Source organism: Primulina eburnea, chromosome 5 (genome assembly GCF_022965805.1).
Source record: "Primulina eburnea isolate SZY01 chromosome 5, ASM2296580v1, whole genome shotgun sequence".
Lineage (NCBI taxonomy): Eukaryota > Viridiplantae > Streptophyta > Magnoliopsida > Lamiales > Gesneriaceae > Primulina > Primulina eburnea.
Genome location: NC_133105.1, coordinates 7766867 through 7911045, shown reverse-complemented (window position 1 = coordinate 7911045; position 144179 = coordinate 7766867). Strand labels below are relative to the sequence as shown.

Here is a 144179-nt window from a genome sequence, read left to right as displayed (position 1 = left end):
TTTAAAATTTAAAAAATATTATGACAAGTTAAAATATATCATTTTATATTCAGTTAATAACAAAAAAATATAATTATTTATTTTAAACATATAATAATATATTAAACTACTAAAAGAATTATAAATTAAAATTATGGACTTTGGTATTCATTATACAATCTATCTATATCTATATAATAAATATATGAATGTGATTTGTGAATTTACATAAATATCCTTACTTTTATTTAATAATAATCATTAATACATAATTTTTTTTTTTTTCAAATTCTTTTAATAATAATCATTAATATATTTTTATTTTAAATTTAAAATTAATTACTTTAATATTAAATTGACATCAAATTCACAAAAACCACTATCATAAATACATAATTCTTTTAATAATAATCATTAATATATTTTTATTTTAAATTTAAAATTAATTACTTTAATATTAAATTGACATCAAATTCACAAAAACCACTATCATAAATACATATTTATTTTTTTTGTTTTTTCATCTATTTAATAATAATCATTAATATATATTTCTTTTTTATATATTCTTTTAATAATAATAATTAATACATTTTTATTTTAAATTTAAAATTAAATTAATACATGTTTTTTTTTTCATATATTCTTTTAAAAATAATCATTAATACATTTTTATTTTAAATTTAAAATTAATTACTTTAATATTTACATTGACAACAAATTCATAAAAAATCACTATCATAAATATATATTTATTTTTTTGTTTTTCATCTATTCATTTAATGATAATCATTAATATATATATTTTTAAATTTAAAATTATTTACTTTAATATTTATATTGATATCAAATTCACAAAAAATCACTATCATAATGTTATAAATTTAAATAAATTGTTAGTATTACGAACATTAAGGTAATAATGGGAAGACGAATAGAGATGAGTGTGATTGAATAAAACTAAATTATTAATAAATATTAAGGTAATATAAAACATTTTTTTTCCCATTTAGAATGTAGATATATTTAGATTACTTATGTATCAACAAAAATACGTGATTGAGAGAAAATGTTTGTATGTAACTGATTTCATTGCAAACATTTAAGTTATTTAATCAATTTTCAATATATGATGCTAAATACATATTACTAAATAATATATTATCTATTAATCTATTAAATATATGACTTTCATTTGCGAGCTTACTATCATATTATTTTTTTGTTTTACAATTTGTCATGTTAATGGTGCTATTTAAGTCATTTTTTATCTTAGTTTAATAAGATCATTAATAGTGTATTTAACTCAATCAAATTAATTATTATTTTAATTTACTTTTAAATTTAATTTTAATTACTTAAATTTATACATTGCCGTCAAATAATAATAGGAAGACAAAGGGAGATGAATCGGATTGAATAAAAATAAATTATTAATAAATATTTGGTCAAATTTTTTATAAATGCTGCTAAATAAATATTACTAAATAATATGCTTCATTTGATCATTTTGTGTTCTTGCAATGAGAGGAGTTTTTTTTACCCTAGCGTTAACATGTTTGATTGTTTTATGTCATTTGTATTGATCATGTAATTGTTTTTAGATTTTTTATGTGATTTATTTGTTTGCATAAAGAAAAGAGAAAACAAAATCAAATATCCAACAAAAATGGTTATTTTTCAATTTTTTATTGTTGAGATATTTTGTTAATTTTTAAACGCATAATGCATGTTTTCTGTTTGCTTAGATTACTTAGTTTGAAGTGACTTAGAAAATATTAAAGAAATTGAAATATTTCTTCGTTTTTACCTTATGTCTCAGAATATCAAGAGATAATGTTTTTTATTTAGTTGGGCAAATGTTTTCCAAACTTCTGTCTATAAATCAATATTTAAATTTTTTACGACATTATTATATTCTCTAATCAATTTGTTTTACTTAGATTGATAGAAGGTATTTTAATTTGAGTTTTTATGTTCTTGTTTATATTATTTTTGTAATATTATTTATTATGAAAATAATAGGTGAACTACAAAATTTGGTAGGGCTAAGAGTCCTCTGGTGAACAACAAATATGGATAAATTATTAAAATATATAATATCCAGTAGATTTTTCGCATGCCACTTTGTTTTAATTCAATGATTATGCATGATTCTAAATTTTAATTATATCACAAGTTAACTCATGCCTAATATTTTTCTATGGTTTAAGAAAAATTGTGTGACTTTGTATTATATTTTTACGGCTGATTTTCTAAATGGTTTTATTATGATTTCAAGGCACCATTTTTCATTTATGTTTTTTTAAAGAAGTGAAATGAATATCTATAAAACGATGACATTAATAAGGCGTCTTCTCTTTATTTGAGAAAAAATATTGGAAAATTTATACAAATTGTGAATAATATGAATTAATATTTAATTTGAGAGTGATTTATACTTTTTATTGCTCGTATATACTTCAATTTCTTTGTTATTGTACTAAATAAATTATTTTTAAACTTTGAGTTATCATTTTTTTCTTATCGAGGTTGTTTGTGTTATGATTTTTTTATTAGTTTTGGTTAGTATTGTTAGCGGTAATTGATTTTCTGATATATATGATGTGTCTTGTTGTTTATATAAAAATAAGTATGAGAGTACACAAATCAAAACAACGTATTTTGGGTCTTCTGTTCTACGAAGAGAATAATAAATGGTTTTCTGTGAATTATATAATTTATTTGTTTTTCATACATATAGTCTACGAAATGCGTCAAATTTTGAATAAAAAAGTTAAGACAAACATAGTGGATGAAAAAAAAAAAGACATGTTAAATAACAAAAAATAATGTTGTATATTACTATGTTGGGTGCAATAATTGTCCCTGCTTGGTAGAGCGGTCGAACCGTGGTGCTTGAGCTGCTGTGCGGTTTAAAAGATTTGAGGTGCACCATTGCTACTAGCTATAGCTTTTGGTAAAGCGGCAAGCGCTCGATCCTACAATTGGTATCAGAGCCAAGGTCACGGGTTCGATTCCCATTGATTGCAGGGAGTGCAATTATTGGGAGGAAGATTGTTGGGTGCAATAATTATCCCTACTTGGTAGAGCGGCCGAACCGTGGTGCTTGAGCTGCTGTGCGGTTTAAAAGATTTGAGTTGCACCATTACTACTAACTATAGCTTTTGGTAAAGCGACAAGTGATCGGTCCTACATACTATATCCTAATTTCTGTATGATATAATTCAAGCAAATTTATTTATAGATATTTGAAATTAGGTCTAACTAAGTTAAATGAAACATATACATATATATTAAATCATTAAATGTTAAGATCAAGAATGATTCAGATTTAAATTTCAACGAAGCACAATGAAGAACAAATTGAAGAATTTGATGTGTACGTTAAGTGTTATATAATGATTATGTTGATACTTCATTGTTGTGCGACATATGAATGTCATATAAAATATCAATATTTATCAATAAAATAGTTTTTCAAAAAGAAAAATTCTTCATTGAAAAACAAATTGTGCATAATTCTCATTCTATTTATAATGGTATGAGAACAATTTTAAAGCTTTGTTGACACAATATAATAGATAGGGGTGTGCATTCGGTTAATTCGGTCACCGACCGAACCGAATTGCCAATAACCGAACCGAACCGAATTTTATTTTGATAACCGAACCGACCGAATTAGTTTTAATAACCGATCACAAATTAACCGAATTAAAATCGGTTAATTCGGTCGGTGACCGAATTAACCGATTTTTTTTTAAAAAAATAAAATTAAATATAAAAACATTAAAAATATTATAAATTATATAATAAATCTATTTTTTTAAAAAATTAATTTATTATTCGGTTAATTCGGTTAATTCGGTTAACCGATTTTTTTTTTACGAAAACCGAAACCGAACCGAATTAACCGAATTAACCGATTTTTTTAAACTTCCAAAACCGAATTTCCGAAATAACCGAACCGAATTTCCGAATTGGCTCGGTTCGGTCGGTTATTTCGGTTTAACCGAGATTTTGCTCACCCCTAATAATAGATCAATTATGTGCATTTTATTGAGACATTAAGCAAGTTTCACTTTATTTCCTCCAATATTATCTCGATATATTTCGAGGTGACTACGAGATTGTTTTTGTCTCTTTTTTTTAGTCAAAATGTCTAACCAGCTAATTCATAACATATATGATGGTAGCATAGAAAACTCCTCGTCAAATAAATTCACTTAGCCAAATATTGAAATTCAAATAAAACTCTACAATATTTCATCAAATTAATTTTGACTATCATAAAATGCTCATGAAATCTAAATGGTTATATTATTAGATGAGATATTGAATAAGACAAATACTTTGACATATATTGAATGATATCTCATATGCATATCTTAATTACATTATTCATATCTCTTCTCAAGATTTTTAAAATACAATAATTAATTTTTTATGTCGTTCCACAAGATATAAAATATTATAAAACAAAATATAAACTCGATAGAAGAAAAATTTGTTTTGTTTCAATGAGTAATATAATATTATGTTCTAAACGCAACAAATGAGATTGAAACTATATCATCCTCATGACATGATGCACGAAATTATTATTTCAAAGCTTCCAAAAAATGACGATCAAGATGACTTTCTTGAATTACGTCAAATTAAATGAGGACACAATTCTAAGATATAGCCATTTTTGAAGAGATTTCAAGTATTTTTCTCACAGTGATTGAGAAATAGTTGTTAAAAATTTATTAACCTTATAGCTATATATTGATAATATTGATACTAAATATATATAAAAATGATATCATAAATATCACAATATTTGAAGAAGGTGCAACATCATTCATTGGTTATGTTGTTGAATGATATAGGTTATATATACTTTTAGTCACAAGTGTTTATCACGAGTAAAAGCATTTTTTCTTAGGAGTCATAGTTGATGATTGTGAAAAGCTGAAAAATCATTTAACAACAAAAAAATAGTCTAAAAAATAAGATTATCGGATAAAAACAATGTAGAAAACCAAAAAAATGTCGTGATAAAGAAGCAAACTACGAGCATGTCAGATCTCGGATAAGGATTGTAAATAACATAATAGATGTTAAAGACGATCAGAAACTTGCTGAGCATACCAAAATAATTATATGCATATTATAACAAACTACGACAAAGAGTTGTTGAGTTGTCAAAATCAACCAAGAAGCATATTGGAAAAAGTGTCAAGTAGATAAGATAATTTCTCTGATTCATATACCGTCTATGGTCATATTTTTTATTTTTTATGGATAAGTTTGTTTCGGTTGATAAATGTTATTAGCCATGTTTTAATTCATTAAAATATTATCAAAATTTCGAACATATATTTTCAGCAGTTCAGGTTTTTACGTGCAACGCATGTACATTTTTCTAGTACCTATAAAAGTATGGATAAAAGGCATTGTTTTTCAATTGTGTAATGACAAAATTAACCTTCTATGTACACTTTAAGAATAGGATGTAACTCCTATATTAATTTTATGTATTGTTTTCCAATTGTGCAATGACAAAATTAACCTTCTATGTACACTTTAAGAATAAGATGTAACTCCTATATTAATTTTATCAAATAACTCATCTTTATACTACATTTAAATGTTTTATCCTTTTAATTTTTTCTAATGATTTTATTGTAGTTTTGTAATTATATTTTTAGTCAATTTCTAATTAAGTAATAAATTATAGTATTATAAAAAGATATATGAAAAATTTATAACTATACGTGCAATAGTAGAATAAATAACATATTTTATGAGTTTTTAACAAATAATTGAAAGTAAAGAATTTAATTTTGATTTTAAAATATGGTACGATTTCAAAAAAAAATATGAAAAAAACATATATTTTAAATTTTATATTTAATAATTATTATATGAGTTTATTTGATATTTATCATATAATCTTATTTGAATGTGCATTTTTCTTTACATATGTTGATTAGAAAATCAATTTTTTTTTATAATATAACTCATATTACGTGCAACGCACGTGCATCATGCTAGTATAATAAAAAAATGTAAATAGATCATTAATAATATACACACATAATAGCAGGGCGAGTCCACTAAATCTCATGACTCATCTCGAACCCGCTTGTAAACCCGTTTAACTAGGTCTAGTCCGAGACATCCCGTTCATTTACAGCATATATTTGATAGTCGGAACATTTTCTAAAGCTATTGTTTCTGATTTTTGATCTTTCTCAGGTGATTGGTTAGCAGGTCAGTCATGTTCCTCACCTGCCAGAGCTTACCTCTTCAGGTGTTCCCACTTGTCTAAAAAATATGGAGATTTTATTACAATCTAAAAATAAATGATTATTCTTTAAGGATTTTTTAAATATAAATTTATGAAATTTTAGTCTTATTCATCAGCGGATTTACAATTATAGAGTTTTTATTTAATAAAAGTACCATAAAACTTTAGTATAGAGGTGGATCACACTTGACAATAAGATAAAATAGATTATGATTTATAATTTAGAGAGATATATTGACTTCACATTTGGTGACCATGCCTTATTTATCCACTCACTTGTGTAAATCCATCCCTTTTCGATTTCACGAATTTGAGGGTAAAACACAACCAAAATCCCAACAAAGAATACATTAAGCTTCATAAACTTTGCACTCCTCATCTCCAGGGCTAGTCTTGCAGAAGTCCTCCAGTGGATCTCCAGTCCCTTCTGCCGTCGCTCCCGGCCACTTGGTCGCCACCAAATGAGCCAAATCAACCACTCTTTGGCTGCAAAAAGTTCATGTCACATTTTAGTTCTAGATATTATATATAGACCAAAAATACAATCCATCTGTCATTTCATGTATATGCATACCTGTATCCCCATTCATTGTCGTACCAAGCCACCACCTTGACCATATCGTCTCCCATGACCATTGTCAACGACGAATCGATGGTACACGAAACATCAGAGCAACGGAAATCAACTGATACGAGAGGGATGTCACATACGTCTAATATACCAGCTAATGGCCCTTCCGATGCCTTTCTAAATGCAGCATTGACATCTTCAGCCGTTAGTCCTTTCTTCACGACATTTACAACAAGATCAACGACCGATACATTAGGTGTTGGGACTCGAAGAGCAATGCCATTGAGCTTGCCTTTCAGCTGAGGCAACACGAGTGAAACGGCCTTTGCTGCACCGGTGGTTGTGGGCACAATGTTCAGTGCAGCAGCTCTAGCCCTCCTCAGATCCCGGTGTGAAGCATCCAGAAGCCTCTGTATGTCAACAAAATGGAATTAAAACGCCGATCGTTTCTGATACAATATACAATGTTCATTCCGTTTGGCATTTCTTGAACCGAAGTACACTTTTTTCTTGGAAGTTTACCTGATCACCGGTGTACGAGTGAGTGGTTGTCATGGTTCCCTTCACAATGCCTGAAAAATAGCACGATTTTTCTCCATATCAAGTTTCAAAATTCACAAGACAAGTCAGAATACCATAATCTTGAATCAAAGTTGAGGTTTCTTACCGAATTCTTCATCCATAACCATAACGAAAGGCGCCAAACAGTTGGTAGTGCAAGAAGCATTGCTATAATTTTTCAAACCAAGACGTCAACTTGTGTATTATGTATGCCATATGGGAATGTTCATAAATTTCCGGCTACATATGTTAGCTGACCTTATAATATCAGAAATCTCGTGGTAATAGTCTTTTTCGTTTACACCGACAACATAAGTTGGAATATCAGCACCTTTTGCCGGAGCAGTAATAATAACTTTCTTGGCTCCAGCTTGAATGTGCTTTCCAGCTCCTGGACCATCTACAAAAACACCTGTCCCCTGCATGTCCCAAATATATACTATTCGTCGGACTTTTCAAACGTCGTTGCATAAATAATTACACAATGAAAAGGAATGTTGTACCTCAATTACAATGTCGATTCCAAGCTCGCCCCATGGAAGTTGGAGAGGATCCCTACTAGAAACAACCTTAATATTGTTTCCATCTACGCTTATCGTCTCTTTATCCACTATTTCAACGTTCGCCTTGAATGTGCCAAGCATGGAATCATACTTCAATAGGTGACAAGCCTGCCAGTGAAAATCAAACCTCACTCAGAACTGTTATAAATGGACTGATCATTTTTTTCTTGCGGAGGTTGCTTATAGATTCTTACATTTTTCACTCCAGCACTGTCATTGATGACAACAACATCAAGCGGCGAATCTTTACGGCCATGCCAGCACCGGACGAAGTTTCTACCAATTCGGCCAAAACCATTTATTGCTACCTTCAATTTGGCAACAGTCTCGCCTTTAAAGGGTGTCAATCCAGCTGTCTAGTGATCAAAGGCAGGAGGCTAAATACGTTATTGCCATGTTCAGAGACAAGAATGAAGCATACATGAACGGAATGTTTTCTGTTCATCTATTCACAAGGCTCAAGTTTGTAGATTTAGCAATATTTTAGGATTCAAATTGGCCTAGAATTTCTTATCTTCTAGTTTTTATGATGCACAGGGTTAGCTTCCAACGAGCAGGAAACATCATTCTGCAAAAACCTACATTTCTACTTTGCCTCAAACAAAAACAAAAATAGTATGTTATTTTTTCGAAAAATTCAGGTCTCGGACTCTCATTCACCAAATACAACGAGTAACTCCGTCCGTATAAACCCCGTCTCCCTCCTTGATTGTATAGAATTCAACAAATCTAACAGTCTTTCTTGGCACTAGCAAATGGCAGAGGGGAGGCCAGCAGGAGCAGTTGGCCAATTCATACTACATTTTCCAATGTGTGCATTTTTCCTTTAGAATATAGCATGAAATGATATTCGAATCTCTATATTCTAAAAAAAAAAAAATTGTCCCTGCGTTTCATTTTCTGATTCTCGGACTAACAGAATCGAGCCATTTGTAAACAGAAATTTACAAATCTTGCAGTAGCAAAAGGGTAGGATAACTACCTTTGGAATGATCTGTGCATTAACTACATCAAAGAAAGAAGCCTCCCTAGCATTCTTGGCAAATGCGACACCAACATTGGACTTGAGACCAGAAAATTCTGCCACTTCCAGCTTCTAAATAACCACAAAAATTTTAAACCAATTTACGTCTACTCCACATACTAAATAGTATCGAACAAAACCAACCAAATTTCATCCATATTTTTCAACCAAGAACATGCATCAAACATCAAATTTACCAAAGGGAAGGAAACGTGACCTTAGAGAAGCATTGAGCAGGGAAAGAATGGGGGGTCTCAGAGTGAAGCCTGGAGCTTGATGGCATTCTTGATGGAGCTGAATTTGAGTGGCAAGCCATGGCTGCAACTTGTGTTAAAAATTGGATAAAATAATTTACTTATGTTATGGTTTCAAAACATAAATTTTTAGAAATTATTGATTTATTTGTCGAAATTTTGTCTCTCAACTTATGTTTGAAATTGGGTCAGGAGTATATGAATGGCGAGGATGGTGTTTGAAGATTGATATCAGATAAGATGATGCTTTTCTTGTTCAGAGACAAAATATGAGCCACGGATTGAGATTGCTCATCTATATTCAATGGTTTATATTACTGCTCGTGACTTCATATATATTAGTAACATGACATTGCACGTGCATAACGAATTTGAGTGTACTATAAATATTAGTTATAAATTTTCAAATCAATGTAGACATATAATTTTTTCACAAATTATTCAATAAAAAATATTATTTCATAATTTATATTTCATTTCAAATAATTACGGTTTAATTTATCCCATTTTTTTCTTGTTTGATTTTGAATAATTCAATCATTTTCATCTTTGTTATATTTTTCCTACTTTTTGTTCAATTAATTCTGCAATCTCATCATCATATACGATTTTCATGTTTTTTAATAATCGAATTTGATTTTATTAGGCTGATTGCACGATGAATATTGATCGTTAATTTGCTCATCATCAGCGAACGTGGGTAACGAACCTGAGTACACTACGAATACTGATCGTAAATTTTTAAATGAATTTTAGACAAATAATTTTTTTACAAATTATTCAATAAAAATATTATTTTCACAACCTATTGATCATTTTAAACAATCATGATTTAGTTTGTTCAGTTTTTTTTGTTTGATAATATATTTATTTTACATTAGAAACATAATTAAATGTATGAATTAATTATTAATGAAAAAGAATGTACGCCTGAATTTTGAATTTAATGAATAGAAAACACTAGAAAAAATAAAATGATTAAAATATATGTGATTTATATATTAATTTCAAAATTATTGATATCATTATTTGATATAAATATCCGGAGAAAATACATGAAAATTCAAGAGTGGATAATATATTAGAAAAAAATCTCTCGAGATAAAAGTTGTAGATATATATTTTATTGGGGGAGGCAAAAAAATTCAAAATAATTCATTATCTGAAAAATCCAAAATAATAATGTATTTTCTTCCTTTACAAAAAATAAAGAGACTCCTCCTAATCTTTAGGTATAAATATTAATATTTTGAAAATATTAATATTTCAAAAGTTACTAAAATTTATTTTAGATTTAAGTCATATATAACATCATAAAAGCATGAAAAAAATATGGATATATTAACATAATTCAAAAACTAATTTTGAATATATACACACACAAAAGAGATGTAATGATTAAAAAATAATATACAATAAAACAATATTTTGAATAATATCAAATATTACAAAAAGAATTAAGTTGTTGTCATTATATTTTTAATTAATTTTTCTGCATTTAAAAGCCCATGTAATAGTTAAAATTAAATTATCCGAAGATATATAAAAATACTTTAAAATAGTTAATAATGTCAAATATTACAAAAATAATTAAAAATTAATAGAGAAAAGTTACAAGATATTTCGAATGTTTCAATTACAATTCAGAATTTATGATTCATGGTTTGAAAAAATTAAAAAATAAAATGATTTATTTTGTTTACTAAACATTTTGTCAATAAAAGTTTTCTAGAAAGAAATTTTTTTAAAATAATTTTCATCAATGGTTTGACTTAATTTATTTAAAAAAATATTATATTCAAACTTTATTAATTTAGTTAAATTGATGAAATATTAATTGATTCACGATATAAATAAATATTAAAGGATATAACATTTGTCATTTTATCAAAAATTTTAGTTTGTGGTAACAGTGTTTAAATGTTAACTCAAAGATTTCAAAACCGTACAATGACTCAAGCGTCATGTTTCGATTGTTCTATCCAGAATTATAATATTGCACATCAACAATCTTTTTCTCAACAATTGCACTCTTTGCAATTAATAAAAAATGAATTGATGAACTTGGCTCTGATACCAATAGTAGAACCGTATATTTGTCGTTTACTAAAAGTTATAGATGATGGTAACTGTGCATATCAAGTATTTTAAATAGTAGAATAGTTCATTCGTCATGGTTCGATCGATGTATCATGGAAGGATAATTATTGCACTCCAACAATCACACTCTCAATAATCACACTCATTACAATCTAGGGAAATCAAACTTGTGATTTTGGCTCTAATATATACTGATTGTAGGATTATGTGTTTGCCGTTTTACCGAAAGTTATAGAAGGTGTTCACGACGAAACGTTAACAAAAATCTTTTAAAACAATTGAGTAAATTAGATAGAGCTTTACATCCATACATGACACTAGGTTGTCTATCCCACGCAATAAGAGGTACAAGTAACAAAATCACAAATAAAGAATAATTCAATAAAAATCAATTTGTTGAAATTATTGCAAAACCGCAACCACGGAACAATTCAATTCATATTTTACATTAAAAAATATTCTTACAAATAATCTTTAATATATTTCAAAATATACATCATGTATAATACTTTTTAGTTCATATTTAAAAATCAGGTTGTTAAAAAATTAAATAATAAATGTAAATAAATAAATATTTGTGCATAAAATTTAGAAAAAAAAAATTTAAAGCAATCATTTGGTTGAGGACTCTTATCGATAACTTGTTACTTTAAATAGATGAGAGTATACAGAAAAATCACAAATAAAAGTGATGTATGTATATGTAAATTAAAAGAAAAGATAAGATAAGATAGAAAAATTATACAGTCACTAACAACCATAAAATAAAGAAATCTATTCATTTTAGTGATTGATTTTAATAGTAGCAATTAAAAACTATTGGTAATTTGATGAATTGGTTGTGTTAATATTCAAAGTCCGATTAAAAAAAACTATTGATTTAATTTGCTAGTTTACATGAACAAGGATATATTAAAAAATTCACGATTAGAAGTCATATATGAAGTCAATGAGACCTCCTTCTCAAGACATTGTCCAGATACATAGGGCCTAATTTTTTTTATTATACATATTGAGTTGGCAGTCCACTGATTTTTTTTTTAAAAAAAAACCGGGTCCGATATTAAATGAAAAGTTTGTTGTTTATAATTGATTAAATTTGATCAATCTTCTCTTTAAGTGGGTTTGAATAATTTAAACAATATCATGTGACTTTTGAGCATTTATTGAGTTTGAAGAAGTTAAAAAGTGAGCATTTAACTAGCTTGACGAAGTCTTGTATCAAATTTCAACCATTTTTTAGTTATGATGGATGTTTAGACTTTAATGGTTATGAGTTGTGTCCGAAGTAGATGAACGAGAGATGCTATTTAACAGATGAAAAAGAATAATTGATAGGCTAAAGTTTTTGGTCAAATCGAGTGTTTTATTTTCAAATACTTGTATTGCTTATAAGATTTGTTAAACATACAAGTAAAAGTTACATAACAAAAAAAACATGATGAAATTGAAGTTAATAAAAACTTATTTCGATCAACAATGTCACAAGATTGACTAAATATGTTAGATATGTTTTCGATTGACAAAAAAATTGTCCGAAAACTAAATTTGATAAATATTTTCGACTCTAACACAATTAAACGAGTAGTATTATGTAATTATTTCAAATATTTGATGACTTACTGTTAATATAATATATTATTTTATTGTATTTATGTATTGTTTATTGTACGTCTCATGCCCATCGAATACGGATACAACTATATCCATATATATAAAGCTGCTATGAAGCAGGAACAATGGTAAAGCATCAAGGTCAAAAAACATTACAAATTTAAACATATTTGCTTAGATTTTGAGAAGTCGTAATTTTCTTTGATAATCCCAAGCTAACAATAGATAAATTAATTTATAAATTTGAGATTAAATGCATAAAATTACGACTTCTCAAAAACACAAAAATCTCATATTCAAAAATCACGATAATTCATTGGCGAAGTCTGACAAAGTATTTGCATGATAAAAAAAATTTTAAAAATGTATTTAGAACCAAGAAGCCCGTGCGAAATTTTTAATATTTTATTTTACTAAATAATATATTAAAATATAATAATGTCAATACATACAGTAACTAAAAAGTGTAATTGCCGACTGGCTTAATGCGGTTAATACTTAATAACAAGCTAAACATTTTTTTTTCTCGTTGCATTTAATTTTTACCCAAACTTTAATCCTGCTTACACGTGGCCTAAACTTATTATTTAAACATTGGTTAAGAGATCCTAGTGCGCAATATCATGTCATTAGCGACTTGTCTGATATATATATTAATTAGTTCATTAGGCGTTACGAATTTGTACAATTTTTTATAATTAATTTGAATTATATTTAAACAAGAATAATATCCTAAATAGTAAAAATTAATGAAAAATTATAATGTAATTTGAAATAAGTATATCAAAATAAGAATCATGTCTAATGGTAAATATTAATGAGGAATTACATTGAAATTTGAAATGAAAAAAAAAATAAAAAAATCTGACCCAACAAGTTATAGCTAACTATATTTGATTAGATCATGTTCTGGAAACAAGATGGAATCAATCAGAGGTTGAACGAAGTGGGTCAACCTCTTTTTGGCTTATGCGCGAATTTCTTGAAAAACGAAGTCATGGACATGTAGGGTTATTTTTTTGCATGACCTTTCCTATAGTATCATCACCAAGATTTCAGCTTCTTGTAGGCGAGTTGCAACCAGGTAGACCTCGAACAGCCTTTATACTTTACTGATATTGTTTCTTTTGAAATGTCTTCATTGTTCATTTCCGACACACGTCAACTTTTGAAATGTCTTCATTATTTATTTCCAACACACGTCAAGGTGACACTACCGTTGAGTTATATCTCGTGGTCAATTTTTAGATCCATCATCTTATTTTCGATTTATCGAAGAAATACATAAATCTAAGGAATACCCAAATGTACACCTTTTGCCCCTCAAACTGCAGCAACGAGGAGAGAGGGCTTAAGGCCTGATAAAAGTTAAGCAGCTCTTTTAAATGTTAGGAGGAGTTATGGATTATGGGAAACAGAGATCGAAAAAAAAAATCACCGCACTAATAATAATAGTAATCCATTGATAGGTATATCACATATGTATGTGTGTGTGTGTGTGTTGTGAGAGAGTTAAATTCAAGTGCGACACGCGTGGCCAGGAATAACAGAACATGAAGGAAAAAAACATAAAAATGCGACACCATATGGCCAATACAACGTATTATTTCTGTAAATTGTATCAACTTTGACACGAAGCGTAACATGGGAAAAAGAAATCGAAGTATCGGCATTTATCAATGGAATGGATAGCAAGTAGAAAGTGGCATCTCCAGGTAAAACAGTCGCCCCCCAAAGCAAAGGTGCGTTTAGGTAACAGTATGAAAAACATAGCCTTAGATAATAGCTTCGATGTCGTCTGAACTCACTACGGATCCATTCGGCGGTTCGTCTGATCGTAACTGATTGGATACATTATCTATAGCAGAATTGAGCTGTTCGATCTTCTCAGCCAGTTTCTTGCGTTGTTTCTGTGGAGAGGAATGGCGCGCGAGTCAATGGTGGAATAATACAAGTAAGCATCTTCACACAATCAATTGATACATAAAGTGTTACGGCTTATATACGAATCAGAAGCAGTTTAATGACATAATATCGAGCTCTAGAAAGAAAACAAAAATGAAATTCTCATTTCTATCCAACAATTTTTTCTCGATATCTCTTCCAGGCTGCACGCATACTGGCAGGTAACAAGAATAAATGATACATCAATCTCAGTAATTACAAAAGATTTTAGTAGAATGCAGTTAGTCATGTTCATCACTCAACTCTTTCTTGTTTAGGGGTTTGAAGAGCAATCACTTTTGAATGATACAACTACAGGATTATGTTATAAAACTTGAACGAGATATTACACCTCCAAACAACGCATTTTTGGGTCAAAATGTCCGATCGAAGTATATGGTCAGCATGGTTACTGGCAACATATAATTGACATAGAAGCTAAGTGATTCATTTGCATTCATACCGAAGCATTTCAGGAAACTTGCTTTCTGCAAACCTCATAAAATCAAGTTATGAAGAAGTGAATAGGAATTTCTAGAACTTTTTTAACCAAAAAATTTCTACACAAACAGGGTTTACTCTGGAGATAAGAAAGCTGCTCACCTCCAAAGCTTTTTCTTCGTCATATATAAATTTGGGCAACTTTTTCATGAGATCCTTTTTATCAGTACCAGTAAAAGCCTTGCTGATCTGTGAAAGGGAAAAGGGCCAGTTGCATCAAAACGTAGTTGTCTTACACCTTGAAGTTGGAACAATCATGCATTTACGTAACAAAGTCTCAATGCAACAACAAAGACCATTGCTTCTAAGGTCATGATCGTTATGAATAATAAAATGAACATGAATGGCTCATAGAGAAAGCAGCTGGATGTAAAAACAATAGTCATTACTGTCTGAGAATCATCACCTGAGGTGCGTAGACACAACCAAGAGTGCCAACAATTAATCCCCCTAAAACAAATCCACCAACAAAGGCGCTTGCACCACTTTGCCTTCCACCATCACTGAGTCGAAAAATCCGACAAACTGTTAGAAACATCTCTTGAAATATAATAAAAATGTTTAGTATTATTCTTGCTACTCATTACCATTTTGACTTAAACCCCTGAATCAGTTTGAGACTGATCATCTCGTTAAAAATAAGTGTGGTCCTTCATCATTCATTGATAAGAACCTCATAAAGACAACAACAGTGTATACATTTTACATTATCAACCCTCTTGGCTTCCCTGGAGTGCTCCAGGGTCCAAAACATGTCATATAAGAGATGCTCCACGTTAAACTCAAACAAATTGAGAGGTGAATAGTAAAATAGCTGAAACTTTAGGACAAATTAGGGGAGTCCCAAGTGCTAACAAATATGCACAAAATTTATTTATTCCAATTTATTTATCCATATAAATAACTGTAAAGGTAGTTTGTGAGAAGAGGACAATCACAACTAACAACCACAATTAGAAGGTTAAATCAACTTTAATTCAGCCAGAGGCTAACAGCAATAACCATCGAAACTTAAGACAATACCCATAACTTGCTTGAACAGTGAGCATCCTTTTCCGGGATAATGATTTGCTAGTGCCCTTCAAACTAAAAGCCAAGTAGTTGTGGCCTGCACATTGGTCTCGTGACTTCAGAGAAGAACCTAACAAGGCAAACAATGTTGCATATACTTAATGATCATATAGTAATCATGTCAGCCAACATACTGCAGAGACTTTCAAGGTAAATGGTCAGCAAAAAAAATGAAAAATTGACATTATTTGATGGAATTATATTTTTCTGCATTTGAACTGTCATCAACTATTTTGTTCTCAAGCATCTCCACATGAAAAATTGAAAGGGCCTGGCAGAGAAGATAATTCAGACTCAAGCTTTTTGCAAGCAAGCAGTTTAGCACAAAAGAAGTGAGCGAATTTCAACTCATACAACTCAAGCCATGTCCTCATACTTGCTTTCAACGACATTATTACCCAAGATACAGTGTAATATTTCTTAAGTGTAAACAAAAGATAATAATAATGTGATGAGGTTCCCAGTGGAGCTTATATAATGGTTTCCTGGTCACAGTATCCAACCCTTAGGCAAATTTAATGAAGTAATGCTTCGCTTCCTCCAAAACAAGCCATTAAGGCATGCCCAAGGAGAGGAAAGAAAATACAATATTGCCAAAAGCTATTTCGAACAGTTAACAAAAGGGTGTACAAACAAGATGATTTATGATTTACACAATCTTTATCTAAAACATTCTTGAGTTATACTAATTTAATACATCATAGTGAGGTGTAAATTTTGGTTCTTCGTATACTGGAAGCTCATACATCTGCTACAAGATGAAAGGAATATTTGTGAACCACCATAATTTGAAGAATTTTATGTGGTATTATACAATGAAATCAAATTTCGTGGAAACAATTCCAGAAGATTCACCTTGTTCTCGTGGCACTTCCCCTTTCACACACACACCGCTAGTGAGGGATTAGAAATCCAAGCAATTACGGTATCATCCAATATTTTTTACAACATCCAGAGCAACGAAACACATGCACAAGCTCAAACTTACAAGATGCATAAATGAGCTCGAAAAGGGAAACTGTTTTAAACGTGACAAAAAACTGACTTCGCCTATCTTGCTAGCAGCACTCTTTACACTTCAGAAGCTAACACTAAACCATCCACTATACTGTTCGAATTCTGCACTCACGCCACATAGAGAGATCTAAGTCATACAACTCCGCTCATTACCTCTCACTTACTTCACCGGGACGCCCTTCGAATAATTTTATCGATGTAATTAATCTTTCAGATAAAAGATTGTGAAAACGGTACCTTAATCAGTTGCAATTCTGAACCAAATCAATAAATTTTGGCCCATACTATTAAACATTTAGTGCCAATACAATTCAACATTTCATCTTTAACCAGCTCAACAACCACCAATAAACTCTTTTCAAATATATAATATGACTGGCGAACGTAAAAACAATAACCAGGGGAAAAAAGCAAGCATAAAAAAAATTGAAGTTAATTCACTTCCAAAAAAAAATTCACCAATCAAAAGCATCGAAGAACACAACCAAGCCTAAAAATGAAAGGAATCAGTAGATTTACCGGACGATAAACGCAGAGCATCACGAGTTTTAGAAATCACGAACGGATTGGACAAAGCAGCCATTGTTGCAGCAAAAATCTCAGCGAAGAAACCCTCCGAATGTAAGCGAATAAATCGTAGTGAAGAAAAATAGGGAGCGGAGCTCGACGGTTAGTGAAATGGCGTAATCCTCTTGTCCTTTTATCCGTCGGTGAAATCGAAGCTGCATCGTAAATGCAACGTGGCATGAAAATGGAGTCTGTATCCGACCCCGGAAACCCGGACCCAAATAGAGTATTTGGGTCGGATCCAACTATCCAAATTGATTCGTTTAGGATTTTCGATTTTTGAATATCGTATATTTTGATCCATTTAAAATGTAATGGAAAAAATTTGATCTAATGATTATATATAAAAAATAATAACGTAATCATAGATATTAAAATATATGGTGTATATAATTTTATTAGTTTATCGTTTAAAAAGATAAATTTTCGACTCTTTCTCTATTACTATATTATTTAACGATCGATTCAATATGGTTTCGATGTTATATAAACTTCGAATTGAGTATATATATTTTCTAATTCAATTTATTTTGAAAACATATTCAAATCATGATCGAGTAAAAATTATATTATTTATTGCCTAAAAATTAAAAAATAATCAATGTTTTTAAAAATATATTATATATATGCATATAATATTCATATATATACATATATATTAGTCCAGCTTCCTATAATAATCGTTTGGTATAATTATATAATTATAGATTTACTTAATATACCTTTAAGTAAAATGTATTTGGTTAATTTATTAAAAGATTATATTTTGATTCTGCAATTTGTGACAATAATATAATATTTTTATAATGGAACCAAAAATTTAATTGTTCCCTCTATTTTTTTTAATTAATTAGCAGTTTAGATTTTGCCAAATTTATCATAGATCTTTGACAAAAATTTGTGTGAGACAGCCTTGCGGGTCGTATTTTGTGAGACGAGTCTCTTATTTCGGTCATCCATAAAAAATATTATTTTTATGCTAAGAGCATTACTTTTATTGTGAATATCAGTATGGTTGATATGTCTCACATATAAAGATTCGTGACATTGTTTCACAAGAGACATACTCTATATCTTTACAATGACTAATGAGATAAAACTTATGATAAAAAGCCATGTCTTTATCAAACGGAATTATATTTTTAGAGATGTCAAAACGGATTAACAAGATAGATCAACTTATAATACATTATTAGGCGGGAAAGGACGGATCGACCTGTCTATTGGCAGGTGGTGAAAATATCAAACCAACTAGTATGCATGGGCGTCGAGTCAGGTACCCGAAAAATTGGGTAGCATTTTCGTTGCTCGAACCCGACCCTCGAAATACTCACAACTTTCGGGTACCCAACAAAAAAACCAGGTAGTGTCAGGCTTGTCTATTGGTTACATATTCCCATCATGAATCATATTTAAATTTCACAATAAAATTTTAATGCATAAAGTAAATATCAAAATATTTGATTTAATAATGCGAGATTCTAAATAATAAACGCTTTTTAAAGAGTGAAATATGACATATATAGGTTATAAGAAGTCTGTATGATTTGAAATTTGGAGATGACATAGAAAACTCAAAAATATACAAGTTTCGTGTTTTGAGTTTTGGAAAATTTGTTGTTTGACTGGAAATATTATATTATTTTATTTTAACGAAGTAGAGAATATTACAGAGGTGTTATTTTGAATTATTCTCAATTTATTATAATTTGGGATTTTAATCGGAATTGAAACTGATGAATTGTTTGTCAGTTGTTATTAATTATGAATATATATTCGAGGTCTACGAAGTATAGTCTATCCGTTAATATGAAATTTTGTAGTTTAGCGTGTGTTTTTATATAGCCTATTAATTGAAGTTAATTTATTAAGGTGTATTTGATGTTATATTGATAACTAAAGACACCAGAATATTAATTGTTGAACGATGAAGATGTATATTCGAGTTTTATGTTTTTTGAAATAATTGTTGTTGGGCTATTTGATGTTATACATTGAGGTTGTTATGATTGTATTGATACGGTGACAATGATCTAATAATTATTGTTAAATTATTTAGATGTGTTATACGCCTCGGGATCAAAGAAATATAGCCAGTTTATATATATACTCGATTATCAGGTACGTGTTGACGTATGAGCGTATGCTATTATTATTTAGTATTGATGAATATTATTGTGTTGAACGATGATAAATCATCGGAAATGAGTGAATTGATATTACATATGTTGTTTATTATTGTTGATGTTGTTGGCTGTCGTTATTGGGACTTGGGAGACGTATCGTTGCTATTGTTCGATCGACAATATTGATGTCGCCGGAGTAGGGGTGCGACGTATCGTTGACGTTGTTGTTGTAGTAGTATGGTAGTGATGTTGATATTGTTGGTGGCTTGATTGTCCAGAAACAAAAAAAAGAGTATTTCTGTTTTCATTTCAGTTATATTTTACGTTGTTATTAATATAATTGTTATATATTATGATGATGATTGTTGTGTATGCTCACCCTTCGGGAGGTGTTTCTGTTAAACAGATTACAGGACTATGCCGTGAAACCTAATAGAGGTGAATGACTAGGTGTGTCTAGTCAAAAAGTCATGTAGTTGATAGTGTATAGAGACAGTATAGCTCATTATCATATTTGAGTTATATATGTGTGTTTATTATACTGTTTATGCTACACTTATGTAGATAGTGTGATGATTGTATTATTTTGTCGTATATAAATTATATTATTAAGTCGCTGAAAAGAATTTTTTTTTTATGCATATAACATCACGTGTTGTATGATTATATGTCGGGGTTTGGGGCGCCACAACAATTATTCCATTGTATAAAAACAACAAGAAATAAAAAGAAAATACTCTCACTTCCCATAGTGGAACGAAATAAACCAATGGATAAAGTAAACAAGGAAAAAACATTGCAATTTGACAAGAAAAAGGGAGGTTGCGAGAGTCAAGAGAACCAGTGCTCGAAGAAGCCCAGTCTTCCTCTAGCAGACTCAAAGTCGAGAAAGATAAGGCTGAGAGTGATGGTTTGTGTAAGGGAGTGGCCGAGAGTCAAGGTCCCAGCCATGGGGCGGGATGTTTGAAACCCTAGCCACCATAAAAAAGTGAAGAATTTAGAAAATAGACATTTGCGTTTAGGTAAAAACCCAAACCTGACATTTTGGAAAACTAACCAGGCCGATAGGGTCGGTTCGAGTTCCCGATACCCGAAACCGAATGCCCACCCTTATCGATCAGGCATGTTACCAGACCAGTTTCGAACAAGATTAAACCGGTTATGGATTTCCGAGTATGAAACCATACAAATCCTGAATGATATCAGATTGAAATTGTAACTCAATCCAAATCAAAATCAAATTAATCCAGGTCGAAATCGGATTTGCCTCTTAAAAAGGCAAAAACTTGTGTGAGACGATCTCACGGGTCGTATTTTGTGAGACAAATATCTTATTTGGGTCATCCATGAAAAAATATTACTTTTATGCTAAGAGTATTACTTTTTTATTTTGAATATCGGTAGGGTTGACCCGTCTCACAAGAGACTTACTCCTTAAAAAAACTATTAGTTGGATTGTGACAAAATTTAAATTGAAGCAACTCAATCCGATTCATTATTGATGTTGAATTTAATACAACCAAAAACCAGTTATATATATTGATTTTGGATTGAACCAGATTGAATCGAATCCGGATCGACTCAATCAGTTAACCATGTCTAAAGTCAACTCACTCGTTTAAGTGGTGGGATGAGCCTAGTAAATTTTTTGTGTCATTTAGTAGGTTGAGGTAGGTCACCCCGCAATCCGTCTCCAACTCCATTAGTGGACATGGTGGATGACAACTGAAAGAGGATGTGGCACCTCGAAGTTCCAAACAGAATAAGAGCTTTCCTATGGTTTGTGAAACAAAGTGTTTTATAATTTAAATTTATAAAAGTGATCCCCTTAAGATATGATTCACGTCCTCTACCTTTCCCACGCAACAAAAGCAATCTTCGTTAGTCGAGGCAAACTCGCTCTTAATTATATATTATCTTGTCACGACCATAAACAATAGCCAAAGCTCTAGCTGTGCAGGTTCATGGAGGAAAGAAAGGTGAGGAGTTACGGGACTATGTAATTTGAGTGGCAACAACCTAAGGAGGAGTGGGTGAAGTTAAAATATGGATGGCTGTTATAAAGGCAATTCCAACAAGGTCGGGGGAGGAGATGTCGTTCGAAACGAACACGAACACTGGTTGATCCGCTTCACTCTAAACATTGGATATACTGTAAAAAATAGTTTTTCAAAAATGATGGTTGATCGAAGTTATATAACAAAATATCACGTTTATATTTGGGATATAATCGATCTATTTGATCCAAAAAAGTAGCCATCAATTAAATTAATATGAAAATCTAAGATGTTCATTTATTAAATTTATGACCAATTTATTTGGTTTATTGCGAAACATTAGGTCAAATTACCATAATGATTTTTGAGTCAATTTACGATTATATTTTTTTAAAAAAAATATAATCAGAAATGTATCTGATTACAATCATTTGACATTGTTATCTAACTAATTAGCATAATTTAATTCTGAATTTGCAATCAATCGTGATGACTTTGCATTATTATTTTGACCGAATTGAAAGCGAAATAATATCCATAAGTTTGAAACATTATATTAAATTATATATTATATGAAATGTTTCCAAAGGAGTGTGATTTTTTAGGGAAGGAAAATTTTGTGTTAAACTTACATTTTTCATGATAAATTACAAAATTATTATTAAATTCAAAACTATATATACAATTTAAATTATTATAGTGGAGAATTGGAAAAAAATATATTTTAATTTGGAAAAAAATATATTTTCTACATTAATAACTAATTGTGCCAATATCATCGTAAATATATCAAAATTTGAAATGACAGTGCACTGATTTTCGTGAAAATAATATGTAAGCGTGGATATTATTTTAACATCATTAATTGATAATAATTATATTTATAAATTATTAATTATTAATTAAACAATAAATGCAGGAGCACTGAAAGGCTACGGATTCACGAAGTCAGCAGCATCACTATAACCCTGAAAACAAGTTCCGTCTACTCTTTTCTTCTTCTTCAACTCAGCTCATTTTGATCGGCAAATCGAAATGTAGGAACCCTAAAACCAAGAACATTTGTTGGGTCTTAACAGATTTGGTTCTTAGCGTCTGGGTCAGCGTTGGATTCTCTAGAACTACTCCATTATCCTTTGTAGGTTCGGTAGTCGTGTGACTGATGGATACAAAAATGGAGAACTTTGTTATTTTTACGTGAACAGTGTCCCGCTTGTTCATTTTGAAGACATTTTCATGTTTTTCTGCTGGAGATTGGTCAGATTTTGTGTTTTGAAGTGTGAATGGTGTTGACTTGTTCTGGGTTTTACAGTAATCGATGGCTAGGCGACATGGATGGCAGCTGCCTGCTCACTCGTTTCAGGTTTGAATTTTTTCATCCTGTTTTCTGCTGTGATATGTTAGATTTCTTACAATGTATGCATCTTGATTGTTGTTTGGCTCATGAAATTTGGTTTCTTCTCATGGACGACCCGGGTGTCACCGGAGGTTAGAGAGATTTGATTATTTGTTGGAAAACTTACGTAAAATTTGGATTTTAAAGGCGAAACTTACATAGAACTTGAATTTTTTAGGACAGGTGAGGGCCGATGCTCGCTCAATGGGTCGCCCTTGTCTTATGGACTCTTATTCTGATAGCCAGTGATAGATGCTCCGTCGTTTGCTTTGTCCCTAATCTTTAATGTCTGTCTTTTGCGACAGCGATCGTTTAATAATAAATTTTCTTGAATACAACGAACAAATAAAAGAATCCTGCGAAGATAGATACATTCTTTTTAAATTTATTATAACTTTATATGGAATGTACATATTTGTTAATTATTTTTAATTTGAGTTGGGAGGGGTTTTATATGGACATGTTTTCAGATTGTGTGATAAGTACAAGAAAAGCAGCATCACTTTTGTCTTCGATATTTTTGCTTTACAGTCTCCTTAAGTCAATACATAGGCACATATACACTTAGATTGGATTTTCCCCATTGGTTATATTTCTCAATAAGTAATAATTTGTTGCCTTCGTATCTGGATTCTAGAGCACAGTTTCTTCGGTCTGTAAAACATTTATAAATTTTACTATTTACTTTTTATATGACATTGGAAGACTTTTCAGTATAAAGATAATATATCATTTTTTATCTAAAATTTTCGCCCATTTCTTCACGATTTCCTTTCCAATTCAGGTTGTGGCTATAACAGTATTTTTCCTGTTATCTGTTGCATTCTTTGCATTCTTTGCTCCTTTTTTAGGAAAGGACATCTATGAGTACTTAGCCACAGGAATTTATTCCTTCCTGGTAAGTGTATTGGAGCTCTTATGTTGTTAGTTGATTAAAATCTGACTCTAAATGCTTCTTATCATGCTTAATTGTTATTCGTAGGCACTTTGTGTATTTATACTTTATGCAAGGTGCACGGCTATTGATCCTGCTGATCCTGGAATTCTTATCGATGGCGACGATACATCAGCTTATGGATCACATAATGGAACAGAGTTGACTGGTAAGTGATTACTGCTGAAGTCATCTTAGTGAAACTTATTCTGAGAAGTGTCAAAACCCACTATCAAAACTTGTGATCAAAGTCCGATGGATGCACCATCCATTGGCTCATTTGATCTTATTTTAATTAGCCTGTGGCCCTTGAAGGATGACTTATTTACGACACACTTTTTCTTGACAAAGTAATTTTGGGTCTATCTCATTTCTCAACATTCGCTCTCTTCTCAACCACCAGGTTGTTATTATGTGTGTTTATCCTGCTACAAGATCAACAATTCCATAAGCTTTGGCTTCTGTTTGGTGATGGTTTTATATTGATTAGGTAATTTTTCTACGACTGAGGATCTGAGTAAAGTAGGACATAAGAATGAAGGAAAATCTTACACAAAAGATAAAGGTTGCTGTTCAATACTTGGAGGTTGCCTCTGTGCTTTTCTTGTGAAGGAGGACTGTCGCAAGGATGAAGGTTATCTACAGGAAGAAAACGATGATGAGGATGCTTTGTTCTGCACGTTGTGCAATGCTGAGGTCTCTATCCATTTTAAAAAAAGATTACCTGTATGCAGAAGTTCATTCTGGAGCCCAATGTAGAAATCAATTTTCGACCTGTGTTAAGATTTTGCAATACAATTGGATAGTGTGACCCCTGTCCATGCCCATGGAGGAAACCAATCACCCCCTGTCAACACTTAAGGACAACATGAAATTGTCAGTTACTCCCCAGTTCCCTCTAATACCTGAACCCTCACTCCACAAGCTTTTCTTTGGCTTTACAAGTAACACTAAAATAATCAATTGCATTAAAATATTTGCTTCAATTTCTTTGATAGATTTTAGTAGATAGCTGCTGCACAAACGAAATGGTGCAACACTTAACATCCATTTAAAGTGTCATTTAGTTTGGGTTAGAGTATCAATGTTATATTTAACCGACCTGTTTCAATGTTGCTTCATCTGAATTCATTTTTGCTTTTGCATTTATGCACAGACAGACTGGCTGTATGCTCAAAATTTTCAACACTGGTATCCACAAAGTGAACACACAAAAATAAAAATAATATGAGAGGAAGGGAACTTGTTGGTTTTACATGAATATGTTATGTGATAAAAGCTTACTATCCAAAGTATGAAGTTTTAAGAGTAAGGAATCCTCAGCTTTTATGATGATACCTTTATAGATTAAAAGATGGATGACCAGATTATCGAGTTGTATGTTTTTATGTCCTACTGGTTCATATTACTTAACTGTAACTAGCGGAGTTCTGGAGATTTTAATGTACAATTTCGTATGTTTTTGAACATATTCTGAGTTGTAGTAGTTACCGCTGCCTATCTCCCGCTCTTAAAAAAATAATTGTGTATTCCGAGCAATATTATGTGTGGCAATAATACCTTCTGGGTGAAACTAAATTGAACTCAAAGTCTCAGTGACTCAGGACACCCACTAGACCTTCACTTTGACCTCCAATCTTTCCAATTTCCTTAAAGATGGGCTGAAGCAGTTAGAAAATTTTAGTGGAGAATTTTTCCAATCCTGTTATCACCGTTTATCTAGTTGTTCTTTATTTGCCGTTTCCCTCCTTGTATGTTGTTTTTATCTGTAGTTCGAATGAAATAATGAAATGCTTAACTAGTTGATGGATCTGATAGCTTTCGGTTTCTTTTCATTCCTAGGTGCGTAAGTTCAGCAAACACTGCAGAAGCTGTGACAAATGTGTTGATGGATTTGATCATCATTGCCGTGTAAGTATGAACTTCAATCCAAAATTAGACATTAATGAACACATACATGTGCAGTTGTGCACCAGGTAAATTTGGACATCAGAGAGATCTTCCTACGTGAAAGATTTTTTGCTTTAACGGGCATTATTTTCTTGCGCCGATTTATGGTAACTGTCACCTTGGCATTTGGCATGGTTGATTGATTTTAGGATATTCTATTTCTTGCAGTGGCTGAATAATTGCGTGGGTAGAAAGAACTATTTCACATTTGTATGTCTGATGGCTGCAAGCCTTGTCTGGGTAAACTTTTTACTGGATTCTAGTTGGTTGACTTGCTTAGGCATCAGTGTGCTGACTGACCCTTCTCTATGTCTTGTCTGATGGTCGCGTGCTTTTGGTCCAGCTTGTGTTTGAATGTGCTGTGGGCATCACTGTCCTTGTCCGCTGTTTTGTTAATCAGAAAGCTACTGAAAATCAAATTATCAACAGGCTTGGGGATGGATTTTCTCGCCCACCATTTGCTACTGTAGTGGTATATCATTTTACTTTTGTGCTCTCTGTAGGTAGAATGTTTACCTAGAATGGTTGTAACATGATCTTGAAGATAGAAATTCATGTTTGAAAATTAATACTAATTGGATTTATCTATTGAATTAAATTAGGAAATATGTTAATCTTATAATTTTATAAAGAGTCGGTTGTCTAGGGAATATGTATCTAATGCGCTTCCTAGACTCACCGTTTCTCATATTTTTGCTTTCAGGAGAAGGCTCATTGTATGGTTTCAAAATTATGACATCTCTTCTTCAAAACCCAAAAAAAAAAAAAATCACGATATCGCTAGTTTATGGTGTTTTTTATTTTCTGTGCCCGATAAAATGCATTTCATTCCAACTGGATTTTGTTTGACATTTAACTAATAGATTTATATTTTTCTGCCTCAGGCTATATGTACAGCTCTTTCTTTTCTTGCCACTGTGCCTTTGGGAGAATTATTTTTTTTCCACGTCATTCTTATTCGAAAGGTGTGCTTTTAAGTTTACTTGCTTTTTTTCTCCTTTCGTTTTCCCACAATTGTCTTCTTCTATGAGTGTGTTTACGTATTAGATACAATCATTTGTGAGACCAAAACAGAAATTCTAGAGCTATAACCATATTTGTGCTTCAGGGCCTCACGACATATGAGTATGTCGTTGCTATGAGGACACAAAGTGAACCTCCTGAACCCTCCCAAGATGGAGGAGATCAACAAAGTCTTCCTTCTTCACCAACTAGTTCTGCCGTGACTGCTATTAGTGGAAGAAGCTCGGTTGGAAAGGGCTTGCAGTATAGAGGTGCTTGGTGTACACCACCTAGAATATTTATGGATCATCAGGTATTGATGGCTATTCCTTCCTTTTAACTGCATGCTTATTATGTCTTGTCTGTAAAGAAGTTTAATTTGAAATTTACAGTGTATTCATATGGTATTTTAATCAAAGGCATTCGGTCCAGGTCATGTTCAGTAAGCATGAAATTCAACCATTGCCGACTGAAAAATATTTATTTTGTACCATTGGTTGCCATAGTTTCAGCTTTTTGTATCGAGCTGTTTGTTCAAGCTCGGTAAGTGTGTATTTGAACATTAATGTCTCAAAAACCTATGCATCGATTTATAAAATGCACTTCTCCATTTGCATCAAACACTCACTGATATATTGTACTTCTTATCTTGTACTTTAGAATACTTGTTTTCTGACAAATTGTTTAGCCATTTGAAAGCATTTTAGTCCTGATAAAAAAAGGTGATTGTCGAAATGATCTGCATTTTAACTCTCGAGTTAATTGGGTAATGCTAATGATAGGAATTGGTATTCAGGAATCTGGCATTGTTGCGTCTTATATTACATTTCTTGCCTCTAATTCTTGTTTTCCACTCGATGTTACGCCTGAGATTTCTGTTAGCCCGTTGCCTTCGAAATTTCAACATCGTGTTTCTTGCATTCTACTTTCCAGAATGAAATTATTCATCATCTTGAGCCTGGACGGTTACCTTCCACACTTGATCCTGATGCTCCACTGTCAGACAGGGGTAAAAGAAGTTTGCATCGTCCCATCAGAATCAGTGCATGGAAACTAGCAAAACTGGACTCGAACGAGGCGCTTAAAGCCGGTGCTAAGGCCAGAGCTTCATCATCCATTTTACGCCCAGTAAACTCAAAACATCATCGGTATGATGCTGATCATTTATCTAGTGCCACGGTGAGTGGTAAAAGCAGCCCAACTAGCACAAGGCAAGGATATTACGAGGCAAGTAGTAAAGCCGGGATGTCTAGGTTATCTTCATCCAAGGGCTCTTATCCCCCAAGTCGAGCAAGCAGGGATGATATGGATACATGTGGTCCTAGTGTCAGTAACTTGAGCAGCCCCCTTGCCTTGAATCTTACTCCATCTCCACTGGTCGAGCGTGCTTCAAACCTAGACCATTTTAACCCGATCTATCAATCTTCCACTGCTCAGTCCCCTCTGTCAGCTACAACTATTCAAGAAAACGTACCACGAGCTCCTCTGAGGAAAAGCAACACAAATCTTGTGGAAAACTCGAAATCCTCAGTATATTGGGATCCAGAATTGGGGCGTTTCGTCTCTGCTGCAACACGTAGTGTTGGTTCTTCCTCCCAAGGTCCCACGACAGAGCTTACATACACAGGTCAGTCTATATTCTTTGGTGGTCCGCTGGTTAAAGAACCGTTGAATCGAGGGACGAGGACTGAAAGTTCAGCTTCGACTACTGCCCCACAAAGAGGTACTATGTCGAGTTACTATCAGCAGGGTAGATCTCAGCGGGGAGGCCAGCTTCCTGTATTTGTCCCGAGTGATTCTCAGCAAAACAAATTTTCTTCTTGATTTGGTTTCCATGAGTTATTAGTTTTTTTAGATAGATTTAGATTTTCTATAAGAATTTCTCTTCTTTTTTTTTACCTTTTACTTTGCTTTCTGTTAAATTGCTTCACCTTGTGCTGTCTGAATATTTCACTCTCCTTAAAAAATAAAAATTAACCAACATTTAACGTCATGGAACCTAATTGAATTTGTTGCTTTCCAAAATCCGAACATTCGATTAATAATTGACATCAACTTGTTCGAAATGGACGAGGGTTCATTAAAATATATAAGACTCTCCAACAATTTATTTGAATTAAAAAAGAGTACGACTTTTTTCATTGAGTCAAATAGAGTGGACTTAAAAACATTTTAGTCTTTTTCACTTTTAATTTTTTTTAATTTTTTTTTTACAAAAAATCATCTTACCAAAAAGTCAATCTTATCAATATTTGATCTTTTATGCAATAAATATATAAAACCATGAGAATTCTTGAGTTGAGCTTGAGTTTAATTTTTTCATTAAGTTGAGTTTGAGTCTAATTTTTTTATCACTAAGTCGATATTCGGGTCGAATTTTTATCACTGAATTGAGATCGACTCTAATTTTTCATCATTGGTCGAGTTTGAGTTGAATGATTCATTTGAGTGAGGTTTGGGTTGACTTTTTATATGTGCTTCGAGTTTTTAATTTGAAAATTGATTGCATGCATATCGAGGTTTATTAAAATATATATGACTCTCCACCACTTTATTTGAATTAAAAAAAGAGTACGACTTTTTAAATTGAGTCAAATAGAGTGGACTTGAAACATTTTAGTTTTTTTCACTCTTAATTTTGTTTAAAAAAAAATTGACATCAACTTGTCCGAAATGGATGAGATCAAACTCAAACAAAATTTTTACGGAAAATCATCTGTAGGACTGAGCGCTTGCCGTTTTACCGAAAGCTATATCTAGTGGTAATGGTGCAACTCAAATATTTTAAACTGTACAACAGCTCAAGCACCACGGTTCAATCGCTCTACCAAGTAGGGACAATTATTGTACCTAACAATCTCCCTCCCAATAATTGCACTCCTTACAATCAATGAGAATCGAACCCGTGACTTTTGCTCTGATACCAATTGTAGGACCGAGCTTTTGTCGCTTTACCAAAAGCTATAGCTAGTGGTAATGGTGCAACTCAAATCTTTTAAACCACATAGCAGCTCAAGCACCATGGTTCGATCGCTCTACCAAACATGGACAATTATTGCACCCAACATCATCTTACCACAAAGTCAATCTATCAATATTTAATCTGTTATGCAATAAAATATATAAAACCATGAGAATTCTTGGGTTGAGCTTGGGTTTAAATTTTTAATTGAGTCGAGTTTGAGTCTAATTTTTTTTTATCACTGAGTCGATATTCGGCTCGAATTTTTATCGCTGAATTGAGTTCGACTCTAATTTTTCATCAGTGGTCGAGTTTAAGTTGAATGTTTATTTGAGTGAAGTTTGGGTTGAGTTTTTATATGTGCTCAGAGTTTTTCATTTGAAAATTGATTGTATGCATATCGAAGGTTCATTAAAATATATATGACTCTCCACCACTTTATTTGAATTTAAAAAGAGTACGACTTTTTACATTGAGTCAAATAGAGTGGACTTGAAAACATTTTAGTCTTTTTCACTCTTAATTTTGTGTAAAAAAAATGACATCAACTTGTTCTGAATGGATGAGATCAAACTCATACACAATTTTACAGAAAATTATCTTACCACAAAGTCAATCTATCAATATTTAATCTTTTACGCAATAAAATATATAAAACCATGAGATTTCTTGGGTTGACTTTGAGTTTAATTTTTTCATTGAGTCGAGTTTGAGTCTAATTTTTTATCATTTAGTCGATTTTCGGGTCGAATTTTTATCACTGAATTGAGTTCGACTCTAATTTTTCATCATTGGTCGAGTTTGAGTTGAATGTTTCATTTGAGTGAAGTTTGGGTTGAGTATTTATATTTGCTTCGAGTTTTTCATTTGGGTGGAATTTGAGTTGAATTTTTATATTTAAATTGGGGTCGAGTTTTTCATCATTAAATCAAGTTTGAGTTGAGTTTTTCATTTAGGTAGAGTTTAGATTAAGTTTTTTATATTTGGATTGAATTTTTAATTTGATGGAGTATGAGTTGAATTTTTAATTTAAGTTGAATTTAAGAAAGACGAAATTATATCTTTCCCTTTTATTAAATTAGAACACACAACTCTCTCATTTTGCCTGGGGAAATGTAAAATGGCAACTGTATTTAAAACTTAAAAACCCTTCCCTCCCCCGTTCACCCCAAAATTAGGGTTTCTTAAACCCACTCCGATTCACATAATTCAGGGGCTTCAACAATCACCATGTACCTGTACAGCCTAACTCTTCAACAAGCTACAGGCATCATCTGTGCCATCAATGGAAGCTTCTCTGGCGGGAAATCACAAGAAATTGTGGTGGCGCGTGGGAAAGTACTCGACCTCCTGCGACCCGACGACAATGGTAAGCTACAGTCTCTTCTGTCTGTTGAAATTTTTGGCGCTATTCGCTCTCTATCTCAATTTCGCCTCACTGGAGCGCAAAAAGATTACATTGTTGTTGGCTCTGATTCTGGGCGCATCGTAATCCTTGAATACAACAAAGAGAAGAACGCATTTGATAAAATCCATCAGGAAACTTTTGGGAAATCTGGGTGCCGTAGAATTGTCCCCGGTCAGTATTCGGCCATCGACCCTAAGGGTAGAGCTGTGATGATTGGTGCTTGCGAGAAGCAGAAGCTTGTTTATGTTTTGAATAGGGATACGGTAGCTAGATTGACTATTTCATCGCCTCTAGAGGCACATAAGAGCCACACTATTTGTTATTCCATTAGCGGGGTAGATTGTGGGTTTGAAAACCCAGTCTTTGCAGCTATAGAATTGGATTATTCTGAGGCTGACCAGGACCCCACTGGTCAAGCGGCCAACGAGGCGCAGAAGCATTTGACTTTTTATGAGTTGGATTTGGGTCTTAACCATGTTTCAAGGAAATGGTCTGAACAGGTCGATAATGGTGCTAATATGCTTGTCACAGTGCCTGGTGGTGGGGATGGTCCAAGTGGTGTTCTTGTGTGTGCAGAGAATTTTGTCATATATAAGAATCAAGGGCATCCAGATGTCAGAGCGGTGATTCCGAGGCGTGAGGACTTACCGGCTGAGCGTGGGGTTTTGATCGTCTCAGCTGCTATGCATAAGCAGAAATCCATGTTTTTCTTCCTCTTGCAAACTGAGTATGGGGATATGTTTAAAGTGACGTTGGACCACGAGAATGACAGAGTAAAAGAGTTGAAGATAAAATATTTTGATACTATTCCTGTCACATCATCTTTGTGTGTCTTGAAGTCAGGGTTTCTATTTGCTGCATCTGAGTTTGGGAACCATGCCTTGTATCAATTTCAGGCGATAGGAGATGATCCAGATGTGGAGGCATCATCAGCTACACTGATGGAAACAGAAGAAGGTTTTCAGCCTGTGTTTTTCCAGCCTAGAAAACTGAAGAATCTACTTAGGATAGACCAAATTGAGAGTCTGATGCCAATGATGGATATGAAAGTCACTAATCTATTCGAGGAAGAAACTCCTCAGATATTTTCACTTTGTGGGCGGGGTCCTCGTTCATCACTCCGTGTTTTGAGACCTGGTTTGGCTATTAGTGAAATGGCAGTATCACAGTTGCCTGGTGTTCCAAGTGCTGTGTGGACTGTCAAAAAGAATGTCAATGATGAATTTGATGCCTATATTGTTGTCTCTTTTGCAAACGCCACTCTCGTGCTTTCCATTGGTGAGACTGTTGAAGAAGTAAGCGACAGTGGGTTTCTTGATACAACACCTTCTCTTGCTGTTTCTTTGATTGGCGACGATTCTTTGATGCAAGTGCATCCCAGTGGTATTAGGCATATCAGGGAAGATGGGCGTATTAATGAGTGGAGAACTCCAGGAAAGAGAACAATTGTTAAGGTTGGGTCTAACAGACTTCAAGTTGTCATTGCATTGAGTGGAGGGGAAATTATATATTTTGAAGTTGACATGACTGGTCAGTTGATGGAGGTTGAGAAGCATGAAATGTCAGGAGATGTTGCCTGTTTGGATATTTCTCCTATCCCTGAAGGAAGACAGAGATCACGGTTTCTTGCTGTTGGATCTTATGATAACACCATTCGCATTTTGTCTTTGGATCCTGACGACTGTATGCAGATACTAAGTTTGCAAAGTGTTTCATCACCTCCGGAATCTCTCCTATTTCTTGAAGTTCAGGCTTCTAGTGGAGGTGATGATGGGGCTGACCACCCTGCAAGCCTCTTTTTGAATGCTGGTCTACAAAATGGAGTTTTATTCAGGACAGTAGTGGATATGGTGACTGGACAGCTGTCAGATGCCCGATCTCGGTTCTTAGGACTTAGAGCACCAAAGCTGTTTTCTATAATTGTGAGAGGACGAAGAGCTATGCTTTGCTTGTCAAGTAGACCTTGGCTAGGTTATATACACCAAGGACATTTCCTTCTCACACCATTGTCATATGAGACTCTTGAATATGCTGCTTCATTTTCATCGGATCAGTGTGCAGAAGGTGTTGTTGCTGTCGCTGGGGATGCATTAAGGATTTTTACTATTGAAAGACTTGGAGAATCTTTTAATGAAACAGCAATACCCTTGAGGTATACTCCTAGGAAATTTTTAGTTCAACCCAAAAGGAAGCTGTTGGTAATAATTGAGAGCGATCAGGGAGCATTCACTGCAGAAGAGCGCGAAGCTGCAAAAAAGGAGTCCTTCGTGTCTTCTGGAGTGGGGGAAAATGGAAACATAGAGCAGATGGAGAATGGTGATGATGAGGAAAACAATGATCCACTTTCTGATGAGCAGTATGGATATCCGAAGGCGGAAGCTGGAAAGTGGGTTTCCTGCATTAGAGTTATGGATCCTAGGTCAGCTTTAACAACCTGTCTGCTAGAGCTCCAGGATAATGAAGCTGCGTTCAGCATGTGCTCTGTGAATTTCCACGATAAGGAATATGGAACACTTTTGGCTGTTGGAACGGCAAAAGGTCTTCAGTTTTGGCCCAAAAGATCCTTCGAGGCTGGATATATTCACGTATATAGGTTTAAAGAAGATGGAAAAGTCCTCGAGCTTTTGCACAAGACACAAGTGGACGGTATACCTCTCGCATTATGCCAATTCCAAGGAAGATTGCTCGCTGGGATTGGTCCTGTACTTAGATTGTATGATTTAGGGAAAAGGAGGTTGCTTAGAAAGTGTGAGAATAAATTATTCCCCAACACAATCACTTCCATCCAAACCTATCGCGATCGAATTTATGTTGGGGACATGCAAGAGGTATTTTCCTTGATTGCATAACTTCAAGCTAACATTTTGAATGCCACGAATGATCTTCTGATGCTGAATCTATTGTTTCTTCATTTTGAGTAGTGACTGTATATTTAAATATGAGCTTGTAATCTTTTTATTTATTTGAGAAGTTCAATGACAGATGAACAGTTATTTGCTTAGGATGAAAAGAACTCTAGAACTTGCCCGTTAACAAAATATATTAACACAATTCAAATTTCTTGCAACTGCTCTGTTTTTTGTAAGAGCTTCTCATATGAAATTTGGTGACTGATTGTTAATGTGGCATCATTCGCTGAATTATAGTTGAAGCAGCATTTTTTGAAAGACGTTAATGAATAATAATATGATGCAGATACAGTTCTGAAAACGAACATTTTGGTTTACCTAATCATTTGGTTAGTTTTTGGTTGGAGGGTTAGAGATGCTCTAGTTACAAATAATTTATATATTTAGTATTTTAAAGACGAATCAAAGAACTGTAAAAGTAAATCCAATTCTATCATTACAAAACAATATCTTGCCTTATATCGTCAAATCAAGATTCCATACTAATCAAGTTGAATAAAAGAACCGATGGAAAGCAAAGAATTCTGATAGTTCATGGAATAAGAATCCACTGTACAAGTGTTATAATGTTCTTTTTGTGGGCATTGATGTATAGTGCACTAAATTTCCTACATATTTATTTATCTTACCAATTTTTTTAAGATCACCCAGTAGCTTAAACCTTTTTTCACCAAATAGAAGCTCTTTGTGTGGGTGTGCGTTCGAGGTCGGGGGTGGTAGGTGTAATTTTCATTTTGATCTTTTGAGTTGTTCAACTGAGAATACCTATTAATAAAAAACTGTTTTAAGAAATGCTGTCCTAAATTTTTTCACTGTGTAGTTTGTGACAATGTCTACCTTCATGCCGGGCATGATTTTGAGCCTTAACATCTGGTAACCTGGTTCTGATTCCAAATCTAATAGTTCACAATATGCTAAGTTTGATCAGTGTCATCAATGTTATTTTTTTCCAACCTCGTATTCTAATTTCTAAGTGTTTATGATCTGATCCGGTTCAATTGTTTCAGTCGTTTCACTACTGCAAGTACAGACGTGATGAGAATCAATTATATATATTTGCTGATGACACTGTTCCAAGATGGCTTACTGCTGCTCAGCATATCGACTTCGACACCGTGGCTGGTGCAGACAAATTTGGAAATATCTACTTTGTCCGATTGCCACAGGATGTGTCAGATGAGATTGAAGAAGACCCCACTGGTGGTAAGATAAAGTGGGAGCAGGGGAAGTTGAATGGAGCACCGAATAAAGTAGAGGAAATAGTTCAATTTCACATTGGTGATGTGGTCACTTGCTTGCAGAAAGCATCTCTGATTCCCGGAGGTGGAGAGTGCATCATATATGGGACTGTAATGGGTGGTTTGGGGGCATTCCTTCCATTTACATCACGTGATGATGTTGACTTCTTCTCTCATCTGGAGATGCACATGCGGCAGGAGCACCCACCTTTGTGTGGCAGAGACCATATTGCGTACAGATCATCCTATTTTCCCGTGAAGGTGGGGGTTCTTAATATTGATTTATCCATGAAAATGTGCTACGACTCTACCCTGTTTCCAATTATTCTACAAAATGTACCCAAACGTTTTTTGTTTCTGGGAAATGGTTGGTGGTCGGAGGGAAATTGGTATTAGGCACATGTGTATGCAGAGATGAACTGTTTGATCTTAGAGCTATAGATGGAGCTGATCGACTAGAATAGGGCCATACTGAGGAAGTTATAATTTGAAGTCTGAAGTCCTCGATTTCGGTTTTTAGGGCTCATTTATGAAATGAGTCGCACTAGGCTATGAGCTATGCAGTTAGTTATCCACATCAGTGACATGCATTTAGCTATATGACTGTTTGTCGAGTAACGAAACATATCTGAAGTTGCATTCCAATCATTTAGCTAGTTGCAGTATCTGAAGTGTTTTGTTCTTTACTTCGTCTGCATTTGTTTTTTTCCTATTATATCTCCGCCAGTTGGTAAGAGGAATATACGCTGCTCCACAGGGTTGCATAATTGCATTTTTTTTCAATATTATATCTCAGTTTTGACAGAATAAAGATGTGCAATTGCAGGATGTTATAGACGGAGATTTGTGTGAACAATTCCCAACCTTGCCCATGGATATGCAACGTAAAGTTGCTGATGAGCTGGATAGAACTCCGGGGGAGATTTTAAAGAAACTGGAAGAAATAAGAAATAAGATCATTTAAGACGGTGCATTTCAGCAGTAAAATTCTGGATCCCTTTATACAATTATTGCCTTGATAATATTTTACATGTATGTTTTGCGAAACCCTGTATGTTTCCTGGTTCATTTACTCAGTTTTAACAGGATCATGGCTATCTCTTGTTCGTGTTCTGGTTCGTTGATTCGAAATGTTTTATTGACACGATTTTGTTGATTAGTGATTTGATTTTTAATGTACACAGGTCAATGTCTGTCTCTTCACTCGAATGCAATGGTTGGATGCAATCACTAGTCGCACTTCTCATCACGAGGCAACATGAAGAGCAGTTGACCACCATTAAAAAGGTCTCTCGTGGCTCAAATGTATGGTTAAAGCTTATCAGATGAAACAAACATGAATTTTGTGCTTCAGATTTCCAATTCCTGCCCCGTAAATTCTGAGCATCTGTTGTAGTTATCATGTAGGTGAAATAGTGGGTTCTATAATTATACTTATATCTATTGAATTTAGTTTGTCAAAAGTGTAGCTTGAAATTTTCTGTTGATCATGGATTACATATTTTAGTTTTTCTTTCTTTTTTTCCTGGAATCTTGCTTCATTTTACAGCACATCTCATTTGGTAATTCGCTTGTTATGTAGTAATTTCAACAGATTAACAGAACAATATATTTCTATCTTCAAAATTTTATTTATTTATTTTTTGGTGGGAATCAATATTTTATGGTCTTTCTAAATAATACAATTAACAAATCGATATTTTTTTTTTAAGGAAAATTCAGTATCATTTAAATAGAAAGCATATCTGAGCATACATATTTTTACAGACAAAGAGGGATAACATCCAGGGAATGTATACTTGTTTTACTTATCATATATCAACGAGCTAATTAATACACCTGCAACTCGATTTATTTGATGTCCTCGATTTGTAATGTCCTGGGAATTTATTGAAAACACCATAGTAGTATTTTTCAATCTTATAAGATAATTCATTGTACTATTAGGCACCGTTTGGTTCGTGTGATAGGATAAGTAAATGATATATAATAATAGTGATTATAAAATAAAAAGTAAGGATACACAATACATGATGATAAATTATATGATGTTTGGCATGAGTTTAACTTGCTTGATTATTTTTGTTAACTATTTACTAAAATGCCCTCATCATATATTAGTTAGTAATATATTTTTAAAATGATTGAATAAATAAATAAAATATCTAGAATTAATTGATTTTAAAAATTATAAATAAAATTTAAATATTATATTAATTATTGAACTTTCATTAATTCCAATTTTCGAAAAAAAAAACTAAAAACTCGATTAATATTATAAAAAATAATTAAATTTTGATAATAATATAAATATGCATTTATTGTGATAATTAAAATATTAATACAAATTTGAATAATAAAAAATGGTTAATAAAAATTATACTATTACAATTAAAAATAATATAATAATAAAAAATATGATCAATAATAACTAAATTATTTATAATATTAGTTAAATTAAAAATTATATTTAAATATTATTAAATGTTTTGAATCTATAATTATTTTAAACTTTAGAATATTAAAGAAAAATTTAAATTAATTAAACATAATCCCTTCTCCCCCAAAGGATTATATAATCACCCACATGAGGATAATAATGCATATGTGCGGGCCGGGTGCGGGTTGAACGGGCCTATCACAATCTTAATCATGCACACCAAACACATGATAAGTGAAGGATTAACAATCAATCCCCCCTTATCATGCACACCAAACAATGCCTTAGGGTATCTATATTCTTTACTGTTATACTACACACCATCTCATCAAAAATGTGGTGTCTACATGCTATATAATCATTATCTTAACACATATATTCTCTTAAATTTATTTTAACATTAACACTAATTATTTGTAAGTCCATCTGTCCACTTATTCATCTTATTTTTATTTTACATTAAATAAATTCAATTTCAATTTATTTACAAAATTTAAATAATCGTTAAAATAATTTTTAATTTTTTTTTAGTAAAACTAGCTGTTACTATTTTAGTTTAAATAATATACATATATATAAAATATATAATATATGTAAATAATGGGATGTGCTCGTCTTTAATTAAAAATAATAAAATAAGAAATATTTGAAAGTCTAAATTATTTGGCACAAGTAGATGGGTGATTAACCACCCACATTGGTATTACCACAACACCAATGTAGGTGCTCTTATACAGTGGTAAGATATGACACGATTTGATCATATATCATTCTAATTTTTCAACTCATGTACAAACATTTGGATAACTTATAAAATCTACTATGAAACTTTTGTTAAATAAATTACTTGTAAGCAGAGATGAAGTTTCATTCCTAAGCTTTTGGAAGTGAAATATTCCGAGCTTCTTTCGGTGCATGTTCTTAATTATTGATACCCTATGATTGAGCCCATCAAAATTAGGCTCAAACCAGATTTTGGACCTCTGGCCCATCTCTAGTCAAGATGGAAGGCCCATGACAGACCCATGTATCCTTTTATAAATACCATGTTTGAGCGTCCAATTCAGGCATTCACTATATTGATTTCAGCTGCACCCGTAGCTGCTCTCTCACTCTATTCGCAGTATCTGACTTGAGCATCGGAGGGGCTACGCCGAGACACCCTCCCGGCCTCCTTCTAACGATCTCCTTGGCATCGTCTGTAGAAAGTTCGAGGCCTTCATTCGTACTAGTTTCATATGCTAGAACCGAGCCCTAAATTTTCAGTGAGCATCCCTTGGCATCGTCTGTAGGAAGTTTGAGATTAGACTAGATATGGTATGCCGGAGAGGAAGCAGAAAAACTAACTCGGTATCGTCACGTTCTCAGATGAGACATGAACAACCTCGTCCTGGGATGAGAGCTGAACAACATCGTCCTGAGACGAGAGCCGATGTGAGGCCCGGGGCCGAAGAGGGCGGGGGGTGATCGCCGGTGCTATCAGTTGCACGGACAATGAGCGGCTCCTGGCAGGCTTCTAGGTGGAGGGAACATGAATGAACCGACCCACACGAGAATGAGAGGGATTCCGAGACTGTTCAATGTAATGGACTGTACAGTTGAAGATGAGCTTAAAAGATTTGATTTGTACTACTCATATCACGAAGGTGCATATTCTTTTCGGTAGCTCATCACATAAAAACTCCAAAGTTAAGCGTGCTTGACTTGGGGCAATTTTGGGATGAGTGACCTCCTGAGAAGTTTCCTAGGGTGTGTGTGAGTGAGGACATAAGCACGCTGGAAAGACTCGTCTTAGTACAGTGAGGACAGTCGTCGAATCTGGGCGTTACAGTTGGTATCAGAGCCGACCTCTCTTAGTACGGTGTGGTTCGGGGACGAACCAAGAGGAAGCTGGTGGGCATGTGAGGCCCGGGGCCGAAGAGAGCGGGGGGTGATCGCCGGTGCCATCAGTTGCACGGACAATGAGCGGCTCCTGGCAGGCTTCTAGGTGGAGGGAACATGAATGAACCGACCCACACGAGAATGAGAGGGATTCCGAGACTGTCCAATGTAATGGACAGTACAGTTGAAGAGGGCTTAAAAGATTTGATTTGTACTACTCATATCACGAAGGTGAATCTTTTTTTCGGTAGCTCATCACATAAGAACTCCAAAGTTAAGCGTGCTTGATTTGGGGCAATTTTGGGATGGGTGACCTCCTGAGAAGTTTCCTATGGTACGTGTGAGTGAGGACATAAGCACGCTGGAAAGACTCGTCTTGATACAGTGAGCACAGTCGTCGAATCTGGGGCGTTAGAGCCGATCAACCTCGTCCTGAGAGAATGTGGGGAACCTGACCCTAGAATAGTTAGGACAATTCATTAACAAGACAGTAGACGAGGCCATGAAGAAGAATCAAGAGTCTATGTTTGCCGTAGAACATGCCATTTGCCAGGAACGAGAGGAGAATGCTGAGGGTAATCAAAGCAGGGTTGAAGAGACGTGGCCTCTCCCAAGTGGGGAGAATCCGGAGATGGAGGAGATGTTGAGGGAGATATGAATGTTGAGGCACCGATTGGGAAACAAAACTCAAGCTCTCAAGAAAAAGAGTCATTTTTCCCCCTCCATTTTGGAAGAAAGACTTCCCCAAGTTTTAGACAATCAATTGTGGGAGAGTATGATGACTGACCCAGAAGAACACTTGGGAAGATTCGAGAATGCGGCTTTGTTACATGAGTACTCAGATGTTGTTAGGTGCAGGGTGTTCCTGGGCACGTTGGTGCGATCAGCCCAACAGTGGTTCAATATGCTACATGCCAACTCTATACGGTCTTTCGAGGATTTTTCCACTGCTTTTTTGCACCGATTTGCTAGTAGCAAAATGACACCAGAAAAATTACTTGAGCATGTTCGTGATGAAGCAGCGAGAAATTGAAATTTTGCGAGAATTCATCCAGCCCTTCAACCATGCCGTGCTAGAGATATCAGTGGCTACCCCTGACATCATGATAACTGCCTTTACCCAAGGGCTGAGAGGAGGAGAATTATTCAAATCGTTGGTCAAGAAATCTCAATTGAGCTATGATGATCTCTTAGCTCGGGCGAAAAATTATATAAATCTAGAAAACACCCAACGACACAAGAGGATGTGGCAGAGGCCTGAGAGAAGTAGAGTTGAGGGAACATAAAGATGAGGTAGAAGGAGAGGCGCGAGTGAGAGAGATGAGGATAAAGCTAGAGGCAGATGATAATTCTCATCCCATGTTCCTCTGAATAGGAATCATGACAAGGTGATGGAGGTGAGAGAATCAGATGGGAGGTGGGACAAGTCGTAGAGGGTTGAGTAGCGGATCTAGATTGCCTCCACTGGACAGACAAGAAGGATCCTCATCCTGGAGTCGACCGAGGCCTCGCCCGTCCCCTAAGGGAGGTCGAGGCCCTCCATGGATCAATCAGAGGTTTGGTTAGCAGAGAAGAGAAGAGCGGGGTCAAATGTCCCTCGGGATCCTGACGATCCAAGGAGTAGAATGATCGAGGACAACCTTCATACGAGAGGAATGATTCATATGGTCTCGGGGGGTGCTGTTGATGGAGACTCCTAGCGAGCTCGGAAGGCGCACGAAGAAGGCTGGAGAATTTCGAGATATCTAGGAGTTCAGACTAACCGCAAGATCATGTCATTAGCTTCGGGCCGGAAGACCTTCGAGGTGTTGTGGCTCCACATAACGATGCATTGGTGGTGACAGCTACCATTGCCAATTACGATGTGGCAAGGATCTTTATTGATAATAGAAGTTCTGTGAATATCTTCTTCAAAAGCACGTTGGATCAAATGAAGCTGAAAGGATTTGAGTTTGATCTGGTCTCTACTTCCCTATATGGGTTTGCAGGATATGTCATATCGTCGATGGGTGAGATAGTTTTTCCCTTACCATTGGGGAATGATCCTCGGCGGTAACGAAGATGGTAACCTTCATCGTGGTGGACATCCCGTCATCGTATAATGGAAATCTAGGACGGTCAGCCGTAAAGGATTTTAGAGCTGTAGTTTCCACTTATCATTAGAAGCTTAAGTTTCTGCTGAGAAACGGAATTGAAGTGTTGTGTGGGGACTAGAAAGTTGCGTGTCGGTGTTATTAATGGGTAGTTAAGGAAGAAGGAAAGAGAGCGTGGGTGGAGGTTAACATGAACAGGAGAGGAAGAAACATGTTACCCATAGTGAAGAAGGAGGTTCAAAAGGTGGTGGATGAAGAGCCTGAGATTATAGCGTTGGGGTCCGAGAAGAAGACGCTCAGAATAGCCTCTGACCTTGAACCAAGGGTTGAAGAAGAACCCATTACTTGTTTGTAGGCTAATCTCAACATCTTCACCTAGTCAGCTCAAGAGCTTACAGGGACGACCCTGGATGTTGCAGATGATCGATTGAATATCTTGCCGAATGCTCATCCGGTGAAACAGAAGGAGAGACTCTTCGGGCCCGAGAAAGATAAAGTTATAAAAAAAAGTAGGAGAGTTGCTTAGTGCTGGGTATATTCGAGAATTGTAATTTCCTACTTGGCTATCGAATGTCATCCTAGTGCCGAAGAGTTTGAGGAAGTGGAGGATGTGTATGGACTTCAGAGATCTTAATAAGGCGTGCCCTAAATATTGCTATCATTTGCCTCGAATAGATCAGTTGGTAGATTCCACGGCTGGTCATCAATATTTGTGTATGTTAGATGCTTATCAGATGTACCACCAAATCCCCTTGTCCATGGAGGATCGAGATAAAATGAGTTCTATTACCTCTGAAGGAACCTTCTGTTTTGTGGTCATGCCTTTCGGAATCAAAAATATGGAGCCACATATCAGCGATTAATGGAAAAATTATTTTCTGAGCAGGTGGGGAAGAATTTCAAATTATATGTTGATGATATCATGGTGAAATCAAGCGACTCAACCCAGCTCATACCTGACTTAGTGGAAATCTTTTCCACCCTCAGGTTCTATGGGATGAAGTTGAACCCTCAGAAGTGTATCTTTGGGGTGAGGAGTGGGAAGTTTCTGGGTTATATGGTGACAGAGAGAGGAATTGAGGCTAACCCCGAGAAGGTCCGAGCTATCCAAGATATGGCTTCCCCTCAAGGACCCAAGGATGTTCAACAACTGACGGGGAGGTTTGGTTTATCTCGAGGTCTGCTCATCAAAGCTTACCACTCTTCCGAGTTTTGCGTAAGACGTAAAAATTTGAATGGGGTCCGGATTGTGAGAAGACTTTTGAAGAATAGAAAAAGTGCCTTGCTGAGCTCTATGTCCTGGCCAAACCGACAACAGTGAGCCTTTATGGGTATATTATCTGCCACCGAAGGAGCTGTGAGTTCGGTTCTTGTCAAGCAAGAGGGATCAACTCAACAACATGTCTACTATGTTTCACATGCACTCAAAAAGGGCAGAGATAAGGTACTCAGGGTTGGAGAAGTTGGCTTTGGCTTTGGTAATGACAGTGAGATGCTTGAGACCATATTTCCTATCTTATCCAACTGTGGTGCTCACCAACAGTCTATTAGGTAGGATCCTAACTCATTTAGATATGTCCAGGTCGTTTGGTTAAATGGACTACTGAGCTGGGAGAGTATGATATCCAGTATGAGCCAAGAACAATTATCAAAACAAAACCCTTAGCCGATTTCCTGGCAGAAATTGTACATCACGAGGATGAGGGCCATTGGAAGGTGTACGTGGATGGTTCATCTTCAAAGGATGGAAGTGGGGTGGAGTTGGTACTGATTTCGCCGGCTGGGGATGAAGTGAAGTTGGCTGTAAGGTTGAATGTTCGGGAATCTAATAATGAGGCAGAGTATGAGGCTGTGTTGGCAGGGTTCCGGGCAGATAGGAATGTGGGAGCTGCCCGAGTACTTGTTTTTTCTGACTCACAATTGGTATCGCAGCAGACGAAGGAAGTATATGATGTGAAAGATGAAAAATTTATCGAGTATGCTCGAGAGGTGAAAATGGTTAGAGAGAAGTTCACAGAGGTCATGTTTGAGCAGATTTCCATGAAAGAAATGAAAAGGCGGACACTCTAGCCAAAATGGCCGGGACAATGGGAAGTTGGAAGACTAGAGATGTGGTATTTCATGTCGAACTCACACCCCACACGAGTTTTCCTGCAGTCGAACATGAAGAAGAAGATTGGAGAACTGTTATAAATGGTTATTTGAAGGTTGGAAAGATTTCTGATGACTCTAGGGAAGCTCGTAAATTGAAGATAAAGTGTCGAGTTATCGAAGAGTGTTATAACGAAGATCCTTTGTAGGGCCGCTCTTTCGATGCTTGAGTTATCAAGAAACTGATTATGTGCTACGAGAAGTTCATGAGGGATGTTGTGGAAATCATTTGGGAGCTTATTCTTTGGCAAGGAAAGTGCTGCTCGCAGGTTATTGTTGGCCCTCAGTGTTGCATGATGCCCAAGAGTTAGTGATGTCCTGTGATAGTTGTCAACGTCATGCTCGGTTGCATCACCAGGCAACCGCGCTGATGAAAACTATCATAGCTGCTTGTCCTTTTGACTGGTGGGAAAATGATATTGTGGGACCTTTCCCTGTAGCTCCTGCTCAGAAGAAGTTTCTGTTGGTATCAGTGGACTATTTTTCGAAATGGGTGGAAGCAGAGCCTTTGCCGAGAATCACTGAGAATGATGTTTTAAAATTCTTGTGGAAGAGTATAGTGTGATATGGGGTGCCTAGAAGACTGATATCCGATAATGGATGAAAGTTCTAGGGAGCTAAGATCCCAGCATGGTGTAAAGTGATGAAGATCCAACAAGTCTTTACCTCCGTAGCTTACCCGCAGATTAATGGGCAGGTCGAGGTGACTAATCAAACACTAGTGCAAGGTCTAAAGGTTCGGCTTGGCAACGCTAAGGGCAATTGGGTGGATGAACTACCAAGTGTCTTGTGGGCATATCGAAACACTCCAAGGAAAGGATCAAACGAACAAAAGAAACTCCATTCAGTTTAGTCTATGGTAATGAGGCACTGCTCCCGGCTGAAATTGGATTGGAAGAGTAATTAAAGTCTACTTACTTGGGATGCGCCTAGTAGAGGATAATAGTAATTAAAGTCTACTTACTTGGGATGTTTCTAGTAGAGGATAAGAAGTTGGGGAGAGGAAAAATTAAATTATACCTACTTTGGATGCGCCTAGTAGAAGAAAAGAGTTGGAGATAGAAAAAATTAAATTTTACCTACTTAGGCTGCACCTAGTAGGGGAGAACAGTTGAGGGGAATAAAAATTAAATTTTACCTACTACGACTGCGTCTAGTAGAGGAGAAAAGTTGTAGTAGAGGAGAAGAGTTGAGTAGACTGAAAAACAATTTTACCTACTGAGGTTGAGCCTAATAGAGGAGAAGAGTTTAAGAGATTGAAAATTAAATTTTATCTACTGGGGGTGAGCCTAGTAGAGGAAAAGAGTTGAGAAGAGAAAACATTAAATTTTATCTACTTGGGCTTGCTTCTAGTAGAGGAGAATAGTTGGTGAGAAGAAAAATTAAATTTTACTTAGGCTGCGCCTGGTAGAGAGAAGAGTTGGGGAGAGAAAAAATTAAATTTTACCTACTTAGGCTGCGCCTGATAGAGGAGAAAAGTTGAGAGGAAGTAAAATTAAATTTTACCTACTTCAGCTGTATCTAGTAGAGGAGACTGAAAATTAAATTTTACCTACTGAGGCTGAGCCTGGTAGAGAAGAAGAGGTTGGGAGATTGAAAATTTAATTTTTCTACTGCTAAGGCATCGCCTAATAGAGGAGTCAGAAGGTGAAGAGGTGAAACTTTTATTTTCCCGCTAAGGCGTCGCCTAGTAGATCAGTCAGGGTGAGGAATTAAAATTTTTATTTTAGTGCTAAGGCATCCGCCTAGTAGAGGAGTCAGAGGGTGAGGAGGTGAAACTTTTATTTCTTCCTAAGGCATCCTCTAACAGATGAGTCAGAGTGAGGAAGTAAAACTTTTATTTTCCTGCTAAGCCATCGCCTAGCAGATGAGTCATGAGTGAGGAAGTGAAACTTTTATTATCTGGGCTGCGTCTAGTAAAGGAGAAGTGGTGGGAGATTGAAAATCATATTTTACCTACTTAGACTATGCCTAGTAGAAGAGAAGAAGAAAGGAAATCAAAAGTTAGATTTTATTTGCTAAGTTAAGCATGACAGAAGAAAAGATGTGACGAAAGGGAGATAGATTTGATAAGCTCACATTCTAGCCGATTTTATTTACCCAATGGTTCCAAACATCGGAGATAAACCCAGAAGAAGCAATATGTTCAAACGCAAGATACTCAATGTAGCATAAAGTGAGTCTCATACCAAAAATGTGCAAAAAGAGATAGCCAAATATAAGCGTCGTAAAATCCATAATCACATAACAGTACAGAAAGTAAAGCAGTGCAGTGTATGACAAATACGGTCCGAAGGCATACATCATCTGCATCAATGAGAAAACAACATAAGTAAAGGAACGTCATCTAAAGGTCAGGAGGGAGACTCGCTACGAAGTCCTCAAGGCTGATGGAGTCGGTGGAAGTGCTTGTCGGAGGGTAGCCGTGAGTCTTGAAGAGGTCGAATGCATCATCGAAACACACCTCCAAGTAATGGAAAGCTTTCAGACCACAAATCTCGTTGAACTCTTCAGACTTGAGGAATTCTTCCTTGAATGATAAGGCTTCTTTCACATGTTGCGCCTTGGCGTCTTTAAGGTCCCTGCGGACTTGTGCTAGTTCAGCTCAGGAATTTTTTGACTATTCCTTCAACTTTTGGATTTCTTTTGTCTGGTCTTCTCTTAGTCGCTGAAGCTCCTCCTCTTTCTCCTATTTCTTCTTAAGAAGCTCATCATATTGAGCTTGGGACTTCGAAATCTCCTTAGCATGTGTCGCTTTCACCTCATCAATAATCGCTTGAAGCTGGTCGCGAAGAGCCTTACCCTTGCGTAAATCGTAGCAGGCGTTAGACCTGATAACGTCGGCGCGCTCAACCAACTCCCCTAGATACATGATGCCCTGAATAAAGAAGACGAAAATGAGAGAACATGAATAAAACCAATCGTAAATTGAACTTTGAGTTAAGTTTTAAAGGGAGAAATATACCCCAGTGAAACTATTGCACGTCCGGCGGGCAAGATCAAACTATCTCAGTGAACTCAAGAAATGCTGTCTCTGCGTGGGAAGGGAGCTCATATAATAGCTTTTGAGCAATGTGAGTGAGACCTTGTCCAACAATAACTGATTCCAGGGTATACAAAGGATGTATCACGGGCCCAGAAGGATGTTCATCATCTGATCTGGACACCTCTTGAGAAGAAGCCGATGTGATTGAGATCTCGGAAATTTTCGCTTACCCTTCTATTAGACTGATGGGCCCGAACCTGTGGTTGTCTTATTTTTTCCAGACTGCGGAGGGGACTTTGTCTGAGGAGGTGGGGAGGAGGCTCGCTTCTGGGTGGATGAGGATCAGCCTGCCTTTTTCTTCATTGTGGTAGGTGACACAGCAGGTTTGTTCGCACCAGTAGATCAATTTCCCTTCATGTTTGTCGTGGCTGCTGGTATAACTGGCTTTTGGGGTGCTGATGATGAACCCCCAGCCTTCCCATTCTTCGCAAGCTCCTGGAGAAATATGACATTCATGACTCTAGTACCTGCGAATAAAAACAATGAACCAGATGATGATGTTATCAAAGAGCATAATAAGTATAAACGAAACAAGATGTGTGAAAAGATAAAAATAGCTACCAACGTCCCCCTTCAGCTTAATTATTGCTGAACTTAACCCGGCATAGCACATGAGATCTTCAGATAAGAGTTGGGGAACACTAAAGCATCGTTATCCTAATATACTCATTATGCGCAGATATGTCTTATCTTTCTTGAAATCCTTGGAAAGCTTATGCTTGGTGAAGGTAGGGTACCTCTCCGGGGAACAAGTCAACTCTTTGGGAGGTTAGATAAGGAAGAAGTAATTTTTCCAACTCTTCACGTGACTGGGATCCCCATCAAAAAGCTCATGGCTGGATCGAGAGGTCATGTAGAATGGCCCTTCCTTTGATTTGACCAAGACCCAGAAGTAAGAGAAAGTGGTGCAATCTAGAAAGAGGTATAGAGCTCTAAATAACACGGTGAAGATGCATATCGAGCGGAAAGCATTGGAGGTGAGCTGACTAGATGCACCTGATAATAACTACTTAGCTCCTGGAGTAAATCGCATAGGGGAAAACGGAAACCCGCATCTAAGTGGTGTTGGGAAAAAATATAACAACCTTTGGGGGCTAGATAGGACTGGTCTTCGGGGATAGGAATGATGATTTTGTAGGAAGAGAGAATGTATCATGAAACCCTAAGTTTTGACTCACTAGTGGGAGGAATGTGGACGATAGGTGGCCATACCATAGATTATCGACGTTGGATATGTTCATCTGTTGGTTCACATGACGAATTTCCTTACCAGGATGACTATGGGTGACGACTTCCTCCTCATACGAATCAAGGGTAAATTCAAGATCTTCTAAGGAAGTATTACTCTCGTCAGACTCGCTAGACCTCTCGGAATCACTCGAGGAATTTTACTCGGAATCAGATGATGACATGGGTGCTAAGGATAATTAAACAAATAGCAGAGAAAATTTACTCGAAAAAAGTGTGGAAAATACTCGAGGAATAAAAACAAGAGAACAAGCAGGTGGTGGGTGGAGCGATTGGGCACTCGAGGCTGCTGGTGCAGGGCAAGCGTGCGAGGCGTGTGGGCAAGCGCTTGAGGTGGCAGGGTAGAGTGTGCGGCCTAGCACGCGGGGCGTGTGGGCGCTGGGCGAGGATGTGCGGAGGAGAGCGCGAGCGCACGAGGATGGGGCGACGCGGGCAGGGGCTGACAGACAATGGTGAAGACTTGGGTACGAACGTGAGCGGGAACGTGGGCGAGGTGCTGAGGGGAGGAAGGAAATATTGTGTGTAGAGAGAAAAATTAGTGGGAAGCATAGAATGAGGTGGGGAAATAGGCACCTATTTATAGGAGAGCCGAGCCCCACATAGATCTGACCCTTCAAGATGGGAATGTGGTTTCATTTATTTCCAAATTTTTGGAGATTAACGAGCAGCAGAGGAAGAATACACAACTCACATGTTGTAAACTGAGAACAGAATTAATCGAACTTCGAACCTGCGATTTAGTTCGACTTGGGAGAGGGAGATTGGTGATACCCCATGACTAGACCCATCAAGATTAGGCCAAACTAGATTTTGGACCCCTGGCACATCCCTAGCCAAGGTGGAAGGCTCATGACAGGCCCATGTATCCTCCTATAAATACCAGGTTTGAGCGTTCAATTTAAGCATTCACTATATTGATTTCAGCAGCACCCTTAGCTGCTCTTTCACTATATTTGCAGTATCTGACTTGAGCATCGGAGGGGTTATTCCGGAACACCTTCCTGGCCCCCTTCTAATGATTCTTTTCGTGATTTCATGCTTAGAGCAAATTCGATGCATGCTTTCGGACTAGTATCATCTGTTGGAACCGAGCCCTAAATTTTCAGTGAGCATAAATTATGTTGTAGTTATTCTTATACGAGGCTTTCAATTTTAGCACTTGGTCACGTGATGTTTTGTTGTTAACTTCTAATCTCCATAAAATATATAATTATCATGAAAAACCGTCTCAATGAAAATGTCTCTATCCAGTCCCAGATGTTTGACCTATGTCCCGATCGCTCATAAATATCATTGCTGCATCGAGATGTGAATGACTTCCAACTGGGCTAAGCAGCAAAATCATTCTTGAAGTTGTTGCTAAAACAATTATAAATGAAATATTTGGGAAAAATGAAGAAGATTCAAAATCAAGTTGGTTTTGTTCAGGAAATCTTGTTGTAGTTGATTTGAAAATTGTCGATATATTTAGTCAAAATCTGCTCATCTTTTAAAATAATCTTCTATTTCAAATGATGGATATTTTGAGACTGAATATTTTTTGGGGAAAAAAATAAAGGTGGATAAACACAATCATTCATTAGAATTTTGCCCATAACACGCAAAGTCGTGTTTTATTTTGCAGCGACTTATCGAGATGCAATGCGACTTATGCATCCTAAAACCTCACCAAAGTCATCAGTCCCAGATCTCCTCCTCAGTTCACTACTTGCTCGTGACTGAAATTATTTCTGCGGCCGACCCAAAAATGAAGCGATTTCGATTTGATCTGTCGTTGTTCATACTTCTTGGATTCTGCATGCTTTTCTCACCTGCCGTCTCCAGCCTTGTCATCTCCCAGCTCGATCGCAAGGTAAAAATCTGATTCTAAAGATTTGTTTTTGGGATTTTTTGTTGGGTTTTTAGATTGGGATACATTTGTGTTCATTTGCGTTGCTTGTTATCCTTTTCTCTTTAATTTTATTTTCCGTATTGAATTGTTTGTATTTATGTGAAAGTTTTCCTGTTGAAGCCCATATATTATTAACAAGCCTAAAAATATGAGCATTTTGTCTGTGGCCTGGACGGTGAATCATCTTTGTGGGTTTTGTTTAAAACTGAAAATTCTATGTTCATTTTTTTTTCTGGGGTCATTTAGATTTTTAGGATTATGATATACTGTAACGTGGTTTTCGAATTTTGTCCATGCTGTATGGCTAACTTTGAGTGATCTTCTGGTGCAGATTGATTTATCATCACATATTGTACGGAGCACTGTATCGCTGAAGGTTGTTTTTTCACCTCAAGTTTCTGTGTTGTGAGATAGGTTGTTGGTTTTAGTGATCAATTGAAGATGCATTTAGCTCATCTAAGCAGCTATCAATGTTTATTTTTTTGGTTTGCTGTTATATTGTCTGCAGGTAGAAAATAATGGTGATGACTCGGTATCAGAGGTTTTATTACCTTTCACTGAAAAACAAGCAAAAAGCTTGGCATTTTTGACAGCGTCCATTGGTGAAGGGAAAGGAAAAGCAAAAGGCTCTTTTGATAGCGTTCCTCTTAAACCTGTAAATCCTGAGGGAATGAATCCAAAATTGACTTGGTACTCTGTCTCATTACGCAAGGAACTTCTGAAGGGAGGAAGCATAACTTTGGAGGTCAAAGCTGTATATGCTCAAATACTGAGACCATTTCCTGAAAAAATAACACAGGCTGATGTTCAGCTTGTTTCCTTTGAGGAGAGTGCATGTTACCTCTCACCTTATGCGGTTAATGTTCAGTTACTTACTGTTAAATTACCAGAACCAAAAGTTGAATCTTATACTAAGTTGGATATTTCAAAGTTTTCTGGTTCAGAAATAAAATATGGTCCTTATGAGAATATTGCTCCTTTCTCAAGCATACCAATAACCGTTCACTATGTCAACAACCACCCATTTTCTGTTGCTCGAGAGTTGGTACGTGAGATAGAGATTTCCCATTGGGGAAATGTGCAAGTCACTGAAAGCTATAACCTTGTTCATGCTGGTGCTGAGATCACTGGGGAGTTTTCAAGGTAGAACTATCTCACTTTTCGGAACAATCCTGTTTCTTCTATTTTAATTGACACCAAGTTTTTATTCTATCGTTCCTATAATTGCAGACTCGACTACCAGGCCCGGCCCCATGTAAGAGGTGCATCAGCATTCCGAAATCTTGTTGCCAAGTTACCGCCAAGAGCTCATTCCATTTATTTTAGGGATGAGATAGGAAATATTTCCACATCTAATGTATGGAGTGATTCAACAAAGGTGCGTCTTGATTCTCTTGGTATAAGCTTTTGCATTTTATTTGCTTCTATGGTTAGTCGTTTTTTCAACGATTGCAGACACTATTGGAAATTGAACCTAGGTATCCGATGTTTGGTGGTTGGAGATCTTCTTTCACTGTTGGATATGGCTTGCCGCTTCAAGATTTCTTGTTTCTGTCTGAGGGAAAACGCGTCCTTGACATCTCCTTTGGTTGTCCGATGAATGAAGTGGTTATTGAAAATCTTACTGTAAAGGTAAAGTTTCTATGGATACTCTCAATTTGTATTAAAATTTTTGGATATGGCTCAGTTAACTAGGCTTCGTATTGTCTTTGAAATGAAGAAGTCCAAATTTTTTCAACGATTAGAGTGTCATGTTGTTTATCCTGTTTTCTGGTTGTCCTGATTTTGGTGCAAGTACATATTCATTTGTCTGTGCTTGTCCAAATTTATTTGGACGAAGAGTGATGGTGGATTAGGTACTGTATCTCCATTTTGAGTCTTCAAAATGGGTGGTCGGACCAGCCCGCCCCGCTCCGTCATGAAAAATAGGCAGGACGGGTTATGGTTTTAGTGGCCCATCTGGGTTGCGGGTTGTGGCGGGCCAGCCCCGGCAGCTTTTTTAAAAAATAAATTTTCTAATTTTCCATTATTTTTTTGTGAATTGTTGCATCAAGACACTTATTTTTAGAGATGTATTTTGGAATTTAAAACTAGCATTTGATGTGTTTTTAATGTCTTGCATTTTTTTATAATTAAGTTTCTATTTATGTTATTCATATTGTTTGAATATGTGATTTTTTTATTTAAAATATAATCAGACATTGAAATCTTATACGATTTGTTTGTCGTGACATGTAATACTTGTTATTGTGTAACATTGCTAATATTTTTGTTTGAAAGCTCAAATATTAGTGTTGCTTTCATATTTTTTATTGATTTCTGGTGGGTTTGTCTGCCTAACCTAGAACCCGCGGCGAGGCGGGTTGAGGCTTTTCTGCCCCGCCCCATTTGATGGCGGCCCGACCCGTTTGACAGCTCTATTTCCATTTAACTGCTTTCATATATCCATTCTTTAATTTCAGATTGTTTTGCCAGAGGGGTCAAATGATATTTCTGCATCTGTTCCGTTTCCAATTGAACAACAGTCTCAAGAGGTGACAGAACTGTGGTTATTTTCTTAACTTATTGTCCCTCTAATTGGGTAGTTATGTCCCTAATGCTATTTATTATTTTGTGAGGTGGTGCAGACAAAGTTCTCCCATCTGGATATGGTTGGCAGACCAGTTGTTGTATTAGAAAAGAAAAATGTCGTGCCTGAGCACAATCAACATTTTCAGGTATGTTGCAGTTATATGTCATATTTCAATTTTGTTCGTTAAAAATGATTTTTTTCGGAAAATTGATTTTTTGATCCTTTATGTTTTGCCTCTTGCGATTTTGGTCTTTTATGTTGTCTAAATTCAGTTTTAATCCGCTATCTTTGTTTTTTTGGTGTTGTAATTTTAGTCATTTTTCCGACGTGACAATGGTGTGACACCGATGCAATGTTGATGTGACGTTGACGTGTATAGTGTCACATCAGCTCTCCAGATGAAAAATAACTAAAATTGCCAACAATAAGAAGATGTAGGACTAAAATTGAAATTTGAAAACCACAAAAAAAAACATCTAGGACCAAAAAAGTAATCTTCCCGATTTTTTACTGTTATTAATTTGCTTTAATTACAAGAAAACAAGGCACAACTAGAATTCTTGAAACTGTTATGAAGAAAAGATATCAAATCGTAAAGAAATGTTTTCGTCTTATGGATTGTACTCTTTGCATATTAAGGCAACACGTGGTTCGTAGGATATGTATATTGAATGATTAGTAATTTGGGTGATAACAAATTATAAGTAAGAATATATAACATATTGGGAGAAAATATATTTGTTTGGTATGATTTTTATGGGAATGACAACTTATTTATTTTAATGTGTTAAGAACAAAACACCCACTTACACTACTGACCGACGATTTCTGTTGGGAATTGTAGCAAGTGTATTGGGTGAAGTTATAATAAATTAGATGAAGTCCAAGTCGTCCGCACAGAGATTATTATCTGATTACTATGATATAAATTATTTAATCTAATCAAGATTAAATCAATGAAATGATTATTATGATTATTTAAACTAATTAAAAAGCACTGAATTATTCTAAAGTCAAATTGCAACTAAACTAATTGATGGTAGGATTGAGCTTAGGTAGATTCCCATCGGCTCCATCCCAAAGAAACACAAACTTTTGGGTGCTTAAAAACCTATACAAGGAAAATAAAAATGAAAAAAGAAGACCTCCTGGAAGAAAGACAAGAAATGAGTTCAACAGACCACCGATAATTATGTATGTTGCTCTCCAGATCTCAAAATCTCCATTTCCCCTATGATTTTGAGTCTCCATACTTCAATGGGAGATGATTCTTTCCATGTGCAGCTATCGGCAGGGTATGAAAGAGGGGATGGAGTGATTTGATTAGGTAAGGGAAATGAGCATTTTTGTAATTTCCATGTGTTATCACAGGTACTGTGAAATAATTGTTGCCCTATCAATGGAAATGGGGTGAGAAGGGACTTGTTTTCTGGCCACTAAGGTTTTATTATCACTAGTTGAAGGATTGATGGGCCAGGAAATAAACGAGACAACCGTAGGTTAAGGAGCTAATCCTAAGCCTATCGCCCATACCAAACGTATTCTAAGAGTGTTTATCGTTAATGAATCCACGTAGACTGAGGGGGTACTTTTGCAATTCGTGATTATTTAGATTAGCCTTGTTAGCTATGGATAGGAAAAGAACAATTTATGAAATCTAGTGGCAAGAGCCCGCCAACAAAAGGAAGGCAATGATTATTCTATTGGTGATGCTCAACTCATAGAGGCTTGTAAAATCAATTGTCCCATTCGTTTTTTAGAAATCATTATTATGCTGTTGCTTATCCTAATTTATGCTAAAAAGTTAATAATTGAAGATAACTTTCACAGGTTGAATTATGACCTTTTCCACTAAATGGTATTTAGCATCAAAGATGCCTAAAATAGGTATAAAATGTAATGATTATTTCACTAGTTTTCACATAGGATCGTTAAATGCTATATCATTGTCAAACCTGGCTCTAGTATTATAACTTAGATGGGGACAATACTATGAATTTCAAAGGATAACTTAAATGCATAGTAGAAAAATTTTTGTTATTATATGTTCCATGTTGAAATTTCTGAACCAAGTCTAGTCGCAAATTAGAAGGGGATGAATTTGAAATCCATGAGGTTTGGATAAAGTATTTTTGAAGTTTTGCTTTTTGTTTTTTGGAAAATTTTCAATCGCATTATTTCATATTTCAAAATTCAAATCATCGTATTATAAATTATAAATAATGTAACATTTCTCTTTTTAAGCGATCATTTTGTTATTTCACTTTTCTCTCCACTATTGTTTGAAATCAACTATCAAAGACAATTATGTCACATATGTTCTCCATTTTTAGTTGGTCGTTGTATTATCTCACCTTTTTACGTTTACTTCACATCATTTGTAACTTATCACATAGTAATAAAAAAATGCAAGACGCATTAAAACGCTCAGGTGTCCTTGGGCTTAAAGTGCAAGCGCAAATCAAAGCGCACACTTTATAGAAATATAGCGCAATGAATAAAATATTCTAAAAAGTAAAAATACAATCAATTTATTTCAAAAAATATTAAACATGAGATATCAAATATTAATTCATTATCATTTTCATCTTCCAAGTATCAAATATTAAAATGTCAGGATAGAGGGTAGAGAGCCCGATGTCATGGTTTCCTTTGCTCTCTTTTTTAATAAATAGTGGAGAAATCAGACTTATAATGGGCGATTTCTCCTTTGTTAGATATTTTTAACAAAAAACTGTTTCTTCTCCTAAGCGCGCGAAAAGCGCGTGCTTCGTGCGCATTTGACAACTATGACCTATCATATAAGTTTTCAGACCTATTTCTGGAAAATGGAAATCTTTCAATTCCTGGTGCGATGAGCCACGAGGCCATGAAAGCTCTAGATTAATGGGTTTAAGTTTATTTATTTATGTGTCTTATCGTTTATTTTTGCATTTTATTTGTTTATTTACGAATGTATTATATAAACATGGGATGAGGATAGATCAGAGAAGTAGAGAAGTAATTTTTTATTTTTAAGATTTAAGTTTATCTTAGACTAAAGTAGTAGTGTTGGAAAAAGACTCTTATATAGGTGTTCTTGGAAAAGGACAATCTAATGGCCATTTCAAAATCATCATCCACCTCACTCAAGCATGTTTTAGAAATATATACCAAGTAATGTGTGGAACAACTATAACCTAGATTTTCAGTAGTTGTTTTTTAAGTGTATGCAATACCTTAATTGATAAGCATTAAATAACTCATAGAGGTCATCTTTCATGTATTCTTTTGTAACCACATTTTTTCCAATATTGTTATACATTATGTCAAACAAAAACACTATGAACTCTTTGTCAATACCAAAAACTCTATGACTCCAATTTATGACGCAGATCAAGTGTCACGACATAATATAAAATCATAAATAGTTTTTCATTTGACACCCAATTCTTAGCATATTAATATTTTTCATTGACCCACGATACTTGAAAAATGAATACGATTTATATTATGTTATATCCTTGATTGATGCCTTAACGATGGAGTTCATAGAATTTCTTTTCATAAAGTGTGTGCCGATATTGGAAAAAATGAGGTTATGAAATAAAAATGAAAGATGTTCTTTATAAGTTATTTAATGATTATAACTTAAGAATTAGGATACTGTCATGCACTTCAAAGAACTTTCGAAAGTTTATGTTCTTTGTAAGTGTTCCAAAATTTACTTAAAAGATACTTCTTAGAAATGTTCGAGCGAGTGGTTGATGATTTCGAAATGGTTCTAAGATTGTAACTAAAATAAGAGTTCAAGATGTGCAAGAGTGGGGGATGAGGTAATAAAATATGAGTTAGAAATATGTAGTAGGTGAGGAGGGGAAAGAGAATTTTGATACATTAAGTTGGTGGAGACAAATTTATTCAAGTTTCCAATTCTTTCTCGAATTGTCTAGATATATTAGTAGTTTCAATCTCCACTGATGCTTCAGAGGCTGCATTTAGTATGGGAGGACATGTATTTGATGCATTTAGGAGTTCTTTATCTCCAAGGTAGTTCAGTCTTATTTGTTCTCAACATTGGCTTTGATCCAAAACAAATTAACTTGGAGGAAGATTTGTGTGACATTGAAATGATTGAGAAAGTTACTTTTAATATAAGTTTTTTTACTTTAATTCAAATGATTTTGTCACATGTACTTGAGGAAGATTTGTGTGACATTGAAATGATTGAGAAATACTAACACCTATCTTAATTTATTTTTTAAAATTGACAAAAATAGGTATTGATTCATCTCTTATTCACATTTAGCCATCATGGCCTATTCAAGACTGGGAATCGAAAAAATATGTAATCACCGTGCTGATTCAAGATGTTAAGTCATGTGAACTTCGTGTTATGGATTTTGTTTGATTATTTACTGGAAACAAGAAATTGACACACACTCTTTTATTATGTTATCAACTTGTCATGGAAAACTTTTGCATTTTTTGGTTTATTTATTTGGGCTTGTTATTTTACTTACTGTGAAGGAGAATAATTCAATTTATAATTTGTTAATGATGCTCTAGGATTGAAATTCAAACCACAGTAAATAAACGTGGTAAAGACTAGAGAGTGTTGGTAAATATTCAGGTACCCGACTTAGGCGGGTTTGGATGTTCAAATTTTTTTACTATCCAAACAATTGGGTATCTGATCCGAAGAACCAGAATGTCAAAAAAAAAAACCAGCCCGTGCCCACCCTTATCACTAGGAGGAAAAAAAACCCAATTTGTGAAGAAATTGAGCAGCTCAGAAATGGAAGAACGAAGGATAAAATCGCTGTGCTACAATTGCAATGGGTCTGCAGGCCAAGGCATCGGCGCAAGGACTATTTTGGTTGGAGGGATTGGAGAAATAATACCAGTCGATGGAAGGGAGGATGTGACCGTGGTGGCATAACATTACCCGTTATTCGTATTTGAGGACAAACATGAGTCTCAAGGGGTTGATGATGTGATGAGTAACGACACTATGCAAGCACAAGATAAACGGACTTTAGTTTATTTATTTATTTGCGGTTTATTATTTATTTCTAATTTACCTTGTACTTTATAAACATGGGATAAGGATAGAAGTAAGGGTTACTTCTACTCCTGTCTTGTGTGGACTTAGTGGGTGAAGCTTTGCTGCGGAGGCAGCGAGAAATTTTTTTCTTTGTGATTGTGTATTTTAGTTGGAAAGGGACTCTTGTATAAGACGTGCTTGGAGAATAAAAGAAGTCATCTGAAATTCCCCCCCCCCCCCCCAACAAAAAAAATAGTGCCTCAGACATCGATAGCTTCTCTCATAATGAGCCTCAAATCCAATTATCAAAATGGATTGAAAAGACCGTAAATCTAACGATGTGTATAGCATTATGCATCTCAATGATTATTCATTTAACGATGTGTATAGCATTATGCATCTCAATGATTATTCATTTAACGATGTGTATAGCATTATGCATCTCAATGATTATTCATTTAATAGTCTCATAACGCAATACTGACTTGTAAGTTGCAGCTATTTTTCTTCTGGAACAAGCTAATATGTATAATTTTTTGCCTCAGGTCTCTTATCAATTCAGCAATCTTTCCTTGCTTAGGGAGCCGATTATGCTGGTTTTTGGGTTTTTCCTCTTCTTTGTGGCATGTATAGCATATGCACATGCAGACTTGACAATCTCTAAGTCATCTTCATCTTATCTTTCAAAGCTGCAGTGGGATGAGGTATGTCATCGCTATTCCCTTTTCTGTCTCTGGTTAGATGGAAAAATAAGAAGAGCATTAGTTAATCTGGAAAGCTGTACAGGTCCAAACTGCAATTCAGCAGTTCCAGAATGTTATGAACCGATGTCTGATTATTCATGACAAGCTAGAAGCATCATTGCGTGATCTTTCAAGGACTGGCGATCTTCAGACTTGCAAAGCAGCACGCAAAGCTGCTGATAGTACACTTAAGGAGCTATCGAAGGAGTTGAAACCATTGTTGTCATTTTTGCAGTCTTCTTCGCAGGCTACTCAGCTACTTCCAAAGGTTCTTCCTTTCACTTCATTTACTTGAATTTACTGATCACTGATCAATTCTTGTCTTCTTGAAATTTAAGGAAACAAATTATTTCCTATTTGGAGAAAAACCAAGTTCCTGCAATTCTGTTGGGTAAAAAGGAAAAGGAACAGTCCTTTTCACGAGTTCAAAAAATTATGTTTTCCAACCTTCTCCTCAATAGTGAGCATCACGTTTCTCGGTCGGGAAGTAAGCTTATAGTAGCTTCGGAGATTATAGATTAGTGGGTGACTCGTGCTTTCAGTTTTCTCCAATTACTGCCATCTTCACTTATCATCCAAATATCTGGTTGGAAAGTGTTACGAGCAAGGTGTTTCTGGTTTCAAAGTCTCATATTTTACCTGTTAATATATAAGGTGGACGAGCTAGTGTCCAAAGAGAAGGAATTGCAAGAGAAGCTGATGTTGAAACACTCCACCGTAACAGACTCTTACGAGAAGAAATCTGGGGGCCGAGAGATCGAAAACCGTGTCGCCTCGATCCAACAGAAGATTTCAGTCTTGAGACAGGAAGTCGACGATCTTCTTGAAGTTATCGATATATAGTTGAGGTCGGAAAAAGTTTTACCTTATTAGAATTTCACTCTGTGACCACTTTGTATCTGCTGGGTTAAAAAAATTTGTTAGACAAAGCAACTTTATTTTTAATTTAATGTGTTAGACTTGGGACACTATCATTAGGCACCGTATCCTTTTTCATTCCTTCATCCAACATTAACTTTAAGTTATATAAAGAATTGAAATTATATATGATCATGTTATCTATATATATATATATAGATTTATTATCCGTGTATAATATATCCTTCGATCTTATTTCACGAGTCAAACAATATCATGATGCATATGACATCAGGTGACGACTTTACATTAACATTGATAATTTAAATCCATCAGTGTTCTTAGCATCATATTTGGCTATCAAAGTAGTATTTAAAAGTCTTTTTCACACTATCAATGTTCTAAAATGGGGTAAATGGTAGTCGGACGGTGGTCACCCACCGCCTAAGTGTGTAGGTGGTGGCAAGCTGCAACTCGCCCTCATGGAGCCGGAATCGTTAGTAATCGTCGGTTCGTTCCCGGGTTTGTACACACCGTTCGGTCACACTATGAGAGATGACCATGCCTGAATTCGTTACCTTAACTGCAAGGCGGGGGATGCCAAAGGCAGTGGTAGTGACTGGAGTGAAGTTGTAACAAGGTAGCCGTACTGGAAAGTGCGACTGGATCACTTCCTTTTCAGAGAGAGCTAATGTTTGTTGGGTATTTTGATCAGGCGGTTTTTGTTTTTTTCAATTTAAATGTCTAATTTTTTTATTTATTTTTGTATTTTTTTCAATAATTTTTCTACATCAGATTTTAAAATCAGGACAGTGGGCGACTACTCAGCACCTAAACATCTCTTAGGCAATCCTAGACAACGCTTTTTAGAATACTGCACAATATCATACTTTTATCTAATAACATTCGAACATAATTTTAAAATTCTTAATTATCAAATCTACCATCAATATTATAATCAGTATTCCAAATAGCGATTTAGGGACGATGAAGCTTGAAGCGTATGGAAAAAGCTCTGCTTCGCACAAAAGCTTGAAAAATTCCTTTTTTTTTTTACTTTAAAAAATAAAATAAAATCAATTCCGGAGATCCCAAGTACGACACAAGAAAGCCAAGATGAAATATTTCTATCTAGCTATTGAAAATCTAGAGAAACATCTAAAGCTCTGCCAGCTAGAAAATGAGCCACACAGTTGATCGAGCGATACATATGCTTGATGGAAATAAAGTTAGTGTCGATGAGCAAAATTTTAAAGTAAGATCTAACTATTAAATTTTATTTAAATAATAAATATTTAATAATACAATTATTTAAAAAAAAACTATTAAAGACATCAGAATAAAAAGCTAATTATACATAATCAAGTTTAGAAAAATGTTAAATTTAGAATGCAACGAGTTGCTTAGAACTACAAATTTAATTGAATATATTAAAATTGGTTTCCAATAAAATAGGAATTATATAATTTGAAACCATGCTAATGAAATTGAACTCTCTACTGTATATCTTCTAGGGTTTCTAATCAGAACTCATTTGGTGGATTGAGGATTTGGATAAGTGAGAAGAAGATGGAGACGTCGCTTAGGTATGGCGGAGATTCCAAATCACTCAGATTCCACGCCAAGGAAAAGTTCCCCATCGCCTCCAACACTTTCTGCCAAGTATTATCCAATTCTTTTCCTTTTTGTATGTGTGCGTGTGCGTGTGCGTGTTTTTTTTTTTTTGGGTTTATTTTTGGGCTACTTTTATTTGGTTTATGTTTGATATCTCTATTTATTTCTCGTTGAGTGAAACTAGGATGTCAGAATAATTTCATCTTTCATCTGTGTTGTATACATTGAGAAATTCTCATGTTTCAGCATCAATTTTTCTATTTCTTGCTTTGCATATTTGGTGGGATTCTTCTTGTATTGATTTATTCTCCACTGACATTATTTGAACTTCCAATGCATGGGGGGATTTCGAATTGAAAGCTTAATGGGGAGCTAGACACGAGGATTGGAACTCCTACATACCTACGTACAATGATTAGACATTTCTCTCCTGATGTACGTCTTCTTCTTTTTCGTGTGATTTGAATAACTCCAAGTCGTAATTCCTCCTACACATCTCAAGAAACCCCCGGAAATGAATTGGAGAAGTGGTGTTGAATGTTTTCTGGTGGAAGAGTTGCAGATTGACATATCGCTGACTTGTGTAGTTATCAGCCAGCCTTGGTGTGGGAGTTCAATACAACAGGAATAAGAAGCTACACTTTAATTTACGTGGAAAGAAGGAATATCCCGTAACTGCTAATGGGTTGCTGACCTTTATTATTAAGGCTCGCTGTGATGCGGACGAGGAGTTTAGAGAGGTCAGTCGTTTTGCTCACCCAACTCGTGATGATACAGTGTTTAACAATTATTTGTGTGATGCCGTGATGGAATTTAATTTCCAAATTTCAAACAGATAAATTCCAGTGGAGCAGCTGAATTTTGTTGGAATATCTTCAATATTAAAAAAGACCAAGATTTGCGACTCAAGTTTGGATGTGATGCTGTTGACAAGGTATTTTAGTTTTACATTGAAGTCCCCTAGCCAATCGACCTGCCATTTCTTGATGAAGTGGAGCGAACTGAATCTTCTAACTTAGACTTGGTCCGAGTGACACTTTGCCATTTTCGAGTTTTATGCATAATGCATGCAACTGAGATTCTGTTTGCTCGAGGGGTTGATTTAGTTGGAGCCAAATATTCCTGAGGAAAATCTGACACACACACACACCCTGCCCCCCTGCCCCCACAAAAACCAGTCCTCTCCCAAAAAAATAAGCATTTAAAAATCCAAATTTTCCAACTTCGATGCATTGTACTTGCAAATTGCAATATAATTTCTGGGTACCTATACCTCATTCAAGTTAGATTTCACTAATTTTTCAAGTAAATTGGTTATATGTGCTCTTAACAATGCTCATTATTTCTTGTGCAGTTATATTTATTGATTGACCCCCACCCTCTCTGCATTATTTCAATTCCAAGTATCGCGAAAGCTTTAGATGAGAGTTGAAAGTTGACTATTGATAGAACATTGCTCTTTTGGTGATGATAAACTTTGAGTTTAGGTCAGATGACTGCATATAATGATACTTTGGGAAAGTTAATTCTGATAAGGTAATGGAGTATGTTTTGGATTTTTGTTGTGGGCAGAATGAGGAATTTAATTTCTTCCTTCCCGTGAACTGAAGATGTGTTATGTGCAATGTTTACTTTCAGCTCTTGAAATTGTTATCTATTTGCATTTCTTGCCTGATTTGGTCTTTCTCAGATTCCATACTTGCAGATTAGAGAAAATAATTGGACCTTCAATGCCGACGGGAACGGAAAATGGAATGTGCGATATGACTTGTGAGAGACAGAGGGGCAGATTTTCCAACCATATGATGGTGATGCTTGGTAGCTCCGATTAGGATCGTGTAGTTCACCGTTTACGTGGTCGAAGTATGTAACTGCAAGTTATATATGAAGTCATTTTTTTACGACAAAACATGCTGACCTGAATTTAATGATATCATATTTGCTGCATGCTTCAACGATCATGTTATTCCTTTGTCGTCACATTTTCTCAACCGATGCTATTGTTCTAAGGTTTTAGTTCAACTTTTGATTATGTTAGATTAGCATTTACACGAAAATTATAGAAATATTTTCAACATTAACCTTAATGGGGTTTCAAAAGGAAGGCTAAATTCTTAGCCCCTTTCTATATAAGCTTGTTTTAAGAGGGTTTTTCTTCTTCTCTTGCGTCCGCTCGTACAAGCCAAGGTCATTCGATTGGAAGAACCTGTGCTTAGAAATTGATCCATGACTGAAATTTCGAGGTACTGTGGTTTTTCATTTGTAGGCCATGTCGGTATTTATTGGGAAAAATTGTATAATTTTATGTTCACGACTTGTTTCGGCTGCTATATTGTTACATTGTTTCCTATATCTTTAATGATCAACAAAAGAAGTCGTGAAGAGATTTAAGTCATTAATCTCTTATAATCTCCTCTTTTTAATTCATTTTACCATTTTTAAAACAACTTTCTTTAACCACATATCCCCAAATGATATTTATTCTCTTGTATATGAATTCTTAAATACATGCATTATCGTTTATAAACATTTAATCTATATTATGTGTGATAGCTAGTACACAGTTTCTTTGAACTATGTACTTATATCAGGAGGTCATGGGTTCAAGACTTGGGGAGGTACCACTTCACCAACCTGATATGGAGAGTCCTATGAGTAATGACGCATGTGGAAAGCCCGTGAGGAAAAAGACCTCAGTGGAACCCAAGATAGGTCAAGGCCCTCATAAAGCTCAAGATCAAGATAGCTCATGGCTCTTACAATAAAACTAATGAATAATATAATAAATTTTTTGGCTGGAAAAAATAGATTGTCAAAAACAATAAATAGTAGAGATAGAAAATAGAAGAAAAGATGAACATGAATTAGAGAGAAGGATTTTGACTGATTATTCGTTCTTGAGAGGTTTGAAGTGGATCTTCTCTTGACAAAACGAGAATACACGCTCATTTGATCTTTGATCTTTGGGCTCTCTTTCCCTTCCTTTTATGCCTATGGTTCTTGCACAAACTAGTCCGATAATTGGGACATGTGACAGGTACTAGCAATACGAGGAGAAGAGTTGGATAAATGAGAGAATCAAGGAGAATGATTAAATAATTTTAATACAAAGGATAAGATAGAATAGTTGGAAGAAAAGATAGCAGGATTAGTGGACTGAAGATTAAGGTAAATGAGGTCAAATATCAAAAGAAAATGGGAAAGAAGGTTGAGTGGGTATTTTATACACTCCCTTTCGGCGGGTTGAACCTGATATAAATATATTCTAGGCATATCGAAAAGCCGATTATTTGCCGAGGAGTTGAGAGACGAACGTATGGTTGTTGGAAAATATGTCATTTTAAATGCTTTTACACAACAAAATTGACAGATATACACGGGTAGTTAGGACAAAAACTTGTGTAAGACGGTCTCACAGGTTGTATTTTATGAGATGAATCTTTTATTTGAGTCATCCATGAAAAAGTATTATTTTTTATGCTAAGAGTATTTTTTTTATTGTGAATATCGGTATGGTTGATCTATCTCAAAGACAAAGATTCGTTAGATCGTATCTATTCAGTAGTTAGGTATCAATGAGTCGAGCTGTTGTTATGCCTTAGAACTGTTCCAAGAACTGTTGGTTTCTTTGCTCAAATATTCCAAACAAATTTATCGGCATAAGTTATAATTTTAAGTAATTAGAAGTGAAAAATTCAATTCATTAATATTTCTTTTTAAATTACACAAATTATTATTTTCTCAATCCAGAAGATTGTGGGTCAATTAGTTATTTTTTTCACTTCAAAAGACACGTCTACTGTGATGATCTGTATACGGCTTGAAATTTCGCTTTAAGACTATTTAATAATTTTTCATGTATTTTATTGTAATATTTTATATCTTTCGGCATTTATTTTTGTTAACTTTATTACAACTAAAAATGTGCAAAAAGGTTGTCGGTTAAATCCTGAAAATAGAAAAGGAAGAACTACTTCCCACCGGCTAATGGATAAACATGAAATAGATAAGCTTCACTTGCTGATTGATTTTATTTTGCATCATCAGCCAAACAAGAATATTTAAATTTTAGTGTGTATTTCAAGAATTTGTTTCCTTGTTTTCAGGAAAAAAAAATATATTTATACAAAAGCACATTCGAGTTACTTTTAAAAAAAAAACTAAAAACTCGAGATAATCACATAGGTTAATTTTGTGAGACGAATCTCCAACTCAATTCAGCTCATGAAAAAATATTATTGTTACGACAAAGATATTACTTTTTATGTTCTGTATGCGTCTGGACTCGTAAAATCATCTCACAAGATACATATTAAAAATATACACATTAGAAATCGAGATTGTTCTGAGCAATATCTCTCAAAAGCTTGAGTTAGGTATTGAAATCTTTAGAGAGATTCTATAGTTTACTGAGATTCATCCCTTGGGTTGCTATCAGTGCATAAAATGTTATTATACTGGTGAAGCGTTGGACCAAGAAGAAGTATGCTAGTCTAATTAGACACTTACGAGTAAGGTGTTCACGAGTCTGAGTCTGAGTCTGAGTCGAGCCGAAGATCATATTACTTGGATTTTACATGGTTTAAAATTTTAAGCTTGAGCTAGACTTGAACTCAATCGAATATTCCATTTCAAGTTCAAGCTCGACTCATGAAAATATCAAATTACTCGAGCTCGTGTTCAAAAAGTTCGAAATTGTTTGTAACATGATTTAAAATTTGTATTTACATGGTCACAAAATATCATTAAATTTATAAAAAATATCATTAAATTATATATTCTCTAATAATAATAATAATAATATATTTAATCAAGTAGAAACAATTAAACTCGAACTCCATTCCAATGAAGAGTCGAGCTACTCGACCTCGACTCGAGTTTGATCAAATTAAACTCAAACTCGAGTCGAATTTTTTTCGGAGCCACCTCTCCTCCCTCTCTCCATCCCCTCAATTTTTTTAAAAGATGTGAGACTGTAATTATATTATTTTCATTTTTCTCTCTAAAACTTATTTTTTTCCAATTTTTAATATGATTTTTTCGTCTTCCAACTTTATTTTTCTTGCTCCGTCCCCAATTCCTACAATATGTTAAACATGAAAATTTTGGTCCTAACCTCAGGTATCAGCGGGCTACATGTATTTGACATGTTATCCGTTGAATTTGACCATGAGGAATTATCCATAAAATACCAAATTGAGACATCATGTCTTTGTTAAATCGATATGTGAAAACAGTCTAGAGTTGGACGCAGATAGTTTTTTGCTGATGTATACCAATTGAAGGGACATTGTGGATATCCAATGTATGCAAATAATTATTGTTTGATCAATTAAGATTTTTATGTTAAACAAATTTTAAGACAAAACTGAACTTTGTTAAACTGAAATAATCACATTCACAAACTAATCTGAATTAATTAGACTCGAGTAAGTCAAGACTAGACTAAAATTTATCAGTTTACAAATTCCGTCAGTCGAGGAAATGTTCATACATTCTCAAATGCGTCAGTTTACGTCTAGGAGAGCTATACTGATGTTTAGATAAGTTTTTCTATATAAGAAACTTCAGAACCTCCAAAAAAAAAGTTGTGATCGACACCATAAAAATGTGATCCGCTACCGGATTTTAGATTCATATTATATGACAGGCGAAATCACCTACGGAAAAACGAAAGTAGGCTACGAGAGGGCTTGGGGGTCTTAAAAATGGTTCGGGTGGGGGGTTTATCTTAAGAATAAAGATTGTCTGGGTCAGTCGATATCTCTTCATTCGGACCAGGGGAGGGAAAGAGAATGCCGTGCTGTTCAACAAACTCCCTATCTTCCCTCCTACCTCCCAGACCAAGGAAGAAGGTATCAGACCCATGTAGTTCTGGACTCATTTTTTTTTAACCAGTTCCTGTCGGCCACAGTTACCTCCGGCTCAGCTCGACCAAAGCAAAGGAAACCTTGGTTCTTTCGGAGCCGGAAGATGGCCTGAGAGTGAAACCTCTCTTTAGGCCGCTCACTCTGTATTCGCTCCGCCCCTCTTTAGCTTCAAGGCAGGTGGAGCGCGCGTCCGACCTAGTTGAAGAGGTACTTGACGAGAAAGACACAGACTATTCTCATCATCTAGCTCCCGGTGCGACTTCATAAAAAGCAATCAAAGATAAGATCGAAGAGAATGAAACTTATTGCAGCAGTATACGATTGTAGATTATGTTGATGTGAACAAAAGACAAGCCAACATACATTTTTTAAAACGGATATTTTTTCAAACTCGAGACCGTGTGATTCAGACTAAATTAAATGTGAAGATGCAATTTATATCTAGGGTGTGTTTGGTTGGGTGGATTAAATAAGGATAGATTAATAGTCCAATATTTATCGTTAAAATTTTAAGATGTTTTAATAATCATTTTGACCCGGTTTAAGATCCAATTTTATTAATCAAATAGTTATCCATAAAATTAGATCTTAAACCGGGTCAAAATGTTTATTAAAACAACTTAAAATTTTAACGATAAATATTGGACTATTAATCTATCCTTATTTAATCCATCCAACCAAACACACAGTGTTTATTTAATCCGCTTCTGAACATTAGAACATATCATATCGATTATATATTTAGAATAAGAATGATAAATCAATAATATAAAGAAAGTAATTTTAATTAGTTTGTCTAGAAATTAAAAAGAAATAAATAAAAATTGATGTTTTTTTTTAAAAAATAAACAAATAAAATGAGTCAATTATTTTTTTTTATTAAAAATTAGTAAATAATTGATACTGAAAATACATCTCCACCTCCACAGTTGAAGCTCAGCAGAAGACATCCATACCACACATTCCCTTTTCTCTCTCTTCTCCTCCTCTCTCCCGACATGACTGCCCGTTCACGTCTCCTCGGCGGCGTAAGTTCTCCACCGCCACCGTCTCAAGCCACATCTCAGTCGTCCGAGCCGCTCGACGCTGACTTCGTGGTGATACTCGCCGCTCTCCTCTGCGCGCTCATCTGCGTGTTAGGCTTAGTCGCCGTCGCTCGCTGCACCTGGATCCGGCGCCTCTCCGGCGGAGGCTCCGCAGCTCCTGCATCGGCTTCTCCAGCACCTGCGGCGGCTAACAAAGGCTTGAAGAAGAAGGTTCTGAAGGCGTTGCCGAAGCACACCTACGGCGAGGACGAGGAGCAGTCGGAGAAGCTCTCCGACTGCGCCATTTGCCTCGCGGAGTTCGCGGCAGGGGAGGAGATCCGCGTGCTGCCACAGTGTGGCCACGGATTCCACGTCGCGTGCATTGACACGTGGCTTGGATCTCATTCGTCGTGTCCGTCTTGCCGCCAGATACTGTTATCCTCACGGTGTCAGAAGTGCGGTGGCGTGCCGGCGGCCTCCTTCTCCGGCGGCGGAGCTCAATCTGAGCCCAGGGAATGCCGTGCGAATAGGTATTTATCTTAATATCAATTTGAATTTGATCCAAAAATGGAAAACAAATGGTTAGGTTAGAAAAATCAAAGGCTGTATAAGTTCTGTAATATATATTATATACTACTGTGTAGCATCCAAGAATTCAAGCCATTCAAATTATTTATTATTTATTTTATTGCTACAAATCGGAAGAAATTGGTCTTTTTTATTCTTTGTTAATTTAAAATAACTATAATGTCAAATTTTTACGATACCCCACAAAACTATGTCACTAACTTGTATAAAATTTGTTTAAAAAAAAAACTTGTATAAAATTAAGACATAACTCATCGTGAGACTATCTCACACGTATTTTTTGAGACAAATCTTATATTTAGGTCATTTATAAAATATTATTACTTTTTATGGCAAGAGAATTATTTTTTATTGTGAATATCGGTAGAATTAATCGTCTCACAGAGAAAGATTATATATATGACGTCAAATTTTATTGTGAATATCGGTAGAATTAATCGTCTCACAGAGAAAGATTATATGACGTCAAATTCCAAAATCCGATATCATTATATTTTAACTAATTAAAAATAATTATATTCTAACTATATACAAATATTCTTCTTTATTTTAATATAACTTTTGAATGATTTAATTCCAAATATTTGGAGTACGTTTTTTGTGAGATGGTCTCACGGATCTTTATCTGTGACATGAATCAATCTTATTCATTCATATTCACAGTAAAAAATAATATTTGTAGCGTAAAATATAATACTTTTTCATTAATGACCCAAATAGATATCCGTCTAACAGAATACGACTTCTGAGATCGTCTCACACAAGTTTTTGTCGAATGATTATAGAGTAGGAAGTGCATTTTTTTAAGAGTAAAGCTTGAAATTCATGGGTTGAAATAGTGAGATTTGTGTTTGTATGTAGAATTCACACGACATAGGGCAAAACTTGTGTTAAAATGATTTGTCATTTTAGTCGAACATGACCTCGAGCATAAATGTTCGATATGTATTTAATATTCTATAAGTGGTGTAGCATTAGATCGACGGTCTTCACTGGCTTTGACTACGTTTTCTTAGGGTAATTCAGCGATACACCGTTAGATGATATGAGTTTTTCACGTTTTTATGAAAGTTCAGGACGATATGTTGAGATCTCTAAGATTGAGATTTGATTATATTAATTTGAAACAAATACTCGAGATGTAGCATTAAAAAAAAACAACGGTGACGAAATAAAATGTAAAAAGGCATATCCGAGTCTTTTCTTGTTGTGGGTAGAGAATTTAGCAAAAACTAGTGCTCTGGTACAAAGGAAGACCGAGGGATCCTTTCATTTTCTCTTTGATTTTTTATATCTTATGATTGGGATTCCAATTTATATGCTTATTCTTTCAGCTCACTTTTACCTTTAGCCACAAAAAATATCATAATTTGGTCAAAATCTAATAAATTCTTAATTTATTACCATTGATTAATGAGGATATATGTTGTAAGACGGTCTCACGAATCTTTATCTGTGAGATGAGTCAACCCTACCGATATTCACAATAAAAAGTAATATATTTTTTCATGGATGACCCAAATAAGAGATTTGCATCACAAAATACTACTCGTATACTGTCTGACATAAGTTTTTGTTCTCTTTATAAATAGATGACTTCAAATTAAAGCAGATAAAAATTATTTATTTTCAAATATGAACTTAAACTTTAATTTATCAAAAAAAAAAAATAAATTTTTATATATTTTTAGAAAGGACGGTGGCAAACAAAGAAATGTCGGTTAACTACCTAGAGAACTGGAAAAAAATGGTAAGCAAATTATGGTATATTTTGGACTTACTCCCAAAGTTTCCATCTCACCATGTATATCTTATAGGACCATACATTATTGATCCAAACCAATGATAATTAGTGATTAAAAAATTGTAATAACAAACTATTATTTTATATTTATATAACTGTTATTCTATGCAACGCGTGTGTGTCGACTGCTAGTCGTAAAATAAATATGAAATATACCCAAATAATAATTATTTAAACATAAACGAATGATGTTTTCGCATTAATGAATTGAATGGTACTTTGCAAACCATTTAATGTTCTTTTGATATAAGCCGTCCAACAAACAAAGATGGAGGGTCCTATAAAGTGCCACTAATGCCCCCATTAAGTGGCCACCATGTTTGGTGTCTAATTTTCTACCCCATGATTTGTTATATATATATATATATATGCTCCCCAAAAATCGTTGAGTATGTCTCTTGTGAGACGATCTAACGAATATTTATCTGTGAGACGATTTAACCCTACCGATATTCACAATAAAAAGTAATATTCTTAGCATAAAAAATAATGTTTTTTCATGGATGACTCAAATAAGAGATCTGTCTCACAAAATACGACATGTGAGACTGTCTCACACAAGTTTTTGTCACAATCGTTTTACATATATGTACTCATTATTGAGATGATACTTATCTATTACCGTTTTTCATATTTGTACTCATCAATACTATATTATTAAGGGAAACTGAATATCATGATTTCTTAACGATTCTCTATATTTGCTAGAATATTCTTTACGATAAGAACCACCTTAAAAATTTTGATCGGTTTTATCTATGCTCTTACCATATTTTCTTCCTAGGATCCATGATATAGCACATAAATACTTCGATACTCAAGATTAATCGGTACATGAAATATATTGCAAAAAAAAAAATGTATGGTGAGTTGTCAGTTTGTAGAATTAACAAATACCTCTTTTGGCAAAAACCTAACGCATTGAAGGAAGTCAAAAGTGTCCACTGACATGCAATTGAGATGAACTTGGGTGGCTACGATCACGTCGGCCATGTGACTAAAGCACCCCTCCTTTGGCGGAAAACCAGACGCATATATTACAAGGATTTTCGAATTTTAACATGAAACAGAACATTTGAATACGAACATTGATAAATTATTGACTCTAACGTAGAACCGAGTGCTTATCGCTTTACCAAAAGCTATAGCTGGTTGTAATGGTACGCATATCAGCTCAAGCACCACGTTTCGATCGTTATTCGCTCTACCAAACAAGGACAATTATTGCACCCAACATATAAAAGTTTTAAAAAAACACATAGTATATGTATGTTTTTGATCGAGAAGACAAGTCTCTTATTTGAGTCATCCATGAAAAAGCATTACTTTTTTATGCCAAGAATATTACTTTTTATTATTAATATCGGTAGGTTAACCCGTCTTACAGATAAAAATTCGTGAAACCGTATCACAAGAGACCTACTCCACATTTAAAATACACATTCAAATTTTGGGAAAAACAAAATCATTCCTCTAAAATATTACATGAACTATTAAAAAGCTATTTAAGATATATATGAATCATATTACAAATTATGGGCTGAACTATTAAACAAAATTTTCCCAAAATCCAACAATCCATCTTCACACACACACACACACTTAAGACTATCTACATTCATATTTTTCTATGAATCAAAATGCAAACACCAATTTACAAACAATGTTACACAATGAACACGTTGCTAGCCAGTTCAATACCTCTCGAATCTTGAGAACCTTCCGAGTTTCGAGGTTTCATGGCGATGTTAGTTAGTTTTGCCTAGTCAAGAGGGATCCGTTAAGAACCTGGTTGATTACGTTACTCATGCGCTAAGAGTCGAGCTTTTATAGTAATGATCGGAAAAAATGGCAATAGCTTCGGGGAAAAGTCAGTTCACTTCATTTTCGAGTAACTCTATCGGGCATACACCGATTTTAATACAATCAACCGTCGTCTAGATCGTTTTTCATATTTGGTCATGCTGTTATGTTTCACTCGGCGCTCTCCCTCAGTCTCTCATCACATAGGCTAGAACTCTGATTTTTTTTAATAAGAAAAACATTTTGGGCTTTTGGCCCAATGCCCAGCGTAGCTATTGAGCCCATTATCATTCGATTGTATACCTGACCCCAAATTCAGATCAATTTTCCCCCAAAATTCCCCAATTCGCCGCAATGATTCCCCATTTCTCTATCCAGCAGTAGCAACAAAGCAACAATGGCCTCAATTTGGACCATACATATTCATGCGTCGTCTTCTTTTCCTGTAAGTGAATGTTTGGAACCCTATTTTCCTTCAGTCTTCTGTGATTCTTTCAATAATTTTTTTGAAAAAATTTCTGTTTCGAGTAAAGCTTCGTACTTGGTCCGATGAACTGCAATGTCCTACGGAATCAGGGCGTGATTTTGTGTGCACGAAACGGAATCGAAGAATCAAGCGCGGGAGGTTTGTAGTGGCAGCAGTTAGTTCAGATGGAGACATGCGCCACGAAAACGATGCCGTTGTTGTCGAGAAGTCTCGGAGAGATGTTGTGGAGAAGCATCAACAAAACCCAGTGAATAAGTTGCAAGAGACAATTAGCTCTATCCCTCTATTTACGGTCGCGGTAATTTCTTGCTTCGTTCGCTTGCTTTATCATGGTTTTTTAGCGGATGTTTTCTCCTAACGTTGTCTTATGCATGGGAATAATTTATTGTTCGTGTTTCGTATATAGCCTCATTTTTCTTTTCAAGGTTGGATGTGAGAGGTTATTTATTGAATTTGCAAGGATGGCAGATTGTTTCTCCGAGTTAAAAGAAACTTGACCCGAATCTAGCTGCCGATGGCTGCTGGTGAACGTAACCTTGTTATGTTTGTACCTGGATTTAAAGGAAGAAGGGAATTGAACTTCTCAATAGGAATCCTGATTAGACCATTGGCCGTCTAGTAATTTGTTTGGATCTCTGATGACTGATCAAAGGTGATAAGTTTCGATAAATACAAGTACCAAATAAAATCAAGCGTTGACATTGCTTTATGAGTGGTGGTGAACTCAGAGGCTGCTAGGTCCCAGGGAACAGAGAAGACTGTGTTTCCAAATGATGGTTTGGATTTGTCCCATATAATTGAAAAATGAGTGACATTCTTCTGCTTTTCATCCATGTATTTTTAGTTGAGTGACATTCTTTTGCTTTTCATTCTAATATTTTCAGTTGAGAGCCTGAGGAAGTAAACTTAAGATGCTGTTTTGGTGCGGCATTATTCATCGACACTTGAGAGATTAAAATTTCAGTTCCAGAATTTTTATATTGCAGTCTTTCTATGAAGTGCGCGTTTGCATGTTGAATTGTTCACTAGGTGGCACTACCACAGAAGATAAGTTTGATTGTTAAAAAGTAGTTGAATCAAGTGATTCACTTGAAAATAGTGCTTCTCCTGTATTTGACCATCGGCTCTTCGAGATGAGCTTGGGCTGAAACACGTTTCTGAGGTATGCGGCTGCTTTATGTTAATTCTCTTTTTTTATCTTTTTTTCAGACTGGGAAATTCACTGGTATGAATATTACAATTGGATTATGTATTGTTGCGTACTATGTTAATTGTCGTGGTGAGAGGTTATACATGCAAGGAAGTCCAGAAACAGTCGTTCTGGCTCTTTAGCTGATCTTGTGCGCCGTGGACAGCTCAAATCTGATAGAAGAGGCATGTATGATTCCCACTTTGACTTAACCATTGAGTCATGCACATGCACATGCTCAAGCTTGTGAGCTACAATAATTTAAATTTGAACTTATCTGATCACAGTTCAGCAAATACTTTTTGATGGTATCTAGCGTAAGAGTGAATTTTGTTTTCTAAGTTAAATGTATTTGTTCACTACTTAATTTTTTTTTAATGGTATTGTTTTGAAAGACTGTCTATGACTATGATGATATAGATTTTTTGAATTGTAGAGACCTTTTAGATTTTTTGGATTGTAGAGACCTTTCAGACAATCATAGAGACCTTTCAGATTGATTGTCTGATTGTCTTCTGACATTTTAAGTCTTTATTATTCCTTGTTCATTTCATAATTTGATTCTTCTTGTCATTTCTCTTCGCAGTTCAACTCCTCTCAAGTATGATGATCCATTCAATAATCCTATGATTAAGGTCGGCAAAAACAATTCAACAGTTGAGATGTGCGGGAAAGTGTATCGTTTAGCTCCGGTGACTCTTACAGGTGAGCAACAAACAATCCATCAGAAACGAAGATCCCGGGCATACCAGTGGAAGAGACCAACGATATTTCTGAGAGAAGGAGAGTCAGTTCCTCCTGATGTCGACCCTGATACCGTCAGATGGATTCCCTCAAATCATCCCTTTGCAACTACTTCAAGTGATATTGACGAAGATTTGGCTCAAAATAATGTGTATCAGAAGAATGGTGTCCCCTTCCGTATCCAGGCAGAACACGAGGCATTGCAGAGAAAGCTTGAAGCTGCTACAAAATGTAAGCTCTCACTTTGTAATCTGATAAAAAAACCCTGAACCATTTCATGTAAAAAGCAAATGATATATACTTGCCTTTTTTAGAGGACGAGTTAATAATTTTGTTTGTGTTGCAGGAGCAAAAACTCAGCAAACTGATGATAGATCCTGCTGCAGCCAGAGATTTTGAGAGGCCATATAAGTCAAGTATGAAGTCAGAAAATCAGATAGAGCACAACACCGCAAATTCTAAACTGGGCTCTAATCCTTCTGCATCTGACCGGATTCAGAGTTCTGGGAACAAACCGCCATCCGAAGAGACACGGAACCCTCAAGTTTCATAGTCAGTTCACTGTTTCTGGCAGCAAGATGTGAAATGCCGCAAATGCGCTCGTTCTTTCCACTTGCATGGAGCGTGACTGGGCTAATTCTGAAGTGACCTTGCGGAGTTTGTAAATAGTTTTGTAAATACAATTTCCTAGTTTTTTCTGTTCATGGACTGCGCACTCGAATCTCGGACTTGCTGTATATTTGGCCTTTGTTTCAACACCTGTCTGCTGGTGTTTTCGAACACTATATGTTTGTAGTTTGTCACACCAATATTTATATAGGAAATTTAATCCTTTCATAATTAAATGCTATTTAAGATTCCAATCTTGGGTAGTCTGGGGTGACCAGGAAAGTGAATTTCAAATGAAAATAATTACCCATTTTAGTTTTATAATTCTTAGAAACATAATTATCTCGCTTGTCATTCGACAAATGGATTAAATGAAGAAAGTTTAACACATTAGATGTAGAAAAGATAATTGTAAAAGAAAAAGATAAGAGTCTCTAATGCGCAGAAATTCCTTAGGAAACATGGCAACAAAGCCAACTTTAGCATCACAGAGTATCAACTTAATTGACGTCAAGATCTCTCATTGCTCCGGTTTCGCAGCCTGTTTGGCTCCAACCGCAAAGAACTCCGTGATCACTTCCAATGGCATACCCTTCGTTTCCGGAACCTTCAAGAATATGAAAACAAACGAGATAACGCAAACAATAGCATAAATGCCAAAAACGCCAGCTAAACCGATGGAGCTAAGCATCACGGGGAGTGAGTAGGTAACTATGACATCACATATCCAGAAAACCAGGGAGCAAATAGCAATGCATATGCCGCGAACCATTGTGGGGAATATTTCCGAGCAGAGAATGTTAGGGATCGGTCCGTAGCCCATAACAAATGTGCAAAAGTAGAGCACAACACAAATTGTTGAGATCACAGCATGAGCCACAGTGCCCAGATTAATCACGTTTCCAATAACCAGGACAACCAGTGATATTACCAAAACCGGAATGGTTCTCAGTAAAAGGTACCTAAACAAGCACAATGAATGGTAAGAGGAGAAAGATGCACAGAACGATGTCTAAACAACCATCAGAGGAGAATTCATCGTCACAACTAGCACATTAAACGGGTTTTACACGGTTGTCATTAAGTCCACACTCCGCCCCGCATATTAGGCATATACGATCACTTTTTACCACTGAAAACACAAAATTAACGGTCTACACTCCTGTTTCAAATATTGTTCATGTGTTCAGTTGAGTGCCAAGTGTAATTGGACCACTACCTGAAATAGGAAGCTGGAAGTGACACAGAATCGCCGATAAAGGAAATTAATTGGAAATAATATGGACGGCAACATAGTTCAAGATTCACGAATCAATGGGTTGGATCACAGTTTCAAGAGTTAAGTAAATTCTGGTTAAATCTAGTCATAAATCGTACAAGTATCATGGGAAATTTTCGAGGCTGGGGCTGCTAGTTAATCATAACTGTGATGTTAAACTCCTAGGTAATTTTCATACAAATTCCAAGATGAAAAACGTTAAACTCATAAATATAACCTTTCTCTTAAATAAAAATCATATGCAAAGCGGAAAAACATGAGAAACACGGCGAGCGAAGAGGCAAAAGGGATGAAATTTACCTTCTACCAGCTATGTCCATGAACCTCATAGCAATGGCAATACAAGGGAGCATCAAAAAATTAGTGAAGGCGCTGATAAGGAAAGAAGCAGAGTCGGAGCCAAGGCCAAGGTTGGATAGCAGAACTCCAACGCCTGCCTGTTGAAGAATTTGAGGAGTGTAGTACAAAACTCCGTTGATACCAGAAAACTGCAAAGATAAATGTAAGAAAAAATGAAGTTTTGAGTAAGAAATATTTATATACAGTAATCGTAGAACTAATGCTGCGAGTCAGCATTGATGAAAGGCATGTACACATAAGCAAGATGCATATCCACACTCCACAAGAAGAAACCAGAAAAAAAAGTTGACAAACACCACTTAGAGATGAATACTTTCAAAGATGGTTAACTTTCGGAATGGTAAAACACGAGTCTATTTCAACTAACAAGTCAATGAATCAAATCATTCACTATAGCACTTGGTGTGATTCGAACTAAATCCTAATTCCTTCAAAATCAACAACTCTACTATTGGGCTGCTTGATTGGTCACATAATCCATTTATCTCATGATCGAACAGCCTCTAGTATAAATGGAAGAGGTGACAAGTTAAAACTCATTTTTCTGATGAGAAAGGTTACACTTGTACAAGAAAATAGAAAGATGCGTACCCAAACAATCCTAAATGAAATTAAAGGTAGACCCATGGGAGAGTAAATTGTCCAAATCACATGAAAATAATCAATTTCATGCGTAATTTTTCAAAACTATGAAGTTCAACACCAAAATACGATTAATCATCCCCCTCAACCATAGTCTTAGGTCCACAGATGAAGGAATGTTAAGAGATCTCAAAGAACACACAATGTCATACATTAATGGAACACACAATGTCATACATTGAAGTTATGTTGCTCTTCACTCCAAGGAATAGTCAGTCTAATAGGATATAAATAAAGAGAGATTTAGGACACGATGGTTATATCATCTAGGACTAATATGAATTTCTTTAACATAATTATACCATAAGAAGTTAAGCAATACCTGCTGCAGTATTTGGATACCAATCCCGACCATCAATGCTCTTTTAACACCTGGTTCAAGAAGAGCAGCTAAGCGTGGTGCTTTTGAAGCAGCTTCTGACGGGTGCACCATTGCAGGTCCAATTGGACGCTGATCCATAAGTTCCTTCGAATAAAGAGCTGGCTGGCTGACTAGAGCAGCAGCTTGGATAAACTCACCGTCTACAGGACCATCCCCACCAGGGATTGAAACAAGAGAGCCACGTCTTGAGCCATGGCCATGGGCACCTTCTTGGTGTAGATAAATCCTTTTAAACCCGCCTTCTTTTGTTCCATCTTCACCTTCTCTTTCAGACCATTTCCATGCTAATTGCCAACCACCACCAATGCCCATACTACCGATTGCTTCTCCCGCATTTAGAGTACTATGACGCCTCATGCTTAAGATGCTGCCATGGGACTGAGGATTGACCATGTCCTTCTCCATGCTCGTATTTTGACGTGAGATCAATGGACTCTGCAAATTGTCATCCGAATCTCCATCACCGATCTCAGATGTATAACCCTCACCTTCTCTTTGCAAACTCTCTTCATCCCACTCTTCATTTTTAATGTGAGGCTCAGCAGTGCTGAACATGCTACCAAAATTTGGGAATAGCATGCTTCTCATACTTCCTGTCTCAGGGAGTTTCTCATGAACACTGCCGAAGAGCGTCACGAGTGGATCCATTAGCGGGATGCTTTGATTTACCATGCTTCCTTGGCGGGAGACAAGGCTAATACGACTCTGACCCGTGACTGGACGGGCAACCCATGAGAGGCCTTCCTCGGGGCCATACAATTTGATACGGTCTTTATCGACTGATGGGTCTTGATTCTCGTCAAGGTCATCTGCTGGACCAATGATATACTCTTCTATGGAAGTTTCACCACCAACAACCAAACCTTCAACTAGTAAAGCCATCTCACCTGTATATGAAAGTAACGTCAGCTCAAGCCGTGTTATGAACTTGAAATTTAACAAACTTGGTCAGAATAATCTATAAACTGCAAATGTTTTGGAAAGTAGAAGTACTAAGTACAAGTATAAGTATAAGTATAAACATGTTTCAACAACGAGCATGTGTTTGCACATAAAAGCTCAAAATGAAAGATGCATATCAAGTGTTACCATTCAAAGAGAGTGGAAATAATTGTTCCACCATGACCAGTTTGAAAGATTCTATTCATTAACATCACAAATTTATTACAAGTTTTCGATGTCTAATATTGCATGGTCAAAGAATGGGTTCGTAAGTTGGTAATTAGTGATACAAGGGAATGAGAAAATACTGACATTGACAAGAAAAAAAAAATCCAAATATAAGAATTTCAGCCAGTAGAAGTCCCAAAAACATGGATTTATTAAATTTGTGACCAAAGCTGCCTGCATTAATAAATTAAGAAAGAAAGCATTGCAAGTCTGGTTCTTACTGGGTCTTTTGGATCAAGCTTTCAACAATCCCTCAAACATCAGAGATAAGATGTCAAATTAATTATTGCACAAGACACATAAACTCGATGATATTATCACTTGTTTCAGATAAAAAAACCGAGAGATTGATATGTACATTCACGATGGATATAATAATCACTGATGCGTTCTTTCCTATCTTTTAGTAAATGCTGAGCCATATTCAGTGCCAAAATATCTAGATCCAATTGACATTCAACGAATTTAAATCCTAGATATTCTGGGCAAAGTATTTGAATTTATTAGGATTGACAAAAGGTTAAAAAGTTGTCAAGTAACCAATTATGGTCCTGTAAATTGCACAAGTGTTACATGGAAACTGAAAATAAATATTTCTGCCTGGACACATCAAATTGTCTTTGAACCATCACTCACACCTCATTATCAAATGGAATGAAAGGGATAAAATCCTATTGTTAACAGAGAACAACATTAAATACTTGGGAATCATTCCGAGTTTCACATTTTGACTAGTGTTCCAATCTTATTTTTCTTGTATATAAATAATTATCCACGTTTTTACTTTTTCCGCAAATGTTGATGAAGCAGAAGTGCTTTTAATGGATACATGTATTTTCCAAATTAAAAGAAGACGAGATCAGATCTTGACTTGTTAAGCTGGGGCGGTAGCAAAGTACACTTGTCGAGTGATTCTTTTAAGGCAATAAACTAAAATAAACTGTTAAACATCATTACACACGATATTAAATGTATACTTTATCCACTTGGATCCTCTCCACACCCTAAATGCAAAATAACTTTTCAGCCTCCATCACAGCGCATCAATCATAACGACAATGGAAAATAAGCATGAACAATGATTAAACTTCTATATAATATTTCATCACATAGCTATACTTTTAATCGATCAAGTTAACAAACCTTTTTAGAAATTTAATAATCTCAATCAAATAACATCCTCTACAAAACTTTCTGATATAGACCTAACAAATATTTTTTTCATCATGATAGCGGGTGACAAGACTTGGGACTGCAATAGTGTGACACGCACCAAAACAAAATGAAAAGGCAAAAACACCCAACTACTCCATTCCCCCATCCCCACCTGGAACAAAAACAATAGAGAAAGTAAGATAGTTTTATTTGTGTCATTAATTTGGGTGTATTACATGTAAAGATGTCCCAGCGTCCGGAAAAGACAATAAAAAAAACCAAGTAATAAATCGAAGTCCTTGCTAGATAGATAAGTACTTTTTTATGTCCATATGCCGTTATGGCACTAGTTAAAATAAATGCGAACTAAGAATAACCGTCCGTTGAAAAAGTCAAAAAAAACTTTGGAGTGTGATGTCGTTGACGGAACTAGCGAGTTTGACAAGGCACCGACCTCTTAAAGAAGCCACCAGATTATGTAAACATTCAATGGTAGATCTTAAACCTCATTATTAGATCATACACATCCAATCCATTGATCACAACAAACATTGAGACCTAACACAAACCATCATGATTTTCACATGAAATTCATAAACTACTAACCATAGTTCAGTAATTTCAAAAGAATGTAAAGTAACTGCTTGGGACCGCTCTTACATCTGGATTTTCTCCTCCACTTAATTTCAAGTTTATTGCTTGTCATAACAAACTAAATCTCACCACAAGATGCTTCATGCAATTTTTCCTTAGGTCATCACAAATGCAAAATCATTAAAATAAACAGATCATGATGTAAAATAAATTCTTGGCTTTTCAGAAACTACCGCCGCATATAATTTTCAACCTTTACAAAATTAACATGAGATTAATTAAGACTATCTGCAAACCACCAAAAAAATGTTGTTTGGTAGCTCACCCTCGAGATGGTAGTGAAGATCACTGCTTCAAATCTGGATGCAATTAGGAACTTTTGAGTTCAGCATAGTTTGGATATCTATGCTAAACTAGATTAGGTAAGCATTTATAACTTCATCATAGTCATGCAATCCGTTAATCACAAGACACGGTTTATCTTAGATTAATGACATGCGGGCAATTATTGCTAACATCAAACAATTTGGTAACCATTAGCTTGACAAAAAAATGTACGTAACACGTGGAACTACAGACAGAAATGTACCAGATACATCCTCTCTGCCACGCAGTTTCTGCAGAACACTTTTAGCCTCAAGCATTTTTCCTTTACTTACTAGCCATCGAGGAGATTCAGGCAAAAACAGTACAGTCAACACAAAATATAAAAGAGAGGGAATAGAAAGAACTCCAAGCATCACTCGCCAGCTAGGTGATGGAGTCAAGGACATTCCAAAAATCATACAATAAGCCAGAAACATTCCACCAGAGCCTGTGAACTGAGGAAGAGTATTTAACAAGCCTCGTATCTCGGATGGAGCCGTCTCAGATATATAGAGGGGAACTAGAGTAACAGCAAGTCCAATACCAAACCCATCCAACAGCCTTGCCAGAAGAAGAACATACACGTTTGGTGACCATAGCATTATCAGGCCGCTGAGAAAATAGAACAAGGATGACAAAATAAGCATCGGACGACGACCAATCCAGTCAGATATCGTCCCAGAGCAAGTCGTGATGACCGTGGCCCCAATGAGTGACATTGCCACGATAAGACCTTCTACCGCAGCTCCCAATTGAAGCTCTTTCTTGATATAAACAACAGCCCCTAAAAACATCAGAAACGCAAAATATTCAGAAGATGCTGCAGAGCAGACACATTAATAATTAGAATTCTGACAGAAATTCCATAACGGTGTCCGAGAAAATATCTTGAAGACGGCCCAAGTGGTATAACGAGATGGATACTTTCACACCAACCATATACAAAAACTAAACATTCAATATATTAGCTTGGAGTTTCAAAACCATGAATTCACCTCAAAACATTGAGGAGAAGAGGATGCACAGTTACCTGCAATGGTGGCATTATCCCAACCCTGCAAAAAGTTGCCAATTGTAGCAGCAATGGCTACCAGTGTTGCCCCCTTCATCTTTTTTCACCGATTAATTATAATTCAATTTCTTCAACCGACTGCTCACAAAAAGAAACTAAAACCCTGCAACACTAATACACAACAAACTATTAAAAGATAACAAAAACAAAAAGCGTCAACGATTAGAAAAAAATTAACACCAAAAGAAAGTTAAAAAGGTAGAACATTCGGAGATCTAAAGGTGGAAAACATTTACGTACCTTTTGAGAAGCAGAATTTGAGGGCACAAAAAGAGTGGTGAATATACCCAGTATATATATTCACATAGAAAGAGAGAGAAGCGAAGCGTAAAACACAGCCGTTAATGTACAGCTAGGAGTACGAAACAATTTCCTGAATTCAACATTTGGCAAATTTGCCAACGAAATTAAATCATTGCAAATCTGACATAAATCTCTCGAATTAAATTTGAACCGCTCAAGGACCAATTAATGCCTTAAAAACCGAAGCCTCGACAAACTCAATCAACTAAGTGAAAAGTAAGAAAACAAAAACAAACCACGCTGTTCAGTTCAAGAAACTCTTTCCTACCGATTATCTTCAATAAATATCGAACATGGTCACACAGATTCAAAACAGTAGCGAGAACTCTCAAATACCCACAAGCTTAAAACCAACAAAGAATCATAATTTGTAACAAAGATCGAATCTTTAGAGCCTAAGAGCTGAATTTTGTGAATGGAAATAAAGGGATGACAGAAAAAAGAGAGATCTTGAGAATTAAAAACGGCGTTACATTCCCGAGAGGTAGTGAGTATGTAGGAAGGAGACAAGAACAAAAACTATAGGTGGACCTTTTCGAGTTCAATTTCCTCCAGAACCATCTTTTAGAAGGATGGAGATGACAGTTTGACAACCAAGTCAAGATTCACTCTGCCATTTTTATATATAAATATATTACTCAAAACTAAAGAAATAAGAGTGGGTTTCAGATTAAATGCGTGTAAAATTTGTTGCTTCTCTTTCATATAATATAAAATAATAGAAATTTTAAAAGATTATATTAGCCTACGGAAGTTATTTATGTTTATATATTCTAATGCATTTGATTTTTCAAGTTGGTTCTTGGGCAATCAGACCACCCGCAGTTGAGAAGTAGACACACACAAAAGTGAATCGAGTGGGGGTGGATAAGGATACTATCCTCACTTCATTTCAATGGTTAAGATCTTGTTACATATATAATTTAAAAAAAAAAGTGGGTCCTATATATACATGGATAAATCTGAACCATTCATCCTATCATGAGGACAATGCCACACGGGTAGAATGAAATAAATCGGTAGGGAGTGGAGAGTGTATGTTCAAATTCATAAATATGATTGGTCGTATGGACAAAATTTTAATTAATTGAATGAAGGGTACAACTTCCTAATATTTGTCCATACATTTTAAAAATGTTGTAAATATTCTGATAATATAGAATGTGATGTGATGGATCTTGCTTGCTCCAGCGTATTTGGAAATAACTTTTTTCTTCAAAAAATATATTTTTTCGAAAAATAAAATATGTCTTTATGAAAATTAAATCATGCTCGAACTTGGTTTATTTAATATTGATAGAAGCTCGAGTTTGATTCGAGCTTTTATCATTAAGCTCGAGCTCGACTTATCTTAAAATTACTAAGTTCTCGAAAATCTTGAGTTCGGCTCGTTAAAAGCTCGTTTATAATAGTAATCAAGACGAGCTCAATCTTGGTTCATTAATAGCTTGTTTATCATGTTTAACAAGTCTGACTTGAGCTCGTCTCGTTTTCGAGCTTATAAAGCATATAAAGGAGCTCGAGTTTGAGCTTTATTCGAGCTTGTTAAAAATTAAGTATATCTATGTTCAATTCTTTCCATTGGAATTAGTGCTAATATTTTTATTTGTCAATCAACTTAACAAATGAGTCAAGCTCGAGATTACGAGCCACCTAAACAAGTCGAGCTCGAGCTCGCAATCCTATTAACGAACACGTTTGCGAGTACATGATCTGAATATCCTTAAGCTTGAGCCTGGTTTGATTAAATTGTCGAGCTCGAAATGGAGTTCGAGCTTGGTTTGATATGATTAACAAATGAGCTCAAACAAGCTTTTTATCGAGACGAGCTCCAAATAGCTCGCGAACAGTTTGGTTTGTTTATATCTCTAGTTGAAGATAGGGTTTCAGCTTCTTGCTACCCAAAATTGTTGGTATGAATCAAATTTTGAAAATGATATGAAGCTGAAAATTCTTTTTCATAATTCAGGTGTTCAGGGTTAGCCCGACTAATTCCATACGAGAACGTTCTTCTCTCTGATTCACCTTGCAGATAAATATTGATGCTATACACAATATGAGTATATGTTCAAGGTCAAATTAACCATGAATCCTTAACTTCTAGAATTGGTTTTGCCTTTCAAAATAAATTGTCTTTCAATTATGACTTGTCTTCTAGAAGACGTCGAGTGAGTTCAAACTCATAAAACTCTTGTTATTATACCTTTCTGAAACTAATCAAACTACACGTAGTTTTAGACAAATGTTGAATTGTTAACTAGACAAACAAAAATATCATGTAACTTAGAGTCAATAAATTCAATAATTAAAAAATAAAGTATATCATAGATTCATAGTCTTACAAATTACAATCACAGTAGTTTTTATCTCTGCAGAATGAGTGTTAGCCTTAAATAATCTTTTTCATCGCAAAAATTATCATAATCATGAATGTTTATATGAAATTATTAACCTCGAGTTGAAAAGGCGGGGAAGCGAAAAATAGAATGTCTATTTTAATTTTTATTTGAAAATATAAGTAACTTAATTAGAAACTAATTCAAATTACACCCACCATAAGCATATATTTGAGGAGTAGGTCTCGTGAGACGGTCTCACGAATTTTTATCTGTGAGATGAGTCAATTCTACCGATATTCACAAAAAAGTAATATTCTTAGCATAAAAAGTAATACTTTTCATTGATGACTCAAAGAAGAGATTCGTCTCACAAAATACGACCCGTGATACCGTCTCATACAAGTTTTTGTCATATGTGCGAGTGGATGTGTCCATATTGGGTGTCCAAGAAATCATTATATATATATATATATATATATATATATCTATCTATACTATTATAAATATATGAGTTTGAATTGTGAATTTACTTGGTTACCCTTTTCCAACTATTACTTAATTAATGTCTTATTTATTTATTTAGGTGACTTTTCAATTTTCTTATCTAATTACCTAATTTGTTTTTATGATTACCCTTTTCCAAGTATTACTTAATTAATGTCTTATTTATTTATTTAGGTGACTTTTCAATTTTCTTATCTAATTACCTAATTTGTTTAATTACATTCTATTTTACTATGCATTATTTGACATCAATACATTTTCTAAGCTTTATAATAAAAAATGGTTTGAACTTAATTTTTTTAAATTTCAAGTTACATGAATATATAAATTTTTGGTTAGCTGTTCGGATTTAATTTTTAAAATTTCAAGTTAAAAAACATATATGTTTTATACCTAAAAATAGTTCAAACTTTATTTTTTAAACTTCAAGTTAAATGAACATATATATAAATTTATGGTTATTATTTTTTAAACCTACAATAAGTTTTTCTATTTTTAATATATTTTCTATGTTTTATAACCAAAAATGATAAGGACTTAATTTTTTAAACTTCAAGTTACATGAACATATAAATTTTTTGTTAGATTTTTTGTTAGCTGTTCAGACTTAATTTTTCAAACTTCAAATTAAATAAACATATATGTTTTATAACAAAAAATAATTTAAAATATATTTATTAAACTTCAAGTTAAATAAACATATAAATTTGTGGTTAGTATTTTTTAAACCTATAATATATTTTCTATTTTTTTTAACAAAAAATGATTCATACTTAACTTTTTTAGCTTAAAGTTAAATGAATATATAAATATGTCATTATCTCATTTATATTTATCTATAACACTCATCCATACATTTTTAGTGATCTAATATTTGATTTGCATATGGTTTCGATATATAAATTTAGCTTAAATAAATATTTGTAGATGTTGGTGCTTTATTGTTTTTGAAATAATTGTGAGGACATCACGATGTGAATAATTTTAGTTTTTTATTTTTTGTAATAATAATAATAATGTATTGTGATTTCACCGACTTATTAAAATGAACATACTCATATAATATTGCTCTAACGTTTATTGATTAGATTGATTTATATACGATTAATGTATATTTTTATTTTTTAAAATTTAAGTTAAATGAACATATTAATTTTTACTCAGAGGTTCAAACTTAATTTTTTAAACTTCAAGATAAATAAAGTTAATTTATTTAATTAATAGATTGATACATCATTATGCCTTATTTTCCCTATTATTAGTTAATAATTGATATATTTTTAATTTTATTTAGTTTATTTATTTATTTAATTGATACATAACGTTAACTATGCATTATTTCAAATAAAAATTTGAATGCTATTAATATTTCTTACATATTTTTTTATTATGCATTCTTTCACATGAAAAAGTAGGCTATTATTAATATTTTTTAAAGGTATATTTTCTATGTTTCATAACAAAAAATAGCTCAAACTTAATTTTTTAAACTTCAAGCCAAATAAACATATACGTTTTATAAGCAAAAATGGTTCAAATTGTATTTTTTAAACTTCAAGTTAAATGAACATATAGATTTGTGGTTAGTGGTTCAGATAATAAAATATAAATCAAACAAAGAGAAGAATTTTGTTTTCTGTTATATATTTTATTTATTCAACAATGAGCCTACTATACATATGAAAAAAAAACCATAAAAATAGCAACAATATTTGACCACTAAACCATGAAATAACAAATATGCTAAGATAATTATTTTCTGTAATACTTTGTTAATAGTAAACAATGACTAACAGACTTTATTTGACAAGTCAGATAACTAAGTACTTCGACAAACCTTTAACAATTCAATAATATCTCCCTTAAACCGATAAGGTAAACATCGGCTTAATAAGAACATCATCCCTCAAATTTGTTTTGTAGTATGCTAATACCAAGTAGCTCCCTTAGTTTATGAAATGTAGACAGTTTCAGGAACTTGGCAAACATGTCAGCTACTTGGTTTTCACTTTTGCAATAGATGAGATCAATTGTTTCATTCTTTGTGAAGTCACTTAAAATTGATATTTCACATCAATGAGATTGCTTCTTCCATGGAGGACTAGATTCTTTGATAGTTTTATGACTGAACTATTATCATAATAAATTGCAAAAAGATCATGATTCTTGAATTTAAGCTCTTCAAGAATTTTTCTCAACCAAATAGCTTGACATGCACGTGAAGTTGATGCAACAAATTTAGCTTCAGTGTTGATAAAGTAACAATTGATTGTTTCTTCGAAGTGCATGGAACAACAGCTTGATCTAAGAAAAAAATCATATCCTTAAGTTCTTTTTCTATCATCTCGATCTCCTTCAAATCTGATTGTTCTCCTTTCTTATAGTAGAGACCAAGTTCTTGTGTTCGTTGTCGGCATCATAAAATCCTCTTAACAACTTAAAAATGCATTTCTGTAGGATTCTCAATGTATCTGCTTATGAGACTGAAAGAATACATAATATCCGACATTGTTGCTGTCAAATACATTAAGCTTCTAACAATTTACTTGTAATATGTGTTGTCAATCTTCTTTCCTTCACAAATTTTTGTTATCTTCAAACCATAGTCTACGGGAGTACTTGCATAATTACACTTCTTCGTATTAAATCTGCACAAAACTTTTTCAAAACGTTTCTTTTGTGAAATAAAAATCTCATAAGTAGATTGAACTACTTCATACCAAGAAAATGATGCATCTTGCCAAGATCCTACATATCAAACTCAACCATCATGGACTTCTTAAGTTTTCTAAACATGACAATATCATTTTCAGAGAATATAAGATCATTAACATATAAACAAACAGTGAGATTTTTCCTTCATCTTCAATTTTGTACAAAGTTTATAATCATATGAACTTTTTTGAAAACATACCTTAAAAAATAAGTCTCAATTCGACTATACTAAGCTCGTGGGACTTGCTTTAACCCATACAAAGTTTTTTTCAATTTATACACTTTATGCTCATTTCCAACTTAATATAACAAGGAGGTTGATGGATACATATATGTTCTTCCAAGTCTCCATGTAAGAACGTCGATTTCACAGCCAAATAGAAGATATACCATGAATATTGCGCTATTAAGTCAATTACCAATAATACCGAAAGTTTTAATAGGTATTCATTCACCCCCTCTAAACATCTAGCCGGTCCTAACAACATATGAGATTGAGTACATGCTGATAGTCATAGACTAAAAAACGAAAGCTAGCGAAATCCATCATTCATTGTTGCAATTGCAATTATTAAATAACAAAAGGACACTTGGTTATTGTATGTTGTTGAATTAGTTAAATATAATTTGACATAACATATTGATAAAATAATGAATTCCTTCAAAATCATTGCTTAAGAATTGATATGTGTATTAACCGATATTTGAACAGTCGTTTATTAATTATTTTAATTTAAATTATTTAAATTGTGTTTGTTTCATCCTTTTATTTTAATTTCAATTTAGTTTATTAATTTATTCAAGTTTTTGTTCAAGTTAATTAAAGAATTGTTTTTAATGTTGATTTGTAATATATCAAGTTTTTTCGGACGATATCCGTACATGTTATTAAAGCTTGACATGTACACAGAAATAACAAACAAAATTACATAACGAAAAGTAAATTATTTAAAATAAACATGTGAAAACATGTAAATTTAATATATGTAATTAATATGAATTTATAAAAAATATAAATTTCAATTTTATTTATTATATCAACTAATTTTATCTCAAATAAAATCGTTTCCACGTGCATCGCACGTGCACTGTTCTAGTATATATATATATATATATATATATATATATATATATATATTGTTGAGTCACAATGACGTGTCAAGATAGTCATTACTTAGTTTAATATGATCCTTGTTGATGTCAAACTTTTCAAATATATTAAAATCATATTTTCAACAAAAAAAATTCAAGAACATTATACTTTTCCTCATAAAGACAAAACCTTTATGCTATTATATATTCAAACGAAGAGCCTAATAAGTCAATTTTTTTTTCTTCCCAAAATAGTATGGAATATAGATCAAAAGGATGAAAAATAACTGAAGTATAATAAAAAGAGAGTGAATCTCATGTGAGACTGTCTCACGGATCATAATCTGTGAGACAGGTCAATCCTACTTATATTCACAATAAAAAGTAACACTCTTAGCATAAAAAGTAATACTTTTCATGGGTGACCCAAATAAGAGATCTGTCTTACAAATACGATATGTGAGACCGTCTCACACAAATTTTTGTCATAAAAGATATCATTAACTCTATGTTTTTTGTGATAATTTTAAAATTAATACAAATATACAGAAACTTCTCATATAAAGTAATATATTTTATTTAGATTAAATAACATGAACCAATTTGCCCAAATACCCAAAGTCTTTTAAAAGAAAACGCATGTTTTCCATGGTACAAGATTATAATTACTAAAAGTGTTAATTACACTCCGAAAAATATTAATAACACTCTATCTTATTTAATTAATATTACTTTAAAAAAACTAAAAATTTAATATTTTTAAAGTTTTTTACAATACATATCATAGATAAATAAAATAAAAATAATGAAAAAGATTTATTTTGGTCTTAAATGTATTAGTGTTGTTATGATAGGGTGATTGTTTAGAAGAGATTGAATAAAAAAATCACATTATTTTGTTTGAAATTCGATTGGGTTAATAATATAATTTATAATTCTAGCCAAGTCAATGTCAGTCGCTAATCAAATAATTTATATGCGGAAGAAAATGACTAAATAAGAAAAACAGTTGAGTTATCAAGAATAGACTGACTAAAATATAAATAATACAAAGATACTTACGCATGTTCGGATATTTGAATAACTCATACGTCACTCATTCTTCATATGAGAAGGATGCTCACTAGAAGATTTTGGCAATTACAACTTTTGTAACAATCTGATTCAGTTAAGCTTTCTTACTACCTAATTGAAACTCTTAGTTTAGATCACTTATTAAAACAAGACTGAACAGTAAACCGACTACCGGTTTACAAATAATTTAGAAAGAAAATACTAAACAAGGGTTGATCTTTAATGATCCGATGTAACACTTAAGCATGTGCTAAGAAGTCTTTAGATAAGCTGGGCTCTTGAAGGCTTGGATGTTTTTGTTTTCTTATACAATAATTTTCGAGTAAGAGAGAGAGATTAACTGACTTACAAGCTTATCCATTTCTATATTTATAAACTTGGATCCAATGGTATGTACAATCAAATATTATATATGTTCCAAATATGATAACCATTAATCTCGTCTTTTTCATGTCACTGTGTCCTTTCTGACTAATCGTACATTATAACTAGTGCTTGCAAATAATAGATAATTGAATTCTAACATCTTTTATTCTTCTTTCTCTTCGATTTTCTTCTCTGTTTTGTCTAATTCTCTGTTACGTTTAAAACAATTATAAATCTATGATATCGATACAACTCTCTATTTTTTTTAGGACCTTCAAAAGAAAAAAAAATGTTTCAAAATTGGAAATATTACTTAATTTTTATGCTAATTCAAAATTAGTGCTCAACTGCTATTCTAACTTTGATCATGATAAGTTCCAAATTATTAAATTCATTTCATTACAGTAAATTATCATGTTTGTGCCTTTTAGGATGTTTGAGTTGGCAGAGTATGTGAACATTTGATCAATAATCAAAAGTTCGATTCCTCCTACCAACACTTTTTACGGACCGACTTATCACACATAACTTATCCAGTATGGTTTACCTGACTAATGTGGTTTACAAAATATTATATTAGCTCAGAGTTTCCCAATACATACCAAAAAGTAACGACCGTGAGTTTTCACGTCGTAAAAAAAAAACATGTTTGCGAAATCGCAACATAATGTGTGCGACTTTTAATGATTTTGATATATGCTAACCATGGTATAACAACTCTTTTGGATTTGAAAACCAAATTTGTTTGCTTGAACGGATGTATAGCCTAAATATCTCAATCGATCTGAATGTGTTTCGAAGGGTTACAATATGCATATATGTATATGTAAATGGATCGAGAATCCCGAACCACAATCATGTCATACGCATCAGATATCGTGACATGGAATTTCAAATCGAGATATGCTAATTTCTTTAATATAAATATGAAGAACGTAAAAAAAATAAAAATAAAAGATGTTTGGAGGTGAGAACAATAGATATTATGGAGCAATGATATGAATTTACGGGTCTTGATACTTCTAATGTATCATGCTTGGATAATATTTGGAAATCTATATACTTCTAAAATATCATGTTTGGATAATATTTGTGATAGGGTATAGTCCAATTTTATTATTTCAACACTATTACAGCTCATTTTGCTTATAAAGACCCAGACTCGTTAGGCACTCCTAAAAAATCTATAAATAGAATAAGAGTCTCACGACTCGAAGTACACTCTCGTTGTTTTATACTTAAGCTTTCTAGCTTTTAGATAACATCTTTAAGTTATTTTTTGACTTAAGTGTTGGAGTGTCTACGTCATATAACCCCCGACGTCTTTGACGTGTTATCGTGACTTAGAGATAACCCACAAGTATTCAATTTTGGATTTTGGTCAATTAAGTTATGTTCTTGTTTTGGTTTTTAGTCTTTTTCCATTGAGTGTTGACGTAGCGTCAGACAAATCAATATTTTCATGTGTCACATCAACATTTTTATGGCACGTCGTCACTATTTCTGATGTCATGTCAGCATATAAGAAAAAATGTCTTATAATCAAAAAATAACATAACATAACAACATTACAAGGTGTGGAAGAATCGGAGATGCACAAAAAGTGTTTGATTCAATAGTCACAAAAAATACCATATCCTGGAATGCTATGATGTCTGGATATGCTCTGAGTGGTTATGGTACCACGCCTCTTGTTCTCTCCGCAGTTCACCCTTCACTACTTTCATTTTCCCTCTAATTTTCTGTGTTTATTCATAACATTCTGTGTCTGTTCTTGACTTTAAAGACCTTTATAGTAGTTTTTTGCTGTAGTCATCTAAATTTTTTGGTTTCTGTATTCAATTGTTTTTCCATGTCTTTTCCTTTTTGTTGATCATTATTTCTTTCTCGTTTTTCTTTTTAAGATCTTTAACTCGTATGGCAGTTGTCTTGGACTACCTTGAATTTTCTTGTTTAGCCAATAAGATGATGCTCGTTGCTTTCTATTTTCTTATTGAGTTTCATACAAACTTGATCACATTAACCCGTGATACAACTACTGAACTAGGATGCTAATCTGTACACATCCTTCTAATTGACAAAAAATCATCTGTGTTTCTCTTAATCACCATTACCTCCATTCATTCTATTGATTTTTCTTCATGGAACTGAGTTCCAGCATCCATATATAGCCCGGTTCTAGCCTCTTATGCCTTTTATCAGTCTGCGACATATGTCATATCAAACGCTATGTTACTTATTGGCAGAAAAAAATAGCATTACAGTTATCTGTCATTTGAGTTACATACCATTCCATGAATGGCTGCTCTTCTACAATTGGCCTTCTCTGAATTGGACCATGTTTGGCCAATAACTTAACTGGTGTGTAATTTAATTTGCGATCACTTTACCGATACTATTTGTTGATGTTTAACCTACATATTTACTCCATAATGTCTCGGCGTGTTGTGATTGATGAGTTTGGAAAGAGGAATTCATCTGTGAGCCCTCAAAAGTGCTAAGTAGAAAATGCATACTAATAACAGCAGCAAAACATAAATGGTCAAGTTAGCCAATAAGATTTTGTTTCGGGTATTTTTGTAAATGTAGTTTGAGAAATTGTATTTGAAAAACGGTGTATGTTTGATTTCGTTTTTTAAAAGAGATTTTTTTTATATTTATATTTCCATTTTAATGGTATATGAGATAGCTTAAAATTTGAATATGGTGCACTAAGTTACTATATAATATAATGATAAAGCATTTTGGAATGAAACGAAAAGTTGAACGAAGTGAAGTATTATGTTGGTGTGACAATGAGATGAGAATATATTTTGAGGGAAATAAACCAAACATAGCAATTAAGTCCTGGAACTGTGACCACCATTATTTACTTCACTGTAATAATTTTGTGCTTGTATAAAACATTAGTATTGTTGCACCTTCATTTTAGCTTGTATTCTTCCTGTTATACTCGAACTTTTGTTTATTCCAGCTTTAATCACTTTTACATGTATCAAGAGATATGGTAAATAACAAAGGATGTCACTTGAACCGACCACAGGTTCGATTTTAGTCTTTCTAATTTGATTTCTATATGCCTGAAAACTTGATTGTTAGTTTGTTCAGGTTTACCTTTGGCCACTAATCATTCATTTATATTTAGACTGGTATGCTCTTCAGACACAATAAGTAGCAATATTATCCTATTGTTTTATGTGTTAAATGTTTTATTGAGAGCTACTTGGTCCTGGGAGTTGCATAGCGTCCATTCTTCTTGTTTAACAAGACAAATCAACATACAACTTAGCTTTCGCTGTTAAAAGTAAAACTATGATATTTATATCACCAAGTCGAACGATCCACCAAAAACTCTGTTGTACAATGACATTTATTGAAGTTTGTAATGAAAATTTGGGTTGCAAACGTGATAAAACACAGAATCTGTCCTCGTTTATATTCTGCTCAATGAAAAGAATCTACGTACATGAACGAGTTAAATCACTTGAGGATTGATACAACTCTGACCAATCACTTTACTTGGTGAATTTGACATCAGGGTTTCTTATTGGTTTGAGCCACATATCAGCCATCACACGTGACGAAATGCTCCACAGAAGATCTGGTCCCTTTGATGCAAATGATTTTGCCTTCTTTCCTGCCTTTCCCAAACCATATGCTACAAACCACTGCAGTGAAGTAAGCCTTTGCTTCTCATTATCCCACATATTTTTCTTTCCTGATGTTCTTATTTTGATGCCTCCAACTTGCAAACTCGTGACTTTGTACTTGTTCTCCTCGTAATTGTAAGATGGTTTGCTGGATATACATGGTGCATGAATCAGTGCTATCATAGGAGCTCCTACTGCCTCATTGGGTCCCGTAGTTGGACTGCCACAGACATAGTTATGGTCGCTGCATCATCATCAGAACCTTTTGCATTTTTCTGTTCTATCCAGTCCTCAATGGGAATTGCAGAATCCAACAAGTGATTGAACAATTTGCCATCAGCTGCAGTGGTTTTCGCATCAAGCGGGGCGACATCAAATGGAGCATCTTCTTCAGCAATATCTGCCTGAATTTTTAGACCTTCTACTGTCATATTATCAATCTTCTGCATTGAAAAGGCCAAAATCTCATCGACCGTTAATGATTCTTCACTGACAGACCATATTCCAGTTAAAAATCTTTCTTTTCTGCCGCTATTCAATGCTGTTCTGATGGATTTGAGAGCAGCAATGCTTCGAGCAGCGCTTGAACTGGCACCTTCTTTGTCCCTTCCTTGTATAATTTGTGAAGCAATGCCTTCAAAAGCTATCTGCTCTGCTGTTTTACCTTTGAGCTCATCCAAAGGCATCAATGATAAGATTTCAGAGGTCAATTCTTCAAAACCAATTGCTGCCATCTTCTGAAATAACTCGAATCCACTCTTGTTTGATGGAAGAATCAGTGGCTTTGATATCTGCATTGCGAGTTTTGGTGCGTCTTTTCTTGCCACTGCTGTATCTAAAGGATTCGTCGCTGCCAAGTAGCCTCTGTTCCTTGTTTGAACCACACATCCCAATCCCTTCCCAAGATCAGGTAGAAAATCCTCTGAATCCATCTCTTCTGTATTTTCATACTTTTCGAGCTTCAGCAAATGGGTTTCGTCACGATTAACCTTCATATCATCCGTCTGCATCCTCGAGCATTTGAAGAAACTCTCTTGTTACTTTATCTTCATCTGCATCTAACACTTCTATCATGGTTTCTTCATCTGTTTTGATTGGTTTCTCTCCCCCCATCAGAGATTCAAGAGCCTTTATTTGCTGAGCAATCGAATCTAGTTCCGTCAACCGTGTGATGTGAGACTGATCCTGAACTTGCACTTCTTCCTTCACAACCTCACTTGAGAATGATACGTTGTCCGAATTTTCTTCAGATTGCTCTTCTTCCTCTCTGTCTTTTTCTTGAATTTCTACTCCTTTATCCTCAACATCAAAGCCAATTACGTCATTATCATCCATCTTCGTCTCTAGTACCTCGGGCTTTTTCACCGGAAGAGAAATTGAAGGAGGAGACTGAGGCAGAGGAGCTGGTTCTTCGAGATTCAGTTAATCAATCCCTTTTAGATCTTCAGCCTCTCTAGTCTGTGATGGTGTCCATGCTTCATCTCGACTCGACATTCTTGAACTCGGAATACTAAATGATGACTTCGACTGTTTTCGGGCGAAAGAGGGTGAATATATTCTGCTTTTTCCAGTTTTCTGCCCCTGCCCCTGCCCCTCCGGCTGACTATATATCCCAAGGCCTCCATCTTTCTCCATGATCTGGAATCCCAGTTTCAGAACGAGTGCACCTCCCTTAGCTTTACCAGACAGATTAAGAGTACTATCCCATTGCCAAACCCGAGCCCCTTCAAAGCTCTTCTTTACGGATTCTTCAACCATATTACTCAAATCCACCGTGCTTTTCCCGAAATCAAGCTCGTCAGCATCAACAGCCACTACATAAATAATAAATGGTCGTGGCTCGAATTTCATCTGCGTTCCGCTACTAGGGGTGAAGTAAACATGGCACCTCATGAATAGAGTCTCTTCAAAATCAGCAGCTCCCTGTGCCACCCTGGATGGCATGGTCTGCACGGCTCCCTCGTTGCTTTCCTTCTTTCTGACACAAACTGCCAGTCGAAGACCATTCATGGAAGCTGGAAGGCCCTGAACAGTGACAACTTCGACAGAGAACAAGCAGCTAAGCTTCTGCATGCCAATGTGTGACAGGGCACGCATCGGCTTCCAATTCCAAATCCCTTTCTTTTCTGATGTTGCAGCCGGTTGGTCATCAGTCCACTTGCTCTTGCCTTCTTTTGGAGCTGAACTTTCGCTTTGTTTTGTCTGCTCGGTTTCTTCGTCGATCTTCTGCCTAGACCTCCATGGAGACAAGGACATGCGCCTTGTTCTCAGTTTCTGGTCGATCTTCATCTCGTTTTTCTCAGCCCCGGTCAAATCAGTGGTGGGAATTGCAGTTCTTGGGATAGCAAGAGAGCCAGTTCTTCGGGCAGTATTTGAAGAATGTGATTGGTACATCGTCTCACTAAGTTCCTCGAGTTCTTGTAGAATTTGTGTGTTTGAATTTCTTCTTGCTGAGTAATCAGCTGCCATGATTCAGGATTTCGCCACTATAACTACAAAGAACAAAGCGTCGAAGCGATATTGCAAGGATTTTTGGACTTGGAAAAAGAATTAAATTGGAGAATGAAGATTGTAAATGGCTTCTTGAAGTCAGGAAACTTGCACAAGTAAGAGGAAACTGGCGGTGCTTTGTGAACCAAAACTTGCACCCGATCCCCTGCTGTGCACAGCATCATGCTGTGCACTGCTTGACTTTTTTTTTTATTTGTTTTTTAATTTTTCTTTTTTCTTTTCTCTTTTTTTCCATCTCTTTTCCTACTTTTTTTTCCCTCCATTTTTCTCTCTTCCACAAACATTATTCACACACTTTTATATGAAAATAGTATAAACATTTGTTTTCATCTCGTCTTCTTTTTCTCGTTTTTCATCTCACTCAATTTTATTATTATTTTTTTTGCAGGAAATACTATAACATACAAGGTTCGATTTTTTCTTCTTTTAAATGTCTAATTTTTTTTCTAATTGTTTAGCTATCTATTTTTTTATTTGATTTTGTTGGTTTCTATTTTTATGTTGCTATTGATCTGAAATAAGCCAAAAATTTTATTGATACTTTCAGATTCTTGATGGATTATAATTCAAATATCGAATTCAAGCCTAAGATTGGTATGGAATTTGATAGTCTAGACGAGTCTTGGAAGTTTTGGGTTGAATATGGTGGGAAAACTGGATTTGGAGTTAGGAAGCATTATTTCAACAAGAACAAGAACAACTGATTTATAACTTCGTATAAATATGTTTGTTGCAAGGAGGGTGTTCGTAAAAATGACAAAAGAGAATCATCGACACTCAATCCTCGGCTTGAGACTCGAACAAATTGTAAAGTAAGAATGGGTGTCACATTTGTGGATAATAAATATAAAGTTAATGAGTTTATCGAAGAGCATAATCACTCACTCCATATTCAAGAAACAGTTCATATGTTGTCTTCCCAACGTAAAATTACAGAAGTTCAAGCCTATGAGATTGATTTGGCAGAGGATGTTGGGCTTAAACAAAAATCAAATTTTCAGTTGATGAGTAAGCATGCAGGGGGAATAGATGGTCTTGGTTATACAAGGTTGGATGCTAAAAATTATATTCGATCCAAAAGACAAAGAAGTATGGTATATGGGGAAGTTGGTTGTCTGATGCGATATTTTCAACAACAATTATCTAAAAATCCATCATTTTACCATGCTAATCAGATGGATGTGGAGGAACAGATTACAAATGTTTTTTGGGCTGATGCGAGAATGCTAATCGACTATGAGTATTTTGGTGATGTTGTGTCACTAGATACCACGTATTGTACGAACCGTGCATACCGACCACTTGCTATCTTCTCAGGTTTCAATCATCATAGAGGAGCAGTGATTTTTGGTGCAGCACTTTTGTATGATGAGACTGCTTCATCATTTAAATGGTTGTTCGAAACTTTTTTAGAGGCACACAAGCAAAAAAAGCCTCTCACTATCTTCACTGATCAGGATCAAGCTATGGCAAAGGCCTTACAAGAGGTGATGCCTGAGGTATTTCATGGATTGTGCACATGGCATTTGATGCAAAATGGTATCAAACACTTGGGAAACTTGATGAAAGATGGTTCTCATTTCTTAACTGATTTTAAGAGATGCATGTATGGCATTGACGATGAGACCCGATTCGAGGAGGCTTGGAGTGTTCTACTAGTACAATATAATATTCAAGAAAACACATGGCTGCAATCCACTTACAATATAAAGGAGAAATGGGCAGCTTGTTACTTGAACAAGGCTTTCACACTTGGTATGAGAAGCACACAACTCAGTGAAAGTGTCAATTCTGATGTCAAGAGTTGTATGAAACCCGACTTAGATATAATGCAATTTTTTAAGCACTTCGAACAGGTCTTGGAGGAAAAGCGGTACAATGAGCTAAGATGTGAATTTGAGACACGTCAAAAATTACCGAGATTAAAGCTAGAGAGTTCTCCTATGTTGCGTCAACTTTCTGAAATTTATACCCTCACTATCTTTCATCTATTTCAAGTAGAGTTTGTTTTGTTCGCAGCTGCTTACATAAAATATAAAAATGAAACTCAACCATTATTTGAATATGTTGTCGGGCGAATTGATAAAGAAGGAGAATGGAGGGTGACATTTAATCCTAGCACAAAGATGATTTCATGTAGTTGCCGAAAATTCGAGATGACTGGATTATTGTGTTGTCATGCTGTGAAAGTATATGATGTGCAGGACATAAAAAAACTGCCAGAGCATTATATCTTGAATAGATGGACGAGAAAAGCTAGGAGTGGAGTGGTACACGATTGTATGGGCAATGAAGTCGAAGAAGATCCCAAACGAGAAAGTACAGAACGATATAGAAAACTTTGTATGATGCTCGTAAGACTGGCAACCGAAGCCTCCGTCCACCAATCAACTTTCTCTTTGGTGCATAATTCGGTATGTGATCTAACCAAGCAAGTCATGGAAATGCGTTTGACTGAAGTGAGCCAAGACAATAATAGTGGTGTCAGGACATCATCGATAGGACCTTCTATGATACAAGCAAAAGGATTCAAGAAAAGAAATGGTGTGAAAAAGTCAAGAAGGTTGAAGAGTTGGGTAGAACTTCAAGCAAAACGAAGAAAAACAAATTTGAGAGTCGAGGTAAATTAACTTATATTAATACTTTTTTGAAATAAAAATTATCTAGATTTCTTATTTTTACAATCATTGTAGGACATCGGAACACATGATGAATTACCCGTATCTTGTTCAGCACCTCCGGTACCTCATGCATGTCTTCAAACAACTGGAGGTCAATTCAATTTCACTGAATTATTAATGGTATGAACTTTAATGATATTTAGAAATTTTTTAATTGGTAAAAATTTTAAGCCAAAAAAATATTAATTCTTATATGGTAAAATTGATTTTATAATATTTATTCTTATTTAATGTAGGCACAATTTGATCATCCTCACCATTCTCTTGAAGCCATGGATTTCAATGGAGATATATCCAATAATGCTCTTGAGTAGTTTTTTATTTAAAGAATAGCCGATTAACATTGTTAGTTGATATTAAGTTTAAAAATGTATGAATTATTTATTTTTTATGGAAATGTGGTGTTGAATTTTAGTTTTTGATATTACATGATGGAAATGTTCTAAATTTTAATTTAAGCATTAACATGTTAATAGTTTTATATTGTTAAAAATTTTGTTCATTAGAAAAAAATTAATAATACTCATCAAATTCGAAAAAAATGATACGATTTTTCACACGTAAAAATTTAATATAGTAATTTTTAATTGTAAAATTATTAATTTAACATAAAAAAATTAAAATGTTTATATTATTTCATATAAAATTTTGTCCAATATTTGTGGAAGATGAAAAAAAAAAGGATGAAAATAGAAGGAAAACAATAGAGAATAAGAGAGGAAAAAAGAGAAAAGAAAAAAAAATAAAAAAACAAATAAAAAAAAAAGTCAAGCTGTGCACAGCATGATGCTGTGCACAGCAGGGGATCCGGATTCAAAATAATGGGATACGGATCACCTACTGTGCACAGCATGATGCTGTGCACACATTGATTTTTTTTTTTTTCTTTTTTTTTTCACTCCCCCACCCCCCCCCCCCCCCTCTTTTCCTCTTTTGTTTTTCTTCCAATTTTTTCCATCTTTCACAAATTCCTCTCTTTTCCTCTTTTGTTTTTCTTCCATTTTCCTCCAATTTTTTTCATCTTTCACAAACATTATCGGACAATTTTGATATTGCATGATGGAAATGTTCTAAATTTTAATTTAAGCATTAACATGTTAATAGTTTTATATTGTTAAAAATTTTGTTCATTGGAAAAAAAAATTAATAATACTCATCAAATTCGAAAAAAATAATATGATTTATTAGTTTTTAATATTGCATGATGGAAATGTTCTAAATTTTAATTTAAGAATTAACATGTTAATAGTTTTATATTGTTAAAAATTTTGTTCATTGGAAAAAAAATTAATAATACTCATCAAATTCGAAAAAAATAATACGGTTTATTAGTTTTTAATTTTGCATGATGGAAATGTTCTAAATTTTAATTTAAGCATTAACATGTTAATAGTTTTATATTGTTAAAAATTTTGTTCATTGGAAAAAAAATTAAAATACTCATCAAATTCGAAAAAAATAATACTGTTTTCACATGTAAAAATTTAATAGAGTAATTTTTAATTGTAAAATTATGGAGGAAAATTGAAGGAAACAAAAGATAAAAAGAGGGTGAAAAAAGTGAAAAAACAAAAAACAAAAATAAAAAAAATAAAAAAAATTCAATGTGTGCACAGCATGATGCTGTGCACAGTAGGTGATCCGTGTCCGACAATAACGTTGATTTCTCAGATGAAAAAAAGAAGACAAGATGAGATGATAAGTGAATGATAGGAAATCATGTAGTGACAGTTGGAATTTGATTTCGGGCATTAATTTGGCAACCCACAAAATAGAAGAAGACAACCAAATCACGAAAAGAGTTTGTTGATCGGTTTTATCTTATTTTGCTTAAGTTTTCATTCTTTAGCGTAATTAAGAATAATAAAGCTGAAAACAAAAATAAGAACACATGTAATTTTAATGTGGTTCGATTTAATCGACTTACTTCTAAGGAGTCGCGTTCAGCTATCAAGTAAATTCACTAAATATGAGTATGAGTGTTTGTTCAAATAAAAACTCATTTTCTAATGACGTTTTTATGATGACCATATTCGACTTGACGGGCATCACTCGTCTTCAATATTCGTCAACTCGAACTCCCTTTACAACTGCGGATTGTTCTCTCCTGAAAACGTCACATTTCTCTCCCGAGTAATGAATCAGAAGTCTTGGAGTATTTGTGTACCATCAACAAGTTGAAATCTCAAAATCAGAATGAATAAGGTGGAACTGATTGAATTTTGTCTCCCAACTTGGCGCAACTTTGAATGCAACACAGAATGAAGATCAACATTTTTCTCCTCCAAAAATCCGAGCAATACAACTCTTAAATATTTTATACTAAAAGCGCATTAGTCTCTCTCGACCACATGTGGTCACCCTTGACGATCTTCAAAATGAATGAAGACCCATTCCTTGCATCATATCTAGAGCCGTCAACTTATGTTAGGTCTGTTGCGTCAGTCGTCCTGCCGCACAATTTAAGTAAGTCGGGTTGAAAATTTTCAACTCATTTATAGGCAGCCCTAGATGGGCCAACCCGTGTGGGTCGCGTGCCTAGGTGGGCAAACCTGAGGCGGGCTTGGGTTGGCTCGTTTGACTGCTCTAAACATATATTCTCATATCAATAAAGATAATATTTTTCTATATCTTCAGCAATCACAAGATATACATAACAAAATATTTTCTTCAATTATCTTCTTATCTTTAAAATTTTCAAATCAATATTTTAAATTTTCTTAAAGATATCTCAAAAATAATTCAACCAAAAATAACATCGAGCAATCGTTCATTTTGGCTTATTTTTGGAAAAAATCATAAAGCAATCAATAAAATTAAAATATAATAACTATCTGTTGAAAAATAATATTTAAAATGTGTGTATTGAATATTTGAATGTTGAATATTTGAATGTTGAAAATAAGAGTTGTAAATATTGAAAATTAGTGTGTGATGATGTAGGTAATGATGTATTTTATTTTTGGATTATTTGTAAAGATTTCCTATAAATAGATCTCTCATTTGTGAAGAAAATCACAATTGAGTAGAGAGAAAAATATTATAAAGTGTGTAGTTTGGTAAATTTTGAGAGTTTGAGATTTTTACTTTTTACCATAAATTTTTACTTTTTACAACACGTTATCAGCACGATGCTCTAAAAGTCCTACATACTTTTACAAGGTCCAAACAGAAGAAAAAGGTAACAAAAGTAATAATATTTCTTTTACTGTTATTTATTTATTGTGTATTTATTTAATATAAAATATAATGTTATTATTAGAAATAATAAAAATAAATTTTTCAAAAACTTGTTATAAATCCTGGGAGGATGTTAAAACGACATCCCACACTCCCGGTAAGGGGTACGACAAGTATAAAAGCCTACAAGATTTTTAAATAAAATAAATTATGACACTTCATTATAATAATGTGATATGATATACATAATTATTTAAACATGTCTAATATTATATACATCATATTATTACCAATTATAGAAATACATACATTTATTTTTTGTACACCAACGGTCATAAACGGCAACAAACGACTAGTTTTTGCCCTATAAATATCATCTCACAAACACATTCAATCACTCCAACTTTCTCTTCTTCTCTAAAAATTATTCTTCATCAAATTTTTCGAAGAAAAAAGAAGATGGCTTTCTCAAAGTTATTTTTAATTATTTTGGTTATCATACTCACGAGTCTTGTATTTATCGGAGAATATCCTTCTCGTGTGTTTTCTTTATTTTTACAAATGCTTGTAGTTGTTGTTTATCCATTACTTTGTATTGCAATATTCATTAACTAATAAAATGTATCGTAATTTTTTTAGTACCACCATGTCAAATTTAACAAAGCTCGAATTTGTTGCGCTCGACATCACGGGAAAGAATTATATGCCATGGACTCTAGATGTAGAAATGCATCTCGAGTCATTGGGTCTAAGCGAGACCATTAAAGAAAATGGCATATGCACGTCACAAGAAAAGGCAAGAGACATGATATTTTTGCGTCGACATCTCGACGATGGATTGAAATGTGAATATCTGACTGAAAAAAATCCAATGGCTTTGTGAAAGGGATTAAAAGAAAGATTCGAACATATGAGAGAAGTTATACTTCCGACCGCCCGGGATGAATGGATTACATTGAGATTCCAAGACTTTAAAAAAGTCAGTGATTACAATTCGGCGATGTATAGAATAATCTCGCAATTAAAATTTTGTGGACATGAGGTCACAGAATCTGAGATGCTTGAAAAAACATTTTCCACGTTTCATGCATCAAATATTACTCTACAGCAACAATATAGAGTACGTGGATTCGCGAGATATTCTGAACTCATCGCCTGTCTTCTTGTGGCGGAAAAAAACAACGAGCTATTAATGAGAAATCATCAGTCCCGACCCAATGGATCAACAGCATTTCCAGAAGTAAATGCTGTAAGTAAAAATGAATTTAAACCTGGAAACCAAAATCAATTTCAAAGACAAGGTTTTGGTCGAGGTCGAGGTCGAGGTCGTGGACGTGGACGTGGAATTGATCGTGGTCGTGGACGCGGCCGTGGTTTTGAAAATAATAGAGATAGTTATTTTTATAACTCATCTCAAAAGAGCGTCCCAAACCATCCACTGAAAAGACATCATGAGAATACAAGTGTTAATGAGAATCACTCAAAAAGATATGAAAGTTCTTGTTACAGATGTGGTACTCCAGGACATTGGTCCAAAATTTGTCGAGCCCCTGAACACCTTTGTAAACTTTATAAAGAATCAGTAAAGGGGAAAGAAAAGGAAACCAACTTCACTGAACGCAGTGACAGTTTGAGTGATTCAACTCATTTTGATGCTGGTGATTTTATGAATAATTTCTCTGAAAATGATCAATATGTTGGTGGGATAGAAATGAACAATATTGATGCTGCAGATTTTCTCAATGATTTCTCTGAAAATGAACAATATAGTTATAGAATATAAATGTACAATAATTTATTTTTCATGTATTCATATAATAATGTTTTATTGTATAATTATGATATATGTTATATTTAAATATATATTGCCAGTAATTTTATTTCATTGCATATTTTTTTGAAGTTCAAAAATGGAAAATGCTATGAGCAAAGCTGAAGTTTGCATACCCGATAGTGGTACAACGCACACTATCCTCCGAGATAAAAGATATTTCTTGAAACTAAAACCAACAAAAACAACGGTGAATACAATATCAGGTCCTGTAGACTTGATTAAAGGATGTGGTAAAGCACAATTTTTGTTACCTAATGGTACAAAATTTTTGATCAATGATGCTTTATATTCATCACAATCGAAAAGAAATTTGTTGAGTTTTAATGATATATATTCCCATGGGTATGATACTCAAACAATGAATGAAGGGAATGAGAAATATATGTGTCTTATCACATATAAATCAGGAAAGAAATATGTGATTGAAAAACTATCAATGCTCCCTACTGGATTGCATTATACACATATAAGTCCGATTGAATCAAACATGGTAGTTGATAATTCTTCAATATTAACCAATTGGCATGATCGATTGAGACATCCTGGTTCAACAATGATGCGAAGAATCATAGAAAATACACATGGTCATCCGCTGAAAGACCAGAAGATCTTTCAGAATAATAAGTTTCAATGTAAAGCATGTTCTCTTGGAAAACTTATTATAAGACTATCACCAGCCAAAATCCAAACTGAATCACCAATATTTCTTGAACGTATTCAGGGTGATATTTGTGGACCAATCCATCCAGCATGTGGACCATTCAGATACTTTATGGTATTGATTGATGCCTCCAGCAGATGGTCACATGTATGTTTATTGTCAACTCGAAATGTTACATTTGCAAGATTACTTGCTCAAATAATAAAATTGAGGAATCAGTTTCCCGATTATACAATCAAGAAAATTAGACTTGATAATGCTGGTGAATTTACTTCCCAGACTTTCAATGATTATTGTATGTCTATGGGAATCATTGTTGAGCATCATGTTGCTCATGTACATACACAGAATGGATTAGCTGAATCATTGATTAAACGTCTGCAAATGATTGCTAGACCAATGATTATGAAAACAAAGCTCCCTATTTCTATATGGGGACATGCAATTTTACATGCTGCTTCATTAATTCGCATCAGACCAAGTGCATAACATAAATACTCCCCATTGCAGCTTGCATTTAGTAAAGAACCAGACATTTCTCATCTGAGAATTTTTGGATGTATGGTGTATGTGCCTATTGCACCACCGCAACGAAAGAAAATGGGACCTCAAAGAAAGGTTGGAATTTATATCGGTTATGATAGTCCATCAATCATTCGATATCTTGAACCTCATACAGGCGACGTGTTCACAACACGTTTTGCTGATTGTCATTTTAATGAGGAAATCTTCCCAATGTTTGGGGGAGAACAGAAACATACCGAAAAAGAAATTACATGGTATGTATCATCATTGTTACATCTGGATCCAAGAACACAACAATGTGAAAAAGATGTACAGCAAATTGTACACCTGCAAAGAATAGCAAATCAAATACCAGATGCATTTGCAGACACAAAAGGGGTAACTAAATGATATATACATGCTGTAAATGCTCCTGCTCGAATTGAAATTCCAAAGAAACAAATTGAACAAAGTCATGTTGTCGTAAAACGCCTGAAGCGTGGAAGGTCAGTCGGTTCCAAGGATAAAAATCCTCGAAAAAGAAAATTCATAGAGAAACACGATGATCACAAAATAAAGAATGATGTTCCTGAAGAAACACATGATGATCACAAAATAGAGAATGATGTTCCTGAAGAAACACATGATGATGAAAATGTTCTGTCAGAACCACAATCTGACGAGAATCATGAAATCTCTATCAATTACATTAATACTGGAAAAATATGGAACCGAAAAGATATAGAAGAAATTGATGATATATTTTATTATAATGTGGCAATCGACATCATAAATGATAATGAAGATCATGAACCAAAATCTTTTGGTGAATGTAAAAATCGGCAGGATTGGATAAAATGGAAAGATGCCATCCAGGTTGAATTAGATTCGCTAAATAAACGTAATGTTTTTGGACCTATAGTCCTTACACCTGAAGGTGTAAAACCTGTTGGATACAAATGGGTTTTTATTCGAAAGCGAAATGAGAAAAATGAAATAGTAAGATATAAAGCTCGACTTGTTGCACAAGGTTTTTCTCAAAGGCTTGGAATTGATTATGAAGAAACGTATTCTCCTGTGATGGATGCAATTACGTTTCGGTATTTGATTAGCTTGGCGGTATCTGAAAATTTAGAAATGCGTCTTATGGATGTTGTTACAGCTTACTTATATGGATCACTTGATAGCAATATATATATATATGAAAATCCCTGAAGGATTTAAGATGTCTGAAGCACAAAGTTCAAAACCCATGGAATGTTATTCTGTGAAATTACAAAGATCATTATATAGGTTAAAGCAATCAGGTCGAATGTGGTATAATCGACTAAGTGATCACTTGATGAAAAGGGATATGTAAATAATTCAATATGCCCTTGTGTTTTCATTAAGAAAACAACATCCGGATGCGTAATTATTGCTGTATATGTTGATGATTTAAACATCATTGGAACGAATAAGGAAATTCAAGAAGTTGTGTCATACTTGAAGGAAGAATTTGAAATGAAGGATCTTGGAAAAACCAAGTATTGTCTGGGTTTACAAATTGAACAAAAAGAATGTGGAATGTTTGTTCACAGACAAATTATACAGAAAAAATCCTTAAACGTTTTAATATGGATAAAGCAAATTCTGTAAGTACTCCAATGGTGGTTAGATCATTAAACATAGAAAAGGATCCATTCCGTCCATGTGAAGATAATGAAGATATTCTTGGTCCAGAAGTACCATATCTAAGTGTAATCGGTGCCCTTATGTACCCAAATTGTACAAGGCCTGATATATCTTTTGTCGTGAATCTGTTGGCAAGATTTAGCACATATCCAACAAAGAGACACTGGAACGGAATTAAACATATATTCCGTTATCTACGAGGAACGACAGACTTGGGACTTTTGTATTCAAAAGATGCTAATCCAAGTATAATTGGTTATGCTGATGCTGGATACTTATCTGATCCACACAAGGCACGTTCCCAAACTGGATATGTATTTACTCGTGGAGGCACTGCAATATCTTGGCGTTCACAGAAACAAACGCTCGTAACAACTTCATCAAATCATGCCGAGATTATTGCACTACATGAAGCAAGTCGTGAATGTGTGTGGTTAAAATCAATGACCCAACATATCCAAATTTCATGCGGATTATCATTTGATGAGAAGCCTGTGATACAATATGAAGATAATGATGCATGTGTTGCTCAAATGAAAGAAGGATAAATAAAAAGCGACAGAACTAAGCATATTCCTCCTAAGTTCTTCGCATTTACCAAAGAGCTTGAGAAGAATAAATATATTGATGTTGGTCACATTCAGTCAAGTGAAAACTCCTCAGATCTCTTCACAAAGGCACTTCCTACGACAATATTCAGAAAGCACATATATAATATTGGGATGCGCAATCTACGAAATTTGTGAAGAATTGTTCATGTCAACATCAGGGGGAGTTTACGTGACTGCACTCTTTTTTCCTAACTATGGTTTTTATCCCAATGGATTTTTCCTAGTAAGGTTTTTAACGAGGCAGTATAAAAACACGTAATGAAGACAATCATTATGATCATCATCACAATGGGGAGTGTTGAAAAATAATATTTAAAATGTGTGTATTGAATATTTGAATGTTGAATATTTGAATGTTGAAAATAAGAGTTGTAAATATTGAAAATTAGTGTGTGATGATATAGGTAATGATGTATTTTATTTTTGGATTATTTGTAAAGATTTCCTATAAATAGATCTCTCATTTGTGAAGAAAATCACAATTGAGTAGGGAGAAAAATATTATAAAGTGTGTAGTTTGGTAAATTTTAAGAGTTTGAGATTTTTACTTTTTACCATAAATTTTTACTTTTTCACAACACTATCTACCTTTTTTGACAAAAATAAACACAAGTTCATAATTCAAACAGTGAGATTCCAATCAGTTCTCCCCCTATCTTCGTGATGGATATTCTGCTCTTCCTGAAATGTTAAATTGTGTATATCACTGCCTTAAAAAACTGAATTCTATGATCAATATCATAAAAATAATAAACTCGCTCTGATACCACTAGTTGATCTGATTTTCTCTTATTTTACTTAGTTTAATGATTAGACCAATTAATAAATAATAAAACTGATAGCAAAAATAAGAAAATGTACAATTTTAATGTGATTTGTTCTAATCGGCTTATATCAAAGAATCACGTACAACTAGTAAACAAATCTGCTAAATATAGGCATTTACAATCACAAGGACTTATCAAATAAAAGACTTCCTCTTTTCAAATAGCGTCTTTATGACGAACACGTTCAGCATACTTCACTTGGTGAGCACCACTCATCTTCAATATCTGTCAGCTTGAACTCCCTTCGAAATTGCGGATTTTTCTCTCCCGAGAACGTCATATTCCTCTCCCGAGAAATGAATCACAAGTCTTTGAGTATGTGTGTTTTTTATTACTGAAAAAACATACGTTGAGCAGTATATTAAGATTTTTATTAATGAAAAAAGTACTAATTTTCTTATCGATGCAAAGAAGAAGTGATAAAAATGAGAAAAATAAAAAATCATTTGTTGGGGCCTAATCTAAAATACAACAAATGCATAATTGATATTTGGAAATCAGAATGAGAGATTTCCAATCAGTTTTTCCATATCTTCGTGATGGATACAATGCTTTCCTTAAATGTCGACTTGTGTATTCTACATTCTGCATTATATCGTTGTTCATAATCAACGTCATGAAAATAATGCACCCGCTTTGATATCACTTTTTTTTTATCTGGTTTTCTCTTATTTTGCTCGGTTTTCATGATTAGCTCAATTAAGAAATAATAAAACAGAAAGCAAAAACAAGAACGCATGCACTTTTAACATGGTTCAGTCCAATCGACCTACATCCAAGGGCTCATGCCCAGCTGTGACACCCTGACCTCTTTTAAAATAAATACGCAGCAGAAATAAAATTTTTCTTTTCAAAATATACGGAAGGAGTTTCAAAATACATTTCATCAAATATCTTTACAAAATAAATACATGATCATTTAAATGACATAACAAAAACCAAAATATCATTCCTATGATCATGCCAAAATCCTCCTTCCAACGGTGTATGCATATGACCCCCGATCTACAGTCAACGTCCCGAGGCACCACTCTGATCTGCATCACATGAAAATAACTGAAATGAGAATAAATCTCAGCAAGTGGAACTCTTATATAACAATAAACAATAATCTCTGTAAAACATCTCTTTGAAATCATAAATACCATCAACTCTGAACTGTAAACTCTGAATATCAATAACATAGCAATAGCATATAAATATGATGGTATTTCTCTTTTGCTCTGGGGATTGATATCAATAGTATCTCTGCTCTGGGGTTGCTCGTATCCCAAATCGATATAAATACCGATAACTCTGAGGGATATAAGCCTCTGGGCGATGATCATCTAATATTGCATGCAATCTCTGACTATGTATTTATCAATCCGAAAACATTTAAACTCTTCTCTGGTTTTAACAATCACTTTGAACTCTATATATCTCTTTGTATTCCCTTTAATCAATAATGAGACATACAATGCCTCCAATACATATAACAATACATACTATGGATCAAATGAAAGGGAATAACACAATAAACTCTTTGAAACACATACATATAAAATCATGTGAGCAAAAGGAATGAATTTCCACTTACAAACCACAACAAACACCTCAACTTAGCTCTTGATCACCACCTACAACAAATAATCCACAAATAACACCAATATCAACTAAATATCCAAGATTACAAGCTAAATAATCCATAAATCCACTTAAACAACCAATCTAAACAACTCTTAATTTACAACCTTAACAGAATCGCACCAAAAACTTACCCAAGCTTCCTAGCACCAAGGAGAACGTCGAACTCAAGTCGAAATTCCAAACAAACGCTTGAATCGAAGATAGGAAGTGAAAGAAATGACCAAAAACCCTAAAAATGGAGAGAAATGTCGAGAATGAAGGAGAGAAGAAAGGAAAAGCATGGCCAACCACTCCAAAAAGTAGCTTAAAAACTCGACCATACCTTCACCGCGGGTGCGCCAACACAAGGACCGCGGGTGCGCTATGGTTACGGCAATCTCAAAAATTCTGGAACACGAACAGCGCGGGTGCGGCGACGCAAGCAGCGCGGGTGCGGTCTCTACCGCAGGGGCGGTCTCTACAACGCCGCGGGTGCGGTGTGCTCACGGCACTCAAACTCCAAAAATAGCACAGTGCACCGCGGGGGCACTCCTCTAAGAGCGCGGGTGCACTCTACTCACGGCAAAACACTATTCCAAAGCAACTAAAATCGAACCGAAACGCTGAAACGAACAACCAACAACAACTAATACCTCAAATAAATAATAACCAATAATACTAAAGCCCAAAACACAACTATAATCATCTAATCAAATATCCCAAATAACAAACAAAACTTAAATCGTACCGTACACCGGGCTCGGCTATTACAATCTTCCCCCCTTAAGGGAATTTCGTCCGCGAAATTGACGTCACGGCACGAACAACTCAGGATACTTCTCTCTCATCTCATCCTCTGGTTCCCACGTAGCCTCCTCTATCAAATGGTTCCTCCAAAGAACTTTGACAATGCCGATCTCTTTGTTCCTCAGAACTCTAACTGTGCGATCCAAAATCTGAATCGGAATCTCTTGATACGTCAAATTCGGCGTCAAGTCCAATGGCTCATGGCGTAGAACATGGGAAGGATCTGCAACATACTTCCTGAGCATCGATACGTGAAACACATTATGAACTCTGTCAAGATCTGGAGGTAGGGCTAATCTGTAGGCTCTGTCACCAACTCTGTCCAAAATCTCGAATGGACCAATAAATCTAGGACTCAACTTGCCCTTCTTACCAAATCTCATCACACTCTTGAGAGGTGCTATCTTCAGAAATACATGGTCGCCAACCTCGAACTGCAAAGGTCTACGACGAACATCTGCATAGCTCTTCTGTCTGGACTGGGCAGTCTTCATCCTTTCTCTGATAACAGCAACAACATCAGCAGTCTGCTGGACCAACTCTGGTCCCAACATCTTCCTCTCACCAACCTCGTCCCAATACAAGGGAGATCTGCACTTCCTGCCATAAAGTGCCTCATACGGTGCCATGCCAATCGTCGCCTGGTAGCTATTGTTATAAGTGAACTCAACCAAAGGCAACAAAGAATCCCAGCTACCTGGAAAGTCAATAGTACAAGCTCTGAGCATATCCTCAAGAATCTGAATGACTCTCTCTGACTGACCATCACTCTGAGGATGATAGGCTGTACTGAATGTTAACCGCGAACCCATAGCTCTGTGCAAACTCTTCCAAAACTCTGAAGTAAATCTAGGGTCACGATCAGACACGATCGACACAGGGACACCATGAAGTCTGACAATCTCTGCAATGTAGTCCTTGGCATACTGATTCATCGAATACGTCGTCTTGACTGGAAGAAAATGCGCTGACTTAGTCAATCGATCAACGATAACCCAAATAGAATTGAAACCTCTCTGCACTCTGGGAAGACCAGTCACGAAATCCATCGTAATATGCTCCCACTTCCACTGAGGAATCGGCAACGACAACAATGTCCCAGCAGGTCTCTGGTGCTCAATCTTCACCTGCTGACAAGTAAGACACTGAGAAATGAACACGGCAACATCCTTCTTCATACCTGGCCACCAGTAGAGTCGACGAAGATCCTGATACATCTTCGTACTGCCTGGATGAATCGAATAAGGTGCGGTATGAGCCTCTGTCAGAATATCTCTACGAATATCGTCACCAGAAGGAACACAAATACGACCTCTGAAAGTCACCAAACCATCACCATTCAAGGCGAACTCTGAATTACCTCTAATCTCTGCTCTATCTCTCAACTCTGTCAACTGAACATCAGTCGACTGCTCTCTACGGATCCTGTCCGTCAAAGAAGATCGAAGAACCAACGCTGAAAGACGAGCAATGGTGCCTGGAATCACCAGATCAATCTCCTCTCTCTGCAAATCCATCAGCAACGGTCTCTGAACCAAAGAACTCAATGAAGCACTCGACTTACGACTCAAAGCATCAGCCACAACATTCGCCTTCCCTGGGTGATAACTGATAGTTACATCGTAATCTTTGACCAGCTCTAACCACCTCCTCTGCCGCATATTGAGCTCTTTCTGCGAAAACAGATACTTCAAACTCTTGTGGTCTGTGAAAATCTCACACTTTTCGCCATACAAGTAGTGTCTCCAAATCTTCAGGGCGAAAACCACAGCTGCCAACTCTAAATCATGCGTCGGATAATTCTTCTCATAATCCTTCAACTGGCGAGAAGCATAGGCAATGACCTTACCTCTCTGCATCAACACTGCACCGAGACCCTTCTTCGACGCATCAGTATAGACAACAAAGTCCTCTGAACCACAAGGCAAAGAAAGAACAGGAGCCGTCGTCAATCTATCCTTCAACTCCTGAAATGCACTCTGGCAATCTAAAGACCACTCGAACTTCACAGTCTTCCTTGTCAGATTGGACAATGGCAGGGCAATCTTGGAAAAATCCAAAATAAAACGACGATAAAAACCCGCCAAACCAAGGAAACTGCGCACCTCTGAAACAATCGTAGGAATAGGCCACTTCTGAATCGCCTCTATCTTCATCGGATCAACAGCAATGCCATCCCTCGAAACGACATGGCCTAGGAAAGAAATCTGATCCAGCCAAAACTCACACTTCTTCAACTTGGCAAACAACCTCCGCTCTCTCAGCAACTGGAGCACAACTCTGAGATGCTCTGAATGAAGCTCTCTGGTCTTGGAATAGATCAAGATATCGTCGATAAAGACAATGACGAAGCTATCCAAATACGGCTTGAACACACGGTTCATCAGGTCCATGAAAACAGAAGGGGCATTGGTCAAACCAAAAGACATCACGAGAAACTCAAAGTGACCATACCTGGTCCTGAAAGCCGTCTTAGGGATATCGGACTCCCTAACCTTCAATTGATAGTAGCCAGACCGAAGATCAATCTTCGAGAAAACAGTGGCACCCTGAAGTTGGTCAAACAAATCATCTATCCGAGGCAACGGATACTTGTTCTTGATCGTCACTTTGTTAAGCTCCCTGTAGTCGATACACAGACGCAAAGAACCATCCTTCTTCTTAACAAATAGAACCGGAGCTCCCCAAGGCGAAGAACTCGGACGAATGAAACCCTTATCTAGAAGATCCTGCAACTGCGTCTTCAACTCTTTCATCTCGGTAGGAGCCATCCTATACGGAGCCTTAGAAATAGGAACCGTACCTGGAGCAAGATCAATGACAAACTCTACATCTCTATCCGGCGGCAAACCCGGAACATCATCCTCAAACACATCCGCAAACTCCCTCACCACATCAATATCATCAATATTCAACTTAATCAGTCTATCCATATCCACAACAGATGCTAGAAAAACATCACAACCTCTACACAAAAGCCTCTCAGCATCAAGACACGAAATAAAAGGAAGGACCAGCGAAGTACCTGAGCTGGCGAGAACTCCTCCCTGGTCATCATCTGCAAAAGTCACCGTCTTAGCAACGCAATCAATAACAGCACGATAGGTCGACAGCCAATCCATGCCAAGAATAACATCAAAGGCAACCATCGGGATCACAATCAAATCAGCAAAGACCTCTCGATCAACAAAACGAACGGGGCACGCATACACTATGGAAGTCGGGCACAAAACATCTCCCGAAGGCAAAACAACACTAAGCTGAAGGGGAATAACAGAAGGAACTATACCCAAAGATCTCAAAAACAATTCAGACATAAAAGAATGAGTAGCACCAGTATCAATCAAAGTAGTAGCTACTCTGCCTGAAATTAAAATGGAACTAGAGATTACAGAAGAATTACGATTAATACCTTCCTTAGTCATCGAAAAGATACGACCCTGCACCTTCTCCTGGCTAGCTCCCCTAGGACAATCTCTGGAAATATGGCCTGGCATGCCACAACGATAGCAAGAACGAGAGCCAAATCTACACTCTCCACGATGGGGTCTGCTACACTTGGGACACAAAGATCTCTCAGAATCAGACGGAGCAACTGGCGCTGACGGTGGCCTAGGACTCTGATCCACCTTGCCCTTCCCCTTGAATCGATCTCTGCCACGCTGACCTGAACTCTGGCCTCTCTGCATACTAGCCTGGTGCCTCGCCTGCCTCTCCCTGGCGATATCCTTCTCGTCCTGCTCTGCTAGCAACGCCTTGGACACAATCTCCTTGAAAGTAACAGCCTTGGACATATTGATGTCACGCCTGATCTCCGCTCTAAGGCCTCGAATGAAGTGAGCGCCTTTATCTTTATCACTGGTAGCAATGTACGGAGCAAATAGGCAACCCTCCTCGAACTTGAGAATATACTCATCCACGTTCAAGCTCCCCTGACGAAGCTCCAAGAACTCTGTGACCTTCCTCGCTCGCAGTGCATCAGGAAAGTACTTGTCGTAGAAAAGCTCAGTAAACTCAGACCACTTCAAAGTAGAAACATCAATGCCAACCTTGGTCGCATTCCACCACAAACGTGCAGCTTTAACCAGCATAAAAACAGCACAACTGATACGATCTCTGTCCTCATAGTGGAGATGATCAAAAATCGCCTCCAAAGCCTTGACCCACTCTACTGCAGCTAAAGGATCGGAGCTGCCTGGAAACTCGGGTGGATCCATCCTCTTAAACGCAGAAAAGATAGCATCAGAACCAACTGCTACTGGAGCAACCTGCCCCCTACCTTGGTCTCTGCCCTGGCCTGCTCCTTGCAGTCTAAGCAACTGCTGGATCTGCTCACTGTGAACCTTAGCCTGCTCCTTCAGTAACTTGCCGAACTCGTCGACAACTCTCGAGGACGAACTATCCTCTCCCTCTGACGCCTTACGCTTAGGAGGCATCCTCTACTCTACAATGCTCACAAGACACCAATCAATACATAACAATAGATAGATGCAAAGAAAACATACCCGGACAGTTGAAAGTAGACGAAGTCATATGCATTGGTCCGAAGAACACCGCTCTGATACCACTAAAATGTGACACCCTGACCTCTTTTAAAATAAATACGCAGCAGAAATAAAATTTTTCTTTTCAAAATATACGGAAGGAGTTTCAAAATACATTTCATCAAATATCTTTACAAAATAAATACATGATCATTTAAATGACATAACAAAAACCAAAATATCATTCCTATGATCATGCCAAAATCCTCCTTCCAACGGTGTATGCATATGACCCCCGATCTACAGTCAACGTCCCGAGGCACCACTCTGATCTGCATCACATGAAAATAACTGAAATGAGAATAAATCTCAGCAAGTGGAACTCTTATATAACAATAAACAATAATCTCTGTAAAACATCTCTTTGAAATCATAAATACCATCAACTCTGAACTGTAAACTCTGAATATCAATAACATAGCAATAGCATATAAATATGATGGTATTTCTCTTTTGCTCTGGGGATTGATATCAATAGTATCTCTGCTCTGGGGTTGCTCGTATCCCAAATCGATATAAATACCGATAACTCTGAGGGATATAAGCCTCTGGGCGATGATCATCTAATATTGCATGCAATCTCTGACTATGTATTTATCAATCCGAAAACATTTAAACTCTTCTCTGGTTTTAACAATCACTTTGAACTCTATATATCTCTTTGTATTCCCTTTAATCAATAATGAGACATACAATGCCTCCAATACATATAACAATACATACTATGGATCAAATGAAAGGGAATAACACAATAAACTCTTTGAAACACATACATATAAAATCATGTGAGCAAAAGGAATGAATTTCCACTTACAAACCACAACAAACACCTCAACTTAGCTCTTGATCACCACCTACAACAAATAATCCACAAATAACACCAATATCAACTAAATATCCAAGATTACAAGCTAAATAATCCATAAATCCACTTAAACAACCAATCTAAACAACTCTTAATTTACAACCTTAACAGAATCGCACCAAAAACTTACCCAAGCTTCCTAGCACCAAGGAGAACGTCGAACTCAAGTCGAAATTCCAAACAAACGCTTGAATCGAAGATAGGAAGTGAAAGAAATGACCAAAAACCCTAAAAATGGAGAGAAATGTCGAGAATGAAGGAGAGAAGAAAGGAAAAGCATGGCCAACCACTCCAAAAAGTAGCTTAAAAACTCGACCATACCTTCACCGCGGGTGCGCCAACACAAGGACCGCGGGTGCGCTATGGTTACGGCAATCTCAAAAATTCTGGAACACGAACAGCGCGGGTGCGGCGACGCAAGCAGCGCGGGTGCGGTCTCTACCGCAGGGGCGGTCTCTACAACGCCGCGGGTGCGGTGTGCTCACGGCACTCAAACTCCAAAAATAGCACAGTGCACCGCGGGGGCACTCCTCTAAGAGCGCGGGTGCACTCTACTCACGGCAAAACACTATTCCAAAGCAACTAAAATCGAACCGAAACGCTGAAACGAACAACCAACAACAACTAATACCTCAAATAAATAATAACCAATAATACTAAAGCCCAAAACACAACTATAATCATCTAATCAAATATCCCAAATAACAAACAAAACTTAAATCGTACCGTACACCGGGCTCGGCTATTACACCAGCTATCGAGAAATTTCGCTAAATATAAGCAGTTACAATAACACTATGACTTATTCAAATAAAAGACCTCATCTTTTCCTACGACGTTTTTATGACGAACACATTCAGTAGACTTTTTTTCAACATTTTATCTCTCTTTACTTTTTTTTTTGTTTCTACGGTTCATGCGTAGATTCCATATGTCAAAGAACCGTCAATTATTCCTCGGCCATCACCGCATCCACCTGCCGATCTTTATCACCCCATTCACCCGAGTTTCATCTTCATTTTTTATCCACCCTTCGTTGTCTCTTGCTGGTTACATTATGTTTTAGATTTTTTTTTTTTTTTTTTGTATTATTTTATCGTTATTTGTAGGACAAATTATTGATTTTAGCTGAAATCCACGTTTTTTTTTGTTATGCACCAAAAATTGAGGTGAACGGATGTGGTCATAACTTTCGATTATAATATATAACATACGAGCTTTTAGTACTTCTCACAATCCCAGGGGAAGGATGTCTTGACCATACAGGTCAGAGTCGCCGTCTTGGTCTAAGCTCCCGGCCCGAACTGCATTCAAAAATAAAGCAAGGAGTTTTTTCTCTGAGCAAAGTAGTATAGCCGTAACCACCATATTATTCTTAAATGAAATCATTTTGAATCTCGTCTCTCCTTGCTTTGTCCAATAGGCTGGCTGTTTCCAGGATAGGATTACTACCGCTCGTGCAAACTATATTCCATCAATGTACCTGGAATTGTTAAATATATACTCTATTTGTAACAAAGTATGCCTGTGAGTTGAAATAAGATCGATTTTATTGTAAAGCCCTAAATTTGGATCTACTCATTTGATCACAATATGTAGACATAATGTATAATTAGGAAAATTTAGCATCTTTTAAGTAAATCGTTATTTATTTTTTTGCAGTCAATTCCTTTTTATATATGTCGATTTTCCAAAAAAAAAAAAAAACCCTCATACGCATCATTGCGCAGCTTTCGTTTTCGGGTGTTTTGTTCTAAGGACTTAAACACTTCATCCAACCAGTGGCGGAGCCAGAAATATGGCTCTGCCCGATCTAGAATTGTAATCTAAAATCTTTTAATATTTTAAATTGATCTACCGGACTAATATCATATTATTCCAAAATTATACAAAAATTTACATATAAATTTTTGTAAAAAAAAAAATTGGACAAGTCCGGATAAATGTGTGTGGCTCCGCCACTGCATCCAACACGTATGGCGTCGTACTTCAAAAAATTAAATAATCTCAATTGTATGGTAAAATAAGTAAAAATAATAATAATAATAATAATAATAATAATAATAACCTGCAAATCGGTATCAAATCCACTGAACAACATCAACCTTGTAAATTTTCATAACTTTTCGTAGCATTTCTGCGTCAAATAGATAAAAAGAAATATATAGAACAAATTTAGCATTAAAAGCATAAAGTAAACATCTTCGTACTTGCCAAAAAAAAAAAAAAAAATCAATTCCGTAGCAAAGAAAATAAATTCATCGTAAAATGAAGAATATTTCAGTTAAAGAAATATAACCCAAAATAATAGGCATCAACTTATTTGGACTCATAAATAAATATCAACCAAAAAATATAGAATATTTTCAATTTCTACGGTAAAATACTAAATATTGGGTATCAAAATGCAATAACCGAGTACAATTTTCTAATTTGCAAGTAATCAGCCCATGAAAGTTGCAAAACTTGTCCAGTATTTCAAATAAAAAGAATACAACAAAACGTGTTGAAACATTTCATATTTGCAATTTTGATTTTGATGTTAAAACTTGTTATTTTATTTCTAATGAATTTACCTAAGTGCGCAGAAACTGGAACTGATCAGTTATCGAGCCAAAGCTGAAGCTATCGAGACGCAAACTGAAAGCGCCAACTGATCGTCCAAACCGAATCAGTTCAACTGATTGTCCAGCTGATAGGTGGTTCAGCAGAAGCCCGGCTAGCTGACGAAGAGCCCAACTGATGAAGAACCCAGCTGACCAATTCAACTGAATCAATGAAATCAATTCAGTTGACGAGCCAACTGATTTCACCACATCAGTTCAAGACCATTTCAACTGACCAGTTCAGAACATCGGTTAAGAATCAATTAGTTTGCAGAACATGACAAGCTTATTCAATGGAATCCAGTTGTGCGCACTGAGGAAAAGCTTTTGTCCAGTAAAAGACAATAATAGACGTTGCAACAGTGCTTAAAACCAAAACGTTCCAGAATAGCTGTCGGAAAGTACAGACACATTTCGAGAAACGAATTCAAATTACAACGATCAAATCTGATGAGTCTTGGTGTACGGTTACATTGCCTCTATAAATATCAGACCAAGATCATCAATATACAAGTGTGTGTAGAAAACACACAATTGTATGAAAATAAAAAAAAAACAGAAAAATAGGGCATGTCAACTGCTTACTCTAGAAACAAAATTCTCAGTGTGTGAGAACACTTTTGTGTTGTATTCATAAATCAGTTCTCACACACGCACACATACAATCACTCACATATACAGAGAATTGAGCGTACTGATAAGTTGAGTGAGTCTTGCACAAAGACGTTAAACTTGTGTATGTAGTCTACGACACATATACGTTAAACAAGTGTTGGCTGGAAGGTGTTGCCTTCAATCAAGACTAAGAGTTCAGTTATGTAGTAGGGTAAGTCTTAAGCTAAGTGGGTTTGTACAAGGTGTACGTATAAATCAAAGTCTTCTAGTTGAACCTACCCGATGTGGTAGAAGGAGTGACGTAGAAGCAGTTGAAATTTCCGAACATCCATAAAAATATCTTGTGTACTTAACTGTTTAACTTTTTTTTTCAAACTGATTTGATCAGTTCGAGCAGTTATCAGTTCAGTTCTCACCATAACTGAACTGATATACGCAAGAATCGATCTCATTATTTCAGTTAATCAGTTAACACTAGTTAAAAGTTTTAAACTGATTAGTTTTCTTAACGAAAGATTACTTCGAGTATTTTCCGCTTCGTTTATAACTAAACTCGATTCAATTCATCGATTTTTACATTTTTAGAACACGAGCTATTGCAGCTCATTGAAAATATTGTGTTTGAAACACCTTCAAAGTGCCCGAACCGATCCATCAAAACATAACTTAATTCATCGTACTTTTTTCGCTGCAAACTAAGAACTTGTAAGATCTGAACAATTTTAATAATTTTACACGACTCCGTGCTCGAGCAAGTATCGACAAAATCGTCATGAACAAAACTCTGAAAATTATATAAAAACTCTCAATCTCTAAACAAATATATGAAATAAAATAAAAACTAAATAATGAAGAAAAAAAATTTGAAGATTTGAAGGCGAAAGATGAGGGCACTCTATTTCAATCGAAAATTTATAAACTACAGCTGGAAAAAAACTGAAAGGAAGCTGTAACATTGACTTGTTACATGCTATCTATACCATTATATTAAGTGTGAGGGCTTTAGAATAACTACCTTTGAGGACACCAAAATATTTAATTTCATAATTACCCTTCTTACCATATTGAAAACCTTTTCAAGTCACTCCATATTTTAAATAGAAAAAATTCAAAATAAAACTTCCCTTTTAAATCGAACAACTTTTCTAAATCGAAAATAATTTCGTGTTAACTATTTAGTATTATTTGATCAAATTAAAAATAATAATAACATTGCATGTGCATCTTTTAATAGTATATATAAAAACTCTTTCCACCGAAGAATATCTGAACAAGTATTTTTTTAAAAAAATATTATTTTATAAGTGAAAAAGCTTAAAGAAATGTGTTGGATAAGATTTTTGTAAAACGTTTCTGAAAAATATTTTAAAAAAAAGTGTTCTCGCAATATAGTTTTTAAAGAACAATTGAGATGTGTTTAAAGACAACGATAGAAATCAAAACATAATACTTTTTAACCGTAAAAACGTTTTTATAGAATAGTTGTTCAAACTCGTACTTGTTCTTAAAACAACTTTTAAAATATTTTATAAAAAAATCATAAAAACGTTTTATAAGTATTTGCCCAAAAGGAGTCGTAATTCGTGTGTTCGCAGTATTTAATTTGTTAGTAATTAAAGTCACGATCCACCTGTCTAAATGGACCCCTGATTTTATCAAGGAAGAAAGAGTCCTCGGTTGTGCCGATTCGAATTGTATGAGCCGCTGGGACTCATTCAAAATTACGTAGATGAGCCTGTGGCAGATTTTTCTCGTGCTGCATTTGATCGTGTTTGTGCCGAACTTAATGTACTCAAAATCGTTGGTGGACTGAGATCGGGCTTATAGCTCAGTGGTCTCACCCCCTACCAAATTAGCTGACTCCCCAAGTTCAAATCCCCTACCCCATGTGTTGTAATAAAATAAAATAAAAAAAATCGTGGGTGAACTAATTAATCCTCGTAAGATAAGATAATATCCCTGTTAAGAAATCAAATTCAAGTGATGGTGGCAAGTGTGTTACTGTTACCCCTTGATCGGCGAAACACCGGCGTAGTCGACGCATGACTGTATGGGCAATGAAAATCCTAAATATGTTTGATCTTAATTATTCGTGAGATGAGATGAGTTGATACAAACAGAAGACAACATGGACAAAACTTCAAGGATTATATTTCTACTCCTAAATGATAGTCACAATAGTTAGTTTCTAGGTACACGATCGAATACAACATTTTTCGTATAGATAACATTAGAGATCTATGTAAAATTATGTGTTGAGAGTAGTCACTGGAATTATGCAACTCTGGCAAACGACGTGCAGCAAGGCAGTGGCCTCATGAGACTAATTAAAATTTTTGCCGGCCTAGTGTTTTTATCAAACATTCCCGCGCACGGAGTTGAAACTCTTATCTAAGGTTTTGAATATTCAGGACTCTCCGAGTTGATTAATCAAACTTTTAATGATCGTGTGTATATCATAATCTCGATTAACGATCTGTCATCACCAATGTGGCGAGTACACAAAACTCGTTATTACGACGAAAAATGAAAACTTTGTCAAAATTTTCCACTTAATCATTTATGGTAGCTGCCTATATTGTGATCTCATTTATTAAACTTGGCAGTTCCACTCTGATTAGCAGTCAAGCTAACTTCCACAAATTTCAAAAAAAAAAAATCTACTTATAAACTCCTTTATAAGCAATACTTTTAATCTTCATTAAACTACAGTCGTCAAATTCAACTATTTGAATTTGACTATCTCAACAGCAACACAAAATTCAATATTTTTGTGACTATCAATGATTCAGAGATACAGCCAGTCATGAGTTCACTCTACTAAACCGATTCGAAACAACACTTGTTTCTTATATGGACTTACTCTAATTAGCATCGTTCTATACATCAACCATTTGATAACAAGAATATCAATCAAGTCTGATCACACTCATCATATCCTGGTAAGAGCGTCTAATACCATCGTCTCATGAACCCTTAGGTATCACTGATCTGTATGAATTGACATCTCCACGTTCTTATCAATAAAATATAAATTTAACATAATATATTCTAATTCCGAGCTCCGGCGATTTTTATCATTATTTATGCGACTTGATCGACTACTAACGTATTTAGAATATACCGTACATGTCCTATTTTTCTTTCGGTACTGGAGTTATTCATTCGATGCTACGGTTAGGACATATAACATAGGATTTTCGATTTTGGTGATACGATGGGTCAAATTGATGACTTCATCCTTGACATTTTTGTTTGTTTATTTTTTTGGTCAGCATTCTGGCTTTGAGGTCTCTCCCCTTATGCATGGACTAATGGCAAAATATTGGAGCCAATATTTTCAATTGTCATGAGTCAACTTCTTTGACCTTTTTTTCCTTACACTTATTTAATTCCTTCCATTTTCTTTTTAAAATACTTTAATTCTTTATTAAAATATAGCCTATAGTTATATTTTATTGTTATTTCCCTTATCCAAGTAGAATAAAAATTAAATAAACATGCACTGTTTTAATATAATTGATTTAAAATATGAACAATTATTTATCTAAAAATTAGGGTAGGTGGGCATTTTAATTTTTTAAAAAAATTAAAATTAAAATTAAAATACTGTCGTTGGCTAGTGTCGTGTTTTGAGTTGACAAAAGTGTTGAAATAATTAATTAGTGGGATTTGGAATTGTAAATTATAAATAAAAAAAATTTATGTAAGAGTCCAATTATTAATTTTGGGACAAAAAAATACTTTTACTCATTCTTTTGAATATATTATCGATTTTCAGAAGGGCTTCTAGTAAATCATAGAAACTTAGATTTAGTCAAAAGGGAATATGACTAAAATTATTATAAAATAAAAGTAAGAGTAATAGTGCTAATGGTAATGGTATTATAATTAAAAATAGAGAAGAAATTTAAATTAAAGAATAGGTCAAAGACTCGAATTAAATATTAAACCTCAAAAATTGTTTATATTATCCAAAACAAAAACAATTAATAATAATAAATCTTATTCTTTGAGTCCTACAAATCTAAGCATGTCACACAAACACACACACACATACATACATACATACATACATATATATATATATATATAAATATATATATATATATATATATATATATATATATATATATATATATAAGTACAAAATAATATATTTGATATAAAATAATATTTTTTCATGAGTCGTCGGATATAAAATTCATATGACAAAATTGACTCATACGAAGATCTCGTAAGAATTTTGTTAATAATGATAATATTTATGTTGGTAATTCAGCAGTTGCATTATGATCGTTGTGATATGCTGGGACAGTCACAAATCTACTATATAGACAAAGGTGGGTATTTGCTTGGTAATTTTTAAAAATCATTTAATTTTTTATTTATAGTAAATAAATTTGAAATTAAAAATAATAAAACTACTGTATTTCTCATAATGGAAAATGATTTTTTTTTTTGCCTGCTGCAAGAAATTTTTAAAATTGTGTGATTTTATTTATACTTTTTTTTATTTTGCAGCACAACGATCAAGAAGATATAAAATTATAGAAAAATTATACACTAGATAAATAAATATTATATCATCGATACTCATATAAATATACACAATTATTATATATTTACAATGATATTATTACACCATTATAGATATCGTGAAAGCGAGTGAAACCATTGAATGACGCTCCACGTGTCTGTTTACTTATCAATAATCATCTTATTATCATATAATTTTTAATTATCAATTATATTTTCAAATATATGAAAATGTTGGATAAATTATGTTTAATTTATGCTGTGCTTGATTGTTTATAAAAATTTAAAAAAATATTTAATTAGTCTATAATTCGGTAACTACTCCTGATTTTTGGTCAAGATTATTATTTAATAAAAAAAGATGTGTAAGTCCGTCGAATGCGATATTTCATGCTAATTTCAATTAAATGTGACAAGTTATTATAATAAATTTAAGAATAAAATATCCAGTTGGCCTTTTGTTTTTATTTTCGTCTGTAATAACTTAATGTCCCAATCCCCAGCTGGCTTCTTGAATGAATAATTAAATTCAAATACCATAAACTGTTAGTAAACATTTTAAATAAAAACGACTCTTATTTTATATGAAAAAAGACTTGTAGCTCACCTTATACTTAAGTTTCAAGTTTGGGATCAGATCTCGGATTCGAGACTCGATTGTAACAATTATTTTTTCCAACACAAAAAAAAAAGTTTAAATTAAAATTGGTTCATATTTTAAACATAATGTTGGGTGCAATAATTGTTCTTGCTTGGTAGAGTGATCGAACCGTGGTGCTTAGCTGTTGTGCGGTTTAAAAGATTTGAGTTGCACCATTACCACTAGCTATATCTTTTGGTAAAGCGGCAAACCCTTGGTCCTACAATTGGTATCAGAGTCAAGGTCATGGGTTCGATTCACATTAATTGCAAAAAGTGCAATTATTGAGAGGGAGATTGTTGGGTGCAATAATTGTCCTTGCTTGGTAGAACGATCGAACCGTGGTGATTGAGCTGTTGTACGGTTTAAAAGATTTGAGTTGCACCATTACCACTAGCTATTGTCGGCAGAGTGGGGGGGGGGCCAGCCACCAGTCAAAGAAAAACTAAACACGTTTTGTAGCAAAAGGAAATTTCGTGGAGATTTCGATAACGCGTGTTCACACGGTCCAGGGGCTCTATAAATAGAGCTCCCTCCTTCATTCTGAAACCATCCCTTCTTCGAGTTTTCTCTCATCTTATAAGCATTTGAGTGCTTAGTTCTATAATATTTGTGAGGTGTTTGTTCTCCTATATTAAGAGAGTGTGTGTTCTCTTTGGAAACACAGTGAGTGAGTTGTACACCACAAAATATTATAGTGGAAATTCTTTTCATCTTGCCCGTGGTTTTTACCCTAATAATTTTTAGGGGTTTTCCACGTAAATCTCGGTGTCCAGTTTATTCTTTATTTTCGGCTTTTATTATCACAAATTCCGCACGTGGGACCAACAAGTGGTATCAGAGCCTTGGTTTCAAATTTCTTAAAATTCTGAGTATGCTCTGTGGTTGCAGCCTAGACTGATCTTCCACATCAGAAAAGATTTTTTGAGATTTTTATTTAAGGCGGGATTATTTTGTTCGGTCTACTAAAATTGTTGTAGACATAATGGCGGGAAGGTACGAGATAACAAAGTTCAACGGAAACAATTTTATGTTGTGGAAAATAAAGATACAAGCAGTTTTAAGAAAGGAAAATTGCTTGGCGGCTATTGGAGATAGACCGGTGGAGATTACAGATGATGGAAAGTGGAATGAGTTGAATGATAACGCTGTTGCCAATTTACACTTGGCTATAGCAGACGAAGTTTTGTCAAGTATCTCTGAGATAAAAACAGCCAAAGTTATCTGGGATACTCTGACAAAGATGTACGAGGTCAAGTCCCTACACAATATGATTTTCCTAAAGAGAAGGCTTTATACTCTTCGGATGGCGGAATCCTCATCGATGACCGACCATATCAATACACTAAATACTCTATTTGCCCAACTCACTTCCATGGGGCATAAAATAGGGGAAAATGAACGTGCGGAGCTTCTACTTCAAAGTCTACCAGATTCATATGATCAACTTATCATCAACATTACCAACAATATTCTTATGGGCTTTCTAAGATTCGACGATGTCTTAACTGCGGTTCTCGGAGAAGAAAGCCGGCGCAAGAATAAGGAAGATAGGTTGGTATCCTCGAAGCAGGCAGAGGCGTTACCGATGATAAGAGGAAGATTCATGGACCGTGACTCCAGTGGGAGCCAAAGGCGAGGTAGATCAAAGTCGAGAAGTAAGAAGAAAAATATTTACTGCTTTAAATGTGGCGGTAAAGGGCACTTCAAGAGAGAGTGTACGAGTATCGATAAAAGTTCTCAAGGAAATGTTGCCAGTACTTCAGGCAGTGGTAAAATATTATTCAGCGAAGCAGCAACTGTTGCGGAAGGCAGACACAAATTTTGTGACACATGGATTATGGATTCAGGAGCGACGTGGCACATGACGTCTCGGAGAGAATGGTTTGATCATTATGAGCCAGTCTCAGGAGGATCTGTATTCATGGGAAATGATCATGCCTTGGAAATCGCTGGGGTCGGTACTATCAAAATTAAAATGTTTGATGGCACCATTCGCACCATACAGGAGGTACGACATGTTAAAGGACTGACGAAAAATCTTTTGTCCTTGGGACAATTGGATGACATCGGGTGCAAAACTCGGATCGAGAACGGGATCATGAAAATTTTGAAGGGCGCGCTTGTGGTTATGAAGGCGGAAAAAGTTGCTGCAAATCTGTATGTACTTTTGGGAGAAACACACAAAGAGGTAGAACTAGCTGTTGCATCAATTGGTTCAGGAGAAGAATTAACAGTGTTATGGCATAGAAAGCTCGGGCATATGTCAGAACGGGGGTTGAAAATTCTCTCAGAACGGAAGCTGCTGTCGGAACTTACAAAAGTGTCACTACCTTTTTGTGAGCACTGTGTTACCAGTAAACAACACAGATTAAAGTTTGGCACTTCTACTGCCAGGAGCAAAAGCATATTAGAGCCGATTCATTCGGATGTTTGGCAAGCACCGGTTGTATCCCTAGGAGGAGCGAGATACTTTGTCTCGTTCATTGATGATTTCTCTAGGAGATGTTGGGTGTATCCAATCAAGAAGAAATCAGATGTTTTCCAGATCTTCAAAGATTTCAAAGCGCGGGTTGAACTTGATTCTGAAAAGAAAATCAAGTGTTTGAGGACTGACAATGGAGGAGAATATACCAGTGACGAGTTTGATGCATATTGTCAACATGAGGGCATCAAGAGACAGTTCACGGCGGCTTACACACCTCAACAGAATGGAGTGGCGGAGCGAATGAACAGGACCTTGTTGGACAGAACAAGAGCTATGTTGAGGACTGTGGGTCTAGAAAAGTCATTTTGGGCGGAAGCAGTCAAAACCGCTTGTTATATTATCAATCGTTCTCCTTCAATGGCGATTGATCTGAAGACTCCGATGGAGATGTGGACCGGGAAGCCGACAGATTATTCTCATTTGCATACATTTGGAAGTCCGGTGTACGTTATGTACAATGAGTAAGAAAGATCAAAGTTGGATTCAAAATCCAGAAAATGTATCTTCTTGGGTTATGCTGATGGAGTAAAGGGGTTTCGCTTGTGGGATCCTACTGTTCACAAGCTTGTCATCAGCAGGGATGTTATCTTCGAGGAAGATAAAGTAAAGGGAGACAAAGGCACACCGAATTCAGAAACTACTATTTTTCAGGTGGAAAATAAGACAGACGAAGGTCAAGTTTCTTGTGAAGCAGTACCAGAGCACGAAGAACAAGTACAAGTTGAGTCTGAGGTTTCCAATGTGAGGCAGTCAACTCGAGACAGAAGACCTCCAGGTTGGCTTTCAGATTATGTCACTGAAAGCACATTGCATATTGTCTATTATCAGAAGATGGTGAGCCATCGAGTTTCCACGAGGCTACTCAAAGCTCGGATGTATCTTTGTGGATGATAGCAATGCAAGAAGAATTGGAGGCATTAGACAGGAATAAAACTTGGGATCTTGTTACACTACCACGAGGGAGGAAAGCCATCGGTAACAGATGGGTCTATAAGATCAAGCGAGATGGCAATAATCAAGTGGAACGGTATCGTGCTAGATTGGTAGTAAAAGGGTATGCTCAGAAAGAAGACATTGACTTCAATGAGATATTTTCTCCTGTGGTTCGGCTTACAACAGTCAGAGTAGTGTTGGCATTGTGTGCGGTGTTTGACCTACATCTAGAACAGCTAGATGTAAAAACGGCGTTTCTTCATGAAGAAGAAATCTATATGCTCCAGCCAGAAAGTTTTGCAGAAAAAGGCAAAGAGAACTTGGTTTGCAGGTTAAAGAAATCTCTGTACGGTCTCAAACAGGCGCCGAGGTGTTGGTACAAGAGATTTGATTCCTATATCACGAGCCTTGGATACAACAGACTGAGTGCAGACCCTTGTACGTATTTCAAGAGGTCTGGTGATGATTATATTATTTTGCTGTTGTATGTGGACGACATGTTGGTAGCAGGCCCCAACAAAGATCAGGTCCAAGGATTGAAGGCACAGTTGGCTAGGGAATTTGATATGAAGGACTTGGGACCAGCAAACAAGATTCTAGGGATGCAAGTTCACCGAGACAGAAGTAACAGAAAGATTTGGCTTTCCCAGAAAAATTATTTGAAGAAAGTCTTGCAACGCTTCAACATGCAAGATAGTAAGCCAATCTCGACCCCTCTTCCTGTTAACTTCAAGCTATCCTCCGAGATGTGTCCTAGCAGTGAAGCAGAGAGGATGGAGATGTCTCGAGTACCATATGCATCAGCAGTGGGAAGTTTGATGTTCGCCATGATATGTACAAGACCGGACATTGCTCAAGCAGTGGGAGCAGTTAGTCGGTATATGGCGAATCCTGGACGAGAGCATTGGAGCACTGTTAAGAGGATCCTTAGATACATTAAGGGTACCTCGAATGCTGCATTATGTTATGGCGGATCGGATTTTACACTCAGGGGCTATGTCGATTCAGATTATGCAGGTGATCCTGATAAGAGGAAATCTACTACTGGTTATGTGTTTACACTTGCAGGAGGAGCAGTAAGCTGGGTTTCAAAACTGCAGACAGTTGTGGCGTTATCTACAACAGAGGCAGAATACATGGCAGCTACTCAGGCTTGCAAGGAGGCAATATGGATTAAAAGGTTGTTGGAGGAGATCGGGCACAAACAAGAGAATGTTCCTTTGTTTTGTGACAGTCAAAGTGCCTTGCACATTGCAAGGAATCCAGCCTTTCATTCCAGGACGAAACACATTGGAGTACAATTTCACTTTGTGCGGGAAGTAGTAGAATAAGGAAGTGTGGATATGCAGAAGATCCATACAAAGAACAACATAGCTGATTTTTTGACCAAGCCAGTGAACACTGATAAGTTTGAATGGTGTAGATTCTCAAGTGGCCTAGCAGAAACGTAAGCAGCAGGTAATGACAAGATTGAAAGGATGTGTGGAGATGTGTTTGATTCTCAATCAAATCTCCAAGTGGGAGAAATGTCGGCAGAGTGGGGGGGGCCAGCCACCAGTCAAAGAAAAACTAAACACGTTTTGTAGCAAAAGGAAATTTCGTGGAGATTTCGATAACGCGTGTTCACACGGTCCAGGGGCTCTATAAATAGAGCTCCCTCCTTCATTCTGAAATCATCCCTTCTTCGAGTTTTCTCTCATCTTATAAGCATTTGAGTGCTTAGTTCTATAATATTTGTGAGGTGTTTGTTCTCCTGTATTAAGAGAGTGTGTGTTCTCTTTGGAAACACAGTGAGTGAGTTGTACACCACAAAATATTATAGTGGAAATTCTTTTCATCTTGCCCGTGGTTTTTACCCTAATAATTTTTAGGGGTTTTCCACGTAAATCTCGGTGTCCAGTTTATTCTTTATTTTCGGCTTTTATTATCACAAATTCCGCACGTGGGACCAACAGCTATAACTTGTGGTTAAGCGGCAAGCGCTCGGTCCTACACATAAACAAAATAATATTTGAACCAAAATAAGAAATTTGGGAAAACCGACTCGATATATTTGTTCAGTAAAATATCGGCAAATTAAAGACTATATTATATATTAGGTATTGACTAGTTAGAGACATGCGTTGTATGTATATAATGTATTTATTTAGTATATTTTTTTGTTTTAAGATACTTGATTTATTTAAAATATTTTATAGAATTAATAAATACAAGATTAAAATTTTTCTATTTATCCAATAATCAATTAGCTACCATGAAGTTTAGTAATAGAATAATAAAAATAATAAATGAGTGAACATTACACATCAAAGTCATTGCTACTTTATCAATTTATAAAGCAATTTAAATTTTAGACATATAAAAAATAAATCAGAAATTAAAATGAGGACAAACGATGAGGGAAAATAATCTTGAAAAGTCAAAAAACTTTTGTGTTGCTCTGCTTTGATTGATTCAATGAAATTTCTCCGTAATATTCATGATGTTTCATGGATTTTAATTGTTATATTTTCATTCATTTTTCAGAAATAATTTTCATATTTGATTGTCAATCTAAACTTTATCGATCTATTTGCATTTTCTTCTCAACAATGTGATGTACGTTTACTCTTTTGAAAATTTGTTTGTGTCTTTGTTTTTGTAAGTGTCTCTTTTGGATTTTAGTCTTGAATTGTTTCAAATTCCAGTGTTAGTCAGATACTTTTGTTTTTTGCAATTTTCGTCATTTTAACGTGGCGCTAATGTAGCATTAATGCATATTGATGTAATGTTTATATTTGTATCATCACATCAGCATTTCAGATGAAAAACGATTAAATTGTCAAAAATCGAAAAATATAAGACTAAAATATAATTTTGACAAACGAAAAATGTTGTTTTTAATTTAAATTTTCATATATATTCAAAAAAGATATTTTATAAATAGTATATAAACGACTTTTTAATAAAATATAGCAAACGGCATTGGAAAAAAATAACTGCTTATGGTATGAAAATCATCTGTCCTTTTGGATCTCTAAAGTTGGGTTCTTATGAATAAATATTTTCGAAATTAAATAAACTTCTGTATAACATATGAGCAATTACATTGAAAATACTTCATTGTAATTGTTCTGTAGTAAATATTATTGTGTGATTATTTTGTAAGTCTTATTCGGATAATGCACATAAAAATTGTAACAATTATATTAAATATTCGTGTAACTTATTTGATGAGATATTGATAGCCTAATTTGAAATTTAACTTGCTAACTGAGATACGGACAGTATCATAATTTGATAAAATATTGTATTTATCAAAATATAAATTGTGAGCACTAAGGTAAAAACTTGTGTGATACGATTTCATATTTCGTATTTTGTGAGACGAATATCTTATTTGGGTCGTCAATGAGAAAGTATTACTTTTTATGCTAAGAGTATTACTTTTTATTGTGAATATCGGTAGGGTTGACTCGTCTCACATATAAAGATTCGTGAGACCGTTTCACAAGAGACCTACTCTAGGTCAAAAGTTATAGCTATTAGATAAATCGTAATTTTATTTTATTATACTCGTGATAACGCAGATTGTGTCATGTTTTGATATCCTACCAAACATAGATGATTATTGCACATATCAATATTATTCTCGATAATTGCACGTATTGTAATAAATTAGAGTCGAACTTGTGAATTTCGCTATGATACCAACGGTAAGACGGAGAGATTTTTTTAACCAATAGTTTAACTGATTATGACATTGTTTTTATATATCATAGACAATTATTACACCTCCAACAAATAATACTAGTAATTAAATCCAATCAAACTTTTGTTATCAAAATTATAACATTATAATTTACATCTTTATTTAATTTCATTAGTTATTGAAAATTGACAAAATTATAATTGATCATATCATGAATTCAATCAATGAGACTAAAGATATTATTATTTATTAATATTACTTCACATCATACTCAAATATTTTAATAATCACAATATTATTTATCTATACAATAACATCATTAATCCAACTAAACAATACGGGACAAAAATAAAAATAAAAAAATATTCAATTAAAAACTTGTATTTTATCCTTTAATTTCGAAGGCACAAATAAACGACTCGCAAAACTTTTCATGTAAGTTTCGAAAAACATTCCATGATAATCAAGAATAGTATTGTTAATTTGGGGAAAAAAATAGTATTATTAGTAAATATAAAAATTTAATAAATATTAATAAAAAAATTGTGGGGTCGAGAAATAAACGAGTGGACACGTATATTTAGCGAAGAGGAACATTATTTTAATGGGCCCGCGTTTGTATTAAAGTGGCCACATATTCGTTGCATGTGTTTTTTTTTTCCCACTACCCATTTGTCATATTTTTGTAAACTTCGTTCACACGCTAGCATTTACACACCTAAATTTATAAATTTAAAGCGTATATTTATCGTTTTATCAAAAATTATATTCGACGAAACGTAAATTTAATCTTTTAAATTGTATAACATCACGTGAAAACATCTTTGTAACATGAACGGTTATGGCACTCCAACACTGATAATCACAAATATTTGATGATATATTGATTCTAAAAGCAGCCCATGATTTTGATTATGTATCTAAAAATTTTAGGGATTTATGTGTTTAAGTCATATAGATTTTTAAATGTAGGAATCAACGGTCCTTCGAAACGAAATGAATTGTCTTATAATTAAAAGAAAAAACTTGTATGAGACGATCTCACGGGTCGTATTTGTGAGACGGATCTCTTATTTGGGTCACCCATGAAAAAATATAATTTTTTATGCTAAGAGTATTACTTTCTATTGTGAATATAGGTAGGGTTGACCTGTCTCAGAGATTATGATCCGTGAGACAGTCTCACATGAGACTCACTCATAATTAAAAGGGTATATGTTTTTCTTCTCTTGTCGAAACTTGTGTTTCACAATATAATATCGAGTTAGAATGGTAAAAATTTTTCGAGAAAATTATATTTTTGGTCATTCATGTTTGAGTATTTACAATATCGGTCTTCTAAGTTGTAAAATCACAGTCTTAATCCGTTATTTTTTTTGTCATTCTTTACTTTTTTAAGACTAGTTGCTGGCATGACACCAATATGACGCTAACATGTAAAGGTCACGTCAGTATTCCCAATGGAAAATAAAAAAAAAATTGTCAAAAATCAAAATATACATAAGTAAAACTGAAATTCTATAGTACCGATAATCAAAAAAATACGATTTTCTCATCTTTTCGAGAATATGATAATTTTTTTAAAAATGTTTAATAAGAAATTGTCCACCACAAATTGAACGTCGATGCATGCAATGAGATCACTACATGCATATTATGACAATTTTAGTTGAACAAAAATTCAGTTTTTGATTGGTAAAAAATTGATGTTTGGATTTCAACCGAATATAAATAAAATTATTTAATTCGAGACTCAAAAAACACGTTAGAGAAGAAAATTAGTCAAGTTAGAATAAGTCCACCTTCTAAAATAATAATATTATTAATTAATTAATTAATTAAAATGTATTTATTGTAATCCACTATATAATAAGATGAAATTATTAAATATGAAGCAAGAGAGTTTCTCTTTTTTCTTGGTGCCCACGCCCCCACCATTTTCCTCTGCTCTTTCTCCTTTCCTTCCCAGAAACCTCACCTTTTGCTACGAATTTCTCGCAGATTTTTCTGTAATATTTTATATTAAACTTCCAATTGATAGATAGTGAAGCAGATTTTTGCAGGAGAAAAAAAAATGGGAAACTGCTGGCCGAAGCCTATCAATAATCAACCCAGCACCGTCACGCCACCTAGTCCAGGTGTGTGTTTCTGTGTCAGTGTGTGTAATCTTTATCTACTATTGGGAAGTTTTTTTTTTAAAAAAAATATGGTTTTTGTTTTGATTTCATTTGATTTGATCTTGCAGTACGTAATAATGATGGGAAGGCGAGCAAGAACCGTAGTCAGAAGACTCACGTGTCCTCGCCCCGTGGCGATCGCGGAGGCGGTGTGCAGCTGCCGGCGAGCGGGAAGATCAACACGACTCCGAACTTGAAGATGTTCACGTTCGCGCAACTGAAGAGCGCGACGAGGAATTTCCGGCCAGACACTGTGCTGGGGGAGGGCGGATTCGGGACGGTCTTCAAAGGGTGGGTGGACGAGAAAACCTACGCGCCGTCGCGGGTCGGGGTTGGGATTCCTGTTGCTGTCAAAAAGTCCAACCCTGATAGCGAGCAAGGCCTCAAGGAATGGCAGGTAATATTTTATATATATACATTTCTCTTATTTTAATAATTGATTGTGTTTATAAGGTAAAAATGAGTTTAATACACCACTATGCTAGTAGACTAAAGAATGTGTTTAGAGGTGCACACAAGTCGAGTTGGGTATCAGCTCGATTAATATTATTTATGATCGAACTCAATCGACTAGTCAATTTTAAGTTCGAGCTCAACTCGTATATACATGTCGAGATATTCGAACGTGGACCTAGCATACTATAACAAAAAATCAGGTATTTGCATCTAAAACTCGAACTTGGTTCGAGTTCCTCGTTAGTGGCTTGGTCAAAACTCGAGTTACTCAGCATAACCAAATGAAACTCGAACTCGATTCAAGTTCTGTCAAATTGAACTATAGTCAAGTTTTGACTGAGCCGCTTACAAGTAGTATGACTCACTTGCAACTCTAATCGACACTATATTAAAAGTTATTAGCTATTGAATTTTTTTTTGACAAAATAATATGTGCTCGAATTTATAACTAAAAATATATAAATTAAATAATATTTTCAAAACTAAATAGAAATAATTGATAGCACGATTAATGTTAAATAAATGGTAAACTCATATTTATAAGTATTTATTCAGTAATATACAAAGATATAATTAAAAATAATAATTATAATAATATTAATAAAATTATTAAATATTTGTATAATATGTTTACTAGAAAAATACAACTATATTCAGAAAATCAGATAATCTAAATTATCATATTCTGAATTAATAAACCACCTTTGGGTGGACAAATACCTAACACTTGTGGGAGCCCATGTGAAGACTTGTTGCCCCATTATCTTGAGCTACATAGATATTTTTTATTTGGCGAGGTGATTTGTTGTAACGAATATCAAACTCGAAACATCGTCTCAAATTTGAAATCTTAATTCGAGATAATTATAAATCATCTTTGTAATTTTTATTAATAATAATTACTAATGTTTCTAGACGGCACAACTTTACCTTTTATAACCTTGTTATTATGTAATTTATTATAGCTACAGTCAGTCAGGATAAAGTAGCGATGATAAAAATCAATGTTTTCAAAACTAGATTGCACTGAACGGATCCAGTCCGAACATCGTCCAAAAACTGTTTTACTGATTAAATCGGAAAAACCGATCAAAATTGGTCAAGAACCGGTTGGATCAAATTGCAATTTTTTTAAAAAAAAAAACAAACTATGTCATTTATAAATGTTGTTTTTGGTCCATCGTGCTTATTATTTATCTTGTTTTCATTAATAAATCTTTTGTTTTGAATATATTTCTATTTTTGAACTATTTTATTTAATAGCATTTATTAAATATATTTAAAACTTGATAATTTAGTAGAAATCAAACAAATATTATCCAAAGTTATTTTAAATATTAAGATGAGCTCTTAAAATATATGATTCTAGAATTTATTATTGCCCGAAAAATTAATTTAATATATATAATCCAGCTATATTCTCTAGACTAATAAAGACCGTAAAGTTTAATTAGTTGTGCATGGAAGCCAAAATTGTAAATTAGCACAAGAAGTCAATGTGAAATGAAATCATGTGCTTTCCTCCCCCTTTGCCGGCCAAGTTTTAATTGTACTTTTTAATTATGAAATATCTTCAAAAAGTCAAGCTGTATTAATTGAAAATTCCAAAGATATTTTGTATTTCTATAATATTATTATTAATACTAATATTAATAAAAAATTTATATATATTGATTTAAATTTACAGGCGGAGGTGAAATTCTTGGGAAAATTTAGCCATCCAAATCTGGTTAAATTAGTGGGTTATTGTTGGGAAGAGAAGCAATTCCTCCTTGTGTACGAGTACCTGCAAAAAGGATGCTTGGCAAGTCACCTCTTCAGAAGTAAGCAAATAATTTTTAATATTTTTCAAGATATATATATATATATATATATATATATATATATATATATATATATATATATATATATTATCTTATGTATATTATTGATCATTTTGTTTGAATTCAGAGGGAGGGGGTGAGCCAATACCATGGGATACACGAATTAAAATAGCAATAGGAGCTGCTCGTGGGGCTGCTTTCCTACATACAACCGAGAAGCAAGTCATCTATCGCGACTTTAAGTCCGCGAATATTTTGCTCGACGAGGTTAGTTAGCTCGAACTAACTTTGAGTATTTGTATCTATCGGATTTGTCCCTAGATTGTATGAAGTAAACGAATCGTTTCGCAGGAGTTCAATGCAAAGCTTTCGGATTTTGGACTTGCTAAGTTGGGTCCTAGCGACGGAAACTCGCATATCACCACGGACATTGTTGGCACGTTCGGCTATGCTGCTCCCGAGTATATGGCGACCGGTAGTTGTTTACTTTTAACGTCGGTACTCGATAAATAATATTAAAAAAAAATTCAATGATATTGATATCAAGTTTTGTGATATTAACTTCTTGTAGGTCACTTGTATGTGAAAAGTGATGTTTTTGGATTTGGAGTGGTGCTATTGGAGATCATCACGGGCCTTCAAGTGGTAGATCTCAACCGGCCCAACGGGCAAGTGAATTTGGTGGACTGGGCTAAACCTATGTTGGGTAGCAAGAACAAGTTAAAGAAACTAATCGACCCTCGACTTAATAACGAATACCCTTCGAAGGCCGCATTCCAGGTATCGGAACTTATTCTACAGTGTCTCGAGCCCGACCCAAAATGTAGGCCCGATATGAAGGAAGTATTGGAGACGTTGGACCGGATCAGTACAATTCGAAGGAAGCCGAAGGAATCGAAACCCAAGCCGACGCAAAGCCAATGGGATGTAAAGGACCTCCCTCTCCCCCAATGGACTCCACAAAACTCCCACCACGGCAAAGGCGGAGCTAGACGCGGTGCTGCCGGGACTCGGGTACGTCGAAGATCGAGTGAGCCCAAGAGTTACTAATATCTAGGGTGGATATTTCCAACTTCCACTAGATGTAAAAGTTTTTGGGCCCAAAATAGCCCAATATGTGTTCTTGTAGTTATATCCATGTAGAGGACTTGGTAATGTGCGATATTCCATTATTTCCTGTATAATTTAATGATGAATCTATCATCATATGTATATTGTACTTCCCCTAATATAATATTTAGTGATTGTATTAATTTATTAAATTTTATAAATTTTATAATTTGATATTTATATCATCTAGTGATAAATTCTAATTATAATCATAAGAAATTTGCCTGTTTAATTATTTTTAATCAATTGTTATTGTTATATAAACAAATAATTAGATATGTCAATTCAGGTGGATCAGTTTGATGTATGATAATATTAAAAAATATTCAACCTGAACCTGACTCAACATGTTTCTGATGTTTTTAAAATATTAAGAATAATAATATTTTAATTTAAACACATTATAATAAAATCTCTCGTATATGATTTAAATTGAAAATCTAATCCGTATAAAACTAACATTATTTTACTAAATCAAATAAAAAGTATTTAAAAATAAAAAATAAATATTAATAATGAAAATTTATTATACAAAAGTAAGAAATATTTACTAATTATAAAATTTTAAACAAATTAAAATTCTCGGCTTAACTCGAGTTGATCCGAACCCGATTATTTATTTGGAGTCAGATATCGGATCAAACTCTATCTGACCCGAACTTAAAAAACCTCAACTCAAATATAATTTTTATGGGTCGAATCAAGCCGACTTGCCGGGTGGCGTAAGCTTTTTACACCCCTATAAATAGTGATGGATGCCATGCTACTAAAATCTAGCCAAATTATTTAATTCAATTTCCTTCCCAATCACGCATACTTGATATTATGAATTCAAGTCACACTCCATAGGATGCATTGCATGCGTTACCCAAATAATTCAAAAATATTTGTACTTAATAAAGTTGGCAATGGGTCCAATTAAGATCGTCTCAATAATTTTATACTTAAATAATTTTTCTACTCAAAATAATAGTTTGAATTTTTTATGTTGTTAATTATATTAATTATAGGACGTGATGCCTAATATTTACTTAAATTATTTGTGTATCATTTTAAATCATTGAATAAATAATGATTTTTTTTATGATTTAACAATATATAGAAATTAAAATACTTGATTATATGCTTAATCTAAATTACATATAATTTTTTAATCTTTGGTGGCCTGGCAATCATATGACTCCAATCCCTAAACATTTTCAACAATCATTACACCAACTTTAAAACTCATGTTTTACTTGATTAATTATTCTTTTCATTTTATATATTAGATTATATTTATTGTTTTCGTCTTATTAAAATATATAGCCTAGTTTCTTATTAATATCATTATTTTTAATTTTTTTTTATCAATCTTTCTCTATTTAATTTGTTTTCAAATTACTAATTTGTTTATTTAGTTATATTGTCTCTGCTTAGTAGAGTGATCTAATCGTGGTGCTTGAGCTGCTGTGCGGTTTAAAAGATTTGAGTTGCACCATTACTACTAGCTATAGCTTTTGATAAAGTGACAATCGTTCGGTCCTACACTAAAACATTAGTTGGAAAAAGGTTGAAGAATAATTTTTTGTGAATTTTACTTTTTCATTAATTTCTTAATCTGCACAAAACATACACAATCTTGAATAGGTGGGAGGGAAGGAGTAACCTTGTAGAAAGTTATTTCCCATTTGACAAAAAAAGTGTAATCGTTGATTTGTATAATTATTTTTTACGCGGAATTAAATTCTTAAGAAATTTTCACAAATATAGCCAATAGAAAAAATATATATATTCTGTTTAAATTTGCAAAAAAAATTATTTTCATTTGACGAATCTTTACTCTAAAACATAAATTATATTAAAAGAAATTTAAATCAATATCACAATATAAAAAGTATATTAAAATTAATATTATACAAACTTTATGCTAAAAAATGGAGTAATTTAAAACTAATGAACATGATTGGGCATGGTCCACGACGTGCGCCGCTGGGATTATTCCTTTTTCAGAGCTTTTTAAATATATTATTTGAATTTAATTATTATTTAGATATAGTAATTACATGCAAAGAATGGCTTGATTTTAATGCTTTACAGATTGTGGGTGGCTCTTGGGTTTGGCCTAAGATATATATATTAAAACTAGGGCTGCAAACGAATCGAACATGTTCGCGAGTTTTTCGATCCGGCTCGATAAATATTCGATTCGTATTCGAACTTATCGAATTTGAGCCGAACTCGAACACGTTCGAACTTTTTTTCGAGCCGAACTCGAGCCCAAATTATTTTGTTCGATAGCTCGCGAATAGTTCGCGAGCCTTAATATTTTATTAATATAATATAATTATATATATATATATATATATATATATATATATATATATATATATATATATATATATATATATATACATTTCGAATATTTCGAGCATTTCGAGCTTTCAAACCTTAATATCCGAGCAATAATTCGAATAGTTCACGAATATATTCGAATATTTCGAGCCGAACTCGAACTTCATTTCGAGCCGAGCTCGAGCCCAAATATTTGAAATTATCGAACTTCGAATCGAGCTCGAACTCGAATATACCTATTTCGAGCCGAATTCGAGCCTGACTTTTTTACTATTATTCGGCTCGATTCGGTTCGTTTGCACCCCTAATTAAAACTTTGATGTTCTTGAAAGAATTTTCCAATAATAATGCAGGTGTTTTATCATCTAACGTACTGTATTTTTGTGACTTTGTTATTTTGGTTATCAAATGGAAAAATATATAGAATCACAAAAAAAAAAAATTAATACAGTCGACTAATACTGAAATTTGACAATATAAAGAACTAAAATCACAAATAGATAAATATACATAACCAAATAAAACAATTTTCCTTATTTGAGAAAACAAATTCACTAAATTTTGACAACTTTCATTTTTTCATACTTTCTTTTTTTTTTTCATCAACCAATATATTAAAATTAAATTTAGAAAACCCAAATTATACTGGTATTCACACAATAAATCTCAAAATATCTCGGTATCTTTTGTAGTTGATATTTTATCTGTTTTAAATATATAGATTTGTTTATTTTTTTGTAAACATATTCGTTAAATTATTAGAAAAAAACAAATTTAATTTAAATACAAAAGTTTTATTTTATTTAATTATCAAGAAATGATCATACCATTTTTCCAAAAAATAGCTGACATTAATATACTAAAAAATGAAAAAATATTATTAAAAATAGAATCTAAACTATATATTTTGAACCATCCAAGGGAAAAAAAACACAAAGTCGTATATATAATTTTACGAGAAGATAATTTTCAGACGAACCGAAGAAAATGTGTGGTCTGACTTTGCTCAGAGCGAAATAAATAAATTAAATGAAGGTTCACCATCAGTCAAAATAGGCTGTCAACTTCATTTGACTAATAATTATTAAATATCCCACAACTGTGATTGCATACATCAAAGTTATTCAACGAAACCATTTCTTACGCTGAGTTCCACTTTAAAATTAGAAAAAAAAAAAACATTATAATATATTTTTGGTTAAGGTACAAAAAATAAATTTATATTTTTAATTTTGTAATTTATAAATATTTTTCTGTTTTTTTTCTTATCATGTTTACTTTTATTTTTTGTCTTGTAATTTGTATATATTTTTATTTTTTATTGTATGTTTTTTTTTTGCCTTTTTAGTTTTTTTTTTTTTACCAGAAACAACAATAGATTCAGATAAAAAAAAAAATGATTGAAAGCCATAAATATATAAGTTATAGAATTAAAAATATAAATTCGACTTAGCATGATAAAAAACGAAAAAATATATTGTAGGTAGTGCTCACATATTTCTGATAGTCTAATTGATTTACAAGTTCCTCTATTTATAGATTTCGATTCAACGTAAAATCAAATATTATATTTGCTACAAATATGGTAGTCATTAATATCGTCTTTTTCATGTCACTATCATTTTTAACAATTTGTATACTGTAGGTAATGCTCGTGGATTTCTGACAATTCAGATATTATTGATACGAAATCGGAAATACTTTATATAATAATCTAACTTTGTAACTCTGAGTAATTTAACAGATTAATATTTAAAAAATATTTCTTCATTAACTCAACTATTATTTAATTCAGTTAATTTTCAGTTATCAATTCGATAAACTTTTATGTCGGTCAGGCTTCAAACAAATTTTATCTTATAATAACTTCAATTTAGATGTCAAACTTAATTGTTTCAACAAAGTTATAATCAAAATCAAATCGGGACCAAAAAAAATTATGTTTGGAAACCGTACAAAATCGATCTGACTTTATTCTCTTCTTTTTTTGACTAATAAATATATATTCACACACACACATACATATATATACATACACACATGCATATATATATATACATACATATGTATACATATATTATGGGCCAAACAATTAAAAATCTCACCCTTTTTGCATGATCGAGGCGTGGCCAAAAGTGATGATTAGGAATTGCAATCATATCTCCAAATGATGTTTTGGAGAGTGAAGATGAATAATTATACTTATAGGCCAATAAATAATACTAGTGTATTTAATATTTTATAATAACAAAAATTAATTTAAATGATTGGGTGTAAGTCCTTTTATATATTTCTTGATAATTGACAATTGTGAATCTGAATATTTAAAATTGTATAATAACTCAAAAATTACGAGAAAACGATTGTATAGTAATTCAAAAACTATGATAGTTCTCCCGATATAATCAATTATCGCATAACAACATTATTTATGTTACTAAGGTATGATTATTTTTCAAAATATGGATGACACAAAATATAATGTGTACTACCGAGCGCTTGCTATTTTACAAAAATCTATAGCTGGTGGTAATGGTGCAACTCAAATCTTTTAAACCACACAGCAGCTCAAGCACCACGGTTCGATCGCTCTACAAAACAGGGACAATTATTGTACCTAATAATCTCACTCCCAATAACTGCACTCCTTGCAATCAATGAGAATCGAACCCGTGACCTTGACTCTGATACCAATTGTAGGACCGAACGCTTTACCGTTTTACCAAAAGCTATAGTTGGTGGTAATGATACAACTCAAATCTTTTAAATCGCACAACAGCTCAAGCACCACGATTCGATCGCTCTACCAAACAAGAATAATTATTATACCCAACATAATGGAATATTGCATATCTACATTTATATGTTGTTTGTATAATACATATAACATCCACATATTATTAAATTTGTTAAATGTTGGACTATTTATAAATTATTACATTAATCGATTTGAAACAAATGTCCGATCAAATCATATGTAATCATTTAGTTTCTAGTGAATTTTTGTTTTTTTGCTAAGAATTGGGATATGTGTGAAAAAGGTTTTCTAGATAAAAAATATATTTCATAAATAAAGATTTTTTTTAAAAAAAATACTTTATTTTAAATATATTAATGACCAACTTGAGAAATTATAGCTCCTGGAGAGTGTTCCACACTGTCACACTCTCAATCATTAATTCCACTTCCTCCCCTCCCAACTGTCTATTTTCCATTTATTTATTAGGGTTGTCTTTTCCCCCTTTCAAACTACTATTCAATTTCATTCCAAATTAAATTTTAATATATATAACAAAGTTAATCACAAAATTTATTTTAAACCTAAATCTATATTATACTAGCAAAATTTAGTTTATAGGTTGGTTATCTAATTTTTCAAAATCATAATTTAGTGCAATAACTTAATAATAATTGCATTGTTATCATTATTTATAATTTATGATAAATCAACAAGCGTTTGGTCAGAGTTTGTATTATTTGATTCTTTCAGGTACTTTTTTTTAGAGCAAGTCTCTTGTGAGACGGTCTCACGAATATTTATGTGTGAGACGGATCAACCCTACCGATATTCACAATAAAAGTAATACTTTTAGCATAAAAAGTAATATTTTTTTATTGATTACCCAAATAAAATATCCGTCTCACAAAATACGACCCATGAGACCGTCTCACACAAATTTTTGTTTTTTTATTAAAATAATGTTTACAAGCGTTTTGTCGGGTTATATT

At 34.5% G+C, this 144179-nt stretch overlaps 12 protein-coding genes and 1 pseudogene across 18 annotated transcripts; 9 read left to right on the top strand and 4 right to left on the bottom strand.

Annotated features, from left to right (window-relative positions):
• Positions 1–6470: 6470 nt before the first annotated feature.
• LOC140832857 (glyceraldehyde-3-phosphate dehydrogenase B, chloroplastic-like) lies at positions 6471–9496 on the bottom strand. Its single transcript, XM_073197099.1, has 9 exons — positions 9214–9496; positions 8955–9068; positions 8167–8328; positions 7913–8080; positions 7668–7828; positions 7516–7577; positions 7371–7420; positions 6852–7258; positions 6471–6763 (listed from the first exon to the last, which is right to left on the bottom strand). The coding sequence occupies exons 1-9, from the start codon at positions 9310–9312 to the stop codon at positions 6628–6630; spliced, it is 1359 nt and encodes a 452-aa protein (XP_073053200.1). The 5' UTR covers positions 9313–9496; the 3' UTR covers positions 6471–6627.
• A 5055-nt stretch (positions 9497–14551) lies between these two features.
• Positions 14552–18253, bottom strand: LOC140832856 (uncharacterized). 2 transcript variants are annotated; one of them, XM_073197097.1, is made up of 5 exons: positions 18017–18253; positions 16433–16550; positions 15816–15912; positions 15512–15598; positions 14552–14874 (listed from the first exon to the last, which is right to left on the bottom strand). In XM_073197097.1, exons 1-5 carry the CDS (start codon positions 18078–18080, stop codon positions 14740–14742), a joined length of 501 nt encoding a protein of 166 aa, XP_073053198.1. In that variant the 5' UTR covers positions 18081–18253; the 3' UTR covers positions 14552–14739. The 2 variants fall into 2 exon arrangements, with proteins under 2 accessions (XP_073053198.1, XP_073053199.1); XM_073197098.1 differs by having other exon boundaries at positions 16433–16517; positions 18017–18204.
• Positions 18254–23121: 4868 nt separating this feature from the next.
• On the top strand, positions 23122–29321 carry LOC140832855 (protein S-acyltransferase 21-like). 2 transcript variants are annotated; one of them, XM_073197096.1, is made up of 10 exons: positions 23122–23550; positions 24435–24481; positions 24566–24686; positions 25008–25213; positions 26360–26428; positions 26636–26707; positions 26811–26939; positions 27352–27432; positions 27576–27782; positions 28403–29321. In XM_073197096.1, the coding sequence occupies exons 1-10, from the start codon at positions 23523–23525 to the stop codon at positions 29291–29293; spliced, it is 1851 nt and encodes a 616-aa protein (XP_073053197.1). In that variant the 5' UTR covers positions 23122–23522; the 3' UTR covers positions 29294–29321. The 2 variants fall into 2 exon arrangements, with proteins under 2 accessions (XP_073053197.1, XP_073053196.1); XM_073197095.1 differs by having other exon boundaries at positions 24368–24481.
• A 2208-nt stretch (positions 29322–31529) lies between these two features.
• On the top strand, positions 31530–37499 carry LOC140832854 (spliceosome-associated protein 130 A-like). 2 transcript variants are annotated; one of them, XR_012118170.1, is made up of 4 exons: positions 31530–34667; positions 35756–36247; positions 36813–37018; positions 37171–37499. XR_012118170.1 is itself a non-coding variant. In XM_073197094.1 (4 exons), exons 1-3 carry the CDS (start codon positions 31662–31664, stop codon positions 36948–36950), a joined length of 3636 nt encoding a protein of 1211 aa, XP_073053195.1. In that variant the 5' UTR covers positions 31530–31661; the 3' UTR covers positions 36951–36967; positions 37171–37499. The 2 variants fall into 2 exon arrangements, 1 of the variants encoding a protein (XP_073053195.1); XM_073197094.1 differs by having other exon boundaries at positions 36813–36967.
• Positions 37500–43727: 6228 nt separating this feature from the next.
• Positions 43728–44470, top strand: LOC140831329 (uncharacterized). Its single transcript, XM_073195081.1, has 2 exons — positions 43728–43878; positions 43983–44470. The coding sequence occupies exons 1-2, from the start codon at positions 43728–43730 to the stop codon at positions 44468–44470; spliced, it is 639 nt and encodes a 212-aa protein (XP_073051182.1).
• Positions 44471–50466: 5996 nt separating this feature from the next.
• On the top strand, positions 50467–60127 carry LOC140832853 (dolichyl-diphosphooligosaccharide--protein glycosyltransferase subunit 1A). The gene is made up of 10 exons (XM_073197093.1): positions 50467–50697; positions 51068–51112; positions 51245–51879; positions 51967–52114; positions 52192–52368; positions 53199–53270; positions 53364–53453; positions 58880–59038; positions 59121–59345; positions 59732–60127. The coding sequence occupies exons 1-10, from the start codon at positions 50482–50484 to the stop codon at positions 59918–59920; spliced, it is 1956 nt and encodes a 651-aa protein (XP_073053194.1). The 5' UTR covers positions 50467–50481; the 3' UTR covers positions 59921–60127.
• Positions 60128–61354: 1227 nt separating this feature from the next.
• Positions 61355–63525, top strand: LOC140832851 (outer envelope pore protein 21, chloroplastic-like). Its single transcript, XM_073197092.1, has 5 exons — positions 61355–61597; positions 61910–61984; positions 62137–62289; positions 62385–62483; positions 63240–63525. Exons 1-5 carry the CDS (start codon positions 61505–61507, stop codon positions 63321–63323), a joined length of 504 nt encoding a protein of 167 aa, XP_073053193.1. The 5' UTR covers positions 61355–61504; the 3' UTR covers positions 63324–63525.
• A 4808-nt stretch (positions 63526–68333) lies between these two features.
• On the top strand, positions 68334–69019 carry LOC140831712 (RING-H2 finger protein ATL80-like). The gene has a single exon (XM_073195460.1). It carries the CDS (start codon positions 68418–68420, stop codon positions 68985–68987), a length of 570 nt encoding a protein of 189 aa, XP_073051561.1. The 5' UTR covers positions 68334–68417; the 3' UTR covers positions 68988–69019.
• Positions 69020–72950: 3931 nt separating this feature from the next.
• Positions 72951–75920, top strand: LOC140832850 (protein MULTIPLE CHLOROPLAST DIVISION SITE 1-like). Its single transcript, XM_073197091.1, is given in 8 exon segments — positions 72951–73084; positions 73173–73424; positions 74336–74386; positions 74388–74420; positions 74422–74504; positions 74902–75280; positions 75282–75290; positions 75406–75920. Coding segments are annotated over 8 exon segments (1062 nt in total). The 5' UTR covers positions 72951–73036; the 3' UTR covers positions 75613–75920.
• Positions 75921–76065: 145 nt separating this feature from the next.
• LOC140832849 (monosaccharide-sensing protein 2-like) lies at positions 76066–83660 on the bottom strand. Of its 3 annotated transcripts, none has more exons than XM_073197088.1 (6): positions 82929–83660; positions 82647–82799; positions 81840–82400; positions 78272–79218; positions 77248–77435; positions 76066–76630 (listed from the first exon to the last, which is right to left on the bottom strand). In XM_073197088.1, the coding sequence occupies exons 2-6, from the start codon at positions 82723–82725 to the stop codon at positions 76189–76191; spliced, it is 2217 nt and encodes a 738-aa protein (XP_073053189.1). In that variant the 5' UTR covers positions 82726–82799; positions 82929–83660; the 3' UTR covers positions 76066–76188. The 3 variants fall into 3 exon arrangements, with proteins under 3 accessions (XP_073053189.1, XP_073053190.1, XP_073053191.1); XM_073197089.1 differs by having other exon boundaries at positions 82647–82792; XM_073197090.1 differs by having other exon boundaries at positions 82647–83061; positions 83523–83649.
• Positions 83661–94437: 10777 nt separating this feature from the next.
• Positions 94438–97351, bottom strand: LOC140832847 (protein PLASTID MOVEMENT IMPAIRED 1-like; annotated as a pseudogene).
• Positions 97352–97513: 162 nt separating this feature from the next.
• Positions 97514–100332, top strand: LOC140832848 (protein FAR1-RELATED SEQUENCE 5-like). Of its 2 annotated transcripts, none has more exons than XR_012118169.1 (3): positions 97514–99656; positions 99745–99863; positions 99936–99954. XR_012118169.1 is itself a non-coding variant. In XM_073197087.1 (3 exons), the coding sequence occupies exons 1-3, from the start codon at positions 98061–98063 to the stop codon at positions 100235–100237; spliced, it is 1989 nt and encodes a 662-aa protein (XP_073053188.1). In that variant the 5' UTR covers positions 97514–98060; the 3' UTR covers positions 100238–100332. The 2 variants fall into 2 exon arrangements, 1 of the variants encoding a protein (XP_073053188.1); XM_073197087.1 differs by adding an exon at positions 100160–100332 and having other exon boundaries at positions 97514–99863; positions 99936–100043.
• Positions 100333–134440: 34108 nt separating this feature from the next.
• On the top strand, positions 134441–138298 carry LOC140832846 (probable serine/threonine-protein kinase PIX13). The gene is made up of 6 exons (XM_073197085.1): positions 134441–134688; positions 134796–135124; positions 136871–137006; positions 137134–137273; positions 137358–137481; positions 137578–138298. The coding sequence occupies exons 1-6, from the start codon at positions 134625–134627 to the stop codon at positions 138054–138056; spliced, it is 1272 nt and encodes a 423-aa protein (XP_073053186.1). The 5' UTR covers positions 134441–134624; the 3' UTR covers positions 138057–138298.
• The last annotated feature ends 5881 nt before the right edge of the window (positions 138299–144179 follow it).

Excerpts from the sequence above, each read along its gene's own strand:
- LOC140832857 (XM_073197099.1), bottom strand. The coding sequence starts at position 9,312 with ATGGCTTGCCACTCAAATTCAGCTCCATCAAGAATGCCATCAAGCTCC. Across the intron at positions 7,421-7,515 it reads GGTTATGGATGAAGAATTCG|GCATTGTGAAGGGAACCATG; the intron begins GTAAGAAACCTC and ends GCTATTTTTCAG. Across the intron at positions 6,764-6,851 it reads GACAATGAATGGGGATACAG|CCAAAGAGTGGTTGATTTGG; the intron begins GTATGCATATAC and ends AACTTTTTGCAG.
- LOC140832856 (XM_073197097.1), bottom strand. The coding sequence starts at position 18,080 with ATGGCTGCTTTGTCCAATCCGTTCGTGATTTCTAAAACTCGTGATGCT. Across the intron at positions 16,551-18,016 it reads TGCTCTGCGTTTATCGTCCG|GTTCTTCTCTGAAGTCACGA; the intron begins GTAAATCTACTG and ends TTGCCTTGTTAG. Across the intron at positions 15,599-15,815 it reads GTTGTGTCTACGCACCTCAG|ATCAGCAAGGCTTTTACTGG; the intron begins GTGATGATTCTC and ends TCCCTTTCACAG.
- LOC140832855 (XM_073197095.1), top strand. The coding sequence starts at position 23,506 with ATGGCTAGGCGACATGGATGGCAGCTGCCTGCTCACTCGTTTCAG. Across the intron at positions 24,482-24,565 it reads CAGGAATTTATTCCTTCCTG|GCACTTTGTGTATTTATACT; the intron begins GTAAGTGTATTG and ends TGTTATTCGTAG. Across the intron at positions 27,783-28,402 it reads GAATATTTATGGATCATCAG|AATGAAATTATTCATCATCT; the intron begins GTATTGATGGCT and ends TCTACTTTCCAG.
- LOC140832854 (XM_073197094.1), top strand. The coding sequence starts at position 31,662 with ATGTACCTGTACAGCCTAACTCTTCAACAAGCTACAGGCATCATCTGT. Across the intron at positions 34,668-35,755 it reads ATGTTGGGGACATGCAAGAG|TCGTTTCACTACTGCAAGTA; the intron begins GTATTTTCCTTG and ends CAATTGTTTCAG. Across the intron at positions 36,248-36,812 it reads CATCCTATTTTCCCGTGAAG|GATGTTATAGACGGAGATTT; the intron begins GTGGGGGTTCTT and ends GTGCAATTGCAG.
- LOC140831329 (XM_073195081.1), top strand. The coding sequence starts at position 43,728 with ATGGGTATATTATCTGCCACCGAAGGAGCTGTGAGTTCGGTTCTTGTC. Across the intron at positions 43,879-43,982 it reads AGAAGTTGGCTTTGGCTTTG|GTCGTTTGGTTAAATGGACT; the intron begins GTAATGACAGTG and ends AGATATGTCCAG.
- LOC140832853 (XM_073197093.1), top strand. The coding sequence starts at position 50,482 with ATGCAATGCGACTTATGCATCCTAAAACCTCACCAAAGTCATCAGTCC. Across the intron at positions 50,698-51,067 it reads TCTCCCAGCTCGATCGCAAG|ATTGATTTATCATCACATAT; the intron begins GTAAAAATCTGA and ends CTTCTGGTGCAG. Across the intron at positions 59,346-59,731 it reads CTACTCAGCTACTTCCAAAG|GTGGACGAGCTAGTGTCCAA; the intron begins GTTCTTCCTTTC and ends TTAATATATAAG.
- LOC140832851 (XM_073197092.1), top strand. The coding sequence starts at position 61,505 with ATGGAGACGTCGCTTAGGTATGGCGGAGATTCCAAATCACTCAGATTC. Across the intron at positions 62,290-62,384 it reads CGGACGAGGAGTTTAGAGAG|ATAAATTCCAGTGGAGCAGC; the intron begins GTCAGTCGTTTT and ends AATTTCAAACAG. Across the intron at positions 62,484-63,239 it reads GATGTGATGCTGTTGACAAG|ATTCCATACTTGCAGATTAG; the intron begins GTATTTTAGTTT and ends GGTCTTTCTCAG.
- LOC140831712 (XM_073195460.1), top strand. The coding sequence starts at position 68,418 with ATGACTGCCCGTTCACGTCTCCTCGGCGGCGTAAGTTCTCCACCGCCA.
- LOC140832849 (XM_073197088.1), bottom strand. The coding sequence starts at position 82,725 with ATGAAGGGGGCAACACTGGTAGCCATTGCTGCTACAATTGGCAACTTT. Across the intron at positions 79,219-81,839 it reads TGGCAGAGAGGATGTATCTG|GTGAGATGGCTTTACTAGTT; the intron begins GTACATTTCTGT and ends TTTCATATACAG. Across the intron at positions 77,436-78,271 it reads GTATCCAAATACTGCAGCAG|TTTTCTGGTATCAACGGAGT; the intron begins GTATTGCTTAAC and ends TTATCTTTGCAG.
- LOC140832848 (XM_073197087.1), top strand. The coding sequence starts at position 98,061 with ATGGGTGTCACATTTGTGGATAATAAATATAAAGTTAATGAGTTTATC. Across the intron at positions 99,864-99,935 it reads AAACAAATTTGAGAGTCGAG|GACATCGGAACACATGATGA; the intron begins GTAAATTAACTT and ends CAATCATTGTAG. Across the intron at positions 100,044-100,159 it reads ATTTCACTGAATTATTAATG|GCACAATTTGATCATCCTCA; the intron begins GTATGAACTTTA and ends TATTTAATGTAG.
- LOC140832846 (XM_073197085.1), top strand. The coding sequence starts at position 134,625 with ATGGGAAACTGCTGGCCGAAGCCTATCAATAATCAACCCAGCACCGTC. Across the intron at positions 134,689-134,795 it reads CGTCACGCCACCTAGTCCAG|TACGTAATAATGATGGGAAG; the intron begins GTGTGTGTTTCT and ends TTGATCTTGCAG. Across the intron at positions 137,007-137,133 it reads GGCAAGTCACCTCTTCAGAA|AGGGAGGGGGTGAGCCAATA; the intron begins GTAAGCAAATAA and ends GTTTGAATTCAG.